The sequence below is a fragment of the Ambystoma mexicanum genome, chromosome 1p, assembly GCF_040938575.1.
Source record: "Ambystoma mexicanum isolate Mex_15411 chromosome 1p, UKY_AmexF1_1, whole genome shotgun sequence".
NCBI classification, from domain to species: Eukaryota; Metazoa; Chordata; class Amphibia; order Caudata; family Ambystomatidae; genus Ambystoma; species Ambystoma mexicanum.
The window spans coordinates 1236123064-1236267242 of record NC_090921.1 but is presented as its reverse complement, the minus strand read 5'-3'; the positions used below and the strand labels follow the sequence as shown (position 1 = coordinate 1236267242).

Genomic DNA, 144179 nt, shown 5'->3' with positions numbered 1-144179 from the left:
ATTACAAATTCTATGAACGAAGCCAAATTAGTGGTTTGTTTGAATATTTGTATATTTTACAGCTTAGTTACACATCAAGGTAATACAATACATAAAAGTTATACAAAACGGAAGCTATGTGCAAGCAGAGCGATCAAGTGGAAACATGGGCATGACAGAGGTAGGGACAAATACAGTAGACAGTCAAGAATATGACTGATTAAGGTAGAAAACTAGGCATGTATACACCAAGTTATTTACACGGGAGCAGCGAGGGTCAGTTCTAGGAGTCGGGAACATGCCTTACTTATCAAAGTCTTTGAACCATCTTATAAGGTTCTGGCGGAAGTTTTGGTAAGGTTGATCTGATCTTATTGGAGGGGGTAGAGAGTTCCAGAATTGGGCGGCCTTGACCGGGAAACTACCACCCCCGACTCTAGATAGCTTAAATCTTGGGACTAGGAGGCAGTTGGAGTAAGATGATCTGGTAGTTCTTGTGGTAGATTTCCTGGAGAATCCTTCAGTCAAATAGCAAGGTGCTGCATTGTTCAGGCATTTATATGTGAGTGAAGTGACTTTTAATTTGATTTTGTCAAGTGTTGAGAGCCAGTTATTTGATCTTCTAGTCTCAGAGATATGTTCTCTCCTGGCAATTCCGAGTGCTGCTCTAAGGGCATTGTTCTGGAGGAATTGGATTTTCTTGATAGTTTATTAGCCCCTATGTACAGCGCGTTACAATAGTCTAACTTAGATAAATTGAGCACTCTGTCCAAGGTAATACAACTGTTAGACAAGAAGGGTTTACCTGCTCTGATCATTTTGCAAGTGTATGCCGTGGCCGGGGCCATGGCATTAACCTGCTTGTTGAAGGATAGGGTAGAGTCAACGTAAAAACCCAAGGTTTTCACCTCCTTAGCTACAGTGATAATGTTATTGTCAATATTGAAGGCAGAGTACTTGGGGCTCAATTTTTTAGAGTGTTGAGGTTGTGCCCAGGATTATTCAGGCATAGTCCATGGGTGGCCATCCATGCCTGGATGATGAGATATACCCTATTCACCAAGGCCAAATCCTTATCATAATCACCAGTAAGTGGTAGGAGGATCTGAGTATCATCTGCAGTTAGTGTAGGTGATGCCAAGTTGATCCAGATAATCGAAAAGCGGCTTCGTGAAAATGTTGTATAGAGTTGGTGAGACGCAAGACCCTTGAGGCACTCCGCAGGTGATGGGGATGGGGTAAGCCGCACCAATGGGAGAAGAGACTCTCATAGTTCGATTACTTAGAAAAGATTGTAACCAAGCTATGGCTTCTGCTGAAAAGTGAGCGGCAGAGTCCAGAAGACTGCATAAGACCCCGTGATCCACAAGGTCGAATGCAGCGGATAGGTCCAGGAGAAGAAGGGCTGACTTCCCTTTATCACAGAGTTAAACAATCTGGGCCTTCAGCTCTATTAGAGCTGTTTCGGTGCCATGCTGAGGCCGAAAACCAGATTGGCGTGATCCTAGTAAAAGGTTAGATTCCAGATGTTTTTGTATTTGTGAATAGGCCATCTTGTCTATGATTTTTAGAAGAAAGTGGGGTTTCCTAAAGCAGGCAAGGACCAATCACTCCCGGGGTCGTACAGACCAATAGCATCGATCAACACAGACACCAAAATATACACTAAAATATTGGCAACCCGGCTGAGGGATCTCCTGCAGAGTTTGATCGGACTCAGTCGGGTTTCATCTCATTTCGATATACTCACGATAACATCCTCGAGCATGCCACCTGTTGGAAAAGATAGCTATGACTAAAACGCCAGCGCTCTTAGTGTGGTTAGACGCCGAAAAGGCGTTTGACAGAGTCGAATGGCCCTGTTCCAAACCCTGGAGCATATGGGGTTTGGCGCAGTATTCTTTCAGATGGTCCAAGCACATTACTGCTCCCCGCAGATTAGAATAGCAATTAATGGGACTCTTTCTAACAACGTCAATATAAGATGAGGTACCAAACAGGGATGACCGCTGTCCCCCATTATTATATGCAATTTATTTGGAACCCCTTCTAGCTAGGTTAGAAGACAAATACAAGGGAAGTAAGATGACGGGGAGGAACATAAAGTAATGGCGTTTGCAGAGGACATGCTTATAGCAGTAACTGAACCAGAAACGTTTCCGAACTGATGGAGTTTGGAGAGGTCTCAGGGCTTAAAATTAATAGGACAAAACATTTTAGCTGTTAGTGAGCACAGATACTGTGGAACGCTTGCGGATACCAACTCAATTGTCGGTTGCTGAGAAGGGTATAATGTACCTAGGGGTAGTTCTCACAACCATGCAAGAACAAATATACACGGCCAACTATCCGCAACTACTAACCAGGGTAAAAAAAAAATAAGTTGTAACCAAAGCAAATGCAAGAACAGATACAGAGGCATACACAGCTTCGCTATCGCACAGATAATTGAACTACAGCATAGACCACCCCAGAAGAATATATGGCGCAAATGTGGGTGTGTGCAATCCCCCACGGACCTCTTATGGAGACAACAAAGTACAGGAAAAGAAGTGATGGCCGTCAAATTATTACACACGGCTTTTGAGCAATTCCATTACCCTTCCCATAAATCTAAGCAACATATTGCAGCAGACATTCAAGAAGATTGGTTTATCCCCAATTTAAAAGAACACCTCTCGACTATGGTCGTTCAATGGACCACCTGCCAAAAGTTCAGTACAGGAATGACCCTCAGAACATTGCGAGGAACTCTGTCCCGCCCTGTTGGCCCATTCCATGAGCTGCACGTTTACTATACAGACATGGGGGAACGATGCAATGAGGCACGATATTTGATTGTGGTGGTGTGTCCGTTCTCAAGATGGGTTGAGGCGGGCCTATGTGCCCACCCAGATGCTAAGTGCTCTGCAAAATTCCTCATCAGAGGTCTTCCCCTGCTGGGGAGTGTGTGATGTTTTGAGATTGGATAATGGCATCCATTTTTTCAATTAGCTCTTTAAAGAAATAACAGCCCTCTTAGGAATCAAACATTGCATGTGCTTGAATTACCACCCACAAGCAAATTGGGAAGTGGAACTAATAAACAGACTCCTTGAGAGCAGGCTCTCCGTAATACCCTAAAAAATAACTGGGTGTATTGCCTGCCCCGGTTTCATCTGTGCACACATCCCAATAAGGACCACCACCTGTCTCCACCACAAAATAGTGACAGGCAGACGTATGCAAACACCTCTATCACCTGTGAGAATGCACATAGCAGCAGCGATTCTGGGGGAAGAATTTAAGCAGTGTTTATCTCAACCGACGCTTGCAATCAGATGTATTGCGAAGCAAATGGCTCTGCCAAACAAAGAAGACTCACAGACGTCAAATGCCCCACAAACTGACCCCACACCCATGCAACCACTGTTGCCGGGGGAACTGGTCTATGTCAGAAGCTTTGTATGAAAATTGAACAACCCAGGCTCCATGGGCCCTACGAGGTAGTGTTCTCCACCTCCCTCGCAGTGAAGGTCTTCCGGTATTGGTTACACCTCTCAGACATTTGCAGGGCCCCGCCTGACTAGACACCAAGTGTCCAAAGTGAAGACAACAGTACCTCAGTTTGCGTAGCTTCATGCTGACCATATCAGTGCATGTGAAACAGTTCAAAGCACATGCATTGCTGCTAGAGCACAAGCTACGTGAATTAAAACTTCTCTCCCCTCCTTCCCTTATCCCCTCCCGAACTAATTTTTTCCCCTCCCTTCCCAGTTTTTTTAAAACCACAGGTATAACAATGGAAATTACCATGCCAAGATGTTCTTCAGCTGTAGATAGAAACAATATTAGCAGTACCAGAATGTATAGTTACGATTGTGGCCTCCATTTTGCAGCTATTTTATTCACAATTATGTTTTTATTAGGGATTTATTGGGAGAATGTCTTATCTGGGCTGGCCATCTAAAATAAGAGGGGCGGGGGGACCACTGGGACCGGGAACATTTATTTTAACGTCTTTTTATTGGCATTTATACACATACAGACTTACACTTTCCAATATTTGCATTGTTATCATTTCAGCATGTTTACATGTATGATAATCACAGTTCAGTAGAGACAACTTAACATAACAGTAAAAAACGTTCTTCACACAGTGAGCCAGATCGCACAGGTCACTCCTTTGTTCAGGGCAGATGTGTGGGGACACATTATAGGCAATGCTACTTCTCAGCGGGGTGCGGCACATAAATCAGCAACTACAATTGCCAGCTGATAGGTGACCCGTTGGGCCCTGCTTTTGTGCAGGAAATGTGTTATGTCTATCCTGGCCTTCACTGAGGCTTATCTGATGGGTGGAACATGCCCAAACCAGTACTTTCCAGGACTCATAGGTAGCACTAGTAACCGTCACCAGATCGTTTACTGCACCAACCCACACTCTGGTTTCCGCCTCAGCCCAAAACGCAAACTCCCTGTGCTAGCATGCATTTTGCGGGCCTCTAGCCGACTTGCAAGCCGTGGCGATGCACCTCTTTGCTAGTATGCATGCCATGTCCATGAATTTTATGACGTGTTTGTACTAGCGGTGTCTTGGATATGCACCCAACAAGCACTCTTTCATGTTCCAGGCATACCTAGTGACCCCAGCCCTCCTGCATGCCTGCTCAATGTGAGCCCAGAAAACCTGTATTTTCGCACATTCTAAAACATGTCTGAAGTTCGCCCATGTATTGCCGCACCAAGGACATGTTGGTTGAGTGCTGCTATTGAATCTAGCAACCTTACGAGGTGTCATGTATGTACGGTAGAACAAATTCAACTGAACTAATTTAAAGTGGGGGTTTCTAGATACCTCTCGAGGGAAACCCAATATGCGTTCCCATGCCTTATCTCCTATGCCTTCCCCGAGATTCACCTCCCAGCGTGCTTTCAATACAGAACTCCGAGGGTTGGGTCTGTCCACCAAATTACTGTTTAACCTGGATATTGGTTTCCAACCATCATCTAAAGTGTGCATCAGGGTCATTTATGTGGGGGGACAGGTGGTGGTCATTATCTCAGCAGGACTATCATTTGTTATAGCAATCCTGCCCATTAATGATAATGGAAGCTTTGACCAAAACATCATGGACCTTCTTAGACTTTTTACCACACCTGCAGTGTTACGGTCATGCATGCCCTCATATGTGTGCATAATATATAGTCCTAAGTATCTGAAGGATTCCAAACACCACAGGAGCCCCACTTCCAGCAAGTGCCCTATATCTACCCCCCGTAGGCCAGCCAACAGGAACAGACAAGACTTCTACTTGCTAAAATAAATTCCGGACACCTTTTGCGAAGCTATCTAGCACTTCCAAGAATAGGGGCAGGTTATGTTGCGGGTTCCTAAGATAGAGCAGAACATCGTCTGCATATAATGAAAACAGATGTCAGACTCCTCCCAACCATATGCCAGCCTCCAGAAACTCCTTACAAAAAGGTAAATTGCTATTGGAGCCAGTGCCAGCACATACAGCATGGGGGACAGCGGGCACCCTTTCCTTGTACCTCTATGTCCCAAGCAGTCAATACCTGCCCACCAGTTTTAACCCTTGCCACAGCGAGGCATACAGTAACCGCACCCATCTAATAAACTGCTCCCCAAACCCAAACTCTAACAGTACTCCAAACAACCACTCTCAGTATAGCGAATCCTAGGCTTTAATTGCATCCAGTGACACGATCGGCGGTCTGCGCAATGATGTGTTGCAGTCGGCGCAAATTTAGAGCAGTGCTACGACCCGGGATAAAGCCATTTTGATCCCCATGTATCAAGTCTCCCGGCTTATATTGTCAAGATCTTAATGTCGTAGTTTAGCATGGCCAGTGGCCGGTAGGAGTCGCATTTATCAGTGGGTTTCCCGGGTTTGGGGATCGGGGTCACTAAGATTTCCCTCATGCTCGCCGGGAATTCACCCTTTGTATAAGCCTCTACAAATACCTTGTGCAGCACTGGAGCCACCACCAACACATAGGTTGTGTAGAATTCTGGAGGGAGGGGGCGGGCTTGCGGGGGGAGTCCATCTCTGCCCGGCATTTTACTAGTGGCCAGTGACCCAATTACCTCATTCACTTCAACCGTTGGGTTGATCTAGCAGAGACTGCTGTGCGGTTTCCAGCTTAGGCAGCCCTATTTATTCGAGGGTACCCAGTATTTCTTCCTAAGGCACCAGACTTTCATGCCCATGTAGCTGGGAGTAAAATTCAGCAAACCTATAGTTTATTCCTAGCTGTGTCCTGCATACATTGCCTTCCTCATGTCTCAACTCTGTGGTTAGGTGCCTGGGGTGCTCCCTCTTACGTAGCCACGATAAAAGTCTACCAGGTCAGTCCCCTTCTGCGTGTGCTCTGGTGCTTGTAACCTTATGATCAAATGTTGACCACCTTCCCCAAGCCTCCAGACAGCGTTGCCTAGTGTCAGCTAGCTTCACCTCACCAGATTGTTGTCCCGCCTCTCATGCCTCCATTTACTGAATGTCCCACTTCCAGCTTCTCCAAGTCCGCCCTCAATGTTTTCTGGATACCTCCCGCGCTAGCAATTACCTCCCCTCCAACTACCACTTTCAGTATCTCCCACAGTGCCCCACTCCTTTACACTGCACACATTGTGCTCTAAGAACTCCTCCAATCTCACTTTCAGCCCAGCTCTAAAAATGTGATGGGTCAAAGCTCAAGCAGGCATGCGCCACAACAGGATGGGGGGCCGGGGCCCCCTTATGTTCCACTCCATCATTAGCGGGAAGTGATCTGAAATTGTTGTTCCCAGGTAGCGTGCTGCACCTATTTCAGCCATTTGGCTCCGACCCACAAAAAAATTATCTATCCTGGTATACAGGCCATGAGGCAAAGAGTAGTAGGAGTAACTCCTGCCCTCAGGATGCGTTTCTCTCCATACGTCCACCAAGTCTAAGTTATTGCTGTATTGAGAGCCAAGGGTGCCGGTTCCATGCTACTCGTAGGTGGAGATCTGTCCAGAAGCGGATCCCTAGCACAATTAACCACTCCCCTAACCCCCCTCCCCCCCCATATGTGGAAGCACTCCCGGTGACTTGTGATGGGATGCCATGATTGGGGGGAAAAAAAGGAGTGGATTATGCATACTTCCACATGGTCTATGGGTCCCCTTAAGATGAAGTACCTCCTGTCACAATCTGCTTCCACCTCCAGTAATGGATTAACACAAGTGTGCCGTTTCAATGTGAACACCCCTCTAGCATATTTAGAATATGCCACCTCATATCCCTCCCCTTCCCAGTGTTCTTTGACCATGACCAGTTCCTCTTCCGTAAGATGGTCTCCTGCAGTAGCGCAATGGACAACTTTTTTCTACATAGAAAGGATTTCACACAATTTCTACGCAAATTTGTGCCCAGCCCCCTCACATTCCAAGTCAGCACCTTAATGTTGGATGCCATATTTACAACTAGAACTTACTCAGCCCACCAGAGTCCGTCTCCATACCACTATGCATACCCAGCTTCCCCATCCATTTAGTCAATTTCCCATATGGGACCACCTGCGTGAAGAACATAAAACCATTAACACAACAAACAAAACCATTAACTTGCGCCCAGCGGCTGCACCTTGTGGGCAGTGCTCAGGCATACCCACACCTTGGGAGCCCATCCAGGCTGTTGTGTGCGAAGTAATGGGTGTTAGCAACAGGCCAACACCAGCCTATGCCTGGGAAAGACCTTTGAGCCCAAAGCAGGTGGTCAAACATTGCCCCCGTCAAAAGAAGGGAGCAGCTAGTGTGGTGATGCACATTCCTTGTTCACGCCCACAGGTCAGTTAGCATTACTGACAAATGTTGTGCCCCCCCCCCCCCTCCCCCAAACCCCTTCAGCCCTCGGCTCTAGCGTGGTGTTCCTCCTCTCCAGCCCCTTCACTCTAGGTTGCTCATAGTCGCACAGGTTTCTTTCTGGCTCGCTTCAGCCATTGTCACTCTGCCAGGTTGCGTACATCTTGGCCCAGCAGCTGCACATCTACCTTTACTGCATTTATTTTCGTTTTCAAAGATAATCGCAGCACTGCTATTGCCGTTAGCACCAAATCCTTGTTGCCAGCCTCCGATACTTCCAGTTCCCTCTGCGCAGTAGTGTTGCTTTGTGTTGAGTCGCAGAGCTTGATAGTGTTACTAAACGAGTCCATGATCGTAGATGTATTCTTGCTTTTAGTTGGGGACATACACTCATAAGTTGGATCAGTCAACAACCAGTTAACTGCAGCACTGGGCCCTCGTCACGGAGCCCCCTTTCGCAATTCACTAGTCACCAGCACCAGTAGGCCTCAATACCATTCACCAGGGTTTGTTGCAGAGCCTTATTCAAGTTCCTGTGTAGCATTGCCACTGTGGCTCTCGCATCCCCTAGACCGGCTATTCCCCACAGTTTTAACAATCGACCAGCGCTGCTTTATGTCAATCAGTAGTAGGGACTGGTAGTTATGTATCCAGACGTTTTTTTGTGGACCAAGCGCAGAGACCTGTTTCAGTACTGCCCGGTTGTTCAGTCTTGCTGGGCTGTGTTGCCCAGTGATCTCACTCTCAGTCGCTAATTGTGTGCGTTCAGCTTTCAAGCCTGTGACTTCACTATTTGGACGCACTGCTAGTATCAAAGTTCGTTCCCCTTTACAAACTGCACTCCCTAACAGCAGACCGTAGCCATCAGACAGGCAGGGCACTCTCATCCATTTCACCTTAGCCCCAATAGTGCCAGGCAACTAGGTCCGACAGCCTGGCAGCCAGACTCAATGCACTGGCGCTCAATGAGTGGGGTCGGTCGCCAGCGACTCCCTCTTTCCCCTCTATTCAGTGGGCAGCCAGTGCTACTAGTACCAATTGGCCGCCTCCCAGTCTGGGATCCGCAGGTGTTCTGTTCCTCTCCTGCTGTTCCAGAAACTCGCCAGGCCAGCACTGCTGTGTCACCCAACGATGACTCCTATGTGAGTGACTTGTGTTCTCCAGCCATGTGGCCACACAGTCCTCCCCTCCTATTGAGGCCGATCTACCTGGTCCACATGTCTTTTCGGCTTCCTTGTTACTTAGGAGGCCAGGCCCACAGGGTATTAATACATTCTATGCCTATTAGCACCCGCAAGCGTACACCAGGGCCCACTGGAGTCAGTACTATCCCAATCGGGTGGCAGCCCCCAACGACGAAGCACTTACAGCACAACCATTACTTGGTCCTTGTTACTGCGACATTCGCACCAACAGCAGACCCATTTCAGCTCCTTTGTCCAGCAGCAATTAGCAGTCATTGAGACATTGGAGTTACAGGGACGGTGTCCAGCAGAATAGTCCACCCGTTGCTGTGATGAGCCCGCAGCCATGGGGTTATCTGCCGACAACATGCTTTATTTGTACCACCTCAGAAATGCTGCATCTGCTAGCTGCACACCATATGCTTCCAGTATCGAAGCGTTGTCTCAATTCTCCGGTCTCAAGGCGGTTCTTACATGCCTGCTCATTCCCCCCTCACCCACATTCAGTCCCGGTATATATTGCCCAGCAGCAGCCATTCAACTCACTGTCCGCCCTGTTGGGCCGTCTCCGTTGTCATCCACCCACACACTCTCCTTGTTGGGGCTCCACACCCATAACGGCAGACACTGGTAACCTCTGGGAGTTAAGGCGTTATCTCCGTGCACGGGAGATTGCCTCCAGCTCACTTCACATCCCCTCACCAGCTGCTCCATTCATTGCAGTCCACACTGCATCAGCATCCATCAGCTGTGGACCTCCATGGCAGTCTCCCTCATCCAACGTTCACAGGGACGCCGATGCAGTAGTGCAGCCCAAGGTCCTGGTAGTATCTGGTTGCATTGTTTTTCACACCCCTCTTTGCTAGCTCCACAGCGCGGGTCCGTCCGCCATCTTTGTTCTGCAGGGGCGCCTCAATCCGACTGAATTTCCACTCGCAGGATGGTCCGTTTTCAGCCAAAATCACTCCGGGGCTGGGCAATTGCTTCTCTTCACGTGCGTTCAGTTTTCACCACACCGCTGTAATTCAGGATCTTTACATGATTCCGATGGGAGCTCCGTCCCTTTACTGCCTCACACCATGAGCTCAAGCCACACTTCCTCACTGGGACCTGGAACATGTGTACCTTCCACTGTCACTGAATTCACTGCTATAAATAGGAGTCTAGCTTCCAATGACACTGGATTGACTGCCATACCCTCCAATATAACTCAATTCACCTCTACCCCTATATCCTCAATTATACCCATACTGAGTCCCAGACCCAAATGGAAGTATGAATGATTACCATTTAATCCCACCAAATCAAACATAATGACCGTCCATAATGTGACCCCCGCAAATAGTTGCAGCTCCCATACAACTGTATGCACAAGCAAAATGTTTCAAATACTAATGCCAAATGTAAAAAACAGTGTGTAATGGAATCAGTAATGTGAATAGGACTAGAAGCAGAAGTGAAGTAGTCAAAAGGCACGCACTACTTAATAAAAGAAGGAAAAGACACAGTGCCAGCATAAATATGATGCATACCATGATTTAGGCCTAGATGCAGTAGATGATATCATCCAGAGCATTCAAATAGTTGGTACTCCGACATCAGTGCAATGGGAATGCGAACTACCAATAGGAGTTGCAACGTCTGTTCCTAATACCACACACACCTGGGGCACCCAAGGTTTTAGTACCACAATGAGTACCGATGACCATCGAGGAAGCGCAGTGTGTTGCCTTTTCTTGAGCCCTTTTTTCATTAGTAAAGCGGCCCCCCCCAAAGCTCCCCTTGTTGTCTCTCCCCCACCCCACACCCTCTTCCTGCTTCTCATCCCTCCCCCCCCCTCCCCTTGCTCCGATTGGGCCTTCGGCCCGTGTTGTCCAAGCCATAACTGACCTTCCCTGCGCAGCCCTCGGCAAAGGGTGGCTCCAAAGGAGGCAGTTCCGGAAAGTGTCAGCAGGTGTCCGCAGGGGAAGCCAGCCACCAGCCATCAACCAGGACCAGTAAGGTAGGTCTAGGCAAGTACTCTACCCTAGACGTCTATAACTATCAAACCTAACTAAATCACCTTAATAATTAACACCTCTGCTGCCTTCCTCAACACCACACTATCAAACAAAACAGTGTATAGTACAACACCCATTTGACCTGTTAGGCGTAGGCCTCTCTCCCACTAAGCAGGACTCTCAAGTCTTGCTAATACTGTATTTTGTATTTGTATCGCACATCGAACCCTGAGGTAACTGGGCGCTTGAAATCTTGGCCGTTATACATAGGAGAAAAAAAAAAGCAACAGTAATGAAGACCAGTGGTTACAGGTAGGTCAGAAGACAAAACATGTACAAGTAAGCACAGGCGAGTTAGGTAAACATAGGCTGGCCGAATAGAGAGGGAGGATGGAGATTCATCGGAAAGGCTTATAGCAAAGCCATTTTTTTATACTGGTTTTGAAAGTCTGGAAGGACGGTTCTTGTCTGTAGGAGAGAGGGTTGGAGTTCCAACACTTGGCTGCTTGGACTGGGAAGCTAGCTCCACCCGCAGTTTTTAAGTTGAACCTGGGTACTGAGAGGCAATGGGAAAAGGCAGATCTGGTGGGTCGGGTTGGTTGGTACTTGCTGAATTTGACAAATATTTGGGAGCTGCGTTTGAGAGGCATTTGTGAGTGATTGCCAGAGCGCAAAGTGTAATTCTTTTGCGAACTGAGAGCCAGTTGGCACCCCATCTGATCGTAGAAATGTGGCTGGATCTGGGAAGGTTTAGTGCTGCTCTCAATGAGTTATTTTGTAGGACCTGAAGCCTATTTAGGTTCAGTCCCGAGGATCATAGGAAGAGTGTGTTATAGTAGTCGACCTTAGACGATGCTAAATCTCTGGCAAGCGTTAAGCAACTGCTAGCAGACAGGTAGGATTCACAACTGTAGATTAGCTTGTTGGTGTAAGCTGTGGAAGACACCACAGAGCTGACTGGTTTCTTTAGGGACAGCGTTGAGTCGAGGTAGACCCCCAGGCTTTTTATTTCCTCGGCAACATTGATCACGTTTCCATCAATATTGAAAGATGTGTACTTCTGGTCTAGTTTATTCAGACATGGCTGAGTGCCGACAATCAGGAGCCCAGTCTTGTCATCAATAACAAACTGTTAATGGCCATCCAGGCCTGGATTTCTTGGTAGATTTTATTAATTAGCATAGAGTCCTCATCATAGCATCCAGTAAGCGGGAGGAGGACCTGGGTGTTGTCTGCATAGTGTAGACAACCACCATATTGTCCAAACAATCAGAGGAGCTTTGTGAATATAATATATATCATTGGGGACATGCACAAGCCTTGTGGGAATCCAGTGTATGGAGGTCAGGTCTGCTGAGGCCAAGGGTGAAAAAACTCTGGTGGTTCGATTGGATAAAAAATGATTTCATCCAATTAGACACATCATTGGAGAAGGCTGCTGTGGTAAGATGTCCCGTTAGGATTTGGTGGTCGATTAAAGCCGCAGACAAGCCTAACAGCAAAAGAATCACCGGATTGCCTTTGTCCTTTGCCTCGTCCATCTGGATTTTCAAGTCCAGGAAAGCAGTCTCCGTTCCATGTCTTGGCCTAAAGCCGGATTGTCTGAGGCCTAGTAAGTGGTTATCCTCCAGATGCTGCTGAATTTGCAGGTAGGCAACTATCCAGGATTTTCAAAAGGAAGGACAGTAGTAATAGGTCTGTAGTTTGTTGGAATGTGCAGGTCTAGGCTGTTTTTTTGTTTTTTTATTTTTAAAGAGGGGCATGACCCAGGCCTCCTTGAGATTTTGGCTACTTGACTAGTCTCAAGAGAGTTTCAGTGAGGTAATGAAAGGGGAGAGTTCTATAGCTCCCTTCTTGATGATGTAGGCAGGGCAAAAGGTCTCCTTGACAGTGTGAAGGTTTCAGACTTAATGTCTTCCACTTCTTTGGGTGTCACTTGAGAGACCACAAAAGGTGGGCATTGAAGGGGTTGTTCAGACGCTAATTTAGCACAGAGGCTACTCTTTTTGGATTTTATCTTGTTTTGTAGTAAAGTTAATTTGTCCACTAAGGCTTGTTGGATTTCTGTGCACCAGGCTGCATCAATAATGCAGTCCTCTGTGGGGTGGGGAAATTCTAGTTCCTTTAAGATGCAAAATAGCTCCTTGATTTGACATTATGGATTCTGGAGTTGTATGCTTTTTTTTTTAGTGGCCAAGATAGCCACTTTGTAGGATGCCGCGGTGATACAGATGGTTTTATGACTAGTGTGAGATTTGCACCATGTGGTTTCTGCCAACCTTATGGTATTATTCCTTAGTATTTTTAACTCTGGCGTGAACCATTTGTTGAGGTGGGCGTTTCGCTGAGGGGCAGAGATGTTTAAGGCTGATTCCAATGTAGCATTGTACAGGTCAACTAACTTGTTTGAGTGTAGGTTCTTGTAGTGGGATGCATCCAAGACGCTATTTATAAGCGGCCAGAGACTGACAATTGTGACGTAACAGTTTTTGTAGGGGGGGGGGGGGGGGAGATAGTAGATCTGACAGGGGAGGGGGGCAGGGGGGAATTATCCTGTGGATGGAAAATGAGAAGAAATGGTGGTCAGACCAAGCAACTGTTTTTTTTAATGGAACAATTGGTGTCCGACAGCCAGTCCAAGATTCAGCCCTTGGGCTGGGTGTGTGTGTGTGTGTGTGTAGGTTCTGTGACTGTTTGAAGCTAAGTGGGGAGATTGAGTTTTCGAAGGCTAGGGCATGTGTGTTATTAGGGTCCTGTAATCCTAAATTAACATCTTGCAAGATGGTTTGGGAGCCCAGTTTCGTGGTGGAGGTTAGTGAGGTCTTCATCAAAGGAAGAAATCGGGCCTGGAGGGCAGTAGATGAGATTCATAAGAATAGTTTTGGTGGGTGAAAGTGTGATTTTAACTGATAAGTGTTCAGCAGACAGAAGGCTGGTATGGAGGTGGCTCTGAGGCCCAGGAGCGTTTTTGTAATGAAGGCCACTCCTCCTTTGTCGGAGTTTCTTCAGCCCTGATAATAGTATATCCCTGTGGAAGGGCTAGTGCGATTGCTGGGCCTGCTGAAGCCAGGTTTCGGCGATGGCCAGGCAGTCCAAGCAGTTGGCTGGGCTAAAATCAGCGATATTTAGGGCGTGGGCAACTAGTGAGCGAGCATTAATAAATGCTCCTTTGATGGTGGGCAGCAGAGGATTGGTGGGAGGTCCCCCTATGCTCGGCTGTACAGATTAAGGTGCTGTGGTCAGTAGAGGGGCTATAGTGGTGGAGGTGGGTGAGATGGGAGGCTCAGACACTACTGCTACGCCAATGGTAGGTGTTTTTTTTGTTAGTATTGGGCAGTGAATGTTGAGTGACCAACCTTGAGAGTGACCTTGTGGTTGTAACACTCACCTTGAATCCACAGGGACGCCACCCGACTGGTCTGGAGCGCTTCTGGGACTGGTTCAACTCCCCCAGGGACTCGCACTGCCGTGGACTTATCCTTGTATTTCGTTAAGGTGCACTCTCCGTCCTGTGCAGGGGTGCGTCATGGGTAGGCACCTTTCGGCCGAGTTACTTCACTGGCATGGGAGTCCAGGCCAGCTGCGACTCCCCTCGAGGTAAGTCGACAGTTTTTTTTTTTAAAGAAAAAATGTCCACAATTGTTGTTGCCCTGTTGACTTCTCTCGTTGATGCAGAAGGGATGATGTAGACATCGAGCTGGTGGAGAGGGCAGTGCTCGGGGAGGTAAGAGAATGCGCAAAGCGCGGCGCCATAAGCGTCTTTGAATAAGGCTAACCTGTGCTGTCCTTCCTTGCAGGTTGCCGAGGAGTTCCTGGAAGATATGCGGCCAGATGGAAGCAGAGCATAGAATGGAAGATGTGCAGGCGGCAGTTGGATTTCCAGGAGAGCTTCGGTAAGTGAGCGGAGTCTGGAGGTGATGGAATCGGAAGACGAATGCTTACTAATTGTCCTCTTTTGTTCTCTCCACTCTAGGATGTTGGTAGTGGATGAAGACAAGGTCTAGGGAAGATTCCGGAGTGAGCGAGGAGCTGGATGCAGAACAGGTAAGGAGGAATAACGGTCTGCTTCTCGAAGATGCAGGCCAAGGATGCTGCAAGCAGGTCTCTGAACATCATGCTGCAAGTGCAGAACAACGCGAAGCGCATGCCTCAGCTTGGGTGTAGCTTAAATAGCCAGCAGGTATCCCAGATGCCTCCAGGGTGGCCCACGCCCTGGATGCTAGACTGCATGATGCAGTTCAACGTCGATCCTTGTGGGGGCAGCTATGTTGGTCCATGCCCCAATGGAAACTGCCATATGAGCCTGGCGCCAGGACAGCAGAGGGGGCATGATAAGGCCCGCAGGGCCTTGCAAGAAAACTGCAGCGAGAGCCAGAGGTCCTGATTTCCCAGGCCAGAGGTTAAGGTCATGACAGTGGTTAGGGAAGCATGAACCTAATCTCTTGTTTCTGATGTTGATAGGACATCAGAAAAGTGGGGTGGGAGGTAAGGCACATTGCTGTATCCAGGGGATGGCTACAACCCTAGTGAGGGTGTCATTTTTGCTGGGATGGAGAGGTGGGAGGAAGCTGGATGGGTCAACGGTGTGGAATAATGGAAGGAAGCCATGGTGAGGGTAACTATGGAAGGTGCCATGGTGTTGTGGGTGCAGGTTGGAGAATGACTAGGATGGGTTGCTATGTAGTGACTGGGGTACAGGAGTACTGAGGTTAGATCAGTGGATACAGGCAAGACCCTGAAAAAAGGAATGGGCTGTAACCCATCATACACTTCGCAGAGCAGCGGGTGAACTAAATCTTGAGACCAGAGCACAAATGATCTTTGAACTAGTAGGCTAGTACATATTAGTGAAGTGCATCAGGTCATATTGTAATCTCTTGGTCACCCATGTCTCAAACATAAATTTGATTGGTACAACACCCATTTGACCTGTTGGGCCTCTGTCCCACTATACAGGACGCTCATATGTGACTGACCAACTCACACCAGAAAACATTACTGTAGAGTGAGACAGAAATCACTGGCTGATACTGTGGAGTGATTAAGTGATACTGGAGTGATTAGGAGCTCATGCCTCATAAGATGAGCGATTCTTCGTTACGCCAATTAGGACAATCCTGTATTTAGTAGCTGCCCTTAATCCCATATAGCTAGCTCACTGTAGTGAACCTCATCCAAGGACATTAAGGACAGCCACCGATAGAACCCCACTACCTCACACAAGACAGCATCTGAACTAGCCGGCAACACTAGCTGACAACACCAACTACAGACCCCAAAATTGTTGCAGACAATTCTCTACACTCAGGAATATACCACAAGACAGCCAGACCAAAGCAATCATCAACTCGACCTCAACAAACTAAGACCAAAACAACTCTCAAGCTCAAAATGCTGCACAAACAACCTATACCAAGGGAAAGGAACAGAACAAACACCAGAACAGCAAATAAAAATACTTTAAAAAATGCATCCCAACAGTATTCAAAGGACACCTAAAAATAAACAGACAAAAATCATCATCAACTGTGAAACCATGGTCATACACCCATCAGCAAACCCAAAAACCAACATCACATTCATCCTGGTCTACAGACCGACATACAATGCAAACTTCGTAGAAGCCATCACCAACATAGCCATCAAGCACGAAAATCTAATCATCCTGGATGACTGCAACATCTGGTTTGAAGAAAGTCACGCCAACTCCCAAAACTCACTGATCGACAACTTACAAACATAAAACTACAACAGCTGGTAAAATGGGCACCACTCAGCAGGACACACCCTCGCTGCAATCTTCGCCAAGTAAAATCCTTTCACCACGGCACCACCAATACAAATACTGTTGAGTGATCATCCCATTTGTGATTAGACTCTGCATCTAACCAACCCCCCCCCCCCAACTGCCCCCACCCCACCCCACCCCACCCCCCCCCCCCCCCCCTCCAAACTCACAACCACCACAAAAAGAAACTGGAAAAGCGTCAAAGCAAGTAACCTATTCAAACAACTGGAGATGACCAAACACTCAACTATGGAACTAGAGCTGGCTGACCTAGACAGGAACACGGAGCTACTACACAAATGGATTGCCGATACAATTGATAAGATTGCTCCGGAAAAAACATTCACCCCATCAAAAAGAGAGAATTGGCAAAATGGTTCACCCCACTACTAAACATGAAAAAGGACAAGATGGAACTGGAATGGAGGAAATAATACAACCCAGACCAAAAATAAATACTGTTCCAGAAACAAATCCACACATACAAGAAGTAAATACAAGAGGCGAAGAGAAGGCATTGATGACAGACTCACCAATGCCACCAACACACAATGAAATGTTTATCATTAAAGAAATGAGAAACCCACCAGGCTGTGACAAAACCCCAACCCCCTCAGAGAAACTTTGCAACGACCTGGCAGACCACTTCAACAAAACACATCCGACAAATCATACAAAACAGACCAACCATACCCAACAGAGACACAGCAAAAACTCCAAAACTTTCCTGCAATATCAGCAGAGGCATTCATCTTGTTGGTAAAACACAGCAAGAAAGCAGGATCACCCATGGATCCTTGCCCCCCCCCCCGCCCCCCCCCCGACATCTACAAATCAATCCTCGCAAAAGGAACGCCATCAGAATATTACAGAAACCTCCTGAATCACTCACTAGCAACAGGAACTGTATTAAGAGCCTTCAAATCAGCATATATCAAACCACTTTTAAAAAAACACAAGCGGCGATGTAGATGACCTCGCCAACTACAGGCAGATTTGAAACATTCCCACCCAGCAAAACTCCTTGAAACCTACGTATACAAATTACCCTAAGAACAGGTAGAAAACCACCACCTGCTAGACCAAGCACAGGTCTGTTTCAGACCCACAAGAGGAACAGAAACCGCACTACTATCCATCAGGGACAACCTAAAAACTAACGCGAACTCCAACACAACTTCAGCTCCGATTCTGCTCAACCTCTCCGCAGCCTTCGACACAGGCATGACTCCCTAACCAAACGACTAGAAGACATAGGCATAACGGACATGGCACTACTCTGGATTAAATCATTCCTAGCAGGTAGAACAAAAACCGTACGATAAAAGCCTTCAAATCTACCCCACAAGTTAACAACTGGGATACCACACAGGTCCTCACTATCACCACTGTACTTCAACATCTACCAGACTCCAGTAATCAGAATCTTGAGAAAATACAACATCACATGCTACAACTATACAGATGGCACTCAAATCTACAAAATCGAAGACACTCAACCCTAATCGAGTGTCTAAATGATGTCTTTAACTGGATGAATGCTAACAACCTGAAAATCAACCCAGGAAAGACAGAAATGATTATATCAAAAACCAAGAGACAACCAACTACATTCATGGCCAACGGAAATGGAAACCGCAACACCACCATCTAAAGTAGTAAAAAATCTGGAGTCCTGATGGACAAAACCCTAAACTTAGAACCACAAATAAATGCATCAAGAAATGCTTCTTCCTCTTCAAGACGGCAAGAATCATACCTTTCCTCTCCTTCACCCACAAAACACCCACAAGTATCACCCTCATCATGTCAAGAATAGACTATGCAAACAGCCTCTCTTGGGATACCAGAATACCTCCTGAAGAAACTACAATGATCCAAAATACAGCAGCCAGACTGCTCCTTAAACTATTCAGAAGAGACCACATCACTCCAGCACTAAAAACACTGCACTGGCTCCCAGTGAAACATCGCATCACCTTCAAAACAATGTGCATTACACACAGGGCAATCAGCGGACAAGGAGCTGAATTCCTACAAAATAAAACAAATCTATAAGCCAACAAGACTCCTCAGATCAAGCAACGAATTCCACCTGAAACAAAAACCATACCTTAAGAAAAAAACTTGAGGGTTTCTCCTTCTCCCACTTAGCTGCAAAAACCTGGAACATCCCGAAAGAAATTAACACCAAAGACCAACTACAATGCAGAAAATTACTAAAAACCTGGCTCTTCAACACCAGATTCAAACTGAAAACGGGAACCACAAAGAAGGGGATGATTAAATTCAAGATGAAACTGACAACACCTTAACCGACCAGAGAAACTTACTACAACAAGAGACGATGCTAAGTTGAATAGGACAAGCAACACCTACGAGGACAGGAAGCATCCATAACCAACTCCAGCCAACAACCTCAGCTGCCCCAATTGCTACCAGGTATACTTGTATAGAGTTGTGTGAATGTTAGCACTTGCCACACTTGAACTAAGTGGCATTGACCTTATTGAGTCTTGACTGAAGGCAGGTGCAGCCCCAGGATGTAATTGCAAGCGCTGGCATATGCCATGTTTCGAAGGGGCTGGGAGCAATAGCCTGCATAAACAACTGAATAAGATGAAGGCCAACCACCCGCCAATATGGATCAAGTAGCCTTGGCTAATCAATGCCGGGCACAGAGTGGATTGGGGAATGCTTTCTGGGCCAGATTTGAAGGACGCACAAACGCCTACCTGCCACCCATACAGACAGATGCCACGTAGGTGGCCGAGGCTGAACTTGGGTAGGGTTATGAATGTGAGTGGATGCCATGTTTGAAAGGGACCGAGTATTGGGCGCCCATCTCAGGATAGACGCAGAGATGCTCCCGCACCCCACCTGGAGAGAATAGAGGAATTCAGCACGTCACTTTCAGACAGCAATGCCAATAAACCAATCCATTAATCATGTCACCCTCCTGCATACACACCTCAAAACTCTAAGCAAAAACAACCACAAGCCTAAAACATAACAATCCGCACAAACTTCACTACACTGCAACAAAACAAACCACAGACTCGTTCAACAGCACACGACAACTACTAACCGTAAAACACCCCAAGACCAGCCAATGGACCCACCAGGCTGAGGCTGCCAAGAGCACAACACTGCTCTCTTGCACTTGTCCAGCTCATTCCCACCAACTCACACCCCCCTCCCATTTTTCCAGAGCTGCCAGAGGACCACTTCGTTGGCGATAGTGCACGGTAAAAATATCCTTTAACATTAACACAATGCCCAATTCATCTTGTGCTACGTAGGATCAGACATACATTCCAGGCACGCAACATCCACCTAGAATTAATTAATCCAGACACCTGAAAATGCAAAACTAGTTCCACCAATCCCAACTGTTTGAAAGAACCTTACCTGGTGATGGAAGGGGCGAAGTACATTAACAAATGGCAAGAAACAACTCACTTGTAAAGCCAGCAGATATGTAGGATTCCCAGAAAAAACAAATAGCCCTCGTAGAACAAGCATGCGCACAAGAATAGACTGCCCCTTTTGGGGTGGGGCCAAGCCTTATTTGCATATGGTCTTTCCCCTTCTGTAATGGCTTGGCAGGTGAAGAACGGTGGCCTGGAGGGTTGCCCAGAGCAATGCCAGTGGTTAAGATTAATTCTAAACCTTCCAGCCATTACCCCTTTGTTTTTGCAAGAATGGACAGAACATGTAACTAAATTGACATGGATATCAGCAATTGAAAAGTCCGTAAAAGTGCATCAAGAAGAAAGTCATGAACTATGTTTTTCCCAGTGAAAGAAACGTTGTCGGGTCAAACAAGCAGCTTAACAGAACTAGCCTATTTCCAGACCTCAGGAAAGGCACCACAGCACTGATGGACTATTACTGGGTCTGCGGCCAGCAAGCTTACTTGCACCTCCTGCCTTCTTTGAGGGGCTATTCGCTAGCTATGCTACACTCTGCCCTGTTAGTACTACCAGAACATCCCCCACAATCGAAGCGCAGCACACAATGCCACCACCAGACTGCCACATCCTCCCTGAGACAGCCCTATAAACAGCTGCAAAGAAAAAGATCCTCGATCAACAGACTCATCCGAACTGCTTGCACAAATAGCCGATGAATACAAGCTCTATAATTATGGCAAGACATTTTTTGTGCATCTCCAATACCCAGCATCCAGATGCGAGCCAATGCAAAATGGCTCCAGATTGTAAGGTGGGAGAGTGGGCTAGCGATACTGAACAAGGGTTCAGTGTCATAAGAGTGGAGCTGAGGGCCCTTAGACTAATGACAATGCAAATAGTTACATCTTGGATCTCCTGACAGCCATGGAAGAGGTGTTTGCAAAAAGAATCGGGAGTTCATGGTGCACATTCGTACCTTCCGAAGACACTAAAACGGGACATTGGACACATCATTGCAGCAGTACATGAAATAGGGGTGGAGATGAAAAATGCTGGCGTTCAAGAAGATTGCTTCACCATGGCCTTCAGCTGGGCCCCATCATGTCTTGGAACATTGGTGAAAATACTGGTGCCCATTAGTGTTTATCTTGGTGATTTCTGCACGTGCCAATTGGGTCTCCGGTGTGCCAAAGCAGTGATTAATAGTGCAAAGATGATGGTTTCTATTGGTAATACTAAAGTACCTCGTAATACAAAACAAATAGAAATACCAACTGACCACCCTGTTCACCACATGGTCCAAATCCCCGTTGGATAGTTAACCACACAACCATTGTTCCTGACCCTGAAAATTACAAGGAAGTGTAAAGCAGCTTTGTAAAATGTTCCATTAGTCCATTTGGCTTGAAAGGCTCTCAATCAGGCGTATGTGCTGGGTTTAACTATAACAGCCCCCACAATGGCATTCATAAGCATGAAGTACCACACCCAAAAAGGAAGAAGAAATTATGTTTAAGGACCGGAGGGTTCATTTGACAACTACGACACTTCAGGCTCTTCCCACCACCACTACATTCAATATGAAATGGTGAGGCATGAGGTTTAAAGTCTATTCAATTATATGGCCAGCATGCATGAATGCCAATATTATCTGGGACAAAGTCTTCAGTTACCTATGCAAGGCAGATGAACCAAGTGCATGTTAATTTACCACATGCATAACCAGCTAATACATATCCACTTTTTTAATGCAAAAGTAATTACATTAGAAATAACAGTGGTACATGGTGAATCAAGATTCAAACGAGATGCTTACGCTTTGGTATCAAATTCATTGTATCCATTTTCAATAAATAAGAAAACTAAAGACTACATTATTCAATAGTTTTCAACTCTGCATGCCAACTTGTCTGACTGCAGCCAGAGGGTGGGTATTTAGACCTTTAACCATACATTTCAACTGTACGATTAGTGCCCTCTTCCTACTATATTTGGCATTATCAATTTTCATCCAAGGAACAGAGTGCCATGACATTCTAAGGAGACGTGTTTTAAGAGATCTTTCAGCACCTTAACGTTTTGCTTTTCTTTTTGAATCTGCCCTGTACTTTACAGTGCATTGAAGCCTTAAGCTTCACTGCACTGGTGTTTGCTCATATGTCATGGGGAAACTGACATGTCCTTCAGGCTGTCAGTAATGGGAAAACTTGTTAGCTAGTCGTGTTACGGTTACTTTTGTATGACTTGTACCATTTTATCCTTCTGCACAGAAGCTTAATGGGGTGTATTTTTGTTTTACCCTAGACTAACGCAAAGATTCTTGGTTACTCCAAGTGTGCTACAAGGATAAACTGGTGGCAGCTCGCACTTTTTGGGAATTAAGCCTTGTCGCATTTGGCTATAACTGGCTACTGGTCAAACATGGCCATGCCTTGAGACTTTACTTGTCCTTTTGCCTTCTTACTGGCCTTAGAGGCCAGGAAAATCCTCAAGGATTTCCAGTGCACGGGAAAGCTGCAGCTTTTGGCAGGCTATTGGAGGGCTGCGTGCGTTTTCTGGCAGGATGTGGGCTGGGACCGTCAAAGCCCAATCCCCAAACTGGTCTCAGTGCATCCGAGTGATATGAATGCACTGCTGGGTCTTTGGGCTAGTCCTGCTATTGGGAGTTTCAGCTCTTACCTGGCTTAAGAGGGCCCCTGCACCCATTCTTCAGAGATCCTGGAGAAACCTGAAGGAGCCAAGTATCCTGTCCAGCTGAGAGACACGAAGAAACCCGAGACCCAACTGAAGGAGGCCTGGCAACCAACTTCTGCTGCTGTCCTGGAGGAGCCCAGTCTTGCATGTGATCTTTAGTAGTCCTGCGAAGGAGCTACAACCATTGGAATGGCGGGGCAATCCATTTCAGACATCTGCTCGGTGCCCTGCCAAAGGAAGCCTTCGGAAGTGCCCTGGAACCGTCCTGTGGCTGACCAGCTTCTTTTGGGCTACTCTGCTGCCGGCGTCACTGTACAGAGTTTCGGCCAGAAACTTGGGAAATCAGCTGGCCATACGAGGCTATCCTCTGAAATGCTAGCATCAATGGGACCAGAGATAGGAGGGAAAGTGAGCGGCTGTTGAGTCCGGTTGCGTCGCCGTGCATGGTGACCACAGTCCAAAATTGCTTACCGTACCCAGAGCCCAGTCCTGAGAGGGGTCCCGCACAGAGTGTTGCTGCATTTAGAGTGTCCTTGCAACAGTGAAAGACCAATTGGAGATCAGCTTCGACATGGGACTAGAGGAATGCTACGTCAGTGGGAAAAGCGATGGACCATCTTTGTTATGCCAAGTCTGGGGGAAGAATCGGAGTACAGGGGGGTAAATTACAGAGCTTCTAACCTACCCCTACACTCCCATTATAAGTCAGTCAATGGGCTTATAATAAACCTTAATTATAACACTTTTGGCATTGCCATTGCTTGCACAAGACAACTGGTGGAGCTACTTTTGGGCATTAGTGTAACTTGAACCTTACCCTAAGAACCCTCCCCACTGGACCCCAGAGACCCTACCTGCTTCATAACTTCTGTGGAACTTTTACCTGAACAATTGGGGGAAAAAGCCCCCAGACTACTTAGGGCTGGTCTAACCTTTCCTTTGCAGGAGTTTGAGGTGCATTATGCCCCATAACAAAGTGAATGTATATGTATTTAGTTTGATAGTGTGCTTTGGCCATAAATATCCAAGTCTAGTCTGGGATTCTCTGTGTGACCTCATTGGGGGCCCATTACAAGCTCACCACCTCTGAAGAACTTAGCCTAGACCGCCTGTCCCTGCTACCTAAACTGGTTTGGCTACAGCGTCCCAGAGTTGTTCCTGTCACAATATAGGTTGTCCTACCCAGCCACCCAAAATTAGTCCTAACAGTGAAGGGCACACCCCTTTCAGAATGTCACATCAATCCTAGTCGATTCACAATTTGCACATGAAATATGCTCCAAATACTAATTTTCTTAGGCTGTCTAAATATACTCCATCCCCAATCTGGGTTAAGGAATCTCTGGGAGGGTAAAAATGGATACCAGGCATTTGGTTCTGGTGCTCAAACTCGATGCACAGGTAACTGCTCACATGGATGAGCCTGTCACATTACTTTCTTTATCACTTATTTGACATTGGCAGGGCAGGGGAAAGGGAGCAGTCAAATAGTGTCATCTGTATGTAAATAAAGACATGGAAAAAATCTCAAATGGTTTCAGCAGAATAGTTGAAAAGAATGCTCCAGTATCTAATAAATAAGTAAAACAAACGCACCGTACTGTGTTTATTCACTGTAAAAAGTCCAAATGGAGAGCTGTAGGTCAGATTTAACACCAACAGATTAAATAAAGCAACCTTAATTTACATCTTAACCAATCACAAAGCAATGCGAAAATCAAAGACCGAGTTGTGTTAAGTGGCTTCTGGAAGACCATCATTCTTCTGTACAGGTTTTTGGATTGTGCTTCAAAAGTCTGGTCCTTCCTTTTTCAGCTTCTTGTAGTCAATGGTTTCAGAATAAAACTACAGAAAAGAAAACATTGTTTTAGTATAAGCTATACCTACAGAAAAAGTGGGGCCTTTTCTGCAGAGGAGTTAGTCCTAAAATAACCACCACATGCAGAGGATTACTGAAGTATAATTTACACTGAACATTACACTAGATGCGTTTGCACTATGTAGCTCAATGTTTATTTCCACCATAAACCCGGTACACAAAATCACAGCACATCACAGACTACCATAATACTAGTCAGCTAAAATTTAACAGTGAAACATGGTGTAAGACATGTACCAACATGAGGGTCAGCAAAAACATGGAAGTACAAGACAATGAATAGGGCAGACCTAAAATTGATGACGCCCTTTTTAATATTGGCCTTAATGATTTGTTGAGAAATTGAGATTACTCACCGTAGTGACCAACGTACTCCTAGTCCTAGTAGAGTTATAGGGAGGAAACGAGACCATGGACTAGGAGTAAGTTAGTAAAAAAAACTCCTATGTCCAAGAGCTGGGGAGGTAAGGGAGAGGGGCAATACATAGGATAACAGTAAAATAAGACAAGTGCGGCCAGCTGGTGACAAGTGCTAGTAGGGGCTGTAGGGCTACAGTAACCGTCCGAGTGCAGGGATTGCCAGAAGAGCAGTGCAGGTATGCAACTGGTGGAGGACGTGGGCCCGAGGGCTGCCAGATAACCAGTGCAGTATCAGATTCAGCAGGGGAGAGAAAGCAGCATAGAGTAAGGTCTTGAGGTGCTTCTGGAACCGGAGATGGTTCTCCTCAAGTTTCAGAGAGGCAGGGAGGCTGTTCCAGAGAGAGGCCCCAGCAGAAGAAAGATCTACCACCAACTTGCTGCTTGGAGAAGCGACTGAACAAGAGGGAGTTGGAGGCGGATGAGTGAAGAGCTCGAGAAGGCAGATTGAGGGAGAGTTGAAGGTTTTGAGGTCCCAGAAGGCCTTGTGGACACTGCAGAGGGCTTTGAACTTCATCCTCGCTGCCACTGGGAGCCAGTGCAGATCCGTCCTGTAGAGATGCAATCCCTGGGCTTGAGGCCAAGGGCAAGTCTTGCAGTCTTGTTTTGGATGAGTTGAAGAGAGCGGCGAGTAGAGGCAGGCATACTTGGAAAGAGGCTGTTGCAATAGTCTAGCCTAGAGAGAACCAGAGCTCTGGATACAGTGAGCTTCTGGGGGAAGGAGAGGAAAGGAAGAATACCTCTGAAGAGGTGCAGCTACTAGTGTGACCTTAGAGAAGTCAAAGGAGTGTCAAGTGGAAGATTACCCCGAGGTTTTTAGCCTCACAGGAAGAGGGCCAAGAGAGGCCGTCCAGAGTGACAGGAAAAGAGGGAGCGGGGGTGCAGATGAGGAGAATCTTGTTCTTACTGGCATTAAGGCAGAGATCATTGGTGGCACACCACTCCTGGATGGCAGACAGATGAGATGTGGCAGAAGGGAGCCTGAAAATGAGTAGTGTCATCCATATATCACTGAAAGTTGGGGCAGAGAGCAGCAATGCAGTGGGCAATAAGTGCCAGGTATTTGTTGAACAGCCAGTGAGAGCGGTAAGACCCCTGGGAGGGAGGACCCCCCCCCCCCCACATGTAGCGAATTAGAGGAGAAGGACCCAAGTTGGACCTGGAGGGTCGATGGCAAGGAAAGTTCAGCCAAGCCAGGGCCTGATTAGTGATACCCAGGTTATCATGGAGACGGTTGAGCAGAATGGCATGGATCACCGTGTCAAAGGCAGAAGAGAGATGAGTTAAGGTGAGGAGAGGACACAAGGTGTGTTGGAATCGAGGTTGGAGAACAGGTCTTCACGGATGTTCAGGAGAGCAGTTTGTGCTTCTGGCATCTCTGAAGCTAGACTGATGGTCATGGAGACAACCAACAGATTCAGTGTCAAGGTTAGGCTGGGAGATGCAAACAAGGGGGTCCTGGGAGACTCTCTGCCAGACATGAGTCCTGGTTTACAAGAGCCTTACCCAGAGTCTTGGCCAGCTTTTCCAAGAGTTTGCCCAGGAAGGGCGTGATGGAGATTGGGCAATAGTTAGCCAGGCTGGAAGGGTCGGCAGACCGTGCACAAGGGAGTGCTTCAGGAGAGAGGGGGGATGGGGGGGTGAGAGTCCAGTGCAAAGGAGTGGTTGCAGAAGTCAGCCAGAGCAGGAACCAGTGTGTCAATGTAGTACTTGATGGTTTGAGGAACAGGGGTGACCCTGTTTTGGAGACATTCATAGATCGGACTAGTCTAGAAACCTCGTCAGGGGTGAACAGGGGAAAGGCAGAGAAGGCGGGAGAAGGGGTGGCGGGAGAAGGGCCAGAGGAAGAGCAGGCAGTAGATGGAGGGGGAAGAGGGAGAGGACCGGATGTTCTGAGTTTGAGATGAAATGAGAAGCCAGGGCCGTGCAGAGGGCCTGGGAGGGGACCGGAGAGGTAGAGACTGCAGCAGGATTGGCCAGCTCCTTGCAGATTTTAATGAGTTTGGCCGAGTTGTTAGATGCCGCAGAGACGCGGGCTTGGATGTGGGCTCTCTTGGTGCGGACAGAGCCAGTATTTCCTTTGGAGCAGGCCAGTTAGGATGTACCGGAAGCATGCCATTTCCTCTCAGACACCCTCCACTTGCGTTTAATGGGGACAAGGTCTGAGTCATACTTCAAGCGGATCTTCATGACAGGGGCAAGCACATCAAGAGTATCCGATATAGCAGAGTGGAGCATGGAAAGGGCTGTGTCAGGGTGTGAGTCAGCCAAGGGGGCACGGAGTGGGTGAGAAAGTGGTGGCGCAAGCCTCAACTGACACGCTTCATGGGTCAGATAACGAGCAGGCAGGTGGCAGTGCTGGAGTTGGCTTGGCCTGAGGGGTAGAGAGGGTAAGCTGGGGAGAAAGTAAGTGGTGAGAGGAATCGGAAGGTCTTAAGAGACCAGAACTTCCAGAGTGTGCCCTGCAGTGTGATTTGGACCAGAGGGAATAGAGTGGCAGAAGTCACAAAAGAGTCCAGAGGAAGGTCAGGAAGCATCCAGGTGGAGAAGTCTCCAAGGAGGAGGAGTTGGGTGGTTGAGACCAGGAGGGAAGAGGAGAGGTCCACCCACTCAGCAAGGAAGGAGGTGGTGGTCTGACCAGGTGGCCGATCGATGGTAGCCACAGTAAGGGACTGGCCAAGACAGAGCCTGCAGTTGAGGCGCTCGAAAGAGTAGGCCTGATCGAGGCAGGAATCTACTCAGGGCTACACCCCTCCAAACAGTTGGATTTGGGGGCAGAGGATCTTTTTTTGCCATGAGGGTGGAGAGGGTCAAAGCTTGTGACAGAGCTGGCTGTGACTGTCTCGGTGAGACCAAGAACATGGAGGTGAAGTTCCTCCAGGAGGCGGCAGATGTCAGGAGTGTGACAGCTGAGCAAGAGTCGAGTGGCAATATGGCGAAGGTTGTTGTCCGAAAGACTTCCGGGGAGGGGTACAAATCAGGAAGCCTTGCGGAGGTATAGAAGCAGCCTCAGGGGGGCAGAAAAGGAAGGTGATGAGGCACAGGAAGCGTCTATCCAAGAGGAGGTGGTTGGCTTGAGGTCCTTGGACCAAGACGGTACTATTCAAGTAAACATTAATGATGACCTTCGAGGAGTGGAGGGAGGAGAGAAAGAATGTAGAGTCCATAGGCCTGGCGAGGAAACGCCAAAGAGGATGTCTGAAGGTTTGCCTGGATATCCTTTTTAAACTTCTTCCGAGCAAAGAAGCAAAAATGGGAGAGAGCGAGCAAAGATGGGAGAGAGCGAGCACCACAGAACGGCACTTTTTTTACACCACCATTAATTTTATTTATTTTTTAAACAGGAGAACACCTACGTTTGAGAGTCCTGAATAGTGTGGAAGGCAGCCTAGGTTTAATAATGCAATTTTAAATACAGGAGAAACACACCCAAGTTTGAGTCTGCTATGTGGGCAGGTCATCAGGATAGAGAGGTTCAAAACATACAGGGGCTCCCAAATCTCGTGACCCGACCCAGTATTTTGTGACCCAAAGTGGCTGGGACTAAATTCGGCAAGTGCTTTGCAGAGCAAGCTAGAATTCCCCAAAGGGTCTATCCAAACCATGATACAGCACTCCTGCTCCGTAACCCAGGTTAGAGCTTGACAGGCCACTTGATGGCCCAGGGACACTTCCGAACAGGCTCACCAGGAGTCGAGAGCGATTAGTCCCACCACTCAAAATGCTCAGAGCATCAGAGTCATGTGTAGTCTCTTTGGTAGTCTTGAACATCTGTTCGCTCAATCAGTCTTTCTGCAGTTACAATTGTTTTGAAGTAGCGCATTCAGCATCCCTAACGTGGCGTTGTGCGCAGAGTCTTTGAGAGTCTTCGTGAATCGACAGAAAAAGAGGGTGCCTTGGAGGCTCCTTAGACCACACTGGTGACCGGGACAACGGAAGTCAGAAATATCACTTGGGCCACAGTGGTGAGTAACTATGAACTATACCCTGGATAGGAGTGTAAACCTGTGTGAATTGTGACTGCCCTTACGGTGGAGTGGATACACAGGGCTACTGTAGGCGACATAAGGGTAATTGGTTTGGTTTAAGAAGCCTCTACAAACACAGTAAACAGTCACTTCGAGCAGATGCTTGAGATGGCCACAGAGACCCCTCTCCCAAACTCACCGCCAGCTAATGCCCAGATTGATGAAATGGAGTCCTTGGATCCCTGCCCCTCAACCCCCCTTTGGAGTCGGAAACGGGCTCAGAACTTAATATATGCAATAGTTACATGGGCAGAACTCTCCTCTTGGAATTGGAGTTGAGGATTGGCCCTAGCTCCGAAAGCGAGCCAAACACGAAATGACAAAAAAAAAAAAAAAAAAAAAAAAAACAAAAAACCGCCATCTAACGGACACTTTTCTCCCTCGTTTTATTCAGAATCAACTGAGGATTAGCAAAAGGGTGACTCAAGTTTGTATGCTTCCACCTCATTTCCAGCTTCTATACTAAGCTCATATTGACCATCCATCAACCAAGCACCAGCGAATGATGATCAAGCACTCAATTGCTTAAGCCTCCATTAATCAGGTGTTTACACTGGCAGGGCTTTATGACTAAATCAAAGCCAACTAATTTCCTAAAACCTTTTGACTAAACTAGTTGGCATAATGGTAAACAGCTCAGACATACAGTTGCCTCTTCCACATATGAATTCAGCACTGGTGTTCTATGACCCATAACAAGCGCCCAAGCTAAAAACAAGCCAAAAAAGGAACACACAAGGTTCTCCAGGAATCTGTAGATGAAAGCGCCAAGGAGGGGGAGCTGAGAACGCGGGGCAGGTTGGCATAATATTGCAAGAGCAGCCATCAGTCGAGAAAAAAAAAAACTTGGAGGAAAAGTAAAAGGAAAAGCAAGCTGTATGAATAGACAAAGTCAAGAATCCCTCCAGGAACCGTATACCTGAAATACTTGCACTCCATAAGAACAAGAAAATTGTGCCCGATTTGGTGGCCCAAACAAATCAGCAAGTGACCACTTTAGGTAGCCTGGCTACTATTAGCAAATTGGACTCAAATGGATGCCCGATAGCAGAAAGGTTACTGCTTCCGGCTCATTCTTCACAATAGGTTCCTATCATGAAAACAACATCTACTCATTTTAACGGTTTACTCACTGAAAGTTCTTCTACCAACAGTAAAAGCTAGGAACATTTTCCAACGGATCCATTGATGCAAGAAAAGGTTACTCCTGCAACAGTGACCACTAGTGCTATGGGCCAACACTCTGAGGGTCCTCTTAATAGGGCCCAATTACCTCTGAAGGACGAATCAAGTAGGGTGAAAATTTGAGGTTGTGACAGGAAGGATACCCGACTGGGGGTGAGCAGGAACTTCACGCCACTTCATGCAATGCTCATTGGCGTTCCTAGACAGGCCATGAACGAGCGTCCGGAAGAGACTGTGGTCCTTAACATACCCTTGTCAGAACGATTCTTGCAAGATGGCTGGAATAATGCCGAAAACACTGGAAGGACCTCGGCCTGATCCAATTGACATAAATGGGGCGGAAAGACAAGGACCGCTGAGACAAATCTCCATGGTAAATGGTCTTGTCCTTTGCTCTCAGTATTGAAGGGTGCCAAAGGTAGTGACGGCCACCTCATGGTGATCATGAATTTGGAATTGTAAAGACCTCCCAACCATTCCAGACACAGAAGACAAACAGAGCCTGTTACCATTTAGCTCTGGAAGGCAACCTGTTTGGAAAGGTCTGGTCCTAAATCGCTGTGCAGTATTGTTGGTTTTCGGAACGTCCGAGCACGATTGACTAGAGACATTAACAATGTGGAGCTCCCAGAAGGTGGTAGAACTGAGTGGTGTTGCGACTGGACTCGAGAGCAGTGTATAATTGCTGAGGGAGGCTCAAGTATTGAGCCAGATTGGTTTTAACATTACCACATTTGATATGAGTATGACCATCAAAAATGGGAAGATAAGCAAAATAAAAAGGCATATATCCAAGGTTAAAAAAATATTTATCCCAAATGACGCTCATTTGCTACGGATCAAGGGGTAGCTCTACTTCGTCAGGGAGAGGTGGCAAGAGGAGGGGGTGGGGGGGGGGGGGGAACAAGAAAATTGGTCACGGGTTGCTGCAGCCCTACACCTTACTAGAGATGCCGACCAATATGAGGCTCGGCTCCAGCTCCTCCCTCACTCTGGCTTCATGGAAAACGAGGTCATTTTAAACTCCTCACAAGTGTTTAAATAGGCCAAATGTTGAGGTCAGAAATAATATGCACACAAGAGACTGGACTTTTAGAATGCCACGCAAAATGGATGCGTGTACTGTTAGTCACAACTGGCAACAAAGAGGGAGTAGAGTGGGGGCTACTAACTAATCAAAACCAGATTGTCACAAAGCTTGTGAGGAGCGTAGAAATCGGAGAAGGCACAAAAGGGGAGCCCCCATCACGCCTGGTTTGCCACATCTACTGGCATGAGGGAGAGAGTCAAAGACTCGTTTCAGGCAATTCCGCAATTGGAGGGAAACCAATAGAGAAGGTCAAATAATTGTGCTTGCAGACTTTAATTGGGACGGTTTGGTGCTGAAGAAATAGATTCTTTAGGGGCGCCATCAGTGGGGGACACGTTTACACATGCTTCTGTTGGTACACCAGAGAATGGAACTAAATGGAAAAATTGCTGCAATAGTGTGGGACTTTATTTTCTCAATGCTCTAATGAACCTGAATGGCTTTATGTAACCTTGAACAGTGGTATAGGCAACGATCAGCCTTGGACTATGTATATCTAGACCAGTATTTGTTGTCCATTGCTAGTGATCGTGAAATAACCCATACACACTGGAGTGACTTGTTAAGGGAGAGATCATATTAATGAAAATATTGAGTTGAATTGTGCAGACAGCAAAATAGTGTGGAATCAAAACAGAATAAACAAGGTGAAAGTGCTATTGGTATTGTCGAAAAGTCAACGCTTCAAACTAACGATTGTGTGCAATACCATCTGTACTGTTGTGGGTAATGAAAATAGTAAAGGGAAAATGAACTCCATGGCCGTAACGGTTAGGTAAGATGGTCATAAAATTATAAATCTTAACCTGTGTCAACCCCAGAACATTTAGCTTTACTAGTGGGATATTTTTCCTTAATACCTCGAGTGGGAACCCTTTTCCACACTTGCAGAATCTTTTACGGGTGACTTTTTTTTAGACTCCCCATAGTGTTTTTAAAGTTATCCTCTGACAACTTTTTGGCAATAAATGCCTGTTGCTGGGTTGCCCTAGGGGCTCCACCTTTAAACTTTCTCTACCCACCCTTGCGAGAACTACAATTCCCAAGGGTAGAAAGGATCTTTGGATCCCTTTTACATCTTATTTATACAGTACAATGGGTCTCATAAGTTTGCCGGTCCGGGAACTACAGTACTGTTAAGCTTGCTGGTACTGTAGTGCCTGGACCGGCAAACTTAAGATTTGTGCTCTAGGGTGCCTTTCTGCCTGCCAGGTCTGACTTGCTGTGCTCGTGGGTGCCGCTCTGCATGCCATGTCGGATGCACCGGCACCATTTATAACGGAGCATCCGGATTCCAGATTCCCATTGAGCCCCACAGGGCTCAATGGGAACGGGGAAGAATATTTTCTTGTGCCCAGGAATGGGCATTACTGGGTCCGGCAAGGCCGCAATGACCCGTAATTGCCCATTCCTGTGTGCCAAATAAATAAAAAAGTGGCAAGAATGAAGGGGACTTGGGTTAAACGAAATCAACGCCGTATCTGGGGGAAACTGGGTGGCCCATTTTAGTCAACTGTATGGAGCTTTGAGAGCTGAAGTGAATCCACTAAAATCCAAAGTAGTGGAACATAGTGGTGTTTATGGATTTTGACACTGAAGACTTTTAGTAGTTAATAAAGCTAGTAACTCAAGGGCACAAGGGCCCAATAAAACATCTAACAGGTTGTTTAAAGGCTCACCCAAGAAATGGGCTGGAATTTTGAAGATCTTGTTTGACGGCACATGGGATATACTTTACTCCAACCCAATTTTTAAAAAGGGCAAAAGTAGTATACCAACAAATTACCTCCTAATAACAACCTTGGATTCGACAGTAACATTTTTCTAGCTTAATATTAAAAACATCTGACAACCTGGGAGAGCAACTGTTCTTTGATTTCTCACCTCAAACGGGTTTTTGTAAAGCTCATAGTACCAATCCTAATGGTTCTCCCACAGGATCTTTTCGAATCGGGGAATGTATCCTGTCATTCATGTTGTGGTGTTCCGACCTCTCAAATGCTTTTGACAGTTTTAAGAACGAACCGGGGGTTAAACCCAATTCAAATTTTTTTTAAAAAAAAACAGCACAAGGGCTTGAACGAGTAAGATTGAATCAGGAAGGTTCTGGTTAGGGAGAATTCTCAGAAATGTGCCAATTCCCTCTACCTTAGAAACCCCCAGCAACTTTGCTGGATTTTGAGGACTCGTCCCCCACCCCCCTCACTCATATTTTAATGTGATTTTGAACTCTCGTTTCTTTTGGTTGTGGCGTCTGACAAACTCCATAGGCATCTTTTACATTGAGGCACACAGCACCTTTAGTGCAGTGACAGGGAAGTCTTAGATTACCAAGGTTTAAATACCTTCTCTGGAATGAACTACTGTTTCCCAGAGCAGTAAAGTCAAATTGACTTTACTTAAATTTGTAACTTTCTAGACCGAGCACACGCTATGTTACAAGAGTGCCTGTCGGGGGAGGGGTGGGGGGGCGGGGGAGGGGGGGGTGAGGCACCTAGTATCCCCATTTTGTCTAACTTCTCTTGAAACAATTTTATGTTACCCATTCCTCACTGAATGGCTGGTGGCAGTGGTTTCGATTTTACTACCGTGGTGTGCATTTACCGTAAAGCCAAGGGTGCCATATTTTGTATCAAACCGGTCCCTGTGTTTGTTTTGCCTTTGGTGGGATTCACGAGTGAAGCCCACCTCTGGCTCCAGGGTGTCTGGGGTAGGCATGAAGTGAGGGAGATGGCTGAAACTCCCTGTGCTTAGTTTCCTAGGAGACCCAAATGCACTGATTGGCCGACTGTCAGGCAAGGACAGTCACCCTGCTGGGTGAATGACAGCTATGCTGGAAAAGGCAAGTCTTTTGGCTTGGAAGGCAGAGTCGACCACTGGACAAAGGAACAGAAGAAGAACTTGAAGAGGACGGCTGCTGCAAGTCCTGGACCGTTGGTTTGCCCAGTGAAGCCCTGCTGCAGTGCTGAAACACCAAGTTAGCAGCGACAGAGAAGCCCCTTCAAGGACAACTTCTCCCCTTGAGTCGGTGAGACCAATCGACTCCAAAGTAAGCCACCTGGACATCCATCTTGGAGCTGGTTGCATTTCCACAGAGTTTCTCCTGGAAACCGTAGAGCCAGGGAGAGGAACACCAGTTTGTGTGCGTTGCTTTTACGTTGGCCAACAGCTCCCGGAAGATACTCCGGATTCCCAGGAAGCAGGCCTGACTAAGCCTGAGCCCCAACAGAGTGTGGGACCCCAGAAGCAAGCAAAGTCAACCTCGACAACCAGGAACCGCAGTGTTTCTATTTGCGATAGGCGCTAGGAGCTGAAACACTGAACAGCCAGCCACTGAAAGGGAAGTTTGCTGGTTGCAAGTTTTGACCGCCCCTGTAGAGCGCAGGAGTATCTCGCCCCCCCCCCTACCATGCCCCAGTAGTCTTCCCTCTTGTCCCCAAGAACGAGGCCCCAGGAACAGTGAGATCTGCAGAGCTGCACAGGAACAGGAGTTATCTGCTGCATCCCTTCTTCATTTTAAAGGTACTGTACAAAGTCTAAGAACTTACCTCTTGCTGTAGAGTTGCTTGCATCTTCTACTAATCACAAGTCTAAGCTTATGGCCCTACATTGATTCATCTTTTTCAAGAAAGACTTCTGAAACATTGTGCAAAGACTCTCCTACTTATATTCAAAGAAGTGCTTCAGCCCATCTAGACTCTTGCTTATTGGCTTTGGCTTAGTCTGTTTTAACTGAATGACTCATCGGGGGATCTGAAAGTATTTACCTAGTTAAGAATGTGTTTTAACTTGTTTGCTCTCATCTTTTCCTTGCTCTTAATTAATTCTGAATGCCAACAGTAATACATTGTCAACTGCACCCTAGCAACTGAAGTCACCTGTGGGTGTAGGTCTCTGCAGTATGCCATCCCAAATGGGTATTTACTGTTTCTGAACTAAGATTGTGTAATTTTGAAGTATTTGTGTTTTACAGTGCTCCCTTCTGAAGAAGGCTTACATTAACTGACTGGTAAATTAATTGTTTTATCAAGAAACCCTGTGTGTAAGTGTTTGCTTGGATACTTTTCACTGAACCTCTAACTGCCCTACAGCTCACACTGACCCCTCTTGAGATAAACCTGGCTACTCGTCAACACAACCAACCCGTGTAGTACAGACTTACACCAAAGGTTGTGGTACTACTGCCAGGAGGTCGGGTTGTGTTAGTGCACCCTATGGTTACTGCATACAATCAAAGATCAATACGATGAATGGCCTCCAACAGATGCATTTTGGCACCCTGGCATTTCAATGTATATACACATCAGAAGTTGGGAAAAAGCTTGAAGCAGTCTCAACAGCAAAACCGAAAATTGGGAACTTGGCAGTTTCCTGGATGGATTACAATGATTTTATCCCAATTGATTGTACCCAAACAGGTTTTGCGGAGGCTGATACATGAGGAATTTGCGACAATGTCATTATTAATCCAAACTTTTTTAAATTAAAAACTCTGATTATCTCTATGGTAAGAAAGATGCAGTTACATTGGACCGGGTTCTCGGTTATTTATCTCAGCTTCCCCGTCTCCAGATAGATGAGATCTTAAGAATCATTAAGAATCATCTGAGCAAAAAGTAGACCTTTATATTCCCCAGATGAAACATTAAAGATCAAATATTCAAATGCATCATTAGCTGTAATCCGCTTTTAGGAGGGTAACATCAGTCCAAAATTATACAGGATCAAGCTCCTGGACGATTGGGCACTTCAGTACCTTGTTACCCTAGAAGGTGTAATCTGGCAGCAGGTCCTAGGTACCTCCAACTCAGTCCCTGTAGCGGTCATCCGACAAGAATTCGGCCTCACCTCTTTAAAAGCTAGAGGTCAATGGCGAATCTTGTCCCTTTACGGGAAGTTCCTTGACCCCCTACCCCACACCCCGACCCCTCTCCACCCACCCTCCTAGCCAACACTATGTATCCTGCAATTGCAGAGGAAATGAAGACAGGGGTTGTGCCTTCACTAAACACTGCAAAACCATACTGAGAAATAAACCAAAGATACTAGACAAAGTGGCCTTCATCCAGCTACAGGAGTATCTAGAGTATAACCACTTACAAAGAGTCCACAAATCTGGTTTTAATCAAATCCTTAGGACTATGAGAGCCTTTTTTTACAACAGACACCACTGACCCCATCCCCATTACATGCGTTGTGCCACAAGGTTTGTGTGTCTCACCCACAATAATATTTTCACAAAGCCATCGTTTCACGACTTGGACCATCTGGGTGTCACCTACACCAATTATGTAGATGACACCCAGATCCTTCTACCATTGACGGGCGACTACGATAAGGCCATGGCATTAGTGAACAAATTGTACCTAATCATTCAGGCATGATGGCGGCCCACGGCCTATGCCTGAATGAGGATACAAATAGCTCCTAGTATTTTGATCCACAGCCAATTTGAGGAAACTAAACAAAATACCCTTTGTTCAATAGACTGGAATACCATTAAAGTGGTAGAGGTATAGGTTTTTACCTAGACTCAAACCACTCCATCCTTGTGCAAACTGATCAGGGTGTGCAAACCCTCTTTCTATAGAAAGCTGTACAATTCTTGCCAGAGCACTTATATTATCCAAGCTGTTTTATTGTAATGCACTGTACCTGGGGCTAGCAAATACATAGTTAAGAAAATCCAAATTCTCCAAAATAACCCGCTTTTATCTAAAGTGGTCAGAACAAATGGCTCTCCACTTTTGACAAAATTACACTCAAAACTGTCTCACTTACCCACAAATGCCTCAACGAAGCCACCCCACGTTATCTTTCAGAAGAAAAAAAAAAATCAAGAAATCCTCATCACACCCAACCAGGACAGCTACTCAAACCGTCTGGTCGCCCCCAGATTTAAACTAAAAAAGGCAGGTGGAAGCAGTGTCCCAGTTATGGCAGCGCAGCTCTGGAACTCCCTACCGCTCTCACAGAGAAGATCAACCATTCCTTCAATTCAGCCCAACACCATAAACTGGCTTGTATCCCAGGACATTGGAGTCCCACGATCTATCAATGTCTAGCAAATACTGATCAGCCTACATTGGGGACTCTGACCTAAACGACCCCACTGTTATTACACTGCACTTTTTTGTACAACTATGAAATTGTATCTGTCCTTTATATGTGTAATTCACTTTGCAACCATTGTTAACTACCTCAACGGAAATGACTAATTTAAGCCGAATGTATTCTTGTAATCCTGTGCAAATGCACCCAGATACCCTTGGTTTGGCACACAATACAAATTAAACAAAACTCTCAAGGGAGGATTTGGACAGGGACCCAGTCAGGATAAAAAAAAATTTAAAAAATGGTGCAATAACACTGAAGGAAATGTATGTATCCCTAAGGCAGCTTAGGGAAGATGATAAAAGTAGAGGTAAGCCAGCTCCCTATATATTGAAGTTCCCTAGTAATAAAAATGAGAGAAGATGGAATTTTGACAGAAGTCATGGTCCGAAGGGAAAATGTTAAATGTAGATTCTGTTTCAGGGAAAGTTTAGTGGCAACATTAGAGCACTTGGGTTGTGGTATTTGCACGGTTTTTCAATGCCCACAGCAATATAGAGGGTGATTATGTTTGGAGAAAATGAATCTCTGGCCAACAAACTAATGGTTGCAGTAATTAACTAATTAACTTTTTGTATAGCCTGAATTGAAGTGAAGGATGAACAACTATAGAATGGGAGGTCATGATTGCCCTTTACTGTGCGCGGCCTCCACCCACAACTTTGTATGGAGTTTATTTGCATTATCCCCTTCACTTTTCTTCAATTCATCTGTTTGACTGGGTTTAAAATTGTTAGGATTGATCAAATGTATGTGGTGGATGGAACAATTGCTTTTTACTTTAATGTTAAGGTTGAATACATTTTTAACCAATTAAACCAAAAAAATGCTCAATGCATCATAACGGGTCTGAGATTGAGCTCAAAGCAGGGCTCTGCTGTGACAACAGGATCCTAGTGCCAACCTCCTTCCGTGGGTCTCAAGATAGTACTTTGTTCTGCTCGGCTCTTCCGGATACTTTCCTCCCTCTCCAGGTTGTGACCTGTTGCCATCTACTGGACAGCATTCAGGACCCCCTCATAGCCAAAGTTCAGCGAGTGCTCGCACCCGGCCAACCAATGAGAACTGCCCATGCATGCACACCAGCAGTGGTGGTGGTCCCATGCTTGTGCACAACAGATGGCACAAGCAGTGCGGCTTGGGACCAGACAGTCCCAACCCACTTCCAGGGTACCCAAACACGTGACCTGCAATGACATGCCTAAATAAGGAAGCCCCTGGTCAGGGAAACGGGGGGCCCCCAAGGCCAAAGGAAATGACCTTTTGGCAAGGCCATGACGGACACTAGCCACAGTCATGAGCCAAATGTGGTAAAAGGTATTTATTTTACAAGAAAATGCTACTGATGCCACCAGTCTGTCCTAGGCACACTGTACAATCACCAAATAATCCTTCGAGGGTGTCTAGGGGCAGAAAACAAGGTCCCCATTGAGTGGTACAGTAATGTACTTTGTGCAAAGAAACTTACCAAAAAGTGGCAACATAAGTTGAAAAAGAAACCAACGTTTCTCAGTACTGAGGACATGCCAGTTTCTGCATAACAATAAGCGAAAGCCCAGTGGAGTGCAGCTGAAGGTGGTGCTCCACTGTAAGAGTCAGATCAGGACATAAAAGCAAAAGGTTTGGGGTTCCATAAATGGAGGGAAAGTTGCATCCAGATAACTCTTTCCCCAACACCCATTCGTAACTGTCGTTGAAGGCTGAGCCAGTCGGCCTCCGTGTTGCTCTCCCCAGGAAGGGGACCGTGCCGATGGCCGCCCTGCTGCAGAGCCCATTCCCAGATCTGAACAGTCAGGTTGCACAGGGTTGGAGAACTCGTACCTCCTTCTGGATGAGATAAAGAAACGAAACAGAGGTGGTATGCCTCTCCAGATTAGCACCACTGTGTCCTATGAGAGACGAGCGGTAGGAAATGCTACCAGGCCAATTGGATAGCTGTCGATTCCAACACATTGATGTGTTCCTCCTGTTGCTGGCGTGACCACAAGCCATGGACTAAAAAGGGGGTCTAGCTTGCCCGCCCCACCACTCGAGTTGTTGGGATGACTGCCATCGGTTGAGGCTGCTGAAAGTGAGCCCCCTTCATCTCCTGTTGCCTCCAACAAACAAGATCTGTCTGAGATGGTATAGGGACTTGGCGGCAAACCCTTCTCCAGGTCCCAGCTTGAGGCCAGATGCAACGGCAGCCTTGTCATTTTCAACCTGGCATGAGGAACGGCCAGGATAAGCCCAGCAGGTTTTGATGCCACCAAGCCAAGGTAGTCTCCCTGTCCAGGAAATGTCTGGTTGACTAGAGGATAGCTTTGACCCGTTCATGGATAGGGAAAATACTTTGCCTTATGCCGTACCATGCCAGGCCCAGGGACTGCGTAGGGGTGAACGCAGACTTGGTCTGGTGTACTGAAAACTCCAGCTGATAAAGATCCGTGAGGCGACCCACTGGCTCTTAAGAGCACTGCTACAGTGTTCATAATTATCGTGAAAACGAGGTGTTGCGTTAAGGCTGAAATGCAGCACTGAAGTGATCTACCGTGAACTGCAAAAACTGTCCGTGAGGCACTATATATGTAACTATTGTTCTCCAGCATCTGGATTCACATGCTCATGAATATTCCTTCAGGACAAGAATCCTATGTAAAAGAAAGTGTTTCACTTACAAACTGCATTTCTCCTCTAACCCAATCACTGTACTCTGGATCATACTGCCTCCAGCCAATGACTGTCCTTTCACTAAGCCCAGCCATCTTCAGAGTTGGTAAGCACGTATAGTGGCAGTATGACCAACAAGAGCCACAGAGGGGTAAGGAGGGAGGTTTTGCATGTGAATCCATGCAAGACCCATGCTGGAGAACAATAGTTACATTTAAGTAACTTGTTCATTTTCCAACATGGGGTCTGACATGGATTCACATGCTCATGAATAAAGAGCACATAGCAGTACAAACAACCACAGGCGGTGGCAAGGCTCAACAGAAGCAAAACATTTACCTCTGGAACAGACTCGTCTCAACAAACAGGTTGCGTAGCACTGCTTCGCTGACCCTGGACTCATCTCTGGAATCCCAGTTGACACAGTAGAAGCTTGTGAAAGTACGTGTAGACCTCCACGTAGCTGCCCTGCAGAGGCACACCAGACAGGAACGCCGTTGACCGCGATCGCTCTGGTGGAATGGGCTCTCGGATGGCCAGGCAGTGGTTGGCCAACCGATGACTGATACAGCCGGAGAACCACATGGAGATGGAAGCCTTGGATAAGGCCTTCCCATGGTTCACAGGACCAAAGTTAACAGTTGAGACATCTTCCGAAAACTTCAGAGCATGAGCCACGTCCAGTGAGTGCAAGGCCCTTTCAGCCGGTGACGAAGGCTTCGGAAGAAAAACACAGGCAACACCAAAGGCTTGTTCAGGTGGAATTGCGACAGAACCTTTGGCATGAAGGAGGGGTGCGTCCGTAGCACCACCCTCGACTCATCGATGGTTTGCAGTATAGGGCCTGGATTAAGAATTCCAACAAGACGGTGGGACCAAAGAAGATCTTCCAGGAGACCTGTTGTATTGCGGGAGATAGCTGACAGATGCACCTTGATGAGGCGTGCACCAGCCCCGCCTTGGCCAAGGACAACAAGTATGGAAGAATCTGCAGGGCTGTGACCCTCCATGGGGTGATCTTTTGCACCCGGCAACACGTAGCGAAATGCTTCCACTTGTGACCGTTAAGCGCTGACAATGCTCCGGCCTTGGCAAGAACCTCCCTGCAGTCTGCCGGCAACTCGTATCCTCCAAACTCTAGGGCTGCAGGAGCCAAGCCCTCCGGTTCAGCGTTCCTGGGAAGTGATGCAGGATTGCACCTCCTCTGATGAGCACAACCACTGGCAGCTTGACCAGGGGTGACACGAACAAGCTGACAAGGCCTGGGTACCAACTCTGCCATGCTGGGCGAGGAGTCCTGCATCGGCACTGGAGTAGACCCGCAGCAGGAGAGGAAACACAGGAAACTTGTACTGAAACAGTCCTTCAAACAGAAAGCACGGTGGACGTATTCTTTTCCTGCTGGCAAACTTCTGGCATTTGGATTTTGCACCATCACAAACATGATCTGGGGGCTGCCCCACCTGATGAAGATGCGGTCCACCTGGTCCTGTCGAAGTTCACTCGTGGCAGGAGCGCAACTCCCTGCTGAGTGAGTCTGATGGTGTTCTCGACTCACCCCAGGTAAGGGGGGGGGGGGGGGGGGGGGGGGGGGGGGAGGGGCGGCGAATGAGGAACATCCCTTGTTCGATGACCCAGTGCCACAAGTTCTGCACCTCTTTGGAGTGGTGCAAGAACGGGTGGAGAATCCCAGATCAGTCAGCAGCTGGACTGTCGCCTCTTTGTGTTCGACGGCTACCTCTCTTGAATTGGCCAAGATGATCCAGTCATCGAGGTACAGTTACATGTGTATTCCTCGTAGATGTAAATGGGCCGCCACTGGTGCCAGGCACTTCATGAAAACCCTGGAAGCAGACTTTAGGCTGAAAGGGAGGGCCTTGAACTAGTAGTGCCTTCCTTGCACCATGAAGCCTATGAACTTTCAATGCTTTGTCCTCCAGACCAAGTGACATCAAGAACTCCACTTCCTCCAGTTAGCCAAACACGTGCTGCAATCTGACCATCGTGAACATTTGGGATTTGAGGTACTTGAGACGCCGCAGGTCTAAGATGGGCCTCAAGCCCCCAGTCATCTTCTTGACCAAGACAAATCTAGAGCAGACTCCAAAGCACCAAAGTAGTCTAGGAACTAGCTGCATTGGCCCCTTTTTGTAGCATGGAGTTTAGGAATGTGCTGCTCCTGCCGGATCGCCAGGGAGGGGGGGGGGAATATATAGACACTTGCTGAATCTCCCGGTAATGTCCATGGGAGAGAGTCCAGCACAATCTGAGATCTTTTCCGACTCGCTGACGAATCCGGTCAGCCGGCCTCCCAACGTGGTGCAGACCACCTCCACCGAAAGCCTTAGAATAGCCTCCCGGGAGGGCCGACGGTACGACGAGTAGCCTCCACCAAAACCTTTAGTTGATCTGCCCAACTTTCAGCCAGAGGCATGAAAGTAAGAGCAGTGTTGAGTACCCAAGGCACGAGCCGTATCAGTCTTGATGGCCTGCAAGATCTCAACGGCCTTCCTGAAGAGGTTTTCCCTGTCGCAGGGCATGTCCAGTATCCCCGTCTGGACCTCCTGGCAGAAATGTGTGGCCTTCAGCCAGCCTTGACAAGGGAGGCAGACCATGTTCTCCATCTGCCTGAAACCTGAGTCGGCGATGTCTAAAGCCACCATGATCCGACGCCATTTCCCCTTCCGGGAGTGCAATTGCCTCCACCTGCTTGTCAGGTAGGCCCACCAGAATCAGGGACAGCTTGTACCACAGTGCCCGGTCTTACCTGGCCAGGATTGCCAATGCGTTGGCTGCCTTGATGGTCGACGCTGGAGTAGTTTACCTTCCTCTCCGTGTCCAACTTCTCCCCCTCGCTGTCTGAAGTGACTGATGGAGGAGTTAGACGACCTCTTCCTCGCAGCTGCCGAGACCAGAGTGCGGTGACGGCTGCAACCGTATGCACTTGGGTGCACTTTCTCCAGCCTATGCCACTTGCCCCTGGCAGAGCAAGGATTCTTCAGGAGGGCTAGGCCTTCCTCCCACACGTCGTCCAAGAGGGGCACTGCCACGATTGGCTTCCTCTTGGCCTTGTGCCTTGGTATAGGAAGCCCTCCTTCTGGGTCTCTTCAGTCAGAGCTTGGAATCTCTGGCGACCATGGCATGAAACGACCCGAGTTCTTCCGGTGAGTAAGCCCTCGGCTGCGGCGATCCACCCGCTACGATGACTACATCAGCGCCATCTGTCGGGGTGGAGGGCACCTGGCACAGGTGTGGTGGTTGGTGCTTCCTCTTTTTAGCCAGAGGCTGATCAGAACTTGTGGCATCCTCAACTGTATTTCCAACACCAGAGTGTGTGGAGCCAAAAGGATGTCTAGAGATTCATCTCTCTGCTGATCAGGCATGGTGGGCACACTAGGCCTGTTGCCCCCACGTCCTATTGGAAGTGTGCAGTGACTCCTGGTCCTCGGGACTTAAATAGACCACCCCCGCCCCCCACCACACATTTGTTTGCACCCTGAGGGGTCTCAGCTGGGCTTAGCGACTGCATCCCCTTATCGGGTGTACCAGCAGACTTCTCCACTGCGCTGGATCAGGCCTGCCTAGGGGGGCAGGGACACTTGGGCACAGTAGGGGCTACCTTCACAGGGTCGGCCCCTTTGGCTTTTGAGAGAATGGCCGCTACCGGCAAGGTCGGCAGTCTTTCACTCCACCATGGGCTTCAGGCTTCTCCTGGAGCTTAGCCAGGTTGGGAGACTACCTTTTTGAGGAGGAGCTTGATCGATGGCTGGCGTTTGAGGCAGAAGGTGATGTTGATCACACCCTGCCCATCGAGGGACCTTGCATGGCGACCGACGGAAGACTCAGTGCTTGGCCTTATTTTGGGACCCCCCACGGATGGAGCGCCCTCAAAAGTACTTAAAAGCCCACTCTTCGGACCGGCTGGTCATGCCCCTGCTTGGGGCACGGGCCTTAGCACTTAGCCACATCACCAGTCTACTGGGCCGATCCTTAATCATTGTCTTGGAGAGCCAAGGCAGATCTTGCAATCTCCTGTGTGATCTGGGTGAAGGCAGTAGCGGCATTGAAGGCGTTTGTCCTCCACAAACACGTTACGCAGTACGCATCTGGTGCAGATCTTGAAAAGGGAGCTCCGTTCCTTCTATTCCGTCCTGGTCGGAGGTGCGAAGTTGGCCTTTCTGGAAACTGAGGACGTTGAAATTCACTGAATAACAGATTGCCGTTTGTCAGCAGATGAAGAGCACATGCGCCCTTTGACAAAAATCTAACTTTCCGTAGAAGAGTGAAAATCGTAGAAATAGCTCATGGAGTAAAACTTGGACTACCAACACTTGAACGTGCTGCAACAATCTGAAGATGGCTGCCAGGGGAAGTGCATAGGGCGAGGGTGGACATTGGCTGGGGGCAGAACAACCCCAGAGTACAGTGATTAAGGAGAAAAGACAGTTTTGTAAGTGAAAGCAACTTTCTTCTTTTACTGGGGATTCCCGGCCTGAAATATTCATGAGCATGTGAATCAATGCCAGACCCCCATGCTGGAAAACCTCCGGACAATAGGAAAGAGCCCAGGGGTTCTTTACTAATGATAGCCACTGATGCTTGAGGAGAGCTAGCCTTCCCCCTACTGTAGAGGGGTGATCCTGACGCCATGCTAATTTTCTGGGGCTGGAGGCGGAGGTAGATGAGGGACTGGTAAAAACCTTGTCATGTCCACTGCTGCTTATACTGTTGTGGATTTGGCGATCCGTCAGGTTACCTGGCGATCTTGGAATTTCCAGAAACCACCAGATGACCTGTTCACTGGTCTGACCTCCCTTGAGGGTTAAACAGCCTTGAAGTTGGCTTTGTGAGCATCGCCAAGGACTTGGCAGTTGTGACCTAGCGCTTTCATTAGGCTGTAATTCCAGGGGCCCTCGCACACTGGCAACCACATACTACTATCACAACTCACATCAGCCATCTGCAGACATGTCAATGAGCAATTTAGGATCTGTAAGAAATGTCCCAATCAGGAACTTGGTCACGCGACCCTATGCGGACGCCAGATGTAAACACTGCAGCCTCTCAACTTAAGCTCACACATTCTAAGCCTGAAGACATTCTGCCAATATCTTGACCGCCGGTATAAGGATAGCCTATCTACTTCTATCATTACACATAGAAGACAGTTTAAGTTACTTGCCTGCATCTATTGTTCTCCAGCATAGGTCTGGCATGGATTCACCTACTCATGAATATCACCAGTCAGACTAGGAAACTACAGAAGAAAAAAAAAAAATCTCACTTTAAAATGGTATGTCTAGTCCCCAATCCCTGGTCTCTGGGTCATACATGGATTCACATGCTTATGAATAACAATCACACAGGCGTACACAACAATGGCAGGTGGCAAGGCTCAACAGAAACAAACACTCACCATTGGAACAGTGTTCACATCAAACATTGCTTGGCCGACTTGGGACTCCTCCCTGGAATCCCTGCCGATGCAGTAGAACCCTGTTAAGGTGTGGACCTCCACGTAGCAGCCCTGCAGAGGTTGAGCAGGGGCACAGGGGAGAAATGCTGTTATAGCTGTGACAGATCTGGTGGAGTGTGCTCTTTGATGGCTTGGCAGTGGCCTGCTAACCAGTCGATGACCGTGCATGATGCAGCCAGAGCGCCACCTGGAGATGGAAGCTTTTGACAAAGGCCTTCCACGATTTACAGGTCCAAAGTTTGACAACTGAGCAGTCTTTCGAAAATCCTTTGTACGTGCCATAGAATTTCAAAGCATGAGCAACGTCCAGCAAATGCAAGGCCCCTCGCGGATGCCAACAGAAAGACTGGCAACACCAAAGGCTTGTTGATCAATTCTGGTGGTACCATAGGCATATAAAGGTGGGGCATGTACAAAGAACCTACACAGTACCACCCTTGAAGCGAAGGACAAGGCTGCTTACAAGTCAGGGCCTGAATCTCCCTGACCGCCCCGAGGAAAGCAGTCTTCCACGAGACACAGCTTGATGCATAGGTCCGAAGGGCGCAAACATGAAAGTTAACAACATTCAGCTCCCACGCCGGGCAGGGGCCTTCACTGGCAGGAAAGACCCAAAGAGCCCCTTAAGCAACTTGATGGGCCTTTGAGTCCACAGTGAAGGTCTGCTCGGAGACCTGGTGTACCTGGAGATGGTGGCAAGATGCACTTTGATAGGTGTGAGCAAGTCCCGCTTTGGCCAAGGAAAGAAAGTACGGCAGAAATGGCGGAGCCATGACCTGCAGAGGGGTAACCTTCTGATTACAGCACCACACTGAGAAGAGTTTCAATATATGCCTGTAGCACTTGGCTCCAACCAGGACATGCTTGCATTCTGCAGTTAAAGCATAAGCTCCAAACTCTAGGGCTGCAGGAGCCATGCCCTCCGGTTCAGAGAACTCCCCCTCCCCTGCCCCCCACGAGAAGGTCCTGGGACAGCAGTAGCCTGATGGATGGGGCTACTGACATGCGCATTAAGTCCAGATACCAGATCTGCCTCAGCCATGCCAGGGTGATGAGCATCATCCTGCAGTGGCACAGAGTGTGTTGATCAAAGGTAGGCGGAGTGGAAACAGGGTCAAGAGTATAGGCACTTTCCCCTCTCATGGGAACGCGCCCAAGCTCCTTGGAGGGAACTGGCTGGCGAATCTCTGGCACGTGGTCGTTTGCTGCCGTTGTTGCGAAGAGACCAATCTGGGGTTGATCCAACTGGTCCTGGTGAAGCTCCCAAGAACAGTTGCCTGGTGAAACAGAACGAGGAACATGCCTTGACAAATGGCAAGTCCTGGGCCTCCTTTGAGAGTGCTGAAGTCTTCTCGCCCCCCCCCCCCCTCGGGATGAAGAACATGGTTGTGGTGTTGTCTGAAGATCCTCACCACCTAGTACTTCAATGACTCTAGAAAAGACTTGAGGGCCCAGAATACAGCCTGAAGTTCCAGTACGTAATGTGTAGGTCCTTTTCCTCCAGTTGCCAGAGGCCTCTGGCATGCAACTGTCTGGTGTGGAAACCCCATCCGTCGAGGAGTCTGTGGTGACCGTCTTCTGGTAAGGAAGACCCTGAACTTGAGCTCCCTGGACGAGATGCTGCCTAACACCCCACCACCGTATTGCCCGAAGGAACTTCGTTAAGAGATCTAAGTTCTGATACTTGCATCCAGGAGCATCTAGCACCCATCTGTCCGTGGTTCTCTTTTCCCACGTGCTGACTAACTTTGCCAGCCGGCTGCACACTGGTGTTTAAGGGGGAGGGTGTGGGAGGGGGGGCATGGAGCCATGGCCGGTTCAGGCCTGCTTGGGCAGGTGTTCTGCCTTCAAGACTGTTGCTGCTGGCCTCTGTTGCCTTGTGACCAAAGACTAGTCGACTGCCTTGGGATTTCCCTGTTAAAAAAAGGCATATCCAGCACTTTGGTCTGAACGTCCTGACTGAAGTTTGTAGCCTTCAGCCAACCTTGACAGCACAAAGACTTAGTTCCCATCTGGTGAAAACCTGTGTCTGTGAGGTCTACCACCACCGTGATGGCGTGATCCGAGGCCACCTCCTTCCTGAAAAAGTTTGTGTCTTGGCCTTCTTACCCTCTGGTAGGAAGTTCAGGATAAGGCCCAGCTTGCACCAGCGATCCACGGGACAAAATGGCTAGTGTTGCTGCCTTGATGGTAGAGGCAATCCTCTTGCCCATCGCATCCAGCTTCCCCCCTCCCCCCCTTTCCTGGTCCAGAGTTACCATGGCTGCCGATGACCGGTTGGCTGAGTATTCCCTAGCTGTGGCCAAAACCACAATCCGACGAGGGCCGAGATCTTAGGCACCTGGGGGCTTAGTCGGGTACCCTGTACTTCTCCAATCCGTCCTGTTTAGTCAGGGCTGTACTTGGATATCAGATCTAGACCCTCTTCCCAGATGTTGTCCAGGGAGGGACAGACATGGTCTTTCTCCTCGACTCATGTTGGTACAGGAAGTCTTCATCTCAAGGGCATTGGAGCCGTTTCAGTGACCAGATGAAGATCCAACTTTGTCCGGAGGGGAGGCCATATGGGGCTCGGCCGTGTGTGGAGTCTCCACACCCGATGCAATTAAACAGTCCTGGTCGGTACCACTAGCTGTGTCAAGGCCAGTGTCCATGTTTGGATCTGGAGCTCCGGTATGAGTCTTGTCCCGAGTAGGCAGTGACGGGGGTCGGATGATGCAGAGGATCCACAACCCCTCCTCCCCCCTTTGATGCTCTTCTGCAGGGGAGATGACCTTCAGAGGCACTTGAGGTGCCGGCCCCGACGGCAGCATCCTCTGTTCGGTTTCGGTGACCAGTGTGTGCAGGGTGGATAACATGTCCAGAGACATGTCCATAGTTCTAGTGGGGGTAAAGCCAACGGAATAGGTTTCGGGATAATGCTTCTCTTCCGCACCAAGGACGAGGTCCTTTCTCAGGTTATCATCTCTGTGGTCCAAGCAGCACAACGTGAGGATCGTCTGCACTAGAGTAGATCTGCTCCAGTCCATCTTCAGTAGCCTGCTGGTCCGCCCTTCCCTCAGGAGGTTGTTGGGTCGGAGCGGCCGCCTGGTCTCTCCCTGGCACTGGTTTCTTCCCTGTGTCTGCAGCCACCTTGAGGGCAAGGAAACCTGCTGGGCGGCAGCCACCTCTTTCTTGAAACTGCTTTTTCAGAGCCAGTGGACATCGTTGATTTAGACGATTAAGTGCTTGCGGCTGCCTTTGTTAACAGTGCTGTGGTCGACTCTTGCCTTGACTGAAGACTTGCTACTCCTTATAGTGCCTCCGTAATCGTGCCCGACGCACTTGGAAAATTTGCCGCGATTTGACAATTTTAGCCACGTGTAAAAATATTTCTTTTCTTGCATCCCTGAAATCCTTTTCCAACCTAATAATCCCTCATTAATCATTGTAGCGCGGACCTGAACTCATTCCAAGTATCTATCACCTACCCTGACCCTCCTATAGGGAATTAAAAGCATTTTTAGCATATTTTTCACTTAATTGCAACCACATAAAAATATATTGCCTGTGTTTAAAACTCCTACCCGTTTTCCCCTAAACTTGCTAGGGGGGGAACTGAATTATATTTGATTGCATTCCTGAGAACTGTGTGCTTTCCTTCCATCTCTTTACCTTGCATAAAGGGGGGGGGTAGGGGGAGGGTGAATTGTCAAAGAAAAGTGATTACATTGTCTTTTGTTGAAGTCATATCAAGTTTATTTTCTGTACTGCATTTTCATTCATCATTGCATTGTCCTTGAAGCCATAAAAGCATTCTCAACTACTCTATCCTCTCTAGATCACTTCTAAGCCATCAAAAAAGTGTACCACTAACATTATCCATTGTTGACCACTATCATCTTCACAAGTGTGCTATCAAATATTAATTATAAAAGTGTGATATATATTGTTTAATTTTCAAATAAACCTTTCAAATTTGCAAAACAAACCTACTTCTTGGCTCAGCGGGATTCTGAGAGAGGAGTGTTATATAAGGGTTGTCATCCAGAGGTTTCTTAAATCACACTTTGAGCAGTTTGAAGAGACTGCCTTCTTTCTTAGCCATGCCAAAAGGGCACGAAGTAGGGCCCAAATCCTGGGCCTTCACGCACAAAACTTCGCTTTAGCGTAGCTGTGCTGCCGTTCTCCAGCCTTAGCCTTAAACAGTGAAACAAAAACAAAAAAAAAAAATCCAAATATTTTGCAAACATTTATGAAACACGAAATTAGTTTGGAGAGTAAGATGTGGACTCCCAACACTGAGTGTCGTACAAATCTGAAGATGGCCACCAGGGGTGAAGCTTCGGGAGAAGACCGTCATTGGATGGGGCAGTATGACCCAGAGGACAGTGATTGAGGAGAAACCGTTTTAAAGTGAAACTTTTAGTGAGGATTTCCAGCCCGACTTGGAAAATTCATGACCATGTGAATCCATGCCAGACCCCTTGCTGGAGAACCATGATTTGAGCCTGGCTACTGATAAGCAGGTAGCCTCGATATTGCACCTAGAAGACAGTTGGGCAACCGGTCGCAATCCAACTAGTGTGCCAGAGGACTCACACGGACAACCTGATCAAACTGTGGCATCAAAGCAGCTCCATCCAAGCATCAAGGTACGTATAAACACCCATTCGGTGAACGTCTGCCACTGGCATGGCAACCGAGCCACACAGTAGAATGCAGCGACAACCTAAAAAAAAAGGGCGGTCCAGCTGGACACTGTCTGCCACTTGTGCACTCTCCTGACCTCCCTCAGCACCCTGCCATGTGTCATCTCCTGGGTTGCTTACTGGAGCCCAGTAAGCCCATACAATTCCTTATCTTGGCCAAATGCACGCCAAGCCATTTCTGCGAATGTTCCCATACTCTGGACTTCAGACATCAAGGGAGTTCCTACCACAAGCAAGTTCAGACCATATTGATGGAAACGACACTACATAAATGAGTACTAATAGTTTACAAGCACATTAGAATGCAATTCTAGTATGACATTTTTTACACAATCCTGTTTTATCATCAATTCATGGTACATATATTGAAGTTTTTACTTTTTGGGTTTTAATTGTATTAAATGCGCCAACAGATTTTGTAAGCTAAAAAGCACCATTACCCCAAAAAAACAAATAGTGGGTTTCAGCTCTCCAAACATGTGAGCAGTGTGCACCCCTCTTCACAATCAGATGGATATTTTGCAGAACCAGCGCACCCATGAATTATTGCCCACCCACCCAACCTCTGCATAGAATCCCCATCCTCAATTGCAATCTCAGTCCTGCATCTTGTAGTATGGCCAATTTGCTCTGATTTCGCTCTATCCACCAAATCACCAATGGAATCAGTCTTTCAAAGCCATTGACCTCATTCTGGCCCTTACATTCTCTTGCCCTTAATATACTGGATTGCGTCAAATGGTTCTCAGGAGGTTGAGAGAGAATGGTTGGTGGGAGTAGCAGACTTGGGAAAACCAGAATTCCACCATGTCCAATTCTGGCAAGGGGCAATGATGGTTGTCTGCAGTTGCCAGCAGTGGAGCTCCTGGTGGCCATCCTGATTCTCAATTAGCAAAAGGCCATGTTGCTGTGGAGTCTGGAGTCAGGGTGTGATCTCTTCATGTGAACAGTCAGTAAAGAAATAAAAAAAAAAAACACTATTTAAACAAACCTACACAAGTCCTGAATGGTGCAGCTTGTGTGACCAACAGCCATTCTATCTTCCTACATTCATAGTCAAGCATTGGAGGTAGGAAAACAAATGCAAGCAAGTAGGATTTACTCTTCCATTCAACCCTTCCATTACCAGACAGCCTATTACTCAGTGCCACTTATCTGCCATCACAGGTTAGCGATAACACTACACAGTAAGACATTACGATCCATTAGAAATTCTAGATAAACACATTGCCGTACGACTACTAGGCAAGTCACAGAACCACTGTTGCAGCACATAAGGTTAACCACACAAATGCAGAGAAGCGAGCGATTTAAAACTACTGACAGGATAAGAGCCTGTATGTACACAGTTTCATGTTTACCCGATTGACAGTAAGGGAATCACAGGTTGAAGCGTCACAATCGTTTTTTCTATATTGTTAATTTTTCGCATGACTAACGAGGCCTTGCATCATTTTCTTTGCGTTTTAAAAAGAAACTTCGAACCATGCATGTTCTTTGAAGGTTCGTATAATGGGCTAAGAAATAGGCCCTAAATAAATATTGATGCTACAGACACATTGATAACTCTGGATGGCTAATGCTAAAAAGAAAAACATCCATTCCAAATCTTACTCCTTGAGTAATCTATCCATAGTACATGCGCATAGGGACATTTCCCCCACGAGGGAGTTGCACACTGAGGTGTACGAGTTTTCGGTGGTGGTTTGGACATTAACCGACTATGCTGAAGTTTGAGTGCAATTAGTGGCAAAGCTGCTTCGGCTTTGTGTATGGCCATCTTTTACTGGTTACTGCAGTGTTTGAGGGGTGTACTAGTGGTGAGGCATTGGCCCTTTTGCCATGCTATTTCAAGGTGAATGGCTTCTTGGACAGCAGGTAGTGAACGGTTGAACCATGGTGTGTTTTATGAGGGATACAATTTTGTAGAGGGTCTGGTGAATTGCGGTTTTAATTGTTTAGTATGGGCGATGGCGTTTTCATTGACGATGATGTGCATTTACTAAGGTGCATAGCTTAAACAGCTGGACGGATTTACAAATTTAAACAAGTTGTGCACAAGTGTTCCAAATGTACCTTTTGGTGGAAATCCATCCAGTAGTTTTGATATGTAGTAGAAAACAAGAGTGCCCCAGCACTAAAACCTTGCATCTCCCATGGCACATTAGAGCAACTGAAGCCGCCATTTTTTCCAAGCAGTTGTCACAGTAAATGGTGCGCACAACGGGGGCGGTGAGCGAGACCACAAATAACTATGCACCCATTCTCCTTCAGGTTCACCATCAAAATGGCCAGTAGGCCACAGACCTGTATTATAACTACAAATCCGTGGTGCGTAGAAAAAAAAAACTTCAGATGGCCAAATTAGCCATGGCCGAAAAGACCTGCTGCTAGGGTGGAGTAGTGGCTAGTGGCTACTTCGGATTGCTTACCTGGGTAATGTGGCAAAAGGTAATGACTGGCAGTGTGCTCGAGTTTCCAGCGACATAAGTGTGCTCATGAACTGTGAAATAAGGGCTCAGAGTCAAGGAGGCGTACCTTTCAGCACAACACCACTCAATCTGGAACAGCAACCCAGTCGTTCCCTTATTTCTATGAGACACAAGCTCCCTGTAGACTCCACCCCCCCCCCCCCCCCCCCACACACACACACACACACACACACACAAATCCAGGGCCTTTGAGCTTCAGAGTAAAAGTCTTTGCATAGGAGTTGGTTTTGATTTTCCAAAAATCTGTGTTTGGTGGGGATTCCAGCTGCACTGTCCCCATCCTACATGCAATAAATCCTCACGACTAAGTCATACAATTGTTTTCCTGACACTGTTGCATGACAGCCCAGTGTTTCAGCTTCCCCGTGGACATGCCAGGCATACAGACTTGCGAAACTGCGTAATCCCCATTCTTTGCATTAAGCTCTCCTGTAACCAGTGACTCGCAAGTAAAGGGTATGGCAACAACCTGACCAGCACATCCAGAGTGCATGGACTGGGGGCTTGGGTTGTGCGTGCCTGGAAACAAAGGCCGGGCACCAAGTTTGTTGAAAATGGCCCCATTTGTGGATGCTCCAGAAAAATGCAAGTGTGTTCTTTGAACAATGCCCTGCTTTGTTAGTCAACTGTGCTCCGGGTGTGTTTGTGCAAGAATGCATCGAAGCCCAGTCGTTATGTGAGAAGTGAGCACGTTTGAATGTTCAAAGTATTTCATGAAGGAAAAAACGCACACTTGTGTGGAGGATTCGCTTGGAACGTGTATAAGGCCATTTTGATTGCCAGCAGCTCCAAGACGTTTATGTGCTGTGACACTTGCCGAGCTGTCCAGTCCATGTACCTTGTGCTTTGAGAGCCTGGCAATGTGCCCCTCTCTCCCAGACACCCCCAAAACAGCCTGCAATGCATCAGTATTGTTACTTGCATTGGTGGGCTGAACCAGTTGATCGGGAAAACGTACATCTCCACCATTGCAGCATTACCACTAGATCATCCCAATTGCCTGACGCCCGTCCATTGCCTCGCAAGTAACTGCTGTATTGGCCATGTAGGTGTGAAAAGGGGGATAATTAAGATGCACAACACCATCATCCGCAATAATCCGATTGAGACCAGTTTCATAACAGAGCTATGCTAAGAGCATGTGAACTGTTTTAGTACTGCTCAAAGGAATTGGTTGGTGTGGGACGAGACTGGGTGTGATCTTACTGACCAACCAGCTAGTGCAGGAGAATAGTGGAAGGTTAAATCTGCACAACATACTGCCCATTTATCAGCCAATCATCTTGGTACGGGTAAACTGGTATGTTCATGTAGACTAGCTCCCATTACTTACGTGACCACACAAGGTGCCGATGAATTAAAAAAGGCAGTACCTTAAACTAAAAGTGCTGTGTCCATCAGAAGCAGAGTACTTTGCGACTGGTTGCTGCAATTGAAATTACAAATCTGTCCAAGGTAGCTATGAAATCTAATCACTTTCGGAGGGGGCAGGGGATTAACTCTTGCACATTGGTCACTGAGGTTCTACAAAATGTGTTTCCAGGTCACAAATCTGTTGACTTTTCTGGGCACAAGGAAAGAAAAAAAATCCTACGTTCACTTTCCTTTTGGAGACTGGCTAGTAGTGCAGTGCCTGAACTACGTAGCTTTTTACTGATGCCTTTAAGATTGTGTGGCTTTCCCAGGTGGCCAAAGGAGTAACTTTTGCACTCCTCACCCATCTATGGCAATTCCCTTCTCATGCTTGGGTGAAGGGTATTGGCCCTCCCACAAAAGATGTGTGGGAGGGGGGCATTTAACTAACAAACATCACTGCTTTGAGGTGAAGGCTGCACCTCCGGAAGATTGCTCCTGCGACATTCAGTGTTGGCGCCATGGCAGACAGTAGTGGTGGGCGCAAAAACTTGTGCTGTGTTCCATCCAGTAAATGCTCGGTTTGGGCATAAGGTTTCCCTCGAAAGTTTGATCATGTGTGAACCACTAGGCTGCCATGTTCAACCATAACCCCCCCCCATTTGAGAGTTGCGTGCTTCTTTGGTCTTTCAAGGCCTCACCAACCAAGAGTCCAAAGAAAAAAAACCCAAGCACAGATGTAATACTGTGGCTCTGCCAACTTTGCAGCCTGCACATTCCATTGAGGCTTTTTAATGATCGCATTTGACGTAAATTTACCTTCCTGCATGATTTTTTTGAACAGCTGCCTGTAAGGAACCCAGCTTTTTTTTACTATCGAATAATCCCATTGAGACCTATTGTAGCAAGGCAAGTCGGGCATTACCAAAGCAACAAACAGTAGCAGTTACAACTAACAATTCTGTGACCAAGAGTAAATCTTATTTACTTTTTCTGGTAGGTGCTCCTATTTTGACCATGGAGCATTACAGTTTTCCGTCCAGTAGTAAACGGAATCCTGGTGTTGAATGCTCCACTTGATACATGGGGTCTGAAGGAGAAAGTTTGCATTTTTTTCTCAATTCACGGATTAAATGTCTTCACTGCTGTTGGTGGTTTCAGCAGGAATGGGCCCAGGTGCTTCAACTGATCATGAGGGGTACAATGTTGTTTTCTCCTCGTGAATATGCTCTATGAAATTCAGATAGTATGACAATTCCATAACTAGCCTGCTATTCTCAAGTGATGTGTACTCTTAATGATACACTGTAGGGGAGGTTGTAACAACTATCCTCCAGAGTGTCCACCCACTTCCTGTAGACATGCACCCGATCGAGATCCTCATCATAGTCATTTGGATCTTCAAGGGCATCATCTAATGGGAATCCTTGTGAAACTAGATGGCAATGCCTTCAGTATTCAAACCCTTCCAGCTGTATCCCATACGTGGGACTCAGTGTGTGCACTGTGCTTTGCTTGGATTTTCTCTCCGTCCGCTCCACCCCGCACCCATCCCCACCCCTTTTGGAGAACTGCAAGAGGCCCTTATGCTGCCTTGTGTAAAGTAAGCAGAGCCTGGGTGGGAGGTTTTGTAAGGAAGACTTTCGAGACACACCCACCCCTTGCTAACTGTACTTTCTCCAGTGCATAGCGTCTTAGCCAGGTCGGGCCCCGAACGTCGGGACTGAACCCCATCTTTCCGCACTCTTCTTGGAGCGGGTACTTCAATGCTTTAGCTCGCATTTTTGGATTATTGTGTGAGGGAGTCTTCATGTCACTTGGGGCCGTTACCATAGTCTGACTCGACAGTCATTTGGAGATGGGGCAGAGTTTACACTTTGTAACCTCTTTCTGTGGCTGCTTGAAAGAGACATCACTATATAACTGAAAAAACTTCAATATCAACTAGTAGATCGTGGACTATGACTAGCAGCTTAATCTAAGCAGTGTCACAAGTCTCAGACATCTATATAGAAGGTACGATTTCAGTTTGGGTTGGACTCTCCTCCTCCCCCCCCCCCCCCCCTTTTGGGGGTGCGATCAAGACCAATTTGCACATGATGGTTCTCCTTTCTGTATTAGCTTGGCAGACAAAGAACGGTCTTGAGGGGTGCACAGAGCAATGCCAGAGGTAAAGATTAATTTGAAACCTTCCAGCCGCTGCTTTTTTACTGTGGGGCCCTGCAGAAGTGACAGGAAAGCCTTTTGAAACCCTCCATAATTTGCTGGTTTTAATATACATATATGGGCCTCAAAAATAATCACTTACCATTGGTGAGGAATAATTCAATCTTTGCTAGTACGATATGGTGTGCTGTGTGCATGTGGAATGATGGGGCGAGTGGCTGGTTAGTAGCTTGAAACTTCCACATACGTCCCACACAGCATTACATCAGTCTTCAAAATTTGGACTCGAGGGCTCTTGGCAAGTAGGAAATGGTGCGCTGTGTATATCTAGGCAGGGCTCGCAAAATAGATTAGCCCACTAGCATTGACTATTAGTTTTTATGAAGGTAGAGTACCATGGGGATGTTAGAAAAAAAAATTCTCATTTACTTGCAGTAAATGGCAGATTCGTAGTGCATGCTTGACGGAATGCAAATATGAAGTGCGCTCATGGCAACATGCAGCATTTTACAAAAAGAACTGGTAAATATTTTGTCAGTCAACTTGGGGCAAGTGCATTTCTCTTAGGTGCTCCACATGCGCATTCTCAATGTCATGGGGCCTAGTAAGATAGTTCTCCCTTGTACCCCCCCCTCCCATGCCTGATCAAGCCCTGAAACAATTCTGTAAACTAAGGAACACACCCTGAAGGTCTAGTCGTATTTAAGAATTTAAAAGGCCTCTTAGAACGGAGGCGAGTGACTTGGTATATGGGCTGAAGAAATGAGGGCAGTGAAGAGATTAGTGAAAAGAATACAACCTACTGCAAACAAACATCAGGCTCTTTCTTTGAAAGTATATCCTGCAAGCAAAGTTCCAGAATGCACAGAAATCGACCCACATCTCCAGAGCAGCGTGTTGCTTGACCAGCTAAAGAATCACTCGTTTTGCGCCATGCATGACCCAATGATCGGGGCTCTAGAGAAGATAATTTTAAGCGGACTGTTTACACTATTTAATACTCCCATTTGTTTTTCAAAATAGGAAGTCAAATTCCAATGGGGCCATTAGGACAATCACAAATATTTTAATTCGAACATCTTGTTACAATTAAAATTAATTGCAATTAAACATTTGAGAGCTCCTTCCTGTGCACTGATCGGATGGTACCAATAACATCAGTTCCATGTGGGGGTGGAAACTAGGCAGGCAATGTGATTTATTTCAGTTTGTCATTTGCCAGGTTGTATGGAACACAAGTGACCCAGGGGCCTGTAAGATTGCCTATGCCAAAGGACCAGAAATATGCAAGGACTATTGTAGGTCACCTGGCCAGTAACACCAACATAACCAACAGGTTATTCTGATCAGTAATCTCAACACATTCAACTTTCAATGTGCACAGCACAACTATTATACAATACAAATTAGCATAAGTGGGTTAAAAGCACGCTTAACACCAATACGAAAAACCATTTTGCACAGGAGGGATGAAGTGCAAACCCAGGGCCACAAATCACAGAAGTAAAATAACCTACCTTGTACTGGTAGTTGGGGCTGTTTTTGCTCCAAGGTTCTGGGTTATTCTTCTTGTCCCAACTGCAAATGCAAGTGGCCAAATGACCAGTTAGTGACATGTCTCAATACAAAATAGTTAAGTGTTCTACATGCTGGATAATAAAGCTGCTCCATGAGAGGCAAGTAGTCTACCTTTTTGTGAAAAAATAAATGCGTATGCTCTAGTAATCAATTTAGGTATAGCATGAAGATAATGGAAACATGTGGATGCTGGGGAGTTACTAGCATGTGGATCAGGCAAGGATAGGGGTACCATTTTAGGCAGCCTATGTACCTCATTCACAGGAGCAATTTTGCTTCAAGATATTGTGGGGGAATGGGACGGGTCAGCAAAGATCAGATCTTGCTATTGGTGTGGATTGGAAAGACATTTACATTAGAATCAAGATCCCACTTACAGGCCCACTGGGCACTGCGTGAAAGAAGGATCTGCAAAGTAAAGTCTAACAGTACACCATGCCCTGCCAATGCAGTTATGATTTGGACGTGATTCAGTAAACAAGCAGGGAGAATTGGTTACGATGCTGCTCACATTCAAAATGTCCCCAACACAAGCTTGACAGAGTCCCACACATTCCTAATTTTCTAGACCTAGTCTTGTGTGGACTCTAGTGGTGCTGCAAGTCAGGTTTTTAACAGTACGTCCAAAACAAGGGGAGGAAAATACGGAGTTGAACCACTACCAAAATTAACAAAAAATATTTGCAGTCTCAATCATTCTAAACCTGTACACCATCATTTAACTACATACAAAAACATAGTACATTACAATGTTATGATAAATAATTCAAAGCACAACATACATCCAATGTCCCTATTATAACAAACGTGTTTCAACACATAGGGGGTAGCTTCTCCCAACCTAACGGTCTACAGTTTGTCATGTAGAAGAAGGTCTTCCTGCTTTCCAATCCTTTTTAGTGGTTTCATGGTTAGATGTCGAAGTCCTCCTGCGTATTTTTAGGGTACCATTCAGAGGACAGGAACCATTTACTTGGCAGGGTGAAGTGGAGTGAAAGTGGTCCTTCGTGGTCCTACTCTGATATTTCCCAAGTGAGAGAGTCTTTTCACCATTAACAAGGAGGAGCTGCAGCGACCGACACGGCAACAACCTCAAAATCCCCAGTCAGGCAGAGTGAAAGTGGTTATTCGTGGTCACTCGGGGGCAGACGGGCTGGCGAGGGAAACTGGCGATTGTCATTCCAGCTGGTGAAGCGAGCGACTATCCAGGGGTATTTCCAGAGCCTTTAGTGGAGCCGCGCTGGATGTGAAATCAGGTACCTACGTATCAAACTGAAACGATATGCTCTCACTAACACAAAAGAGAAATTAATTGTGTCTATTATTCCCATCTGGCCCACGGCATATATTGCCCTTTGGAGAGTCTTGTTGGGGAACGCTTTGACTACCGTTTTAGATTTTCGAATTGTGTTCCACCACATCCCAGTTTCAAGCTAAAGGCACGGGCTGCAGAGTAAAATAAGGTAGCAAGTTGCGTGGGGGGGGGGGGGGGGGGGAGTGTGTTGTCTTAATTTGTCGTGGCCCACCTACACTTACCCTTATATTGCCGCCCCCTTTTCCTTTTTCGTAATGCCGGGAAAAGCTGAAAGCTGCTGTAAAGCAGTGGGTACCCGGGGAAAGAAACCGTACGGTTTACGTTCATCTAAACAATCTAACGACATTGGTGCAGAACCACAGAGGGCCGGCAAGGAGGGGAGGGTGGGGCACAAGGATTAAGAGTTGGGGCAAAAAAAACCCATTGATGCCTTTTTTCCTGTTAAAATACCAGCCCAGGCAACATCATTGCCCCCCCATTGCTCCTATAGCGGAGGTTGATAGAAGTTACTTACCGTTGGATCTTGATAATGATTCACTTCTCCAGCTGTGCTATGCCCTTCAGGAACGTACAACCCCTACTGTAGGTGGGAGGAAATGAGAGGCTGCAGGAAAAGCACAAACAGTTGCAACTACCTCTATCAGACCCCCTACCAGGAGAAGAGGTCCAAGTTCTGTCACCATCAAGGAGCAAGGTAATCCAGGGATCTGCGCCCCCTACAGGGGTGGTGAGGGGTATCCCACTGGCTACTGAAATAAAGGTTACCCCGTCAGCCCAGCACAGGGGTGGCAGCTAGGTTATCTGCTAGCCCTAACATGTTCTATGGAACCGCACTGCACAGAGGAGTATATAGAGTATAGTTCTCAAGAGACCTCTAAACCATAATAATGGTATTTTAAATTTTGCGGTTAAAATTCTATTCAAATTGTGCGGCACTATACACGAAGACCTGAAACTGCAGGAGGTTGCAATAGCAAGTATACAAGATCACCTAGCAATTTTAAATCAACCTAAAGAAAGGGCAACCATTGACCTGCGGGGGTGATGCCCCTCAAAAATCAACTACTGCAATAGGGATGTCCCAAGACTGCCACTGTGGAGCAACCGGTAGTGAATCTGGATTTGGCAACATCACCATCCCTTGCTGAGTTGATAAAGGGTTCATCAGACTTGGGGTTTGCAACTAATCAGGGGAGACAGGCAAAGCAGAACACATTGATGCCACAAATAAAGACAATCACTAGCTGGCGACTTTGAGTGACAAACATGAAAGGAACTGTCCTCCACTAAACTCAACTTTGCACCCCTGAAGCTCCAACAGGACCAAAAAAAATAAAAAATAAAAAAAATAAAACAGCAAGACGCAAAAGACTGTCGGCTCAGACCGTGGGCACACTAACTAGCTGGCTGATGGAGGAGGGACCGGCTTGTACAATGTCCACTCGGGAGGAGGATAAAGCTAGTAAACAGTCACATGCTGCTTGTAATCATGTAGTTGGATTAAGCAGCCCACCACAGGGGAATCAGTGCCTACCGGCTGTTGCATTATGGCCCCTAGTAATGCTGATGCTCCCTCTACCGATACCTCCCCTGTACATTCTTCTCCCCCTTGGTATTACCTCAGAAAACTGACTATTGCACCCAAGGTAGTAGTGCTTTGTCACTGTTCAATAAGGTACCCTCTCTCAGGTTACTTAATACTGGAGACTAAGACTACCAAAATCCATTGTAGTCTGCCTGAGACCATAGCCCTTATTAGATTACATGCTGCATCTCTGGGATATCTAGGGTACGACCTGGATATACCAGTAAGGATGGAAATCTCAGAAGGATGTGTTAAATGCAACTGTTCTAAATCTAAACCAGCTGTATCTAAAGGTGAATTGAAGGCAGTAGTTACATAGAACGATAACCAAGGGTGGGAATGGCTAAAGAACACGATTGCCACAAAAACATGCCCAGATTGAAATTGGTCAAGTGAGCTGGAATACTAGGGGTGTCAGCCACTGGTTAAATGGGGGTGGTGCCCAGGAAGTCTTGTTTGCCCACAAAGTTTGTGTTGCAAGAGACTTGGATCACATTTAAGGTGGAATTTGATGGCTATGTGACCTATCAAGCAGTGGCCACCAAGGGGGAGCTTGGACGCCCCAAGGGAGGCCTATTAATGGTAATAAAGTCGACCTATAACCCGAGACGGGTAAATTATCCTAAACCTGGTGACAATGTGTTAGCCGTGTCTGTGACCATACCTCAGAGGAGGAAAGCAACAAGAACTGTTCATCATTGACGTATATGACCCACCAGGTACCGTGATGTCTGAGCCCATTTGTGAGCAATTGGACACCATATTAATGAATTTAGTTAAAGATAATGAAAGTAACTTGATCAGATTATGTGGTGATCTAAATGCGAGATGTGTGGATTTAGAAGGTTGTGGTAATTATAGCAATGTAACCGACTATTGCCGTATGCCGCAAATTACCTCTAACACAAAAGGCAAGGTATGGCTAGACTATTTAAATGAATGGAGGTGCACAATCCTGAATGGCCATACAACTGGTGATAACCCTGGTCAAACAACATGGGTGGCGGGAGCCAAGAGAGCAGTTCTGGACTATGTGGTGGTTTCTGAATGCCTACTTGGCAAAGATATTGGCTTACATAACATTTTTAGTGACCATGCCCCAGTTACCCTGACTGAGTGGGGGAGGGGGAAGGGATCTGGGAATATATGTAGTAATGTGATCACAAGTCATTCAGGAAACCGGATAAGGTCAACATTGAAAGAATGAGCATTTTGACTTTCCCTGAGGGTTGTTGTATGAAGAGTGTATTAAGGGGGAAATCTCCTGAGGAGATTGAGGTGTGGCTACAATCTCAATCTCTCACCGTTTCTTTTTAAGAGACCCTAGGTTCCCAAAATCAAATGGAAAGCAGTTGAACGTGGCAAGTTTGATATTAAGATCCGGGATCGCAAACTGTTAATGCAGCGAGAGATTCGAGCTTGCAGATTGGCTTACACTCAAACTGAGCCAGCAGGAGAAGTTGACCCAGATTAAGTGTATCAAGCGGCAGTATCACTCATGGTTATAACACTATCGCAAGTCACAACAATGTGAAAAATTGGAAAACTTCATACAGACTCTTATGAGCAGAAACGCACGAAGAATCTGGCAAACACTTGCAGAGGCAGGAGGGGGAGAAGAGACTAAGAATAGTGAATCCCATTGGCGAGGAGCAGTGGGTAGAACACATTAAGAAGTTCAATATCTGCTCCCTCCATTGTGCAAACACATGACCTCTTCAAGTCATAAAATGATAAAGCAGGCTATTTTAGCACTTAAACCCTCTAACGCCCCAGGCCCAAATGGGCTAGCAAACAGTATTTAAAAAAACTATCCAGACAATTGGGCACAGGTACTTTTGACACTCTTTTCGTGTCTGCAGGTCTGCTGTGATCCCGTCTACATGGAGAAGGTCGGTACTTGCAGTCTACAAAAAGGGAGATCGATGTAACGCTGGTAACTACCGACTTCTCTCCATGCTTGACGTAACCAGCAAAATATTCACGACATTTGTCCTTAGGGAACTTGAAAACTGGGTTGTAACAAATAAAATCTTGTATTATGCTCAGACAGGGTTTAGACCTGGTTCTGGGACAGCACATATCAGGGTCCTGGATCAATTAATTAACACAGAGCAATAAAAATGCCACCCTGTATAGTCTTCGTTGACTTCTGCAGTGCTTTCGTCCAAGTCAAACGGGAGACTTTGTGGGCTAAGCTAAGTGGCTTAAAGTGCCCCGGCTGGATACTACATGTACTGCTGAGCTTACATAGTAACAGTGCCAGACAACGAGGGAGAGGCCACCGATCCCATTTCTATCAACAAGGGAGTTAAACAGGGCTGTGTGGGGGCACCTATGTTTTACAATCTATATATTGCTGACTTGCTACCTCGGATGGCTACCAAAGCAAATTGCCCTCCTAAGCTAGGGGATACTCCCATTGTAGGCATGCTCTATGCTGATGACTTCATATTATTTGACTGAAAGTTATCAGGAGTTAAGAGCATGCTAGAGGAGTTGGCCCTCTACTTGAGCCAACTGGGTCTTACCATTAACCCGGGGAAAACTAAAATTCTGGCAATTGCTAAGTGGCCCCAGTAGTTCAGGGGTCGAGACAAGTTTGGGTAGAAGTATCGATCACTCTTATCCATATTTGGGGTTAGAATTCGACACCCGCCCTAATTACAATCTGATCATCCTCCAAAAAAAGAACGGGCAAAACTCCTCATATTGCAGGCCTGTAAATTCGCTAAAGGAACAGCAGGGTATAGCATTGTTGGGATTATCAAACTTTACCAACAGTGCTTCGTCCCGGCCATTTTCTATGGCCTGGAGGCATTAGCGATACAAGATTTGAACTGGCTCAATATATTAGAGGGCCAGTACTGGCGTGCAGTATTGGGTATGGGTCCAGCCTGCTCTGTTCAGTATTTAAGTTGGAATTCAGGCATGAGGTGTGTTCTATCTGAAATCCATTTCCACTTTCTCATGCAAATTGCCTAGCTTGGCTGGTAACAACTTTGATAACGAAAAGTCAGCCCAGGGTAATAGTTAGTTAAACAAGTCTTTTTTTGCTGATCTAGATTGGTCTTATGACGAGAACAATGCCATTCATACATTTAAAAAAAAAAAAAAAATTATACAAAAACATATGGGACTGGACCCAGAACTATACCCACTTGTCCGCTTTGAAGGGGTACAAGGCCGTAACATGTAATCCAGAGATACAGAAAGACCCAATAATACTTGATACTATGCCCTGACCCGGAGATACGTCAATTTATGCGAAAGCTGCGGACTAACCAGCTTCAGGTACTAGCGGTTGTCAGACCACAGCTGGGCATTTTACCAAAGGATAGGTGCTGTTGTATCTGAGATGGGAGAACATCTAGAAACTAGGCACGTTTTAACTCTGTGCCCTCGTTTCGGCCCACTGTATATGTGCTTGCTGGGAAAGTTGGCAAATAATTATACCATCAAGGGAGAGTCATTCTGGGATTACTGTTTGAACAGACTATTGGGACACAGTTGGCATTATATAGGGTATGGGTTAGAGTTAAAAGTTTATCATCAAATCCGCCAACTGTAGCTGAACAGAGTGGAATTGGAGCCGGTGGCAGGATACAAGTGTAACTGCTTGAGCTTATCCCAAAAATTATCATGCATTGAGTGTGCTGTCTGTCACATTCCCGAGGTCCCAAGCTATTGGGCCTCCTAGGAACTGGCCCCTACGCTTGGTGTTACGCGTCAGGTGTTGTGTTATATATGATGTTCTGTATATTCTATTTATGTATTGCAGTTAGATTTTATATGTTATATTTTTATAATATTCATGTGGAGATTGTATGTATTAAGTTATTGGATATATTGGTATTCTGTATTGTTTGTGTAAAGTTCAAATTTGAACTAATTCACAATAAAATTATTTACTTGGGCTCTATTGTGTGCTGAAAACTAACGCAGCTTAAATGGAAATAGTCACAGAATAGTGATGTTTCAAATATAAACATTCAAATGTACTAAAATGTTTGTTGATATTAAATACAGTACAATCGAGCATACAAGGCATTAGTTCATGGAATGCAACGGATGAGCCAAATAACGACTTGTTTGTGTCCAACACCTAATCATGCAGAGTAGGTCGGGATGGGATCCTAGGGCTCGATCTGATCTGGGACAGGCATTACATGAAGAAATAAATAAACAGTTCTACTAAATGAGCCAGTATAGAAAGTCTCTTCACTGCACCCAATGGACCCTAAACTTTCTGCTTTTATTTTTGATCCCACCAAAACAAAAAGAGTTGAAGAGTTGATGGCTGGAAGGTTTAGATTAAATCTTGACCTCTGGCATTGCTCTGGGCAACCCTCCAGACCATCGTTCTTCGCCTGCCAAGCCATTACAAAAGGGGAAGACCATATGCAAATCAGGCTTGGCCCCAACAAGGCCGAAACATGTCTGGGTTGCTTGGTTTTCTGTGCAGAGGGGACCTGGCCTAGCAGTTCGGGCTGGGCTGCTACCCGATTTGCACATGGCTGGTCCCCTTTTGCAATGGCGCAGACGGGCTAAAAAACAGTGGTGTGGAAGGTTGCCCAGAGCAATTGCCAGTGGTTTAGATTCATTCGAAACCTTCCACCCATCACTTTTGTGGTCAGTTTATTTTTGATCCCGACTTGTACCTTTTACACTGATCTACACTTGCCTTTTGCTAATCTGTTATGGGGAAACAGACACGTACCTCAGGCTGCCAGTACTTGTTCCCCTTAGTTTTGTTACTTGGTTACTACTTTTAGTTAATACTGTTACACTTTTTTGGTTTCTGGTCGAGGTTCAGAAGGCACAGTTTCCATACCAGGCGTTGCAATGGGTTGTTCCTACAGAGAACTGACTAGGGCCATATTAAGTTCAGGCAGAGGAGTAGTGCTTCACTGGAGTTGGTGCCGGTCAGCTGAAGAAAGGGTGGGTTCTCAGAACAATGGGCGGCTCTTCTTCATAGGGGACTTCATTCAAACTCTCAGTGCAGGATTCCTTTTATCCAATATCTGGCCTGGAAGCTTGCCCAGGTACACCACTGTTAAGGATCTGCAACCAGGCAGTGACTAAATCATGATAGCCACTTGCAACATTTGCCCATCAGACAATTGGGCACCAGACCAAACATCTGGGCTCCACAAGCCACCTCTTTTCTGGGGAAGCTGCTGCTTGCTCAAGCAAAGTGCATCCTTTACATGGCAATTGCAAACCCGACAAAAGCAGCAAGAAGGCCAAACAATACGGGCAAAAGCAAAATCTTGTGGCACAGCCATATTTGCAGGCTAGCCATCTGAGAGGCATAATCCTCTGCAGTACCCTTAGGGAACACTACATACAATTATGTCTACAAGTGGTAGTACAATTTCACCTTTGGTACAAGCCTGTGCTACACAGTTAGAGTGGTAGCAGTAGCGGAGCAGCCAGACTTCTCTCAAGAGCAAATGAGTAGTAATAGGGATTGAACCAAGGACTACAATTACTGTGACTCAAACACGGACACAAGGTTTCAGGTTAAAAATATATAAGTACATTTATTTTTAAACCATCTGTTCACAACAAAACCACACTAAATATACCACACACAACCAATTCCTTTGGATCAGGCCAATTCAAGGTAAGTACATTGGGATTTGACAGATCGGTGTTGTGAAACAAAAGACGTTACCTTGGGTTTAAGCAGCGCTCACTTTGACAGTAATGACGGTCTTACGAAAGAAAAGCGTACCTGCGGGAAGAATTGTAACCGTAGTCAAAACACATTTAGAACATTGAATAAAAACCAAGGAATAGGGGACTCGCGGTTCCTGAAGCTTCAGTCACGGGGACAAGGAGGACGACGCCTGGAGCGATCTGCACTACCCAGGGATGAGGCCAGCAGCAGCAAAGCAAAGGTGAATAAAAAGGTGCGCTTCTTTAAAACAGGAGAGGGCTCTTCTGATGGCTATCCGGACCACTACAGCTTCGGGCAGCGATGTTCGACCCAGAAGAGGATTCTCTGGCTGTAGAAGGTGAGCTGGTTGATCCCCACCAGGTTCAAGGGAAGACGACTCCGGACTGGATCTTCTGTCGTTGAAGGGTAGATAGCTCAGGACTGCAGCAGGGCTTCACCGGGACTCAGGAGTTGCAGTAGCCGTCGTCTTCTGCGCTTCTCTTCGGTTCTTGTAGTTCAAGTGGCTACTCCGACTTCCGGCCCAAGAGTCTACCTTTTATGCCAAAACCCTCCATTCACACAGCCTGGCTGTCAATCACACAGCAGGGGGCGGTTGTCCAGACCGGACAACCACCTCAGCCAATGGACATAAAGTGCGACTTGGGTCTCCAAGGAGACCCTGTGCAGGGGGTTACTAAACCCCTCCCTCACATTCAGCCCACCTAGACACCCAGACCCCAAAGGAGGGCTTCTTTGCAGAAGCCCACCAAAGGACAGTGAACAAAGAAGGCAAACCTGGTTTGCTGCGCAAAGTAAAACGCAAGAAGGATGTGAACACAAAGAAATGGCGACTAAACCTGACCGGAGCCAAAACAAAACATTTGGTCAAGCGGGTTTATGTTCGAGGCTAACACAATAGCCTAAAACAGTACCACGTTTATATACTATAATCGCGGTAGAAAAGTTAGGGTAGATACCACTGCTACCAGCCAAGTCTGAGTGTTAAGGGAGCGAAACAAGGCTCCAGGAGGTAGACAAAAAGGGGTTAGAGTGAACCCTTTCCAATACTCCATGCAAGATGGGGTGTATTGGGTATGTAGGTTAAATGACTAAAGTAAATGGCAATTTTAGCTGTTTCTGGGGGACAGTAGTCAGCCCCAGAAAAATGAAGTCAGCAGGAAGTCTTAGAGACAACCCTGAGTCACTGCACTGAGGGTGCTGTGGAACACAAACAGTTGGGCCCATGAAGTGGTGTGGCTCCAGAGCCCAAGATCACACAAAAAGTAGAAATACACATGGCAAAACCCATGCAAGAGTGGGCAAAAGGTACACTTACCAGGTGGAAAAAATAAACCCCATGAATCCAGCAAAGCTGCTGAGGGACTTACTAGGTAAGGGAAATTAGCCATAAATCCCAACACCATCCTTAGTAGTTTTTTTTTTCTGGAAAATGCAAGTGCAAGAGTAAAAAACAGATCTGCTGCTGCCAAATCTTAGTCAAGCCCCAAAAAAAAAAAAAAACAATCCTTTAGGGCTTGTGAAAAACTGAAGGAGAAATCACCCTGGAACTAATTTACAAGGAGACCATGAACCAGGGAACGGAGGCATTCTCCGTGCAGTTGTGAATTACTTTTTAGGAACTTCTTTTGGCACTTTGAACTTTAAAGATGGCCTGCGGACAAGCAGCTAAGAGACATTGCACACTTGTTATGTTTTCAGCATTAAGGGTCAGGATAGGATTTTGACCATGGGACAGAACCTTACTTGGACATTGGCATAACATTAGTTAGGGCGAGATCTGATTTTCTCAATCCCCTTTTCTTTGGAAATAAACGTTTATAGCAACCACCATGACAACCCTGTAACTGTATCTTGCTCCCGAATCCTCACAGTATATACACACCATCCCTAAACATAGCCAACCAACTTCGATTCTGGTAGCACAACCAGGCCTTCCCAGGTGTGGCAATGCAATCTCTAGCTCTCAGAAGGCAGTTACACCTTTCTGAGCAGGAAGGGGTATTCTACATCCTTTTACCACTGCCAACCACATGCTTGTTAAGTAAAAAGCTAACCTACACCAATTTCAGATAACAGACCATAAGGACAAGTGGGGGGAGGGGGGCAAGAGAGCCGGGAATGCACATGGTCTAAAAGCAAGAAGCGTTGATTTTGCTACCGGGATCTTTAAAGGTTAACACTCCATTTGTGACTAAAATTTCTGAAACCAATACTCCAAATTGTTACTGCCCAACTTAAAAAAAGAAGCCAACAATTTCACTACATTTACCCTAAAGAGCCACTTCCTACATAGAATTGTCTGGTAGCCAGCCTACAACCAGAATCAAAAAGAAGGTTAATGGTAAGTTACAGGGGAATTTAGGTGCTCCCAGTGAGATCTTGGCTACAGGATCACAATATAGTACAGACAGGAGGTCCCTCGAAGTGACAGGGCAGACTAGTACAATATAATTGTCAACTAATTTAAATATATACGCTTATTTAATTAAAATAATATTTTACTAGTTTTGAACAAGTGCTAAAATCATAATATATCTCATCTGAGTGAATTGATGATGAGTCTGTGCGCTAACACCACAATTCAATATGTTCGTGCAACTAAACAGATAACCACTACACGTAGGTTCAAACAAAAAAACAAGATCATGACATGAAACAATTTGATTATAGTCATCGTCACAAAGCAGTTCGATTCACAAACATTGATGGGCCCAGATATCTAAATAGGAACAAAATCTTTATCTGGGAAGAGATGGTCTATGTAGCGACTCTAATTGGTTATGACACGTTTCGGGCCAATGTGAGCCCTTCATCAGGTAAGGATATCTGGATTATAGTGTGTTTTCCTTAGTTTTAGTGTCACAACAGGTTAAGGTTTGCTTCTAGAGCATGGGGAAAATTCGACTCGTTTTGAAACGTGCTGATGCGTGTGCGTGGCACACAATGTTTTAGATTTACGGTTTTCGACTACTGCATCTTCACTGTCGTGTAAGAGGTCCAAGGGACTGTATCTGTCAACTGACGATACGAGTGGTGTTCAATGGAAGATGGAATCTGATTTACATGGAGGGCATGGCATGTCATGCACTTGTTGAAGTTAGTTCGTGGGTATACGTTCCGTCCGGCATTCAGGGCTGCTGTTTTGCCACATCCTGCTTTTGCGGATCAGCAGGACGTGACGTAACAGCAGCCCTGAATGCTGGCCAGAACACATGCCCACAAACTAACTTCAGCAAGTGCGTGACATGCCGTGCCCTCCCCCCCCATGTTAATCAGATTCGTCAGTTGACACGAGGATACAGTCACTGGCACTCTTACTACGCCAGTGAAGACGCAGTGGTAGAAAACAGTTATTTATTTCACGCAGTTGCAGTTTGTACTGCAACGTAGCATGGGTTAAGTCAATTGGAAAAACGGGAACGCTAGTATCTATAGAGGCTGCAATGTGGATTTGCCAAGCATCTTTTGAGGTGACCCTCCAGAGCTGTTGGATGAGCTACAGTGGGAGTGGTCAGTTTCGAGAAACACTGCATGTTAAATCCAATTGTGAATAAATCTTGCCACTGTGCCGTTTTCAGTTCATTCTGATGTCCTAAACCAATTAGGGTATTTTCTTATTCCAAAAGCTGGACTGAGATTATGTGCATTGGCATCTGCTCATTTTTATTTTCTCCTTGTAGTTTTGCAGTCAAAAATGATGCCCGTTTATTTACATTGACCTGGGCGTTGTGTGTGGGGGTTGAGGGATGGAGCGGGGGTCTTCCACAAAGAGGTCTCCAATGACGAGATGCATTGCCATTCAAACTCCTCTTTGGTACAATAGGCATGATCAGGTTGTTCAAGAGTACCGACTAGATACACTGCCCTACACTTCTTGCCCGGACTGGCTGACGGATCGCATATCCCTGCCAATCCATAGCCAGTAGGCGTAGCCAGACGCTCGCCCAAAGGACCTCGCACCAAGGACAACACCTGTCCGTTGGCAGAACCCTGGCTGCAACTGGTGAGCGGCAGTGGAACAGGAGCTCCTTATCACTGCAGATCCGACCAGAGCCCCAGGGATCCAGAGGCAAGCCATCGGGCAACACCTCACATAGCCCCCACCTTCAGAGCAGATGCTGCCATAATTCGTTTCAATAAGTGCTAGCAGAGGTAAGCCACAATTGCGCACCTTCAGCGAATTATATGTTAGCAGCACGAAGAAATGAATATTCGCCATTATCCAACACAAGTTACCCCTTGTAAAGATGAGATGGCCGCCACAGACGCATAACCACAGCAAGAGTACCGACGAGATACACTGCCCTACACTTCTTGCCCGGATTGGCGGACCGATCGCATATCCCTGCCAATCCATAGCCGGACGCTCGCCCAAAAGACCTTGAAACAAGGACAACACCTGTCCCGTGCCTGTCCGTGCCGCCAGTGCGCCTTCGCGAGTCACTCTGCCCAAATAACTTAGTTCCCGGCAGAGGAGTCAGTGCTTGCAAACATCCCCATAGTTATAAAGTCCGACACAACAGTAACCGCACGTCCTTACGCATGTTAAGCGGCAGTGCCAGTCACCCCCTCAGTAATAACTACAATATGAAGTAAACATGGCATATTTGCAATATTCTACTGTTTAACTGTTAACTTCAAAACATGTTTACCCGTGTCGATATAGGCGATTGCACCGATCTGTAACCACCTCCCTTTATTGCAATACGCACTGCTATTAGGCATGAATAATTATTCTCTGCACCAATATTGTACTGCTGAATTAACGAGGCTGATTTTATACGTTGCCTGCATATTCTACTGCTCATGCATAGTCAAGGTGACATCCCGTTTCCATTAATGCACGATTACTATAGTAGCAATGACTCAGCAATTATCTGGTTGACGCATCCGCACATCAACTCACAGTATCTCTTTAGGCCTATGTACTGCTGGCGCATAGTAATACACTCTGCTTAGCCCCTTGCTACATACACTAGCATATATACTTTGTCTCACTCACATTTTTTGGTTACATTGCGTAATTAACCCAATCATTGCGCAACCTACATCACCCGAACCTTGACCCTAGCTAGCCTTATTTAGTGCTATCCAAAGACATAATTCGGACAGCTATAAACACTTATACCCAACTCGCCCAAGTATGATACTCTCTAGTCAAGGTATACTACATTGCATAGCTTCAATACTTACCTTCGCTATAGTATACACATTACTGGGAGCAGACCAAACACCAACACAACTCACATTCAACATTATACCCATTACTGTTACAAATTGGAATCAATGCCCCACTTCAAACCCCTCAGCACTCTGCACCCAAGGACATTCATTCAGTTAGGAAGAGGTCTAGCACACTTTGTCCTAGACATCACCCCCTACCTTGCCCCAGGCCATGTCTACCTAGGACACCAGCATTCACCACTATAGCACCTACCCCCACCCACAGTATACCTACATCCAAGCTCATACTGGGCAAAACCCAGTGCCGCCGGTTCACAACAAGGACCCATACTCTTATCCCACGCACCAAACCTATTTTAGGTAAACAAAGAACAAATAGATTATCCTCTCTCACCCCGACTACTATATCTGCCAAAGACAGTACTAAATACCACCAGACCAACAGCAAAGCCTCCATCTTACCTACTGCTCCGACTCAGGGCAAGCCAGCACCCAAATTCAACTACACTAATACCCCTAACCAACCCCACCGCCACCTCTCATCACAGACAACAGCCAAGAAAGGTTCACCACAACCACTCCCTATCAATGGCTTGCCAACCAAAGTAATCCACTAAAAGGTGCCCTTCAACGTCAGATCTTAAGCGCTCAAGCCATAGATACCCATGATTTGATCCTCGAGTATGACCTAGATTTCATCGCCATAACAGACTTGGCTTCACGCAGCCTCAGGCCCACTGCTCTCCCTAGCTTTACCTTCTGGCTACTCAATACTTAGATCGACAAGAAAACACAGGAGGTGGAGTCACCATAATCTTTAAAACAATTCAAGCTTAGAGAATGCAAAATAGAAACATTACCAGGATACGAACTGCTGGCGCTCAAAATTGCTACAGACCCCAACACTACCCTCAACTTCCTGTACACCCAGTAAGGGAATAGTTTCTTACCTGCAACTCCATTTCTCCAGCATTGGTCTCTTTCATGGATTCCCATGCTTAGAATATTCCCTGTCAGGCTGGGAATCCTCGGTAAGTTATATGACATTTTCCATAGGAAAAATTTCAACACTTGTGTCCTATCTACGTCGTATTGGGCCGCGCACGCCGGCGCCACTAGGACGTAGGGGTATATATAGCTCTGCCCCCGCATCTCTCAGATTTCAGCCCCCCAAAGTAGTATGGGGGGCGAGGGGATCTCTGGTTTGCATGTTCAGGGGAGGCCGGAGGGCGCATGTGAATCCATGAAAGATACCAATGCTGGAGAAATGGAGTTACAGGTAAGAAACTATTCCCTTCTCCAGCATTGGATCTTTCATGGATTCACATGCTTAGAATAGATTGTATAGCAGTATCCCCCAACATTGGAGGCGTGTATGCAAACCAACATCACAACAAGCACAGTGCCCACTTACTTGGCAACACATTATATTACAGCATGTTCACTGTACAAGCCCAGTGCCCACTTACTATGGCAACACATTACATTATAGTATGTTCACTGAAAAAGACACGACACTTTAAAGCATAGTTGCCGAAGGATGCAACCCCACTTGGGGCTTACCTTATTGGAACAGGTGACGTAGTACTGCCTGCCCCATCTGTGTATCTTCAGCATGTTGCTGTGCGAGACAGTAATGTCGGGTAAACGTATGTGGTACCGACCAGGAAGCCGCTTGGCAGATATCGCCCAGCGGAATTCCGGACCACAAAGCCGTTGACGATGTAGATCTTGTCGAATGGGCCCTTGGACGCTTTTCTAGCGGCTTTCCGGCCTTGGAATGACAAGAAATGGCCGAAGACACCCATCTGGATAGTCCTTGTTTTGAAATCGCTTTACCCCTAGCCGCAGGACCATAAGCTACGAAGAGTTGTCTCGTGTCTCTGAAGCTTTGAGTGCGATGGAGATAAAATTTCAAAGCTCTTTTAACGTCCTAAGTATGGAGAGTCTTCTCTGCCACTGAAGACTGTGTTGGAAAGAATGTAGGCAACACTATAGCAGCGTGTTTATGGAACATGGAAGGTACCTTGGGTATGAAATGCGGGTTAGTGGCTAGCACGACTATTACTGAAAAACCTCAAATACGGAGGGTCGATAACTAGAGCTTGCATTTCCGACAGGCGATGAGCAGAAGTAATGGCCATCAGGAAAGCCAATTTCCAAGACAAAAATGTTAATGATGTCGATGACATTGGTTCAAAAAGGGGGGGGGGGGTTTCATCAGGGCTGCCAGGACCAGGTTCAGACTCCAGATCGGAGGAAACAACTTCTTGGGAGGAAAGGTTCGAAACAACCCTTTAAGGAAGTGTTTAACTAGGCGGTCACTGAACAGTGGAGTGGAATGTCTCTTCCGAGTAAATCTCGAGATGGCAGCTAGATGCACCTTTATGGATGAGACAGATAACCCGTTATTTGCCAGGAGCAACAAGTATGGTAGGAGTTGTTCCGGTGTGATCGCCTGCGGGACCAGAACTGGTTGACCTGCGCACCATATGCAGATCCTTTTCCATTTGTATGTGTATGAAGTGTTCGTGGAAGGTGCCCTTGCGGCTTGCAAAATACGACGGCAATCCGCTGGAATCGCTAACGCGCCAAACTCGGCGAAATCAGGAGCCAGGCCGCCAGACTGAGGTTGTCCGGGTCGTGATGCCAAACGGTCCCTTTCTCCTGAGACAGAAGGTTGGGGATCTTCTGGAACCTCATTGGTTCTGCTGCTGAGAGGTGAAGTAGATCGGAGAACCACACTTGTCTGGCCCAATACGGGGCCACCAGGATCACCCGACAAGGATATCTGTGGATCCATTGCAGAGGCCGACGGATGAGAGGGAATGGGGGGGGCATACAGAAACTTGCCCGTCCACGGGAAGGAGAACGCGTCCCCTAGCGAGTCTTGTTATGGCCACCTGCTCGCGTATTGGGAGCATTTCTTGTTGTCTCTCGTCGCAAAGAGATCGAGGGCCGGATGCCCCCATTCTGCGAAGACACGGTGCAGTTGCTGATCGTTCAGTTCCCATTCGTGTAGACAATTCATCTCTCTGCTGAGAGCGTCTGCTTGCACATTTTTCACTCCTGGTAAGTGGAACCCCAACAGATGTATGTTGTGTTGTAGGGCCCAATGCCAGATCTCCTGGGCCTCCATCGACAGGCTCCTGGAGCGAGTTCCTCCCTGCTTCCGTAGATAAAACATGGTTGTCGTGTTGTCTGTCATGATTCTCACCACCGAGCCCTTTATCTGTGGCAGAAAGGATTTTAGGGCCCAACGCACCTCCCTCAACTCTAGCAGGTTGATGTGGAGGGACGACTCTTCCGATGACCAACGACCCTGAACCTGTATGAGTCCAGATGCGCTCCCCACCCAGTTAGAGAAGCATCCGTGACCACTGTCTTCTGGAACGCAGGCTCCAGTAAGGGCATTCCCTTCATTAGGTGTATGGAGATTCTCCACCATTGAAGCGCCTGCACGAGCTGGCCGATGGTCAACTTGTCCGACCAGCGTCCTCGACTCTGCCCATCGATCCGCCAAGAATTCCTGAAGAGGCGACAGTTGTCTATCAAGGGTATGCAGGACGACATGGTCCCCAGCAGGGACATGTACCTTCATACTGACACTTTTGTTGCAGTCTGAATCCTTTCGAGGGATGGCTTCACCAGTCACGACTGTGTGTGGAACTCCGCACCCAAAAAGACCAAGGTCCTTGAAGGCTTTAACGAGGACTTGTCGAAGTTCACTGCAAAGCCCAAACGTTGCAGGAGGGACAGGGTGGCATCCAGGCTTTCTTGTGCCCTTTCTGGAGACAGTCCCCTAACTAGCCAATCGTCCAAATAAGGGTACACATGGTGACCTTCCTTTAACCAGGCTGCTATTGGAGCCAGACATTTGGTGAACGTCCTGGGGGACGATTTTAGGCCGAACGGGAGGACCTTGAACTGATAGTTTTGTGCCGTCGACGCATCGGGATATGGAAGTATGCGTCCTGAAGGTCTAGCTACGACAAATAATCTCCGGGTTTTATCGATCGGATCACCTCCTGAAGCGTCAGCATTTTGAATTTTAAATTCTTGAGCAGTTTGTTGAGCGCTCGTAGATCCAGAATGGGACGCCATTTTCCATTTGGTTTCTTGACGACAAAGTACCGGGAGTACACTCCCTGTCCTTTTTCTGCCACCGGGACCAGTTCTATAGCCCCTTTCTGCAGCATAAGCGCCACCTCCTGTAGTATTTGAAGGTGGGGCTGGGCCGAGAACACTGGTGGAATGTGTGGTGGCTTGCTTGCGACGAGACTCGGCTCCCCAGGACGCCCTGAAGCATGTCATTGTTGGCTCTGTTTGTTTATCTTTCGTCGACGAAGGGTAGGCCCCACGCCATCTGGAGGTTTGGTAATCTCTGCCTCTACGAGAAGATTGGGCCGCACGCCTGTAGCCTTGGGACGAGTAGGAGGGTCTGGTGAAACCTCGCCCCTCTGAAAGGACGAAAGGAACGAAAAATTCCTACCACTCTGGAGGGCTCCAAGTGACCGTGCAGTGTCAATATCCTCTTTCATGCCCTTCAAGGCCTCATCAACTTTTTCACCGAACAGTTGCTCCCCTTCACACGGCATATCCAAGACTTTATATTGCACCTCCGGTCTGAACGTAGTGCACTTGAGCCAGGCTGGTCTACGTAGAACTACGCCATTATTGATTTGCTTAAAACCGGACTTGGCTAGGTCGACAGCAATGTTTATGGCATGGTTGGAGGCCTCCTCCTTCCCGCACTCGCAACATTGCGGACTTTCTATGTTCCTCGGGCAAATGCTCCAAGATAGGAGCCAGTCGGTGCCACATTTCCCCATCATACCTAGACATAATCACAAAGGAGTTGGCTGCTTTAACTGTAGTCGCGCTGACGGATAGCACCTTCTTGCCGAAAACGTCCCGTCTCCTGGCCTCGTTGTCTGGAGGAGTCATGCATTTATGTTGAGACCTGGCCTTTCTCGCCTCCGGCAAAGGTTGAGACGTCGGGCACTTGGGAGTTGATTCCGGAGCCTTGAACTTCTTCTCCAAACGACCTTTCACTGCCGGTTCAGAGAACGGGTGCCGCATGGTCTTCAGGCCCTCTTGCCAGACATGATCCAAAATCGGGATGGCGAATATGGATTTCCTTCTCTTGCCCATATGATCAAAAAGAAAACAATCCTTTTTCTCCTCTTCAGGGACTAGGCCAAACTCCGAACACGCCTTACTCATGGCATGGAATGCACCCACATCGTCAGGTGGTGATGGCTGTGCCGGGCTTCTCGGAGCTTCCATCTCCGCTTCAGAGTCCCAAGTTGGGTCCCTTGAGGGGGATAGTGAGATGTCTGAACCGGATTCCTCACGGTCAGAGTCCTGTAGAAGTTCTTCTTGCAGGGTAGGGCAATCTTCCGGCGCGTGTGAAGCAGCCGTAATCCTGGTCGACGAGCGAGGAGCCGAGCCGGGCTCGGCGACGAATGGCGTAGACTGTCTCCGTGTCGGGGCCCCAGGCTGGGGTATTTGTGTGTCCAAATGCTGTAAAAGTTTTTGTAGCGTATTTAGCACCTCCAAGGACAGAACCGCCTGGGGGTTCAGTAATGACGAGGTAGTAGGGATGGAACCCCACACCCAAGAGCGACATCGCCCTGGTCGGCTGCAGACCCAGATCGATTGGGCGCACAACCGTGTCGCGTTCCTCGTCAGCCGACAAGATGGAGAAAGTCGCCTCTTGTTGAAGCAGGGCCTCCGGCGGGACGGGATCGAAAACCTCCGGTTGCCATCCCATCGACGGGACCACCGTCGACGATATGTTTCCTACCACCGCAGTTTAACATGTGGGAGGAGCCGTCGACGAGCAGGTCGTCGGCAAAGCCAGTGGCGCAGGGCCTTGAGGTGTTCCCGCCGCTTTTGGGGCCGACTTGTTGGCCGCGGCCTCGCGACTCAAGGTAGACTTAGGACGGTCTCCTGAGGAGGATTTAGATGGTGCTTTTCTCTTTTTAGATGGTCTTCGAATGGGTCTCTGAATGTTTTTCCGAGGGTCGTTTTTCAGCCGACTCCGAGCTTCGTTTTACGGCAGCACGTGCCTTCTTCGTCGGGGGTTCCGACTTACTTTTTGAGGCCGTGGAGCCCACCTCCGATGCCGAGTACGCACCCGCTCCGTCATTGAGCCAATCAACCAGGCGTCTTTTTCGATCTTTGAGGGTTTTTTGGGAGAAACCCTGACAGATTTCACAAGTGTCCGCCGTGTGGTGAGGATGAAGGCAGTAAATGCAGTCCATATGACCATCCCCTTCGTACACCTTAAGGCCGCACATAGCACACGGACGAAACAACGCCTTTCCAGACATTCTCTTAACAGTCGCAGAAGTAGAAAGAACAACTTAAAATAGCAGATACGCGAGGTAATCCCACCACTGGAAGACGGTTGAAATCCGCGGGGCGGAGCTATATATACCCCTACGTCCTAGTGGCGCGGCCCAAAACGACGTAGATAGGACACAAAAGTGTCAGAATTTTTCCTATGGAAAATGTCTATATAACTTACCGAGGATTCCCAGCCTGACGACGGGGAATATTCTAAGCATGTGAATCCATGAAAGATCCAATGCTGGAGAACACTAACAACCCAGACTTAGAAACACCATTACTTATCACCCCTCATCAAGCCAAATACCAAATGTATCCTCTTGGGTGACATCAAACTAGGATACGAGGACCCCAGCGACCATAGAGCCACTGCATTCCACAACGCACTCCTAGAAATGCAATTCAAACAAAATGTCAAGGCTCCAACATATAGAAAAGGTTGCACACTCGACTAGATCCTAATGCTTAACACTACAATACATTTAGAAGACACCCTAGAGATATCCTGGACGGATCATTCCCTCATTAGATTTGACATTAGAACAAGAGACCCCCACCCCACACACACTCCCCATCCCTTACCCATGATGAGTAATTCCAAGAAACTCACTGCAGAAAACCTCTCTCCATTACACAAACTACTCACCACTCATCTTTCCCCCTCTGCACAACCCAGCTGAAATCTCACACTACCACTCCCGTCTTAAACTAGCCATTGATTTAATAGCTCCACTCTGGCCCAAACGACCAAAACAAAAGCCCAGCAACCCCTGGTTCAACGATGACCTCATTGAACAAAAAAAAAAAAAAAAATAAAACACACAGCACTAGAACACCCATGTAGAAAAAAAACCCATCAATGGAAAACAAGAAAGAATTACATCTAATCACCAATTCCTATAAGACACAAGTATACACACAGAAAGCCAACTCACTTAATACCCGCATAGCAAATGCCTCATCTAACAGCAAGGAATTATTCTCCATCATAAAGGAACACCCTTCATCCCTCCCAGTACAGTAGTAAATAAAACCTGGCGCACTACCATCCAAGATGCTCTAGCCGCAAAAATTAATTAGAATTGAAATCGCAAAGAAAATTAGATACTGCCAACAAGACAATACCATCAGTAGTCACCTCTCCTGCCTACCAATATACCAGCATTCCACTTTACTACAGTTGCCATTGAGCAAGTAACTAAAACAATAGCATCACTGAAACCATTTAACTGCAAAGGTGATAACTTTCCTGCTGAACTAGTCAAAGAGTGCACCACCACGCTAGCTCCCACCATAACTAACTTTGTTAATGCCTCCTTTCAAACTAACTATCTCTCCTAACATCAAAGCAGCATGGGTCACTCCTTTACTTAAAAAACCCACATTAGACCCTACCATTCCAACCAACTATATAGACCTTTCACCACAGTGCCCTTCCTCCTCATAATTATAGACAAAATAGCCTATACACAAGTTCAAGCCCACCTTGGAAACAACTACCCACTAGGAGAGACACAATCAGGCTTTCACGCGGGTCACAGCACCAAAAAGAACTATTGGAGCTAAAAAAATCAAATGGATGCAGTCAGGGACGGAGGCAATCTCTGCATCCTATTATTGCTGGACCTGTCCGCTGCATTTGATTTAGTCGACCACAGAAAACTGTGCCAAACCCTAACAGACAACTTCCACTTCTCCAAGGAAGCATCAACATGGATCAACTCTTTCCTCTCTGACCGAACCTCTAGAGTAGCCATAGGTGACAACAGCGGACCCGATACCAGTACCAATAGGAGTCCCACAAGGTTCTTGCCTCTCACCAACGCTTTACAATGCATACACTAAATTACTTTTCGCAGCTTTAGATGCTATGGGAGTAACCTACACCAATTTTGCAGACGATACACAAATCCTTATCCCCATCTCAGGCAACATATAACAAGACACCATCTTAGTAAATAAAATATACACCATCATCCAAATTTGGATGGCAGCCAACAGCCTTTGCCTAAACTGAGAAAAAACCAAAATCTAGGCTTCCCATCCGTTTAGCCAATCTCCACCCACTCTACAAAAGTATCATCGATAATACCCATCTCAAATCAAGTAAAAACTTTTACCTTGACTCGAGCCTCACCATGAGTAAACATATCAGCGCCCTGGCATTTTCTACAGCATACACCAAACTGATTTCTTTAAGCAGACCCTTCCTCACAGCAAAACTGCATAACATTAGTTTAGTATCACTCTTGCTAGACTACTGCAATATACTTTTACTAGGAACCTCCAAAAAATGTCAACAAAATGCAACTACTGCAGAACAAAGCCCCAAGATCAGCATTAGGCATTAAAAAATAAAATAAAAAAATGAGCTCATAACTTTAGGAGAGGAGCACACTGGCTTCCCATCCAAGCAAGGATACACTACAAAGCGCTCACACATAAATGTATAACAGGCCACGCCCCCAGCTACCTTAATGATTGCATTAACCTTTATTAGTGCCAAGGACGAGATACCTCATCCTTTTCAGCACTGTTTTGTGAGATCCCTGCAAAGCAGGGAATCGCACAAAACTAATCCAATCCCCGGGCTATGTGAGGGGGAGGTCCCCCTTCACTGCCAAGGGGTTGGATTACCTTCAAGTTCACACCGGCGTGCGTAACGCACACCGACATGAAATTGAAAGTAAATTCACTACGGCAGCCATTTTCGGCTGCCGCAGTGAAAACAGAAGGTAAGAGCCCTTCTGCATCTGCCTCGATCTCTGGCTGTTTTGCAAGCCGGAGATCGAGGCAGGTATCGTTGGAAAGGGGAGATTCTCCCCTTTCCAGCGATACCTTGTGTGACAGCATTGCTGGTCACGGATCGGGCGCAGAGCTCGATCCGCGGCCAGCAATGGCCACTAGACCACCAGGGCTCTGTTTTGGGAGCAGGGGGCTGCTTACTAGGTAAGCGGCCCCCTCTCCCCCAAAGCATGGCTGGCGCCACAGCGCAGGAGACCCCTGGGGTATTGAGCATCTGCCGACAGGGGTGAGGAGGAAAATAAAAATGTAAAAAAACGAAGAGGAGGGTGGGGGAGGTGGGATGGGGGTTGGGGATCATGGATTTTTGAAAAAAATTGTGTCTTTGGAAAGGGGAGATTCTCCCCTTCCCAAAGACAAAATTGACGCATTGCTGGTCATGGATCAGCACAGAGCGCTCGATCCGTGCCCAGCAACCCACTGGATCACCAGGCATACGTTTGTGACGTGGGGGGGTGCTGCTTACAGTAAGCAGCCCTCTCCCCTGTCCCCAAAGCATGGGGGCACATATGTGCACAACTCTGGGGCAGATGGCAGATCTGCCCCCCGGGAAGGGGCAAAAAAACCCCCCAAAAAAATAGAACGAACAAGTATGGGGGGCTGGGTTTTTTTTGCCCCCCTGAAAGTGTGGTGGCCCTCCCCCTACCACACCAAGTGGAAAGGGGGCACTCCTTGTAGCCCTCCCTGGGGGCAGATTTATGCCACCAGGCAGGAGTACATGAGGTGGGCCCCCCCCATCCAATTGGGGGGTGGGCCAGCAGGAATAAGTGTGCAGGTCCCCCCGAAAGGATGGGGCCTGCAGGTTAAGGCCCCCCGTGGAGGCAGATGGCAGATCTGCCCCCAGGGAAGGGGCAAAATGAAAAAAAAAATTACAAGAGGAATTTTGGGTGGGAGTGGGGGCCAATAGCCACCAGGGATTTATTTTACAGAAAAGGGGGGTGGCCCTCTCGCCAAGAGGAAATGGAGCCACCCCTTGTAGCCCTCCCTGAGGGCAGATATCTGCTCCTAGGAAGGGGCATCTGACCCCAGGGAGGGCCGCATGAGATGCTCCCCTCTTAGCTGCCCCCAGGGAGGGCTGAATGAGATGCCCCGCCTGCATTTGGTGTGGTGGGGGTCACCCCCATTACATTAGAAAATTACCTGGTGGTTTAGGGTGCCCCTCGGCCAGCCCTACAGTGTAGTGTACCATTTTCAATTTCTTTTCTTTGTTTACGAAACCTGCCTTGGCGCAGAAGGGCACACTGGTGTGGCATCTGGCCCCAGGGGCCCAAACCTTACTGCCCCACCCACCAGGGGGCCTGTCCCACACATTTGTGGTGGCCCTCTCCCCCACATCCCAAATGAAGGGGGGGGGGGGGGGTGTACCTCACGCAGCCGTTTGTAGGAGGCCCAGGGAGACCTGCATGAGGTGCCACCGCCACCCATTTGGGGTGAGGGCCATCAAACATAGTGGGACAGGCCCCCCCAGTGGGTGGGGCAGTAAGGGTTGGGCACCCTGGGGCCAGATTGGCACACCAATGTGCCCCTCTGCGCCAAGGCAAGTTTTGTAAACAAAGAAGAAAAAAAAATGGAAAATGGTGGAACACATTTTAGGGGGGCTGTGGGGCACCCCAAAGAGCTGGGGAATTTTCTAATGGGATGGGGTGTTGACACCCCGGTCCCCCAGCTGCAAAGGAAAGGGTGCCATGTTATGCAGCCATCCCTGGGACCAGATATCTGCTCCTAGGAACGGATGTCTGAGCCCAGGGAGGAGTGCAGGACAGCCCCCCCCCTCATCTGCCCCTGGGGAGGGAGATGAGCTGCCCCTCCAATTGGGGTGGTGTGGAGAGGTGCACCCCCCCCCACATTAAAAAATTCCACAGCGGTGTAGGGAGCCCCTCCGCCCCTGCTAAAAGGCAGCCTGCCATTTTGAATTATTTTCGTTTACTATACCTGCCTTGGCGCAGAGGGGCACATTAGTGTGCCAATCTGGCGCCAGGGTGCCCCAACCTTACTGCCCCACACACTGGGCCTGTCCTACAATTAATGGGGTCCTCCCCCCAAATGGAGGGGGGGTGTAGCTCATGCAGCCATTTGTAGGAGGCCCAGGGAGGCCTGCATGAGGTGCCCCCGCCACCCATTTGGGGTGAGGGGGAGAGGGCCCCCAAAAATGGTGAGATAGGCCCCCAGTGGGTGGGGCAGTAAGGTTTGGGCACCCCAGGGCCAGATTGGCACATTGGTGTGCCATCTGCACCAAGGGGAGTTGGGTTACCAAAGGAAAAAGTAAATGGTGGAATGCTTCTTAGGGGGGCTGTGGGGCACCCCAAAGGGTCAGGGAATTTTCTAATGTGATGGTGCATGGATTGCCCCCCACCCGCAATGGAGTGGGTGCCATGTCACGCAGCCCTCCCTGGGACCAGTTATCTGCTCCTAGGAAGGGACACCTGAGGCCAGGGAGGAGTGCAGGACAGCCCCCCCCCCCCTTATTTATCTGCCTACATTTTGCTGGTGTGACCGTAGGTAACATGTTTGTTTTGTTTACAGCTTTCCCTACGCGAGCAGCTGCAACATTATGTGAGTATTGTTCATTATTCTTCTATGGTTAGGGCCCACTGTCAGTGGGGTGGGTGAGACTGGGGCTGGATTGTTGGCGGTGTGGGTCGTAATGGTCCATCTGGGCAGATATGTTGGTGGGCTGGAACACAATTGCAGGGGCAGGCCACAAACTGCCCCCAGATCATTGGTGTTTCCCTGGGAGCGCATCCCTCCCAGGTGGGTTGTCAGTCTGCAAGCGCAGGCTCCACCTCTGGCTGTGCTACGTTACAGATGTCACCTCCAGGGAGGAATGGGGATCCTGCTGGGGCTCCATGGAGCTGCTGCTGTCCTAGGGGACGGTACACCCACAGGGCAAATGGATGTACAAGGCCAGGGACATCACCTCCAAGTGTCCTGGAGTTGCGGCTGGGCTGCATTACAGCTTTTCCCTTCGGGGAGGTATTGGCACACTGCCGAGACTCCTTGGTGGGGAGAAGCTGTAACAGGGAAGCCAGGGCTCCAGCAAAGTTGGCGGTAATATCCCTGGCCTTGGGCACTCTTCTCCCATGTGGGTCTTTGCCGGGGGTTCTGGGTAATAAATTCTGGGCCGATTTGCGCAAGTCAGACCTCTGGATTCCCACAGGTGTCCTCTTTTCGGAAATGCATGGGAGTTCCCCGTTTTCCTTGGTGGTTTGGACACCCGAGGCCCATATCTGTATGATGTGCCCGTCTGCAGAGTGTGTGAAATTCAGGTGTGAAAACAGACTTGGGGTTGCGTTTTAGGCTTTCCCATGCGAGGTACCGTTTTCATTGGGACACCTGTGGGAAAGTAGGCCATGTGTTGGCGCCGTGTTTCGATGGGTGAGCCGAGTGAAATGTGCAGAAAATGAGTTTTCCCACATTTTGGACTTTGTGGGGTGCCTGGGTAATAAATCCTGGGACGATTTGTGCAAATCCTACCTCTGGATTCCCACGGGCGTCCTCTTTTTGGAAATGCATGGGGTTCCCCGTTTGCCTTGGACGCCTGAGGCCCATATCTTTATGGTGTGCCCGTCTGCAGAGTGAGAAATTCAAGTGACCGGGGGTTACTTGTGTTTTAGGCTTTCCCCTTGGCACCCAGGTAGGTGCACGCACACGTGAGGTACCGTACACCTGTGGGAACGCAGGAAGGTATAACATTTGTTGCGTTTGTGTGGTTTTCAGTCCGTTTTGACCCATTTGCTGGTGCCCTTTGTCACACAACCCTTTAATTTCCCAAATATGACCTACATTTAGTCGCTGCTTTAGGCACCATACACATTTGTAACCTGCACAAGTAACCTACCCTTGAAAAGGTCTGCCTGTGCTCTTTCAAAAAAATGTATGCTTGCTGTTCCTCACCACATTGGTTTTCCCCGATTTACACATGCTCAGTGTGTCTGTTCAGGCCTTGAGCATAAAACTCCTGTGTACCATGGCTCAGTGTTTGGCTTGTGGTATTGCTTGTTTTGTAAAACACTACAAAAAATGTGTGCTTTCCTAACTGCAGTAGTCGGGGGAACGTAGCGGAGCATTTCTTTTCTCAAAATTCATAGAAGCCATTGCTGTACCAAGCCAACCATGTCCACCACATACCTTTTTTGTGTCATCCCCCCCAACAATTTATGGCATTTTCCCCTACCTAGTTGTTGCCTGAACTATGCAAATTACCCCTTTCTAAACTTGGAATGTTGTCTACTTTTTAGAAATATGCCTTTCTGTCCCCCAATTCGGCTTTCCTACCCTTTTCTTCCATTCCGTCCATGCATGTCCAATTGGCAGAAAATGGCCAAAATTGCCTACCTCCCACAAAACGGTTGAAAACCACATCAAAATAATGTTTTTTCGTTTCCACTCAACCTGTTCTTGAAAGCCAGGAAATTGGGGAATTCAGCACAGCAAACCATTTGTTCCTAGCTATTAAAAAAACCACAGGCTTCTTGTACATTATTTTATCCACATTTTTTGGAGAAAAAACTAAATATTTGCCCTTTTTGGGTTTTTCCTATCCCCCTACAGCAACCTAGGATTCCTGGGGGGGGGAGGGGGGGGGGGGAGAACACAGGGAAGAGCCAAATTTGGCCAAAAAATCTCATGTAACAAAAAAGTTACAAGGCATTGAATGGTGACATATGGAAATCACCAAAAAAGGCCTTGGCACTGGGGGAAAAACCCATGGCAGTTGAGGGTTAATCGCAAAGAATGAGAACCCTGAGATCCACTGCCAACTTACACTTTAATATACCGCGCTTCAAAAACACTAGAACTGGCAACGCCAGTTTCCCTGTTGCAGCCCCAAGAATATGGAACACTGCCAGCCAACATAATCAATGAGCCTTCAACTTCAAGAAACTCCTTAAAACGTGGCTATTTAATAAATTCTAATTCCTGCCACCACTGCCCCTGTAACACAGAACAAATGGAACTATTGTTAATGTTACCACCAAGCTTATTCCTGTGTACAAAGCGACCAATAACTATTAAGTTTGTACAGTTTGTAATTTTGTACTGAAATTACCTAATTGTAATTTTGTGCTAACTGTCCTGTAACCTTAAGCCTGAGTAATCTTCTAAATACGCCGTGATTGGGTCTGGGTGTACAACAAATGTTAAATAAAATAGGGATCGGAGAGGGAGGGTATTCATTGATTGCTCTATAGAAGGAGCGTTATATTCTGTCCTGCTGTGCGTCAGCGTGGGGTTGTGGAGGGTTCATGCAAGTATTCAGCCATACTGTGGCAGTTAGTTCAGTTGTATTAGACCATGCTGGTTGTGGGATGCTCAGTCGTCCGCTTGCCCATTGTTCCACTATCCCTACAAATGACAAACTGTATAGAATAAAGTAGCTCACATCTAGCCCATGTATCTTACCTACATCCAGACGCATTTCAAGTAACGAGTTGACAACACCGAAAAGCTGGGAGAGGGAGCACCCAACCGAGAAATTATCACTCCAACCAGAGAATCCCTACCAGCATTCATGGACAAGCATTGAACACTGCCAGGACTTCCACCTGAACCACAGCACCCCACAAGCTGCACTGCAGGACACTGGCCTCAACTAGCACACCCTCCAATTATTTGCCATTAACAGCAAAGTCCACCCCAGGTCATTTGAGGTCCACCAAGTCAACCTGGGACAGAAGGGTCTTGCTGATTGCCATCCAGCTAAGCAATGAGGGGAGCATCAAGCCTCATCAGCCACAGATCTCCCACCTGGGCTACTCACTCCAACCCATAGCCATGAAAGTGCCCAACAACCCCTACCAGTCGGTCTCAGGTGCAGCTAGGACTTACTAGGTGGCCCCCATTCCGGCCATACAAGCTGTGGTGCATCCACCTTCCAGGTGCCACCATGACCAGGTACACAGGACTGCTCCACCTGTCTTCTCCAGGTATCAAGACAGCATCAAACCCCACCCCTCACCACGCCCCCCTTCAAGGTCTTTGCAGTGTTTCTAGTGACCACCGCAGGCGGCTAGCTCAGGCTTTCACATGCACCATTGACAGTGGGCCCTTGCACGCTTACTTGTACTGGTCTATTCATTCAATTAAGACCAACGCACCAGGCAAGGACACCGACACACGGGTACAATTTGTAAGGAAGTTGGTTCTTCCAGTGACAGTGGAGACTGTTACTGACAGCAGAGAGGAATGCGTTACCCTCAGCAGGCTTACATTCAGACACCTATCGGCATGTCTTCCCCCACTCTGCTGTTTCCTGGGCCATCTGCCCCACCAAACGCTGCCCAGTTATTCAGGAGACCACCTCAAATTCCTGTTTAGCTCAGCCAGCACGAGTCTTCACTGCCCACTCCCTTGCTCGAAATAAGACTGTTCTAGCTCTGCAACAACCAACATTGAATTGAACTCAGACATTTAATGCTGTCATCGGGTCTTAATTTCTCACCATCAGCTGTACGAACATGGATGCTCTGCCCACCCGCGGTTTTAGCTTCATTACATTTTACAAGGGATTTTCTCCTTTACATGTCACTCAAATTGTATATTCAAGTTATTCAGGCATTCTCGGCTTCATTCTCCGTTTGTCCCCAGGGACAATCGAGTATACAGTTGCATATAACCCCCAATCTAACTCTGCCAACTCAAACTGGTGTTAACTTCCGATGGCATAGTGCCCCATTTCCAAAGGATTGCCCTCCTGCAGTTAAATGCATGTAGATCACCTTTAGAAGTCTCCAATTATTAGCAACTTATATGTGCCAATTCGCAGGTATTATGCCAGAAAGTGCCAGGGACAAACAGGAAACCTTACATTATGAATGTGTGACATACAGACAAGGGATTGCAAGAAGGGAAGGAGGTTACGATTCTAAGTAGTGTGCTTAAAGTCTGTATCCGAGATCCGATTGTTGGGTTAACAAGTATGGTTGATGCCTTTACGAAGGCAATATTGGTGGCATAATTCTGGGGCTTGCAGGTTATTCACATTACAACAAACAGAACAAGTGGACATAGTAACTTGTCAGATAAAGGTCAAGCTAGACAAATTCCAGGTTACAGTTAAATGTGGCAGAAGTGCTAGTCATAATATACAAGTGTGGTCCAGTAAAGCATTGGAGACATTGAGGAGGGGGTTGGGTTTAGAAGGTTAATATACAGGGCATATCAGAGTTAGATCTGTTCATGGAGACAGATCCTCAAGGGTATAGTCTGTTTTCAGGGCTGTAGGAGGTTGGTCCAGAATTTAATATTCTGCTTTTCAATCTTTTGAACCTGTGTGCAGTTAGGTCGCTAATCTGCGATATAAGTTGAAGAGCAATGTTATGAAGGATCCAGAAAGTAATGCAGAGCATTGTGTGCGTTAGTCTTTAGTATTCAGCCGTTTTATAGTGGATAAAATGCAGTTTAGTTCTAGATAGTTTGGGCAAAAAGAGGACAGGGGCTTTTGTTACCTCCATTGTGTGTCACTTCCAAACGGGGGACAAGATTAAGGATGTGGAGCTGGCATTGTTATTTTTGGGCAGGCAAGTCCATTTGTGGTTGTAGCAGAGTCTAGTGTTGACAGTATACCTAGATTATATACCTAGTCTGATGAGGCGGGTGCAGTACCCATGGGGAGTGGCAAGCAGAAATATTGTTGCTAGGGTTGGTATAGGAAAATATCTGTCATTAAGGCAGAGATTCCTGGATTTTCTGGCAGTATGGTACCCAAGAATCATGTAGAATTGGAAGGTCCGCTCATACGCTGCAGTATTAGGATAGCATGACAGGGGCACAATTGCAGAGAAAGATTGTTTAACTGTGCTTCTGTTCTGGATTATGAGCAGTTTGCTATAATGCAAGTGATTTTATTCATGCTGTCCTCCGACATGGTGGTCATGACCTTCCCTCCTTTGTTGCAGGTTCTGATGCAAAGTCATTGCAATGAGCTAGGAGAATGTCGTGCCAGTTGGCAGGTCCCCAAGGAGAAGTCAGATGAGCAATTGGCTCAAGTTCTGTTGTAAGCAGCTTTTCCTCCTGCTGTGAAACCCAAAACCATCTTCCTTTCCAACCCAACAACGTTAATACCACTGACTGGAATAAAGCAACAGCAGATCAACTACATCCCGATCTATTTCAGTAGGGCCTGTACATAACGTGCTGATACAATTAAAAAAGATTTAAAAAGCTTTGAAGAGTTAGATTATCTTTCAGAAACACTTCTAGGCCTGCAAGATTGCAAAACAGATTATGAAAGAGGGAGACCAATGACCAAGACACAGGTGTGAGGGTATTCAGCCATCCGCACGGTGGCTGTGCACTCGTCTGGGCTTTTTGAAACTAAAGGTGGTAGATCAACCTCCGGAAAACTTGTGGGGTAAACTCACACACATTTTCCTATGCTCACTGCATGACATACACAGACCCTGTGTACTCTGTGGACACAGGCGCAGTGCCCCATGGTCATATTTAGTTGGCATCTGACAGTGGGGTGTGGACTGAGGCAGTACATGACATCTCCAGAAGTGGGGTTGGGGGAGGCCCCATGGCCAGCCTAATTAACGAAGGCTCCATGGATCTGCCATGTCCTTGTGTTGAGCCATGTAGCTGATGGCAGCATTCACAAACTAATCAGTTTAATTCAAACAGGCCCACATGGGGTATGGCTGCAGTAAGGAGGGAAACCCCAACACCCTTTATGCACCACCAACCTGAAGCCAGCTCCCGCCCTCAGTATCAACTGACAGTGAAATGTCTGAGACTGAGGATTTACAGTAGTCATCCCTACAGGGGGACCCCATTCAGAGGGTAGGAGTGTGGTTTGGCAGCGCCAGAGAGCCAAGTCTCGCCACAGCTAGGAAACAATTGGCTCCATTAATCGGATAGACCCTTTCACTCACAACAGCCATGACTATGGTGGAACTTTGCAACAGAAAACATCTGTGAAAACATGTAATGCCAAGCACTCTGGTTATGACCTCAGGCATAAAGGAGATTATTGGGACCCAGGATTGGTCCATTAAGGTAGGCTTAAGCCTACACCAAACCATTCTGCTTTAAAAAGGGGCAGAGCCCCTCTTGGCAGATTTGAAGGCTTCACCAGAATCAGAATGAAGAACTCTGCATTGAATCTTTGTTGAAGGTATAGTCCGCCTTACATCTGCCCTCCCTTAAACATCTCCCAGGGACCAGAGGGAGATACCGAATCAAGAGGACCCTCCAGCAGCTCCAGAAGTGGTACCGAGCCAGCACACAGCATACCCCGCTAGGCTCTACAGCAAGCTTCATAGGTGGGAAGTGCCAGAGAGTAACTGCACCAAACCAAGCACAAGGCAGCTGCCTCAACTCCTCAGTTTTGGGCTGCTCCCCTTAAAGACAGACACGAAAGACTGACACGAAAGACAGAAGGGATGCAACGGTATACCGTTAAAGATACCGTGAACCACTTTTGAACAATAATAACCGTCACATTGTTTATACCGGTATACCGTTAAGTGTGCTTTTCAATCTGATTTGGAAAGGCTGCAGTAAGCAAGTGCTGCGCAGTCTTGGTCTTGCACTGTTGGATGTGCCATCTGCCAAGCAGTATCAGTTGGAGCAGTTTTTAATGCTTTTCCATAAACCACATGTGCCTGACACAAAATCAGTATGTTAGCAATAGGAAGAATAAATACAGTGCCAAGAAGGAAAAGGGTTTACTTTGGGGTTTATATATAATGGATAATGTTTGAAAAACATGACAATGGGGGATTTCCGTGGTTCTATCATTGAATTTACATTAAGTCACACCGCGAAATTCACTCATCTGTGGGTATTCCCTGCTGCCATACCAAAGGGTAAGATGTCCGTGATTACTGAACCCCTTTTGGCCCTCAAGTAAACTAAAGGCTGTACCGTAAAGAGAGCGTGTGTGTATGCGCACAAGCGTATACTACCACCAGCCTCCATTGATCAGTGGCATGCAGGTTATAAAGATGGAAACATGTTCATCTTCACCATTAGCCAGTGGGGGGAGCTAAAAGCCTAAATGACTTAAGAAAAGCTATTCAGTTTGCTTTGCCAGTCGCAGCAGGGCTCCCCCCCCTTGCCCACATGGTGGAAGCAAGGGGTGGCATTTCAGTGGAAAGTATGTTGAAAAGTCCAATTCTGGCCCTGGGTGCCTGGTTTTGTCTGTCATGATAAATCTGACAATTCGTGACCTTTTATTTGTTAAGATTGGTTAACTCCACCTGCTATACCGCGATAACCATGATATTCTGTCATTTGGCAAGAAGGTTATCGTACTGTCATAAAACTAATACCGTGACACCCCTGGGGGGCGTAGTACACAGATCAGCATCTACCATCTTAAGATGACAGTCTAGCTGCAACCAAATGAGGTTAGGCCACAGCTGCTAAAGCCACCCGAGACACCGCGACCAGAGCTTCAGAAACGCCAATGGCACAGACAATTTTTGACCCGAGCAGCTGTGTAGGCCAGCCTGCAACCGTCTGTCCAGCTTTGCTCCCCCAGCTTTGCTCCCCCTACTGCCTGCAGATACCCACACCCGCAAATCACCCTGAAACCACCCTACCCAGTCAAGCACCAAGAACTTACAGCACAAGGTACATAGTGGTTCCGTCCACCCTCGTACTTCGGTGAAGGCATCATGTGACATTTTAGACCCATTGCTTCCCTTTGTGTAGAAAGCAAGTATCCCTGAACTATTGCATTATTTACTATACCGACTACCCTCCTGGCAGTATCCAGAGTGCATCCCTTCTTTGAAATGGTCTGTCCTCTGCATTCCTTTACAGGGCGTGTCATATTTCATATTGTGCTATAACACATTACCTCCACGTCCACTCTTCCTCGTCCCAGTACTTACTTCATGAGGCACCCGCCTCCGACACAGGACCTTCTTCTATTTCTTTAAATCCCTATAACTCCTCCCCCACATCCATGTCACTCAGTTTAAATTTTTCCTGCCTCCGGCAGGTTGGACTTTTTCTTCCCGGTGCGGGGCACTGGGGAGCACCGATTGCTGGCCCCCTGGGGGGGGCTGTGTGGCGGGGCCCTCGGCTCCCTCAGGTGCGGCACTGCTCCTGGGCCCCCTGCGGGGCTTGGGGTCACAGTTGAGCTGGATTGCCTCGCTCGGTTCTTTGCTGGGCTCCGGACCGCAGCGTGAGCATTGTGTCCCGGGTCCTGCACGGCCCGGGGGAAGGTAAGGAGAGGGGAGGACTGGGCTTGATGTTTTTCCCCTCTCCTCCTGTTTTGGCCATCTTGATTCGACTTGGCAGTATGGGCTAGCCTTCCCTTTTGTTGTGAGGCCTCTCTGCTTCTTGTCGTGGGGTGACAGTGGCAGAGAGTCTTTGGGAGTGCGGGGGCTCTGTTCTGTCGCAGGCATGTCACATACCACCCGCTCCTCAGACACACACAGCACAGGATGCACCGGATGTTAGCTGCATTATCTGGGGGAAGGTAAGGAGAGGGGAGGACTGTGCTTGATATTTTTCCCCTCTCCTGCTGGTGTGGCCATCTTGACTCCTTCAACATGCCGTTTTCCTCGTGCTTTGTGTGCACATCTTTATTGGAAATGATGGCAAGCACTTGGCAGTATGGGCTAAGCCTTCCCTTTTGTTGTGAGGCCTCTCTGCTTCTTGTCGTGGGGTGACTGTGACAGAGTATTTGAAAGTGCGGGGGCTCTGTTCTGTCGCAGGCATGCCACATACCACCCGCTCCTCAGAGACACACGGCCCAGGATGCACCGGATGTCAGCTGCATTCTCTGGGGGAAGGTAAGGAGAGGGGAGGACTGTGCTGGATGTTTTCCCCTCTCTTGCTGGTATGGCCATCTTGACTCCTTTGAAAGGCCGTTACCTCGTGCTCTGTGTACACATCTTTATTGGAAATGATGGCAAGCACTTGGCAGTATGGGCTAGCCTTCCTTTTTTGCTGTGAGGACTCTCTGCTTCTTGTCGTGGGGTGACTGTGACAGAGTATTTGAAAGTGCGGGGCTCTGTTCTGTCACAGACATGTCACATACCACCAGCTCCTCAGACACACAGCCCAGTATGCACCGGATGTTGGCTGCATTCCTTGCGTGCTGCCTGTGAATACGGCGCAGATTTTGGAAACATCTGCAAGCGGCCGGAAGGGTACCGGCCTGGCATAGTCTACACTTCGGGTTCGAGTCTCAGCGGTGCTGACTCGGTCCTTCATCCTTCCTAGACCGATGCATTGGAACGATTTAGAGCATGGGGCTACCAGCTACTGGATACAGGGCTCAAGCCACCTCTCAGTCAAGTGGTGTGTTTGGGTCTGTGCTAGCTATGGACGCAGACTCCTTGTCCTGTCCTCTTCCTCTAAACTGCGCAAGGGAAAGTCAAAGGAGTTGATTTGCTTTTCCCTTGTCCGGCATGGGATTATGGAAAATGATCATGGAAGTAACGGCCATGCAGGGGGTTCCCAGTGTCTCTTCTTTTAGGCCCTAGGTCCTCCGGTGCTGACGTGTTGCTTTCACGCCTCCTCTCAGACTTGTGGGAAGTGATAGGGCACATGGTGGCACATGTCTGTGCTTAGAGGGGTTCTCAGAGCCCCTGGTGCCGGTGGAGGGGATGTCACTTCAGTGGGTTTTCCAGTATAGGCATACCTCAGGTAGGGGGTTGCCTCTGATGTCGGCTATCCGGGATGGATTGCTTTGCCCCGCTTTGTGACAGTACTCTGCCCTTTTGACGCCAGCCTGGTGGCTCCTCTGTCGGCTGAGGGGGCCATAGTCTGCTGGACTTCTGGGCTGTCCAGTATCTTCCTTTTGATAGGTCAAATCTTTTTGTGGGCTGACAAGCATGCTGTTATATTGTGGCGCAGGCCTGTTTCAACGTCCTGTGATTTCCCTCTGGTGCAAGTGCAGTGACTGGCGGTTTTCCCTGGCTCCTCGTCTCTATCTTCTCGGAGGTGTATGGGACCGGTGGGGTTCGGCTTCCTGGGTAATGGGATCCGTCTGGAGGGGGTATCAGTTGCCGTTCCTGTCTCCTCCTGTCCAGGTTTGCATGGTTAGGACGGTCCAAGTAGTTGGCCATGGGATCCGTTCTCTCCGAACGGTTGTTGTGGGTTACCGTCTTGCCCGTTCCTCTCCCTGTTCAGGGTCAAGTTTTCTACTTGCGGGTGTTCCTGGTCCCAATGCCTTCTAGGATGTGTCACCTGCTTATGGGTCTCAAGACCCTGCACTGCTTGTCCGGACGTCTGGGGAGAGCGTACTCTGGATGTTGTGCAGGGGGGGCGCTTGCTGGCTGTTCTGGGCTGGGTTCTCAGAAGGCAGTATGTCTCGACTCACCTGTTGCTGAAGTTACGGGGCACGTGGCGTCTTGCATGTTTTCCAGTTCCTTGAGCCTGTCTTCGGTTACGTCTCCTGGTGTCTTATACTCTCTCCCACTGGCTCCCGACATCTCGGCTTTCGTAGTTTTGTTTTCAGTGTCCCCAGCGCTGCGAGTGTCCCTGCTATGGTGGCGGGGGGTTTCAGGTCTACAGGCTGAGGTGTGCATGGTCCTTCCTCCTGTGACCTCTCCTACTACCAACACCAGCAGAAAGGGTATACATTGGGGGTCCTCTCAGCTCAAGGGTTGTGAGATCTGGGGAGAGCCGGTGATCATCCAATTGGCAAGAGTTGTGCCATTGTGCAAGCTCTGGTGTACTTCGAGGAGTTGCTGGACGGTTGGCGGTTTTTGGTCCGATCGGACAATACGACGGCCTTGGCATATGTGAACTGCAAAAGGGGTTCCGGCTGTTCCTTGAATGCTCTGGCAGCGCTGATAGGCACCTGGGAGGAATCTCATCTGGTGTATCTGCTGGCCTCACGGATCAGAAGGGTGGACAATGTTCAAGCGGATCTTCTCAGATCGGTTTTCAGATCTTCTCAGATCGGTTTTCACTCCTCTGCAGAACTGGTCCTGTTGGCCCAGGTCTTTGCGGTGACCTGTGTCAGATTAGGGTCCTTGGTTCTAGACCTGTTTGCATCCCCGGCCTCAGCAGAAGTTCCCCTCTTCTGCTCTCGGTTTCAGGTTGAGGGGATTGGGGGATGGACGCCCTCTCTGTACAGTGGCCTTGGGGTTTTCCTTTATGCCTTTCCGCCTATTCCCCTTCTGCCCCGGGTGGTTTGGCACATCTGAGTGTCCAGGGTGACTGTGTTGTTGTTAGCTCTGTTCTGGTGCCGCCGGAGTTGGCTCCCCTCTCTGTTGGAGCTTCGTTCCTAGGAACCTTGGCTGGTTCCGAGGTGGCCGTGTCCCCTTCAAGGGGATCTGCGGTTAGAATTCCACCGGATGCAATGGGCGGTGTGGCTATTGCTCAGTCTAGGTTGATATCTCAGGGGTTCTCAGATCCTGTAGTTGAGTCCAAATGGATGCTCTTAGACCCTCCACTCTGAAGGTGTTAGGCAGACATTGGGGCCATTTCCGAGACTGGTATGGGCAGTCTGGGATCCCTCCCCTGCGTTCTGGCCTCTGCTATCCTTCGGTTCCTCCAGGAGGGGTTTTGACAGGGGCCTGGCAGTTTTTCCAGGCTTTGCTCTCAGCGGGCCTCCATGAAATTCCTTTTGGGGGACTCTGACGGTCACTTGGATGGGGAGGTGTTGGGGGGGAAGTTGATCCAGGGTTTTTCTTCTTCCCTTCCTTGTGCTGATAAAGGGCTTTCCTTTTGGGATCTCCCTCTTGTATTACGGTTCCTTCATGGGCCTCCTTTTGAGCCCATTTCCGAGATTGATATCAAACATCTTACACTGAAATCTGCTTTTCTTATTGCCCTCACTTCTGCCCGTAGGCTTGGGGAGATTGGGGCTCTCTTATGTCACGCTCCTTTCCTGAGGGTGCTGCCAGACTCGGTGGTGCCGGGGTGTGGTCCGAAGTTTCTCCCTTCAGTTGTCTCTCGGGTTTCACACCTCTCAGGGTCTGGTCCTCCCTGACTTCTTTCATGATCCAAGAACGCCTGAGGAGGTGGCTCGGCTTAACATTGATGTCCGGCGGGACGCGTTGGAGTATTTGGCTTGGTTTGCCTTTTCCACCAATCTGATAGTCTTCTGATTGCTTGTGGTCTGGCTGGGGCTGGGCATAACGCATCTGTGGTTTCCATTTTCCGGTGGTTCCGGGTTGTGATCTCTAGGGCCTATGTGGCTTCTGGCCTGCCTGCGCACAATCAGGGGCGGTCTACCAGGGGTTTCGCGGCTTCCTGGCCCGATGTAAGGAGGGTTTTTCTCTGCAAGAGATTTGTATGGCTGCAGCCTTGGCTGGTCTAGGCATTTTCATCAACCGCTATGGGTTGAGTTTCTCCCACTCGGGGGTTGGTTCCTTCGTGGTTGGAGTTTTTGTCTGTGGGGATGTGATTTAAGAGTTATTGTGGGTGTGTTTTGCTGCACTGTTTTTGGCTCTGTCTCATTGGGACCTTTTCCCCGTTGATGCTTTGGTATACCTCATGAAGTAAGTACTGGGACGAGGAAGAGTGGACGTGGAGGTAATGCTCTGATTACTTACCGGTAATCTTCATTACTCCTAGTCCTACTCTTCCTCGTCACAGTACTGACGACCCTCCTCACCCTCCCTGCGGGGAAGGTCCCATGCTCCGGCTTGGTAATATGAAACTGAGTGACATGGATGTGGGGGAGGAGTTATAGGGATTTAAAGAAATAGAAGAAGGTCCTGTGTCGGAGGCGGGTGCCTCATGAAGTAAGTACTGTGACGAGGAAGAGTAGGACTAGGAGTAATGAAGATTACCGGTAAGTAATCAGAGCATCTGTTGTGAAACAGATATTTGTGTACAACCATGCCTGTATAGTCCCTTTTATCATTGGGTAATAAATATTTTTTCTGTGTTGCAACTAACCAAAGATCCATGACCTATCTGAGACAAGCCTGCCATTCCACGTTAACCAAAATTGGACATGGTGGTCTAAAGTTTGCTTGCGTTTCCAATCTGTTCGGATGCCTTGTGTATTAGAGGTGTGGGGCTGACTGATTATCTTCATCCCTGGACCACTGGTGCTCCAGCAATGTCATTCATCATAAGCTCATACCCATTTCCCAATCTCCCAACTGGGAAAGCTGGCTTGTTTGGAAATCTGCAGCCACAGCTCCAGCGCAGTATTACATGCAGGATTCAGTCTCAGAACGTAACCTCTACACGCAGGCTTCAAAGTAGCTGCAAAGGAGTGGGTTGATGGGAGTAAAATATGCAGTGCTACCAACCTTGGAATAATGATTCATGAAGGGCACAAAGGCCACGTGTTGTCCATGTCCCCAATCAAGAAGATTTATGTGCCTAGCGCCACCAACAAAGTGTCCTCGGTATGCAGTGTTGAAGTAGAATGAACACCGGTTTTAAATGGGACATACGATGCTGCCAGGTAACGGACAAGAAATAGACATTGCTTATTGCCTTTACATTCATTAAATCAAATTCAGTCAAATACATTTCCTCTGGCTTTTTGCGTGTAAAAACAAGACTGATGGCTCAACTATCAAACAAATGTAATAAGTTCTTACATTCATAAAGATCTGGGTGGCATGAAGTACACAGTTTTTCGCTGTTAAAAAGTGATGTGCTCAGAAAACGTACTGCGTTAGTTTTGAAGCAATGTTGTGACTCAAAGAATAGCAATGTGGTGCCAGCAATTTGGGGGTGCAGTGGCTTACCAAGTACAATGAATTTCAACTAAAGGTTTAGATTTACGGACTGTTCTGCTTTTTAAAAAGGACATACAAACTTCACACTTACCAGACATCAGGGCTCTTCATAGTCACCCGCAGTGCATACATAACTGAACCAACAGCTCCTAACCCAACAAAGGCAAACAGAGGGATCAACTAGAAAAGAATAGAATGAATGCAGATGAATACCTTTCATTTCAACAGCAGAAGTTTCATAAAACAAGCCCAATTGGCACTGGCTAACGTGTGCCATTTTCCTCAAAGCACATTTGTTCACACAAAATGTGCTGTAGTCATTTTTTGACTTATAACATTCCACACTCCCAGCACGTCTCATTGTCTAAAAGATCAAGCACACGCGCACCGGCGTCCAATATAAGCCACCCAGAATGTTCTGATCTGTGAGCCTTAATTTAAAATCCAACTTACTCCTTATGAGAAGGACGCCGATTCATATGCTATGGAACTGTAGGAGATCAATTGGCTTTTGGGGAGATTTACTTGACAGGCTAGACACAGTCCCGCCTATAAGCTTCCCTAGGACAGCCTTTTCAGCAATTCTGTCCGATAGGGGAAGGTGCATGGTTGCCAAGAGATATAGGTGCTAGATTGACAAAGCTCTGATGTGGCAGTGAAACAGAACTTGAAACTATGGAAAACAAGGAAAAAACCACAAGTGCAGAACTGGGTGAGTGATATGCAATTGTCATTGGATTTTGAGAAATGTATGCATCACACGAGGAAATCAGGAGTATTTGGTTCTTTGGACGCCATTTAATGATCTGTATGGTAGAAGATCTAAACAAAAGCATGCAAACGGAAGTTAATATGGGTGGATGTGCGTATATTTGTGTGCATCTTTGTATTCAGTTTCTTTTTGACTTCAAAGAATCTATAACTATGTTAATTGTGTTTTGAAGATGTAACAGTACAGTTTTGATATTACTATCGTTTTGCTCTGTTGGCAACCTGATCACTTGGAATTGTTAAGTGATTCAAATGCTTAATTCTACTGTAAACATTAGTACCAGTGTTACGTTGTTTTAGATTAAATGTTACCTATAATTTTGTCGAAGATCTGAAAAAAGAAAAAAAAGTGATTGCTGGTAGGCATACCAATGACTTTTGCATAGCAGCCAACCTGTCCAGATGTTCACTACTAATGGTGTCACACTAGAGTTTAGGTATAAGAAGACAAACTAGATGTGTTGCTGTGAAGTCTACATTCACCTACCATTTATTTTAAATATTTCAGCCAGCATTCAGAAAAGACTCCAAATCTGGCTAAAGTCAGCACGGAAGGGCCTGTGGACCTGCGAGTGCAAGGTGGACAGAGCCAGGGAAAGCAGGGAGTGCACAGAAAGGAAGGTCCACAAGCTAAGTGCAATGTAAGGGGATGAAGGGCTATAAGGGTGCAAGGCGCAGCCAGGCTAGTGCAGGGAGGGGGTATTCAGGGGAGACCAAGTGCAAGGGAAGACTGCACTAGGGGGCGGGCGGCTGGTGCCCTGTAAGACTCGGAAGGAACCAGGTAGCCAGTCAAGAGGCAGACAGGGACATTAGCAGGGAGGGGGAGCGATGGAAGAAGATATATTAAGGTCTTGAGAAGCTTCTGGAACTAGGACTCAGTCTGAGAAGGGCAGGGAGGTCATTCTAGAGTATGGCACCCATGAAGGAGCAAGATCTAGCCCCCACTCTCCAGCTGGACTTGGAAAAGCGGCTGATCTGCAAGAGTTACGCGACCGAAGGGCTCTGGCAGGGAGGCATTTAGGGAGAGAGTTGGATGTAGCAGGGTCCCATACACCAGAAAGCCTTTGGGGGGGGGGGGGGGGGAAGGTGGTCCGGGGGAATTGCAGAAGTTCTTGAACTTTATACTCACAGCAAATGGGAGCCAGTGGATAGATTTTATGGCTGGAGAGATGCAGTCCCTGGGCTTGAGGCCAAGGATAAGTCTTGCAGTCCTGTTCTGAATTAGTTGAAGGGGGCGAAGGGAGGAGTTAGGCAGATTGATTAAGAGGCTGTTGCAGTAGTCCAGCCTAGATCGGACCAGAGCTCGAGACATTGACTTTCTCAGGAAGGGCGAGGAAAGGGAGAATGCCTGAGGAGGTGCAACTGAAAGTGGACCTTCTTGGCAAGGTCTGTGATGTGAGGAGAGAAGGAGAGAGAGAGGAGGAAGATGAGATTTCTTTGCCTCAGGAGGGTGAGCGGAGTGGGCCCATGGAGGGCAGCCATAGTGTGGGAGGTAAAGAGGGAGCAGGGGCGCCAATGAAAATGATCTTGTCTTACTGGCATTAAGGTAGAGATCCTTAGTACACCATGCTGGTATAGCAGACGGGCAGTCGGGAATGGGAGAGAACGAGGGAAGTTTGAAGGAGAGCTGTACCATCCGCATAACACGAAGTCATGAGAGAAGGGTGAGATCTAGGGGGGGCCAGGTAGATGTTAAGGCGAGAGGTTAGAGCCCTTAGGGACACCGCATGTGGAGAGTGAGATTGTGGGGAGAAAAGGGCAGAGTTGTATCTGGGAAGGCCAGTCCAAGAGTAAGGAGCATCTATTGTTGGCACATGCCAAACTGATCCTGCATTCATCGGAAGCAGCTGCTAGGCGGTGCAGCTTGACTGACGGTTCCAAGTCTCTTCCTCCAACCTTTCCCAGCCATTTGCGCGTGACCGCCATTTGGAGTTGTGAACTGGAAAGCCACCGCAGTGTTTTTGAGGAAGGTGGCCCCATGTCAGTGGTGCAGAGGGATCGCTGGGGAGGGACTGCTTAGCATCGGGTTTCTGTTGAGCCACTTCCCTCAGTTTATAGCTGGTGAGGATATTAGGAGAATAGTACCCGAATACGAGTCCTACTACCGACACTGAGCAGTGTGCTTTTGGGGTGAGGGTAGTGGAGCTGGGCCCCTCAGTGCGTGCTAGCAGTGGAAAGCTAGCTGTGTGCTCACGCGCTGGATTGAGCTCAAGCCATTTTCGGCATTGACATGTGCTAGGCCAAAGCCATTTCTTTTATACAACTATATAGTCTATTTTTGGAGGGTGAAGGGGTGGGGTAGAGGCTTTTACCTGCTTTCGCCCTCTTCATCTCCTTATACTAATTACGTTCCACAAGAATGCGGTCACCAGAGCAGACCGCTAAACCCATTTTTGAGCTCTTCAGGTTTTCTCCCTTTGCTAAGCATAAATGGCATAGTGAAGCTCCCACTCATCTTGGAATGTCAAGAGGGCTGACCAGCTCAGCCTTTGGGGGGTGTCCCTCAAAAGCACGTGATCGTTGCATAAAAATGTTTGGGCTAGAAGTGACCAACACATGCAAAATGAAAGACAAGAATCAGTTCTGAAGCTCCTCAGAACAGATTAACCAGGATCTGAAAAATTCCATGATTACTACTCAGCAGAGTGACAACAAGGGACCCATAGAGACTCTCCAACGAGACTCAAAGCCAGTGTGAAGATAAACCTCTACCCGGAAAATCAGTCTAAACCTGGCATTGAAAAATGCAATGGAATCTCCCATCAATAGCATAAATAATGTTATCACTGAAGCCCTTACGAACTGCAGCGTGGAAAATTAGGATAGAAGGGTGGCAGATTGTAATGTCATGGATTTTCAAGCTGGATCGATCAGTAAAGTAGGCTGCCAAACCGACTTAGCTTTGGTCTGTGATCTAGGCTTCTAAGGATCTGCCTCCTGTAGGTGATAGGCCATATGGCCTGGATGTTGGTGTAGCCATGCCGCCTAACTAATGCTAGTGTAAATTGTTCAAACCTTCCAGTAATTAGATTCTCTATGATCTAATCAACACGTCTTTCCTGAAGAGACATGCACATACGTGCTAGTAAGGCTTCAATGCCGAGACTGCAGATCCATATTAATATTTAGTTGCAGAGAAAAGGAGCATGGCGATTGTTAATGTGAATATCGGAAAGGCCTACGGAGTAAAGTTTCGTCCTGGTTACCGTCCAAAGTTAGATGTAGCTGTATTAGAACACAGGATTTCAGACTTTTGCAGAGACTTATTAGGAGTGGTCCTTGACAGGGGGCTCCGACTATTTACTGGTTGCGGTAATCTTCCATCTTTTTTAATTTGTAGTAATTCCTTGGGAGGGCTCTCAATCGCCACAGGACTAAATATCGTTGACTGATTTTCTTTCCGTTTTATTTTATTATGCCGATTATCTTTTTGTGTTGCATGTATTGTAGTGCTCTGAGGCCCATTGGCAAGTTGGCGCTTCATAAATGATTAAACAAACCAATCCAGAGCCTGATCTGCGATGCCAGATCGGATTTATCAGGGTGGCATGGTGGACTGCTCAAAGGCAGAGGAAAGGTCAAGAAGGAGAGTTGGAATCGAGATTAGAGAGCAAGCGAATGCCGTTTTAGTGCCTCTGGCAGCTCTGAAGCTAGACTGGTGGCCATCTAGACAACCAACAGATTCAGTGTTATGGATAAGCAGGAGATGGCCAGCATCTCAAAAAGTTTGCCCAGGAAGGGGGTAATGGAAATAGGGCAGTAGTTGTCAGCAGAAGGCTTTTGAGAAGTTGCACATGGGAGTGCGGGGAAGAATCCAGTGCCAAATGAGGTTCAAGTAATGTGTGCAGTGGGAGCCAGAGAAGGTCGATGAGGGCCTGGGTGAGGAGGGCAGGGGTAATTATTTTATCTGCGCAGACCCTTGATCAAGCATGTAGCCATGTGTACAATGCTTCTCAGGGGCACAAGGGAGGGCGATTGGAGGCCTTATTGCCCCCAGCCAGGTGGCAAAGGACCAGTGCATCTAAAGCTGGCCGGAGAGAGGCGGCCTTGACTTTTCGCAGGAGGGAGAGCCGATACCAAGCAGTCCAAGTTTTCTTAGCTGTGTGTGTCTTGAAAGAGGAGTTTGTCGATGTCGAACCCAAGTGACTTGGTGCAGGAGGTGAGCCCTCCAGGTCCCTGGTTGATAGCCAGGTCTGTCTTGTGTTGTGTGTAGTTGGCGAGGAGTAGGAATTCAGTCTTGGAGGGGTAAGAGATGATGCTTTAGTTTCAAGTCAGCCCCTGGGTTCCTGTGGAACAGTGAAAAAAATAAATCAAACCAACAACCCTCACCTGGGTAATAGCATCAGGGCAGGGAATTAAATGTACATGGAGCAGGAAGTAGCTCCTGGTTATTGGGAATTCCTCGGACCAGGAGCTATTTAAGTTTCATGAGTGTTCTAAGGATGGTGTACATAAAACGGCTTACTTTGCAATTTAAAACTTGAGATGCACAGGTCACAATAGCCACTAAAAACTGCCTACAAGGCAGTGAAACTGCCTTTTCCCCACGCTGGAACGTACATGCCATAAGTCTTTCTATTGCTATGTTGCTCTGTCGTGATGCCTCGGTATTGCTGCTAGCACTCACTCATTACTCACCAAGAAATTGAAATAAGATTGGATAAGCAAGAGATCAAAGCAGCCCTTGGGCATCCAGCATTAACTGGAAGCAAAAAAATAACGGAAGCTAGCCATAAAGGCTACAGGTGCCAAGATAGTGATTGATGGGAAAACCTGGAGCCAAAGGCTTAACGTGGATACCTGCAGCATCACTAGATATAAATGTAAAAGGATTCTTAAGGGGAGCATCAACTCCAAAAAGAAATAAAGAGAATTGCATACAGGCTATGGAAGTCAGCCAAGTAGGTGGGGGTGGGGCGAGGGGGCATTAGGAGCCTCTACACGAAGGGTAAACACATTTATCATCCAACTACCTTGTGGCTTACCATTAAAAAAAATCCTGAGGGAGTTTTAACGCAAAGGAATTTCTCAGGCAACTGAACATCAAAATCCTGAATTGCTAAACTACTGGAATGTTTTGTATACAATTGTATTGCTCATTAAAAGCCACCGTTATGGCTGAATTATAATTTAATCAATTGTATTCTCTTTAAATACCAACTTGATAGTCAAGTTCCCTAGTGTGGTTGCCAACTCCCACCAAGATAACCATTCCCTTGGACACAAATTAGGGCTTGGTGAAATCTGTCCGATTTAGTGCCGCTTTGCTTTATGCTAGCGTTCCGCCATTCCCACGCATCGAAAAGTCATTGCTTGTGCTGCTGCAGGAACCAGAAAGCTGTGCAAACTCTCTTGTGCAGGGTTCACACGGAGGCATGAAGGAGCAGCTCGAAGTTTCTCGTGCCGCTGCATGTACCTAGTACAAATTGAAACCCTGCACAAGGTTTGTAATCTAGCTACATGAAACCAACATGGAAACTAAAACACCATGCTCTGCGCAAAAATGGCGGTGGAACCGCAATGCTTATTCTGCGTAAGAGGTGGAAGTGGAATTCAGTGGCAATTCTGCAATTTGCTTCTCACGACTTGAGCACCCCTACAAGGTCAATCTCCACGCTCTAGAAGGACATCCACATAACAGGGCATGGCACCAAGGATGCCTGGATTTTGGAACAAATCCAGGAACATTGCCGAAATGTGGTACAGCTCCAGCAGTGGCTTTCTATCTGGGCACCCATCTTGGACCAGTAAGAATTAGAAGCAACAGTAACATTTAAGTACTTCATTAAAATTCAGATTACTCCATTATTGTAAATACACACCCAAAAATCAATACCATTCTATAGAAAATAGAAGTCCCCCTAAACATTATATAGAATTCAGAGTGCATCATTGTGAAATGTAATACTTTTAAAAGAATTACACGATGATCTACATATTGTGCCAGGTCTCCACCCTGCCCTGGTTGCAATTCCTAGACATTACGTTTGTATCCCACCTCATCCGGCCAATGGTAGCCGGTTCAGCCTGGTCATGGCACCAGATCAGATAAAATATCACCACCCCACTGCGTGGGATCACAAAAGGAAATGAGCAGGGCAAGTGAAGATAGAGAGCATGCCATCCTCAAGTTCCTCTCCAGATCCCACCACACTGCTTTCTGCTTCACCACAGTCACAAAGTTAAGCAAGGATTGAAAAAGGGAGGGCAATCCATATATATGGATACTCCATTTTGTCATCAATAAATATCACTCATTCTACCAATGATATTTTAACCTGGTTAGGGGTTTGGGGGGGGGGGGGGAGAGCAACAGCAATCTCCTGATTTCCCCCAGCCACCTTCTTTAGGCTTGGAGTAGTTGGCTGGTCCATGCAAACCTTTTAATAAATAAATGTAATTTGTGCCTGAACATCATTGGCGAGATCCCTAGTTCTACACAGACAGGCCATTGATCAGGGCGCCTCAAGATTCTATACTGAATCTTCTAGAGCTGTGCAATCGGTATAGCCCTAAATCTCACTCACAAGGACCTTGGCTTTGAATACCCCCAAACATGTATCTAGCAGGCAGCCACTGTACATTTGGCCACCCAACCTTGGTGTGGCCTTCGGCAGTAGCTGTGACATGCCCCGACTATTTCCCGTTCTTAGTGACGAGTAAGAGGTAGCAGTAGGATTTTACTACCTCGATCCTTTCACCTTCAATGGGCCAAGTAGATCAACTTGGTCTTCAATTTGTTCTGTTTCAGGACAATGGAGGAAAAGTATTCTTTGGCATAGAGCTGGCTCTGCTCCGGAGGTGAAATGGGCAGTGTCATTGGTCTACAAAAGAGTCAAAAGTAGTTCCATTCAAAGAGGGTAGGTTAACCCGGGTTCCTGTGTATTCTTGGTTGAAATCAGTAATATACAATTAAAAAAGGGGCTAGGGTGCATCCCCGCTTCACAACCTTGTTAGTTCGAAATGGTTGCTACAGCTTGCCTTCAGAGGAGACTAGCACCGAGGCAATCATGTCCATACAGCAGTTGCAGAAGATCAAGTAATTGGACTAGCATTTTTAAAGCAGCTAGCTTTCCCCCTGGCCTTTGCCTTGGGAGAGTGAAACTTTTCCAGATTAATAAAAGCCACATACAGCTTCCCACCTCTGAACAAGCAGTGGTTATCAGAGCCGAGAGCACCAGGCAATGGTTGATTGTTGAATAACCTCATTTGAAACCAGTCTTGTTTCAGAAGACTCCAAATCGGCCCAGTGCTCGGTGGATAGTAGACATTTGGCAAATACATTATCCGGAATATCAACCAGTGAAAAGGGTCTGTAGCGATTGGGTTCACTGCGGTCCCCCTTCTTAAAAATGGGGGCAAGGAACAAGTACCACAGAGGAGCCTACTGCATTGAAAAGTTTAAATAGATCGGTCTCCATTCCGAGAAGCCCCAAATATCAGTGAATTCCACCTGGGCCTGCAGCTCTACCCAGGGGTAGGGATTCCACAGTTTGGACAATCTCCCAGCACTAAACTTTACGTCATAGGTGCTCAAAACAGAGCTTACTATCAGGGATGCCATGTTGCCATTCTGGAAAAATCCCCTGAAAATGGGCTCTCCCATCTCTCAGCCGATAAGCTCCATCCCACTTTTCCAGGGGGCCGCGAAGCCTCCGACAACCAAGTTGCAGAACGGTTTGCTATTATTCGTCTGGACCGCCAGCTCCAGTTGGTTGCGCCGTCTATTTTCTTTTGTTAATAATTTCTTGTAATCTCTCGAGTTCCCGCAAAAAATGTGTATGCTTTGTCGTGACCTGGTTTAGGGTATAGATTTTACTCTTCATTGACGTACTTTTTACATCAAACCGGGGTGCGCCCCTTATTCCATTATTGTTCATAAAAGCTTGAAGGTTAATCAGGCTGTGCATGCAGTGTACAGTGTCAATAGGTTAATCATACATATGCACTACTCCAGCACCTGGGGGTGTTTCAGCCAAGATAGATCTCTAATGCTGCAGGCCAAGGTGTAATGGATAATATTGCCGCCAAATTCTACCATATGATGCTGCCACGAAAGCTTCATAGTATTTCCCACTGCCGAGGCTATGGGAGCAGAATTAGAAGCATGTGCATACGGTATCAGTGGTTATTGGCTGATGGTTCTACCCTTTTTAGTAGAAAAGCTAGCAATCTTTGCCAACAGTCCACTATACAGTAATCAATAGTTGATACACAGCCTCCACTAGCAAACATGGGTCCCGAAGGGTGGTGATTGGAAACCTTCCATTTAATTCAATAAGAATGTATTCCCTGCAAATGGATCGCAGGGCACAACCTTGAGTACCAGGTTTAGGAATAAAAGGTAGCCAACTCTAAACCTCACATACTTCCTCCAAGACACTGCTCTCCTCATCGGACTCAAACGTGCCCTAATTTGGCATTAAAGTCATCTACGACAATGTGGCCCCTGGAGTTTAATAATTGCTCAGAGCCAAGTAAGTCTATCCACTGCTGAGCTTTTTGGCAGGAGGTAAATATTTACTACCCTTGGATTAGGTCATAGCCGGAGTGAAAAAGCCATGAAAAACAGGGCATGAGCTTTTTTTCAGTGGATTAAAACCATGGACCTTTAAAACTCTTATCAGTTTTCCCTTGATTTCAATGTAATTTGTGATGTTTTTCTCTTTTGATATATTCTTTTTTCACAGATAACCACGAGTCAGGAGCACAGCAAGTGAGGCACTCCCTACTTGTTTTTGCAGTCTTTACCTCAGGAAGGGGTTTCAAGGAATTACCCTTCCATGGCCCACTACTGCAGCAACCTGTTGAGATCTAGTCTTAAGACAAACTACAGTATTTACTTTGAGTTTGTGCGCAACTACCCGTTTTGGGTTAATTTCCCGAGTTTTCCCCTTTTGCATACCCATTATCCCTTGGCAGGTTAGGAAACACCCCTCAAAGTACCCAGCAGGAGGAATCCAAGGAACCATGCTTCAAAGCAGGACACCCAGAATAAATAGGCCATATTCAAACCAGTGTGTTGCCTACTAAAGGGCGTCTGAAGCTGAAGGCTTGGGAAGGGGCAGAATGTCAACAGTCAGGCACAGCAGAAAGGTTTCTCCAGCTTGGTTTTCTGTGGGCATCCATCCCTCATGTACACTGCCTGCAGAGCCAAGCACTTCGGTGTGATGCAAGAAGGCTAACCCACTTGACGGATTGGACCCCTTAAAGCAGACTTGCTTTTATCATTATATGGCTCATTCCAGCATTATCTTAGACTATTAAGGACAGAAATAGGTGTATCCTGTTGGGAGATTAGCCCTTGCCAAAGCCCTCTGCTAGAGGTGAAGGCAGACGCAGGCTCTGCTCCATGCCCATCCACAGAGCATTGGGGGTGACCTGTTGGACCAAGATCTGCACAGGAACCCATGATCTTCAATGGAGGTGAATGGTTCTGCAGGGCCTTGCGCAAAAAGGAAAGATTGCTCCCCCGGCCTACTGGATTGGGACTGGCAGCATCAGAACAAGCCAAGCAGCTGTATTCTGCAGCATTGAACCATCCAGCACATGCGCCTACAGTGTTTGAACACCTTTGAACCACAAAGGCATGTGGTGCTGCTTTTGGCACTTTCTTCAAACTTCTTTGGATTGGTGTTTCGTATTCATTGGAATAGCTGGACGTCGAACTGTACCAGTAGAACATGGCACCGGCTCGACTTACACCAACTTGCTGCTACAGACAACTTGCTGCTGCAGACTTCAATTAGACACCAAACCACAAAGGTCACTTTAGCAGACCTCAACTTGAACAGATGCATTTCGCTACTTGTTTTGACCCATGAGTAACCATTGTCTCGAACCAGCCCTGGTGGGCTCACAACTGCATCACTCGAACTCTGCCTTTGAACATCACAAAGCTACATTTAACACCTGGACCAGCATAACTAGCTGCCTCTGAACCTATTGCTAATCGCAAAGACAGCATCTCAAAGCCTCGTTTGATACCAAACTGCCCAAAAACAGATAATGTACTTTTGGCGGGGGTTCACCCCCCCACCCCCAATGTTCTACTTGTGGGACCATAAAATCTTCAAGAACTACCCATTTGGACGTTTGCTACCAAGAACTAACCTTGAGACATTGCAATGCCTTGCACCCATGCTACAGTTGCTTGCTATAGTTACATTCTGCATCCAATATTAGATCAATCATATTGCATAACCATGTGTTTAAAGTATACATGTTTGCGTAGAACCTTGATTGGACACTCCTTTTTTTGGACTATTGCTCTTTGGGCTGCTACTGGGATCACCTGTATGGCCTGACAAGGTACCTCTGAAACTTGCCAGTTTCATCCTTATAATAATTGGCATCATTGTTGATTCGTAGAAGAGTGAGCGGGTCGATAGGTTTGCTACTCCTCGTTGCACAGCAGTGATAGTTGTGTCAACACAACAACCAAAAATGCACTTACTATTGTATTCACCTCATTGCACTCCTGTCAGATACTTTTACTAACTAACGTTGATCTGCCTTTAGCTTGAAAACAGCAGCATTGCAAAATCAGATCCCTGAAAGTATCCCCTTTATAATACAAACCCACCAACCACACTTAATTGACGACAACATTCTGCTGCTGAATATGCTTTAGAAACACCTCCCTCCTGCAGGTCTAGAGGCACATGATATACAGGTATTGGCAATGCCAAAAGTTTTGGAATTTGCATAGGCACGTGATGCCTGGCCAATGCATTTCTAATGACTATAGACAAGCAAAAACTGTTCGATTTACCAATGTCTGTTTCACGTGGACATCAGCGAAGGACACCCATACCAACTCAAGTCGCTAAAGGTACACTTTAAGAGGTTTTAATTATACCAGCAAGCATGTAGAACTTCAGTTAAGCAAATAACTCTCAGAAGACAATGCTGAAATAACACGGACAGACAATTAAGCGGGCATTCTGAAGTTACGGTTTGATAAAGAGACCGCATGAGGAGATGTGTTTGGGGCGAGGGGAAGCAGTTGAAATGGCCATAAGGATTACATTGACAGTCATCAATGGGTGGGTAAATAAACCAGTAGAGGCTTTTATTCCCTCATAGATGTACTCCAACCTATTAGTTTCAACTTATAGGTGTCCCCCATTACCAAAACTAAAACGGCAATATCGAAACGAGTGCCTTGGTCAATCCAAATCATAAAATGGCCAATCCACTGAAATGAGTTTCACGTGGTGACGTCCATATGAAGGTCCTTCACTGTAATCTCCCTATAATGCAAGGGTAAAGAATAGGAAGGTTAGTCAGAGGACATAAAAACCTTGCTGTGGCGCTCGTTGACATTAATGACATCCGATTTGGTACTCCGTCGTCTATTGGTCTTTGAAAGTAAAGTTGAGCAACAGCGTAAACCTTGCTCTACAACGCAGCCAGGCTGTGCAGGTATTAGCCGTAGAAGAATTCTCAAAGGGGTACCAAGTTTACGTGAAGATAAAAACACCGTGCACTCACTGAAGTGTAACCACTTCCTACTACAATATATTTCGTCCAAGTGAAAGAAGATTACACACAACAACTGCCACTGCAGAGTGAAGGGGAGCAAGAGAAGGACTGCTACAGCGTTTTACGTGCTGCTATTTGGTCGTCATATGTGCGCACACCTATAATTTAACAAGTGCCAACCTTGAAGTCCCCCGTTAATTTCAGATTTCACCATTTACCACCCCTGCATAGTGGAGCTCGAATGCATTCCCAGGCCCCTGCAGTCGGCAGCGCCAGTGTTCCTCTGCTCCCTCCTCTAATACTCACGCTCGGGTGCTTTTTAGCGTGGGTCAGCATGGTGCGGAACATGATGGCGACGCCTGCCCGGTACGACCGTGCCCTTGCTTGCTCGCAGAAAAGATAGCCCTAGCGCACTTCTACCAATGTCACTTGCCGGAAACGCACGTACGGGTTGTACCACATGACCGGAATTACGTCACATTAATAGGAAATGAAAATAGAGAGCATGCGCAATGAGAGAGCATTGGTGTCAATTTAGTGAAATGTCGATTCAAACAACGGAAATAGACAATATTTTATTTTTAAAAGAAAATAACAAATACGAATATAATTATTCGTAAATGTAAATGTTCAACTTTCAAAATTGAAAACACTTCCTTATTTGATCAGATTAGATTATTATCTTCAAGAGCAGCCTATTGAAGTGAGGCTTCTGGCCAAACTATAGTTTTGATGCCAAGTTTATGTATTTGAAAAGACTCACCAGGATCAGAGCTCTTGCCTTCTTCAGTTTTCATAGGTTATCACCTCCCGGAAAAGAACCAGAAAGAACCCGTTACGTCCACGTCCCTCTTCCTCGTCTCAGTAACTACGGCTTGATGTCAAGAACACTTCCTTCATTTCCCTTTTTGTCGTATCCTGGGTAACTGGAGACACAGGGTAGCAAGCAGGATCAACGCTGGACACAGTTCTGTACAAGAGGAAAGCACTTTATTCGTTACAGGTTGTTGCATACCTGCCTACATTTGAAAATCAAAAACCCTGAGATGTATGCCCCGCCCACAGTCAAAAAAGACTCCACCCATTTGCACACGGCCCGTCCATCTGTCAAAAAAGTAAACTTGGCGTTTGTAGCCGTCCTTACAAAAACGTTTGCAGTTTGCACTTGGTGGAATGCAATAAATGTGAATGGCCAAGGACATGCATAACCACCCAAATTGCATATGAAGAATGGCATTCGCCTTCCATAAAAGCAATACACACCGAAAACCCGCGTGTATCCTCAATTTGAGCCCTGGCAAACTGGCCAAAAAAATGTAAAATGAAGGAATACTACTTTCAATCCGGTGTCATTAATCCGGCGTCATTAATGACACCGGATTGAAAGCAATATTCTGCGTTTTTTTTGTTGCTTCAGCTTTCATTCTTTTTGGCCAGTTTGGCTTATGCTTTAGTCGCCCTTCAATTTAGGGCAACTAAAACATAAGGCAAACTGGCTAAAAAGAATGAAAGTTTAAGCAAAATAAACTCAGCAATACTGCATTCGCGGCGTTTCCGGGTCCCGTCCAATTGGCTGCAAAAGACAGCTGCTGGTAGCCAATGGAGGATTGGGCGGGACCCGATAACCCGGAGACTCCAGGGTCTTCCCCGGAGACCCAGAGAAATGGGTAAAAACCCAGAGCTTCTCGGGAAAACACGGAGGTTAGGTAGGTATGGGTTGCATACATGCCAACATTCTGAGGCACCTAGGAGGGAGATTTCACGAGAGAATTCGGGATAAATTAATTTCCCCAAAGGCATGCATTGGGGCTAGAATTATTTTAGGCGGGAGAATGTGAAAAATAGCAATATTTTGCAATATTTTTCAGTTAAAAATCGGGAGTCTCCCGCCTAAATCGGGAGGGCTGGCATGTCTGGTGTTGTGTCTTCAGCACTGCACCCCACGTCTCATGCAGAGTCACGTGTTTAGGTCAATAAAAAGGGGCGAGCCGGCTTCCCGGACGAACATTGAAAGTGAAAAGGATTCCTGCCTGATGCGTGTTGTGTGTGCGTTGTCTCAGACATGCCAACATTCTGGAGCCCCTGAGAGGGAGATTTCACAATAGAAATCGGGAGAATGTAATTTTCCCATAGGATTGCATTGGGGTATAATGATATTAGGCGGAAAACACTAAAAAACAGCACTATTTTTAATAGAAACATTGGGAGTCTCCCACCTAAATCAGGAGGGTTGGCATGCGTGCTGTCTAAGTGCCGTCATGCAGCGAGAGGGCCTGCCTGCTAGAACCTTCAGGACCATGGGGCGGGACTGGCCGGCCCCGTAACAACTGGCGACGAGGATGGGAGACAACCCCATCATGCCACTGGGGGCACGGTGAAGCTGGATCTAGTGATGAGGCAGTTCAAGGACAGAATTGAGGTATCAACGCCTCCCCGCTGTGACGGTCTGCCTGGCCAGCTATGGTCTGCTCCGAGTTGAAGGAGCCAAACACGGGTACAAATAGATGCTCTCCCCAGACCTAGTCTGTTCCCACATGGCTGAGCTCTGTGAGAAGTGGCGCGGCTTCTGGTGCAGCAGCACTGATTGGAAGGAAATGGGGCAGCCCGGACAGGGCACGAAGAGGATCGCTGCCCGCAGGTCTGCACAGCCCTGGCCATTGCTGTCCACACTCCCGACTGGGGGAGCCTGGAACTGCGCAACGTGGACTGCCGCTGGAGAAACAGTAAACTCCCCCCTGGGGGAGCTTGCAATTGTCAGGGAGGTAAATTGTGGTTCAGCTGTCACCAATACCACAAGAATGGAGATCAGATCCCGGCTGGGGGGGAGAGAGCAAGTGGCGCTGCTCGGACCACTGCCTTCTTCTGCCCACGTTCCAAGGAGAGAGGAAGCGGTACAACGCCACATCAAGTAAATATTACGACTGCCTTGGGGTGGGCATGGTTTCCGCGAGCAGGGCCCGGAACACTGAGTTTGCATGGCCATGGCTGTTGCCTTGATGTGCCCCGCCTGTCCCATCTAACAGGAAAGTGCACTGCCGTCCCTGGCTTTCCTGGAGGGAAGTGCTTGTGCGGCCAGGGGCTCCTCTCAAGTACTGTGAGGAGCCCCCCATGACACGCTCTGCACAGGCAAACTGCCTGTGACTGCTGCTGCGAGCCAAGCAGGCAACACTCCCGCCTGGGGGAGAACATCATTGGTGCAGCATGTACCTCAACCAAAATACAGAAAAATAATAACTCCTGCTTGGGTGAAAGCCGCTGCATTGCTCTGATCCGATCCCCCCTGGAGGGGAGTGCTGGTGTGGTGTGGCCTGAGCCGTTGCCTGCAGCCCTTTCCCCAGTAAGTGCGGCCTAGCCACAGCTGGTCAACGGCAGAGTGAGAAGGTGTTGCAGGGACAGACGTCTGCGTGAGAGCGCAATGGTGAGTGATGGGTACTTGAAACAGCTGTCCTGCATCTTGTCTGATGCTTAAAGTGGACCCTGTTCGAATCCCTGAACTGCTGCCTGCCCACTGCCACCAAGTACTGCAGCAGATGTGGCCCCAAGTGTACCCAGGGGTGGCTTTGCCTGCCAGCGCAGGGCAATGCCCCAACCCTAATGAATTGACTAATAAAGGTTCCCCAGGTGCATTTGTCCCACTGCCCAGTTCTTACTGTGGACTGATGATTAAATTGGCTGCTCATTATTCCAATGCTCCCCATGTGCATTAACTACTGATAAAGGTGACTGTTGTTTTGCCCACCGCACCAAATGGAGCGCTTGCACAGTCCGGAGGTTAGTGTTGCACTTTCTGTTAATGTATATTGTCATTGTTTTATTTTATTGTTTGTTTTACTTTATTGTTTGTATAAAGTCCACATTTTGGATTATAGCACAATACAATTATTATTATTTATTTTATACCCTTGGCATGGGATGTTGCGACTTCAGCCCTGCTCCACAGGACTCATGCTAAGTCCCGTGTTTAGGTCACATGTGTGACCATGTGGCTCGCTCAATAAAAGGGGCAAGAGGCTTCCCGCTCGCCACTCTACACCACCAGACACTGCCTGGCGTGTGTTGTGTGTGCGCAATTAAGCTCCATCATGCGGCTAGAAGGCCTGCTTGCTAGAGCCCTCAGGACCGTGGGGTCCGGACTGGCCGGCCCATAAAACAAGTAAGGGGTTAAGCGAGTAGGTTGGCCAACTTTACAATATGGTTTTGCATGACATTTTAGACATGGTAGCGCATCAGAAGAGGCCTGCAATGCACGCAGTTCCATATGGTGTCACTTGTGCCTCCCCCCACATCCAGCTTTTTGGTAACATCAGTGGCAGATGAAATTTTAACACATACACAGCACACAAACAACTGTAGGACCATTATACTTGCAGGTCACTCCTCTGGTAGAGCTCTGTCCACGCCCTGTGGGGCAAAATATATGCAAACTTCCTAATTTGCATATGCATTAACACCAACATAAGTGACTTCACAGAAAGAGTCCTTCCCCTCTGAACCGCGCTGCTGTACTGAGCTTATTCAAAACCATTGTTCCATTAAGGGTAATCACATCTAGTGATATTCGTTTGGTTGACCAGCTTGAGCTTCCTAACCAATACATTACTAATGAGTGTTTTGAAGCTGAAGCCACGCTGAACTACATAATGGGTTATGAAGTCGAGCTATTACGTCTTGGCTATGCTATTCATAAAGTATTGATACCCGCCGTAAAACTGCGTAATAGCACTGCAGATCAGAGGTCTAATATTACTATCCCACATGTTCCTATTTCAAATTCACAAGCAAGTGCGGTATATGAGAAACGTCCGCCTACTCAAGGAACCAATACTGTGAAAAATAACACTGATGTCATCCCTAAAGGTTATTGGCAATGGTTGCTTCTGAGATTTAAGCCCCATTTTGCAGAATCTCGCCAATGACCAGATTCCATTCAGTTGCTCTACTCCTGGAATACCCGAGGGCACACGTATCTGTTCCAGGATGAGGGCTTGATTGAATGTCTGGCCCATTTTAACATCATTGCACTCCAGGAAACATGGTTAACTCTGGAAATACAGATAGATGATAGAAGCACCGTTCATCAAATAGCCTCGAAGGGCCCCCTTGGTCGTCCGAAAGGTGGTTTGTTGATATCTGTGCAATCACCATGGACGATTACGAAACTTACATTATCAACTGAGTATGTATTAGTAGCTAAATTAACTTGGCTGTCGGTAGTTCTAATTGTCATCAACATATAAGATCCCCCTAATATGGCCAATACGGTAAAGAATATCATGACTGTTGATACTGTGTTGAAACTGTACAACCATTGTTACCCTATATGGCTCTTGGGTGATTTGAATGCGAAAATTGGAGATTACTGTCAATCGGACGAGCTGTTGGGCACATCGTCCAAATCAAAAATCCACCCGGTGTCTAACAGACAAGGTAAAAAATGGTTAAATGTCATGCAGACTCATAATCTTGTGAAACTTAACGGCCTAACTCCCAGTGATGTGCCTATGAACTACACTAGGGTTGAGGGTAGATCTGTAGCCACACTTGATTATATTTTTACTAATCATATTGGATTTCACTCCGTTATTGATATGGGTGTTGTTGAGAGAGGTGAGAGCGACCACCTACCCCTGTGTCTATTATTTGCTATGCCAGGAAAAGGAGTAGAGAGTTATGATTATGATGAAAACGGGATGCTTAGCATTAATGAAGGCAACAACAGAATAGTCTGGAATAGCCGTAATATCGAGCATGTATCCCAATTGGTATCCACTTTATTACCAGAGTTTATTAAGGAGGGGGTGTCTGGCATGAACACTGGTAACCAAATTTTGCAAAACTTTACAGAGTTTATGCAAAATATCCAGAAACAAGTGGGTGAACGTAGAAAATACAAATCGACTGAGGAACGCTCTAATATGGCTATTCCACGTAGGCCTGGGAATGACAAAATGATTAATGAAGCAAAAAAAGAATCTACGTAACAAAATTCGTAATGTAGTAAGAAAAAATTATTCTTTGCTGACAGAACACGCGGTTGCATGCCATATTAAAAAACTTAAAAAGAACTATAAAGATTGGCTTAAAATGCATCAACGCGAATGTGAAACCAAATTGTGGAAAAAAAATGCACTGATGGCCCTGACTAACAACAAACAAGGAATCTGGCACCTGCTTAGCAAACACAAAAAATGCGATTTGACAATCATTTGCATCACTGAAGAAGTATGGGCCAATTATATCAATGGAACATTGGGTAAAGTCGAATGAGCTGCAAATATTACTCTACCTCCTGAAGTTACATGGGATTGTAAATCCTCAGAACTCTACATAGTTAAGATTATTGAAAATCTTAAGAATTCACGGGCAGCTGGACCGGATGGGGTCTATAATCTAGTTATAAAAAAGCAGCCTGAATTGTGGGGCGCTGCACTTATGTTGTTATTCAAACAAATAGGGAATCTTGGTGCAATATCCCCATCATGGAAGACAAGTCACATTCTAACGGTACATAAAAAAGGGTCATGGGACAACCAGGCAAACTTTAGAATGTTGGCAATGTTAGACGTTTCTTCTAAGATCTTTACTAAAGTATTGCTCCAGGAACTTAATTCATGGATAAGTGAACACAATATCCTAACCTCGAATCAAATAGGCTTCCGTGACAAATCAAGCACCACACACAATTTGCTGTTATTAACATCTTCGATCGAGAACGGCTGGAGTAAACGTAACCTTAATGTCTATTGCACATATATCGATTTTTCTGCGGCATTTGATATCATTCTTAGAAATAGACTATGGAAAAAATTAAGTTCATGGGGGATCCCACAAGGTCTCCTAAAGATGCTAATGTTGTTACACTCGGAGACTTCTGTACGCATAAGACTCAACGCAGCTGGTAAACTTTCGAAATTCTTGGCCACTAGTTGTGGTGTGGAGCAAGGCTGCATGATCGCTGCCACCCTTTTCAACCTTTATTTGTCAGATATGATGAAAGCATTTTTTATCCCAGAGGCAAATCCTGTGAGAGTAAATGGAGTGACTATTGGTTGGCTTGCCTATGCTGACGACCTGCTGTTATTGGATTATACTCCGGTGGGTCTCCAGCATATGCTTGACTCCGTGGTCACTTACTCCTCCGAGAATGGATTGACCATTAACATTGACAAGAGTAAGATAATGGTCTTTTCAAATAAATGTAGAACTAAGAAATACTTGTGGAACCTAGCCCTCAAAAAAGTTGAACAGGTGAAATCATACAAATACTTGTCAGTTATCATTGATGAAAGGTTGAATTGGGATGAACAGTGGTCTGGAATCAAAAGCCGATGCACCGTGGCCGCAAATGCTCTGAGTGTATTCATTGGTAGAAACTGCTGTTTTTCTGCCATCGCCGTTCTTAATATCTACTTGGCAAAAATCAGATCAATGTTGCTCTATGCTGTTGAAATGTGGCGTCACACGTTTGTCAAACGTGGCGTGGTTTTTGAATCCAAACTTTTAAGAAAACTATTACGTCTACCCCAAATGTGAGTGTGGAATACCTATACTTGGAATTTAACATCAGAAGTTATTTGTATGCATATATTTGCCAATGCGTTTTGTCTTATGAGAAAGCTGTGACACTTTCCACTGATACAATCTTTGTGCCATATGTAAAAGCATATCTCAGTCTTGAAGGTAATGTGTTGATTGGTACTATCGGTACCATCCAAAGGCTCCATCGCACATGGTCAAATGGGTCTGTCCCTGGAACGTTGTTTCTACTAGCCTTCAAAATGAGACTTAAGAAAAAAGTACATGACTATTGCCATGAACAAAACACGGTAAATTTAGCATCTAAAAGGTTCAGTGGCTGGTTCTTAGATGAGTATTTGAGTAGAGTTTTGTCTCCTCAATACATTATAGCCTATCCCAATACAGGTACCTTTCGCACCTATCTAATGATGAAATTCAACACTACTGTTGCACTAGAGACTAATTGTGTCAAAATGGGGACTCCACATATGTCAAAGTACTGTCGCCTGTGTGGAGTTAATGTTGTTGAGTCACTCCATCATCTTATTATGTGCTGTGAAAGTTTAAATGATTTGCGAACCATGTGTTTTAAATCCTATAATAATGGCACTGTGATGACTGACATATCCGATCAATGGAGGATTTTTATGAGAGGAAATTATATTAACCTGATATATTTTATTGTTGTTTTTTATCTGAAGATTGTGGCAAAAATGTATTGTATAAGATATATTGGAAATGCGATATGTTTTTAGATTTTGTGTATTTATGTTGTTTGTCTATGTGTTATACAAAGCCTACTGGCTAGATGTATATCTAACAATAAATAAATAAATTAAAGTGGCCCTGTTTGAATCCCTGAACTGCTGCCTGCCCACTGCCACCAAGTACTGCAGCAGATGTAGCCCCCAGTGTACCCAGGGGTGGCTTTGCAAGCCAGTGCAGGGCACTGCCCCAACCCTAATGAATGGACTAATAAAGGTTCCCCAGGTGCATTTGTCCCACTGTCCCAGTTCTTACTGTGGACTGATGATTAAATTGGCTGCTCATTATTCCAATGCTCCCCATGTGCATTAACTACTGATAAAGGTGACTGTTGTTTTGCCTACCGCTCCTAATGGAGCGCTTGCACAGTCCGGAGGTTAGTGTTGCACTTTCTCTTAATGTATATTGTCATTGTTTTATTTTATTGTTTGTTTTACTTTATTGTTTGTGTAAAGTCCAGATTTTGGATTATAGCACAATAAAATTAGTATTATTTATTTTATACCCTTGGCATGGGATGTTGCGACTTCAGCCCTGCGCCACAGGACTCATGCTGAGTCACATGTTTAGGTCACTTGTGTGACCATGTGGCTCGCTCAATAAAAGGGGCAAGAGGCTTCCCGCTCGCCACTCTACACCACCAGACACTGCCTGGCGTGTGTTGTGTGTGCACAATTAAGCCCCATCATGCAGCTAGAAGGCCTGCTTGCTAGAGCCCTCAGGACCGTGGGGCCGGACTGGCCGGCCCAAAAGACAAGTAAGGGGTTAAGCGAGATGGATGGCCAACTTTACAATATGGTTTTGCATGACATTTTAGACATGGTAGCGCATCAGAAGCGGCCTGCAATGCACACAGTTCCATATGGTGTCATGTGTGCCTCCCCCCACATCCAGTTTTTTGGTAACATCAGTGGCAGATGAAATTTTAACACATACACAGCACACAAACAACTGTAGGACCATTATACTTGCAAAACACTCCTCTGGAGCTCTGTCCAGGCCCTGTGGGGCAAAATGTATGCAAACTTCCTAATTTGCAAATGCATTAACGCCAACATAAGTGACTTCACAAAAAGAGCACTGCAAAAAGCATCACCAGCCTTTCATACTTAGATGCACCAAGGGAAGTGACATTACAACAAGTTGCAGGCCTGGCAAATTCTTCCAAATACCACTAGACCTGCATGGTGAGCGCCTACATTTACATACTTGACCTAAGAGAAATGCACTTGCCCCATGGTGAGGGGAAATAAAATATATACTGGCATGTTCTGTAAAATGGTGCATGTCACCATAAGGACACTGCCTATTTGGTGCCATGCTAACACCCAAATGCCAGCCATACACAGCAAAACATTTATTTGCAATTTACTGCAAACAAAGTTTGTGTGCAGTAAATGTCTAATAAAAGTTTCAGACATCCCCATACTGAACAGCAAGGTCGAGTACCATGCAAATGGTGCTTGCCCTTCGTAAAATCTCCTCCCCAATGTGAGTGGTCTAGTAGATTTTGCGAGCCCTGAGTTGTCATGAGTACGTTTAGTGTCAAATAACTTTGTGGTGTGGCATGCCTGAATGACACCATTATTATATGTAGCAATGAACTGAATCACTTACAGGGACTCCAGATAAGACCCAGTGAAATTAAATGAATTGCCCAGCATTCCACACTTTGGTTATGATATGATAGGTTATTTATAACACGCTTCATACCCAGAGGTTTCTAAGCGCGGACCCAGGGATCGAATCTATGGTGCTGTCTGTCGTCTTGCTTCCAAGGCGAGCACGTTGCCCCTGGGCTATCCTCCCAAGACAAAAGGGAGTTAGGGGGTGAAAATGAGATGTGGACAATTTATGCAACAGACTACATATCTTCCCAGGTTTGCTTGTGTTAGGAAAGATTTCTCTTTACAGCACCTTTCCTTCCATCCATTTTCTATGGACCCCCCCAAACATTTTGCTTTTATTTTTGTATCTGCCCTGCAGTGCAGTGAAGCCTTACTCTTCACTATACTGGCTTTTGCTAAATTGTCATGGGGAAAATGACATGTCCTTCAGGCTATCAGTACTGTGAAACATTGTTTCCCTTAGTCTTGTTACTTTGCTACTACTTTTAGTAACTTGTTATCACTTGTGGTAACTTTTTATTATTGTACAATGCATTTTACAATGCAGTACAATGCTGTTTTTCCATAGACTAACACTAACACTCAGAGGACTTTTGGTTGCTCTAGGTATGCTAAATGGACAAGCTTTTGGCATCAGTTACTTTTTGCAATTTTTTGGTGTATTTTGTTTTAGCCTTTCTGCGTTTGCAGCGTTTGGTTACTAACTAACCATGACACGAGGTTTTTCACTTGTCCTTTGGCCATTTTGAGTTTTACCCTTCTTCCTGGGCTGTGAGGCCAGAACAATCCTTATATGGACTTCTTTTACCAGGGAAAGCAGAGGTTTTTGTCAGGCTACTGGAGGGCTTGAACTTTCTGGTCTCAATCCACAAACTGGTTTCAGTGTGTCTAAGTGGTATGCATGAGTTATGCCGCCAGTGGTCCTGGTTGGAAACTATTCTTCCCATTCTGGTGGGCAGATCCTCACTGGCCTCCGAGGAAGCCATCAGGGATGCAACAGACAAGAACGTTGATGGAGCCTTGAAAAAAGTTTAGTGAGGAGCACATCTGTTGCTAAGGGCTGCAATGTATTCCTGTTATTCAGCCAAAAATGCCTTGGGGGGACCTAAAGGAAACATCTCTTAGGAGTCTTAATTGACCAATTGACAAGACATCAAGTTTTGACCATGTGTCGATCTATTATATATTTCTTTCCCTGCATCTAACCTTACATATTTGAGACATGTCTGCAAGCCACACATGTCCCAAACTGCCATCTTGTGATTATTTAATCAGCAGATCGATAGCCCTAAGTTCAGGTGCACTGACAGCAATAAATCATACCTATGCCCCTTTATGTGACATCAGCAGGCGCAAACGCTAAGCTCTGCCTCTTGTCATGGTGCTAGTGCACAGTGTAATCAAACGTTCCCTGCTAGCATCGTGGAAATGAAGTGTCTGCCTGCAAAACACAGAAGACACACACTCGTTCAATGCATATACACATTTATTTTTGTTTAGTCTCTTCGCACAAAAACAGTTTATTGTTTTTCCTTGAATCAATGCAAGGAGTCGAGACTAGTATATCGGTATGTTATGCATTAAAATGTGCAATTTTAAATGCATTGATTGCAGACATTCAGACTGCTTATGGCCATTACCATTGAAAGAGCAGTTCATTCATGCATACAATTTTGGGCTGTTAAAATTAATCCAAGCAATAAAAAAGCACGTTATATGAAACGATAATGGTCCATATTATTCACAAAATCATTTTTATACTCTGATTGTCATTTCAAATACTTTTCAAAACATTGTTTTATATAACATATTAAATATTTTTCGTAGATCGAGCCAGAGTTCTTTCTTTTGAAATGCCAATGTTCCATTGACTGACAGCCAAATCCATTTTGCGAAAAATGTCGCATTCAAATTCGACTTGAGGGGTGGTTCTCAAGAAGCACATGGCGTACCAGTTAGTTGAAAAAAGTGTGGGTAACATCCAATAAAATCCTCTATTGGTGACTTTGATTTAAAATGATACAATCAGCAAGTTTGGTTCTAATGACAGGGACAAACGGTCCAGCATGGCCATTCTCTCTCACTCACTCCAACGCACGCAGACGCGTATTGTAGTTTCATTCCATGGACGATAAATGTAACATCATTTTGCATTTTTAAAATATGCACAATTTCTTTAAATTCTGCTGATGGACAACCTGGCTATTCCGAAAAAGTTTCCCAGGGCTGAATAGGTGGCAATGTGTCCTGTACACTTAAAAAGGTATTTAATTGAATACTATCGATAGAAAATAACAGAGGTTACACTGTCTATAGCGTTCCTGCTACTTCACACGTTTTCAACAGATGGTGTATATTTTCATAAAAGTTACTAATCTACCTTTGAACACAAATACTTGCCCAGCATTCAATCATTATTCATTGTTTCTGTTTTAAATCATATTCACAATTATATTATTGTAAAACAAAATGTAAAATGTCACAAACAGCACGCTCGTCGCTTCCGTTCCTAATGTGATGCTGTTTGCTCCCGAGCAAGTGTGGGGTGTTTTTTCTGTGCGAGTCTACTTAGTCTTTTTTGAACAACGTACCCATTCTTTGTGTATCCATTCGTTATGTTCCCTTTCAGAAAAATATGCCATGGTACTCCCTTAAATCAGAGGGCCAGAATCAAGAGAGAACACAGTTTACTACATCCATGCAGCACGGCCAGCAGTGGTTTGAAATCTTTGTTCACACTTGTATTCACTGACTAGCATTTTACAAGCAGGCTTTTCCAAATAAACACTACAAATATGAACATTATAGACTTTTGTAAGAATCCGATGACACAATATACATTTAATTTTATATTTTATTTCTTCCGTTCATGTTTTTGTATCTTTTGTGATAAAATATGTCTCTGCCGTCTGATGCGGGAAACGCAGACTAATACTGAGATGCCTGTGGTGTTGACATTGCTTGAGTGAGTCATAGAGGTAGGAGAGGAAGGAGGCTTTGATACAATGCATAGTTTTTTAAAAACTTGTTCCCATATGATTTCCCAATTGAAAACCCCTTATGCTCATGGATTTTTAAAGACAATAAACTGATACAGACAGATACAAATATATAGAAATAGGAGGTAAGTTAGAGCTGGGGGAGAGATAGATATTGAGGTAGAAAGGTAAGGGTAGAAAGAGACTAAAACGGAGGAGGATAGTGGTAAGAATAGGGGAAGACAACTAAATGAAGGTAACAGGGACGGCTCTAGAAAGAGTGAGTCAGAAGTAATAGAATGAAATTATTAGAAATAGAGGGACATAGAGTAAGAGAGATATCGCTTGAGAGAAAGAGAGAGACATAGAGATAGAGGGAGCTCGAAAGAGCAGCAATAGAAAGTTAAAGAGGAATAGAGAAGAGAGAGATAGAGGGAAGGCTAGAGAAAGGTAAAGATATGGATAACAATAGTGGAAGACAAGGGGCCTCATTACGAGGTTGGAGGTAGCCATGGCGCTATTAGTGCCATGGCTGCCTCCAAAATCGTTCCGAATCCAGTCTGGTGGATGGAGCAATTACCGGTCCATTCCGAGGTCGGCGGGACCGGTAATTCCCCATTCACCAGAGCCATTAACCATTCCCATTTGAGCCCCCATAGGGCTCAATGGGAAGGCGGCAATAACGGTACCGCAAATTGCGGTACCGTTATTGACCCCGGTATCCCTTTGCGGGTCCCATCTTTAACGGCTGGTAAAACCAGGCGTTAAGGAAGGACCCGCAAAGGGAACTCGTAGTAGGGCAGTAAGGGATTAACGGCACCGGTGCCCTCACCGGTGCCCGTAATCCCTTACTGCCCACCTCGTAATGAGGCCCAAGGAAATGAAGTAACAGAAAGATTGCTCTAGAAAGAGAGAGTCAGGAGTGATAGAAGGAAATTATTAGCAATAGAAAAACACAGCATCAGAGACCTATCGCTTGAGAGAGAGAGAGAGAGAGAAGGAGAGAGAGAGCGAGAGACATAGAGAGATAGAGGGACCTAGGAAGAACGGCTGTAGAAAGTTCAAGCAAACTATAGAAAAGTGAGAGAGAGAGAGAGAGAAAGGTAAAGATAAGGGTAACAATAGAGGAAGAACAAGGAAGTAGAGGTAACTGACAGATAACTCTAGTAAGAGTGAGTCAGGATTGAAGAAGGAAATTATTAGAACCAGAGAGACAGAGCCATAGATATATCACTTGAGAGAAATATAGAGACACAGGGCTTCATTATAAATTTGCCGGAATGCAGATTAACGAAATTACCGGCGCCTGACTTCCTGGCCGCATGACTTGGAATAGCCCAGTGGCACCGGGAAGTCAGGCACCTGTAATGTTTTACGGGTCTGGCGGCAACCCGCCGGTAGCACTGGCAGGGTTACCGCCGGACCCGTAATAAGGCCCATACATAAAGATAGAGGGAGTTAGAAAGAGCAGCGATTAACAGTTAAAGCGAAACAGAGAAAAGAGAGAGAGAGAGAGAGAGAGAGAGAGATAGATAGAGAGGGACAGAGCGAGGGAGAAAGGTAAGGATAGGGGTAACAAAAGTGGAAGACAAGGAAATCAATATAACAGAGAGCTAGCTACAGAAAGAGTGCGCCAAGAGTTATAGAGGTAAATTATTAGAAACAGATAGTGTGACGAATCTGAGGATGCTATACCTTGTCACATTGGGGGAGACCTTTCCCAATGGGCCGGGCCGGTGCATCCACAGAACAATAGTCCCTCTGGGGGTGGTGCACTGAGGGAGGATCACGTGGGGGAAGGAACCCCCATATGGGATTGGGGACGGCCATGCTCAGAGAGCATGGTATTCCCCCCACCGCGGTAGTACATCTAAATCCCACCCCAATGTTAAATCCTCCTTCCCCTTCTTTTGACAGGGCCAATGTCTGTTTTTGTCGAGTTAGCCAACCTAACATACTTGGCTGGATTCGGGCATCAGAGAATGCAGGGTATAAGTGCATATGGCTCTACATCGAGTGCTAGAAGACCTAATGTGCTTGGCAAGATTCAACCATCAGAGAATGCAAAGTAGAGGGCATATGGCACTACTTCAGGTATTGTTAAACCTAATCTAAATCACAAAACTAAAACCTCAGAGAATGCAAAGTATGCTAAATTTGAATTTACTTTATGTACTGAGAAGAAGAAGATAACCAGGAGTCCAAGGATCACTCGGGAGAAGCACTCTAGCTTCTCAACTAATGTGATTGGCCTAAAGCAACTCCATTTTCCAATATGGGAGTTTAAATACACCACAGCTGAGATGCGAAATGCGAACAGTCCTCCAAGGAGGAAGCCGGTGAGCCATGCAGCAGGCAAGCAGACGAGAGCCAGCAAGAGGGAAGCCACAAAGAGAGGAGGAGAACCGAAGCGTGGTCCGCAAAGCAAGGACTGCTCGGGCTGCTGCCGAGAAGGACCTCTGGGCATCAGAGCAAAGGGTGCACTGCCAGGGAGAAGCAGAGATCTACAGAGCTGCTGCAGACCGCCACAGAGCCGGGAACTCTACCGTAGCCTCAAGAGACAAAGGAGCTGCTCAGGAGATGTCGGTACCTGCCAGGAAGAAGCAAACAGCTATGTGAGTTACCTGAAAGGTGCAGCAGGTCTGGGGAGTGATAGGGTGAAGGCAGACGACGGAACACGAGGATCTGGGACCCTGGGAACAAAGTGCAAGTCTGGGACCTGCACCCATATGAGAAACAAAGCCCATCAAAATATTACGAGTCTGGGACTCGCACCCAAAAAGAGACAGTCCATGAGAGGACAAAGGTTTGTCAGGAGAGTATACCAAGCTAGTTTGAATACTGCAAGTCTGGGATCTGCACCCAAATGAGAATGATCATAAAAGGATAACTGCTTGCCAGGATATTGAAACAAGCATATACATATTGCAAGTCTTGGACTCTCACCCAAAAGAGGGACAGTCAATGAGAGGACAATTGCTTGGCAGGGGAGTAAACCAAGCTATTCCGGATATTGTGAGTCTGCGACCCGCACCCAAAAAAAGAAAAGAAAATATATATATTGAAGCAAAACTACGCTTGGTAAAAGGAGTGGCCAAGTTGGTGGGATAAGCAGTGGAAATACAAGGAGCATAGTCTTGTGAACTGCCTACTGACCATTGTATAAGAAAGTTCAGGCCTGAGAGGCCTCAGAAGGAGAGAGACACTATACAAAAGTTTCCAGGGGAAAGGATTACAACCCTGACCTTGAAGTCCTACTGTTTTGAAAATGTCTTAATTTTTACCAATTGTGATTACCCGAGAGGTTGGGAACATTTTCTGTTGGTTAGATCTACAAAGAGCACTACACAAAAGAAATCTAGGGTAAAGGATTGCGGCCGTATCCTTGGAGTCCTACAGTTTAGAAAATATTTTGTTTTTACCGCTTGTGATCACCCGAAAGCTGGGAACTTTTGTGTTGGTTGGATCTACCATGAATACTTAACTTAGTGAAAGAGATCATCCTTGCACAGTAGGTTTTACATTGTTAGTGTTAGGGACGGAGGTAGGCTTTTTTAAACACGATAGTGACAGAATTTATAGTTTGGGATTTTCTGACAATTTCCCTACTTTTCTTAGAGGCAGGGAAACCCCTCTTTGTTGTAGGAAAAGAGAGGCATGTCCAACCCTTTTCCAAATAATAAAACTTTCTGCCCAAAAACATACCACAATTGTTTCTGAGCCTTACTTCTGCACCCTCACAATAGACATAGCCAGATATATATCGCTAGAAAGAGAGCTTGAGACACAGAGATAGAGGGTGCCAGGTGATAAAAAGTTATAGTGAGATAGAGAACAGAGAGATAAGAGAGACAGAGAGAGGGAGAGAAAGAGAGGGAGGCAGAGAGAAAGGTAAAGAGAGGGGGGTAACAATAGTGGAAGAAATCAAGATAACAAAGTGATAGCTCCAAAAAGAGAAAATTTGGGGTGATAGAAGTACATTATTAGAAGTAGGAGACAGAATCAGAGACATATTGCTTGAGAGAGAGAGAGAGAGAGAGAGAGACAGACAGAAGAGATAGATTTAAAGATAGAGGGAGCTACAAAGAGCAGTGATACAAAGTCAAAACAAAATAGAGAAGAGACAGAGAGGGAGAGAGAGGGAGGGGGAGAGAAAGGTAAAGGTGGGTGTAACAGTAGTGGAAGGCATGTATATAGATAGGGTCATAAAAAGATACTGAAATAGAAAAAAGAGAGAAATCACAAAGGAAGACAGATTGAGACACATGAGATAGATTGAGAGATGGTATTTGAGAAATAAACAGAGGGTGCAAGAGCTAGAGATAGATTGAGAGTACAAACTATATAGAGACAAATATAGAGAAATTGTGAGAAAGTTCTTTGGTCTGAAAGAGGATAGAAAACGATATGGGAATGAGAGAACAAGACAGACAGAAAGACAGAGTAAAATATAGAACAATTGTGAAGCTGAAAATGCATCGGAGGGACAGGGCCTCAGTATCCTTGTCCTTACTGCTTTTTACCGTGTTCTGTCGTGTTTTCCGCACAGGAGTTAAGGTGGGACTCCTGGCGGTGCAGCTCTCTCTCTTGGTTTGGTGAACAGACCCATGGGATACCCTTATGGCACCCATGGGTAGGGGAGCAACCCTGTGCCCCTAGTGTATGTTTTTGGGCACCTATGTGTGACCCACAGAGCAGGGTATGGGCTGGTGGCAGCTCCTTGCTGAAGTGACTGTTGCCCTGAGCGTCCTCCATTTTGGGATACCCAGGCCCTGTCATTGGAATTGGTAGATTCCTGATGGAGACAAGATGGCCCCCATGGCCTCTTGCCTTCCATCGCCTGTTACCTTGATCTTCCCGAAGTCCCGGGAAGCCGTGACTCTGCCCCTTCCCCCTGGCTGGATGTTGGGTGGAAGTTACATATATGATAGTGTGGGGAAGTGGCGACCAGACTGGCTGGAGCCTTCTCAATGACCGTATGTTGTGGGTACGCCTGTGGGTGGGACCTGGGTGAATGGAGTGTGTGACAAATACGCATTCTGTGTTGTGGGTGTCTAGTATCTAGTGGTTGACACAATGACTGAGACAGCCCTGCCCGAAACCGGAATGAATGCAGCTTGGAGTGTTGAATGGCTCGGTACTTGTTCCAATACACATAACTTGTTGTGAGTGTCTGGAGAGAAGTGAATGGCCTGAATGCACTGTGTGCCTGATTGGCTGCCTGCCTGCCTGAATGCCCTTAGTCGTGATTGTATGCTTGAGTATGACCCAGCGGAATGAATGGGAGATCAACAGTATATCTGGGGACCTCTCACTGCTAGGAATCGTGTTCAGAAGCTGAAGTCCACTACGGCGAGTAACTGGAGTGAAGCTTGACCTTGAAGCCCTGCTGGACGGGAATAATTGCTGTTGCTCTTCTTCACAATCTGAAAGCTGCTGTGTCTACAAGGACTGACCCAGAGAGGACCTGGTAAGGCGTCCTCTTCCCGAGCTACGAGGGACCATCGTGCACCCGCAGACCTTTGCCAAAGCTCCCTGGTAGAAAGACCTTCGACAGGCTGCCAACCCGATACGGGGACTGCTGAGGAACTCCAAAGAGAAGCACCTGGACTGTTGTCCGCCACTGTCGACGACCGCCGTCGCCGACCGGAGCTGCCCTGCTCCCGTTTGCCTAAGAACTTCATTGATCCAAGGACGCCCTCGTCCGCATCATCGCCACTGTATCCTGCTGGAGAAGGCCTGATCGTCGACGCACCGAGGAGTATCTGCCAGTGGGTTTCCCGCCACCCAAAGACCACAGAGACGCCGATGACTCAACGCCCTTGCTCGGCCACAGTTCTTCAAACCCTTTGCGGTCCAGAACTATCGACCCTGACGTGACCCACACGCCTCTTCCTTGCAGGACGTTTATGCTTCCCCGTCAACGAGCACCGCTAGGAACGACGCGGCCGCTTCAACGTCGTAGCTCGACCTGTTCTCCGTCGGACGTTCGACGACCCGTGACTCCTGCCTGAAAGGGAGCACACTCAAGAAGGGCCGTCGATTCCCCAACGAGGAATGCTACAACACCAAGGTACTTTGGGGTTGCAGAACTATTGGAAAGTCTAGGGTGAACAATATATGGACTGGGCTTGTGATACATCTTTGCTTTACAGGTTGCCCAGGTGGGGGGATCTCCACACAGAACAGTGCCTAGGTAGACGGAGCCAGTATTCTGCCAATTGCTCAACCCTCTTGCTTTCCTTGCTCTCTCTACTGCTCGTTTCCTCTTTATTCGATCTGTGTGTCATTCTGACCGTATGCACTTTAATGAGATCTAGTAACGTTAGTGGTACCACTTTAGAACTGTATATATTTACCATTGATGATTTTCGGAGTACAAAATGAGTCATCGTTATAGTGTATGTGACCTTGAATATTAATTATAAAAAGACTGTGTTTTAACCGATACCGTGCGTGGACATTCCTTTGTGGGTGCTTGGGGACTACACTGTACTTAAGAACCAGCCTGCATCACCTCCTGAGAAGCTAGGCCTTGATTGCTCGACCACGTACTAATAATAGAGAATCTTGGCTGGGGTCCTCTGTGCCTCTCCTCTACCATATACAGAGTAGAAGTACAGACACCCCCTCCGGTCCTTTACAACAATGTAGAGAGATTTAGACACCAAGAAAAATGTAAAGAGCAAAATATTGAAAAACAGATAGGATGAAATGGATACATAGGGAGAGAGCAAGAGAGAGAGAAAGACAGAGACAGTTAGAGAAAGAACGAGAGCAAGAAAAGAAGAGCGATTAGAAGAAATAAAGTGACAATGGAAGGGAGACAGAAAAAACATCTAATTTTACATTTTCAATCCAGACATTCTAACAACATATTTTAAAGTGGTAATACTTTGAAAATAAAATGACATGTAATTTTTCAATAAATATAATTATTCATATTAAAATGTATTGATAGAAACTCTTGGCAATTAAAAGATGGTTTCCTTTTTTCATTTTGTAAAAGCCATGCCGTAATGCAGTAGACCAAAAGCATCAGCAGTTCGCGCTTGTTGTCTACCAACATTCTGATTGTGAGCAAGTACTGCTAGCCGTGTACGTCCCTCAATAACTTGTATGCTGAAATGCAACCTTTTGGGCATGTACCACACATGCTATGGAAATCCTCCAAATCCCCAGCGTGGCAAAATTCTATGAGGTAATTCAAATCTTTGGTCAGCACTTTGTCGCACACTATCTTTTGATGAGCTATGTGTGGAGGGGACCCGAGTAGCAGACATTTTTCTCTATGCTCCAGCTCATTACTCAGAGGTCCATGTTGGCACGAGTGATAATGTTTGTTATATTCCTATGAGTGTTTGTTAGTAGAATTGTGGATTAGTGACTGCCATTTTCACAAAAGCATCTGCACTGAACGCTTGCAGATTTTCGAATACCACCATAGATCATTGTATGGACTGAGACCATTTTCGAACTTCTTCACATGCCTCTTTTCCCCTGCTGTATTGATTTTCTTATTTTCTTGGGTATTGATTAGGACATGTGCCATACATCAACTTGATACTTTATTGTCTGGGAACTACTCTCGCATGACCTTTGCAATTCCAACATGCCTTTTTATGGCTCTCAATTATTTGTCCAATCCCCTTAATTGCAGAAGGTCCATTGATTTTACAAAACCATATTTCTCCATGGCCACAGAGGATGTTCATTGTGACACTTGCACCGCGACAGAGCTCACTATTCTGTGAAAATGCATTTATTCAGGTTAGCCTTAAGCTTCCCTATTTTGTTTCATGCACTCACTCCATCTTGCAAAAATCTTTTATTTGAAGCTGCAGGGAATTGCCGCACACGAGTGTTGAGTTTGCTGTTGCAAATAAATGAGCTCATTATTATTACAGCCTTGGCTTGCACAAGCGGGATCACATGTTTTCATCGGCAGCTCTTTAATTGCGTGGGTCTCACAAATATACGTACTCTTAATGACATTAGTTTCATGGCACAGGAGATGTCCTGTTCTATTCTGTACTGTTTGTACCACGAAAGGGTTACCCTAAACAAACTGTAAAAACATGCCGCTACGTAAGTAACCTTGGGTCATAAAAACAAAAGATAATGGTAAGAATGTTTTCCTTTCAGTACGAACAGTCTTTTGTCTTGCAAGGTCGGAGAGTTAGCACGTACAGAGCAAGGAATCACTCATAGAAATGTATGTTTTCACATAAAACCCTATACATAGCATGGAGATTTAAGCTGTCTATGTCATCTATGACATCACACTCGCAGCAGAACTCATGTCAACTGGAGTGCAAAAAAAAGGATGTCATTTTCTTTCTGTAAATTGCTTACTTCTTCACAGCTATCGCTGGGTGGAACCTGAGTCCACTTGAAGCAAATAAACATTTGTTGTTTCTACTCATCTCTGTGTCTGTTGGTCTCTTATCTTGTTTGCAGTGCAGTTACTAGATTTTGGTTTTTACAATTGGTGCCCGGGACGTGGGCCCTCTCGAGGATGATCCATCGTATTTTCGAGGACAGAGTGATCATGTTGGTACCACTGAGTACCGGGGATCCCTGCCAAATCTGAGACGAAGTTTCTTGCAGCTGCTACTAGTGAACCACATCAGCCTCTCTTTGCTCAGCGATTATCTCGGCGAGGGTTCCGGACCGTAGCTGTACGACTACGTTTTTCCCTTTAGGAGACCACCAGCCACGGATTTTATTTGATGGGGACTGATTGTCTTGATTGAAATCAGGTGAGTTAGTTTCGAGTTGGTTGAAAATATTTTTCCCAGGTGAGAAATACCATTTTGTGTAAAATGCCTGGGTTCAGTAAAATGTGCACTTGTTGTGCAATATTGTGCTGTTGTAGAAAACAACCCACTGGGTTAGAATATGGACAGCGTGCCCCACCTGAAGGCTCTCCCTCACATGAGATGTACATAAAATATGGGTTAGGAGCAATTGTTTTTAATAGTCTATGGCATTGCCAGACCATACATGTACTACATTTGCAATGGCCTGAGTTGGGTTGTTTGAGCTAGAAAGGATATGCCATTTGGAGTCAGTTTTATTGCAGAAAAAGGCTAGGCCAGCTGCTTTTTATGTGGTTAGGGATTGGCACAAAGAGGCAACCCAGCGCATTAAATGTAGACAGAAGCAAGCTTGCAAACATATGACCCAAACAGAAAAGGCTTTAGTGCATGACCAAAAGCAACAGGAAGACTGTGATAGGGCGACAGATAGAGCAATACAATTAGACATATGCAAAATATACCCATCCAAAGAGCTGCACACAGCTGATAAATTAATGGATGCACTATTGAGATAAAGACGAGAACGTCCGACTGCACCACCTCCCTGTGTACCAGCGGTGCCTCGACTAGTACAGCATGTACCTGACACCGACTCTTGGCCTGCTGCACCTTGCACACCGGAGCTCCTTAAGGCTATGGAACCTAGCTCCCTTACCACTTCCAAATCCGATACCCCTCTGTTGCAATATTCACGCGTACTTAGTGATCAGAGAGCTGGGCTTTGTAGCACACTGCCAGACAATATAAAAGCAATGTTGGAAGTAACATCAGAAGACTACATACTGGAAGGGACTGAATAAGCTGTGTAAGGAACTCATGGTGGCAACAGTAAAGACAGACACAAGGGATCACAGTTCAAGGGTGTTTATTAAACTGTATATGCTGGTTGGAAAAACACATAATCCCAACCTAAATCTAAGATGGGAGCAAGCTACAACTATCAAATAATAATAAGTCAGTTCTAGTGCCGTCTTGTCAAAATAAAAGGGCTTATACTAAGAAAAGCTATTGCCAATCCTTACAACTGATACAAAAAAAGTGTGCCATAGAATTCACAGGAAAGAAAGAAGTGTTCACAAATGAGTGAAGGATGCGGTACCCGGGGGTCACCCTTCCCCATGTTTTGAGCACGGGACAAGGCGGAACTCCAGAGCACAGCACATGCTCGAGCTTTACCCAGCACGAGACTTCAGTTCCGCTCTCAGATATCAGGACCTTCGGTGGTTAACTCTCTTTTCTATAAAAAGTCTCGTGCCTCTGAGGACCTGATGTTTTGCAAAATAATAAACAAAAGTTTCTCTCTACTTGCACTTTGGGTGATGTCTTTTCACCCCTGAATCCCCCTTTTCCGGCCTCAGACCCTTCTAGAATGTTAGCCTCGCTCTGTCGGGTTCACTACGGTTTTCCAAATCAATTCCACTGTGGACATCCCTCTGCTGGGTTCAGCTTTGTTAACACACTGTTCTTTGGGACTTTAGGCTTCACCCCTTCCCATCAGCATCCCTCTGTCACGTTCACTATTGCCAACCTTACATTTCCTTCTACTTTCTTATGATGCAGGATTCCCTGCCCTTGGGTTTTCAGGTGTGTATGATTTTGGTCAATGCCTGACTTTGCCTGACCCTTGTGTTGGGACATGTCAGGTAAATGGCTCCGGTGTTTGTCCATCGTCTTTCATTGTGTGTGAAAGTGCTTGTGTCGGAAAAGGGGGGCTGTGGGGATGGAGTGTTTGAGTATCCTACGTGGTAGGATAAGGAAAATGTGTTATAAGAACGGAGATCCTGCGTCTCACCTTTCGGTGTGTCCCACTTCCACTCCCCAAGGACCCCCCATCCAGGTGATCCTCCCTCAGTGGTCCACCCTCAGGAACTGGATCCAATAGCGATGGCCGTGTCCTGGCCACATGGATGACAGATCCCCGGGGACTAGTCAGGGAGACACCTTCAGGTTTCTTACAGCTGTCTCACATATGTTGACTGACTTCCATACCCCTGAACGAAAATATTTGTTAGAACACATGGGAAAAACACTTGCTCGAAAATGGTGCAAACTCACTGATACCGCAGTACCCAGAGAATTGAAACAGTTAAATTATTCAGCATGCACCATCAATACACTAGAACAAGCACATCAGCACCTATCTGAGCTGTTCTCACATAAGGAGGAACCACATGAACTACAGATAGCTAAGCTAGATGCTTTAGGAGTATCTTGCCATTTAAGAAACAACACATTCATTCAGAAAAGCACTGTCCATAAACATGGTGAAGAGAAACACATCATCTTTAGAGACCCTCTCAGATGGATTTCAAATCCATCCCTTTCACCTATGGAGATCCATGACACATTTAAGCAGTACTCCCCATCCATTCAGAAACAGGTATTACAAATAATGGCTGACTACCTACAAGACTAATACATTAAAAGGCAATTGTGTTGTACAGCAGATGTTATGAAAAAATATAAGTCCATTTTCACAAATGAGACTGCACTCACTTCCCTGTCTCTCGACTTAGCTTTACTGCTCAATAATAGGATTGATAAGGCCACCGCTCAGATGCCCATGAGAGAGTTGCCTCGGACACTTGTCCCACAAATAGAGGAGCCAGCCAATGGTGACGTGCCTGCTAGAACAGTTGCTGCACACTATACTGAATAATTTGTATATGTCCCCTTTTCCAGAGAAGAAGTTAACATAATTAAGCTATCCATCCCAGACACAAGAAAGAACCACACCGGGTTCTATAAGGAAGTACAGTTGGTCTTGGCTTCTTCCGTTTTTACCTTAAAAGATATAGGGACTCATTATGAGAATCGCGGTAAAAATCATTCTTTACCAGCATGGAGGCAATACCGGGTCCGGGTAGCACTGATGCCGCTAACAGCGCCGATTACAAGTATACGTGCACGCGCAAAGCGGCATGCCGGTATCGACATTACCGGCATGCTGCAAAAGACCCAAAAACATCCCTTAGCGGCAGCATGGAAAGCGCTGACACCTCTTCAGCCTCCGTCCACCCCTAAATAACAGGCCCGTCATTACTGGGCCCGGCATTAGTGGGCCCGCTAATACCGGAACCAGAAGTAACGCCATCGCGCTGGAACGGGAAATGGCACGGTGGCCATCTTGAAAAACACAATCCATTGCCATCCTCGAGATACAGGACCTGGAGCCTCACACCACCAGTCACATCAGCATCTACACCACCAGCACTATGCCAAAGGCCATAAAGAAAGAGACATCCCGGCAGCAGAAGGAGCGGTTCTCTGAGGATGAACTCAACATGCTGGCCGACACTCTGGCAGAGAATGCAGATGTGGTCTTTGCCTCAGTCCCCAAGAGAGCTGCACAGCTCAAGAAGAAAGAGGTATGGGAGCTAGTGGCCCAGAAAGTCAGTGCGGTTGGCACCACCCTCCGCACTGTAAAGGACGTTAAACAACACTGGGACGACCTGCGCCTCCGAGTGCGCAATATCTTGTCTGCCAATCGGAACCAGGGTCTGGCTACTGGCGGTGGGTCCAACTCACCCATTAAACTCACCCGCTGGGAAGAAACCTGCGCCAGCACCATAGGAATGGAGTCCATAGAAGGAGTGGGAGATATGGAACGTGGAGCGTCGTCATCGGCAGATGGAGGTGAGTGTCCAAAGAAAACACTGTAATGCAAAGTATGATGATGGTCCACCAATGTGACCCTGCCATGAGGCAATGCATGGGCCATCACACACACACATGGACACATCCCTGCCTAGATGCTGTCCCCAGCACCGTCACATGCACATGCACACACCACAAACAGGGAAACAGCATGTGTCACATTGCATGCAGTCCACAACACATAGGCATGTCACACAGCATACACCACCTCACACATGTGTGAACCTAACGTATGCCTGGATAACCCCACCATATGGCAAGCAACCTGTATGCCACAACTGTAAGACAGCAAGTCATCAAATGTGTGGGGGAGTTGTAGGGGGAGGTGGAGTGGGGAGGGGGTGTGTGTGAGGTGGAGGGTTTGAGCACTTGTTACTTATTTCCTGTTAAATACACCCGTTGTGTACCAAATAATCACATGACTGGACATTCCTTATTGTGTATGTGTGCTTTATTGATTTACAGTGCATAGTGTCCATGTACCCCCACACCCTCTGCATCCATTTGTCTTAGAAATATTGGCCTATCACAGACTGGCGCATAGCACGTCCCTCCTGTGCATCACCACCTGGATGATGTGCAACCCCATCTCCTTTATCTTCTTCATCCTCACCTGGTGGCTGCTGTTCAATGTCAGGGGGCAGAGGCACGCTCCGTCGGATGCACGTTTTGTGCAGCATGACACAAGCCATGAGGATTTTGGCCACCTTCTCATGCCTGTACAGGAGTGCCCCACCCGACCTGCTAAGGCAGCGAAAACGTGCCTTCAACAGGCCAAAGGTCTGCTAGATCACCACACGGGTACGGGTATGGGCACGATTGTAGTCCTCTTCGTGCCTGTTCTGCGGGTTCCGGACAGGGGTGAGGAGCTGCGGCTTCAAGGGATAGCCACTATCACCTGCATGGGTGCAAAATAAGTTATGTGTAAATCAATTTCTGAAAGACACCTGTACTTATCACACATGCCTGCAGATATTTGTTGTTCACATGCACATGTCCCTGGGTGTATGCACACATTTTACCTTGCCACAATGTGTGCTGTCCCATGGTCTAATGGCGTGGGTTGCGTCGTCCAGATGATACAGGGTGTCCACTCCCTTGCTGGTGTTCATGCACTGTGGATGCATACCGCTGTGTTTGGTATCATAATGTTATGTGTAGTGATTAGTATGATTATATTACTAGCAGCATTGGCACAAGTCTCAGCATGATTTCTCATTCAGGGCTTATTATTCCCATGGTGACATGCAGCGCTACTGTGGGGGTGGCCCAGTGACAAGCAGTGTATTCCCTTGGTGGGATTGATTTGTGCGTACTCATGGATGCTTGTCCTGTGTTGTGTTTTCCTGCGGACATTTACATTGTGCATACTCACAGCATGTTGCAGGATTGTGTTACAGAGGGCGAGGTCTGATGATGTGCACTGGACATGTTGTGGAATGTGGGCTGGTTGAAAGTCAGGCATATTGTCATTGGTGTGCAGCTTCCGTCATTACTATGGGGTTTGGTTGTCATGTTCAGTTTGGGATGCTTTGGGGCACAGTGTTTTGCAGTATGGACATTGTGCAGTCACCACACCAATGACACCAGGGTGGTGTGTGCATCTCTACCCCCATTACACTGCCATGTGCCTGTCATGCAACTTACCAAGCAGCCAGGCACATCGTCCTGCATGTCGCTCCATGTAGCGTGGTAGCGTGGAGTTCCGCAGGACCATTGAGTCATGAGTTGATCCGGGAAATCGGGCACAACAATGTCTGATGATCTTGCTGGAGTCACATACCATCTGTGCATTGATGGCGTGATATAGCCTATGATTGCAGTACACCACCTCTGTGGCATGCGGGACCACCAATTCCACATGGATGCAGTCAAGGGAACCAATACAATTTGGCATGCCTGCCAGTGCATGGAAGCCAACTTTCATGTCAAAGATCTCCTGGGCAGTCCGTGGTAGGGATATGAAGTCGCTTGAGTGCTTCAGGAGGGCATCCAGCACTTGGTTCAGTATGCGTGAAATTAAGGGTTGTGATATGCCATGCATCTGCCCCACTGTGTGCTGGTAGGTGCTGTTGCCAGGAAGTGGAGCACAGACACTACCTTCAGTAGAGGGGGGATGGCAGTGCGGATTTCAATCAGGCTGACAACGTCGTTGTGTATCATATCCACAATGGTGGTGATGGTGTCCCGGTCCAGGCGGTACAGGGTGTGGATCTGCTCAGGGGTTAGGTTGAATGGACTGCCTCTGATGCAAGGGATTGGGGGCTTCCTGCGTGGTAGCACTGGCTGCACTTGTGGGGCTTGCTGGGCCTGTCTCCCCCTCCTTCTCCTCCTGCGTCTCCTCTGTGGTGCCTGTTGTTGTTGTTGCTGGTGTAGCAATGCAAGCATGTCCTCCAGCCCCAATATTGCAACTGCAAGTGGAATCATTTTGGTGTGAAAAGGGGTGTGGTGTGTGGGTGTGCTCTTTTTGTGCTAAACCAGACTCCATTGCCTCCACCTGTGCTGATTGTTTGCACCTGTGGCAGTTGGGAACACTGCACATTGCTGTTAGCAGGAGAGTCGCGATGCCGGTGATGCCGGCATCCTGTTATCCCTTATTACCGCCTTCATGATGCCGGTATTTGCATGTCCGCATGACTTGTGATGTCCTCCTGTTAGTGCCATCACGGTATTGCCGGCCCGAAAGGCTGCATGCCTGCGCGCATGCCGGTATGTGGGTGCACGGTCTCAGCAGTGGTGCTGATACCGGGTTGTTGACTCGTAATGGGCCGGAGCGGTATGCTGTGCCGTTAGTCCCTTACCGGCATAGTTTTTCCATTACTGCGAATCTCGTAATGACCCGCATAGATTTGTTATTCCCCGTCATCTTACCTTCCGATTTATGGAAGCAAATCAGGAACATAGATGATAACGGGGCATTGGGGGGAACATGGCCAGAACTCATGGCTGCCGACATACAGAGAAAAGCAGGTGAGAAACCTCCAGAGAAAACATTGGCATTACCTAATGCCATCCTTGCTAAACTTAAGACTTTAGTACCAGAGAATGGGATTATATGGGACCAATTAACAGCCTTCATGCAAGGGAAATCTGAGGGGGCAACAGAGTATTTCAAGAGATTTGAGCAGGTATTTGACAAGTTTGTACCTGCTCTCTTGCACGAGATTCAGTCTCAAATCATACCTTTAGAGAATGCCTGGCAAACAAAGATACCTTACGAAATACTGCTGATGGCTCATTATTATGAGAACAGAGTTCACACTGAAAAGGAAAGGATAGAAAAGAAAAAAGTAGATCTGAAGACTAGGGTGTTGTTACAGCAGGTAGCTAGGGGACCGCAAGGATATGCCCAAATAGGAGACACGTTATTGCACACACTCTGACAGTGAATGAGAACCAGTGCGCGTACTGTAAGCAGGAAGGCCACTGGAGGCCGCAATGCCCAATACTCCAGCAGAAGGGGAACAATATGTACTTGAGATGCGGAATAGGACGTAGTAATGGCATTCAGAGCCCCCGAATAGAAGCCAGTTCTCTCAGCCTGCACAGTTCAGCAATAATACAGCAAATACAGACACGCAACTCCCGACTAAGCCCACCAACATTTTCCATAACACTCCGTCACAGAATTATTTTTCCGAAGACTACACATGTGACAACATATTCTTTGATTAGGACAGCCCGAAACAGGGGCTGGAACCTACCCCTATCCCTGTCAATCAAAAGGGACCCTATGTTACAATGAAAGCTTGGGATAGACCACCCACATTTCTAGTTGATACTGGTGCACAGAAGTGCTCCATTGGTCACCTATCGGTAGCAGACATTACCCTGTCAGGGCAACAAAATGTTTCTGTAGGGTTCACTGGCACACCTGTAATAAGACTGGTCTCCAAACCGGTACCTATTTATCTGGGACCATTCACTGATGCATGTGATGCATTTAACTCCCCGTAACATGAGGAGTAGCTTTACCAGTCTGTTTATCTGCACCTACCATGTCCTATGTCACCTACCATGTCCTATGTATGCACCTCTGATGTAGCTCCCCATAACTTGAGGAGTAGCTTTACCAGTCTGTATATCTGCACCTACCATGTCCTATGTATGCACCTCTGATGTTGCTCCCCGAAACATCTTCCTTGTCCTATATCAAGCACTTTCTGTAACTAGCGGTTGGATGCCTCAGGGTTTTGTGCGCTGTAATAAATGTAAAATAAATAAATAAAACAATAAAATGTCGTTTTCTAGTGACATCTAACTGTGGTGAAAAATTGTTAGGTTTCAATTTACTGAAGAAATTATATGCTATTATTTACTGCTCTCCACTTCTACATCTCACTTCTACATCTCAGTTGTTAGCACTCCCCCTACCCAGTGAATTGCAAAGTGTACTGTGAGAAACCTGAGGGTATTCTCCCAAGTGGACCTCGAGAATCCCTTCTTCAGGTGGCCAGGGAAGGACTGGCGCTCTCAGATCCCAGCCCTGGGGGTGGATGAGCGAGGGAGGATCACCTGGGTAGGGGAACCCAGGGTTATACTTGGGAGAACACCCTAGGTGAGATGGTATGACATCAGAGAGCAAGAAAGAGAGGACGAGATCCCTAAAATCTTTATGGGTTATAATATATCTGCCTTGCTTCCTCCCATTAAAACTACCTCACCAAGATCCAACAACCCCTCCATACATAATCCTCCAAGGTCCCAAAACTGGTTGCACCCAAAATGTATATATCCCAGAATCCATGTTTCCCTGTTACATACCTGAATACTCCCGATGCTTCTTTTTCACATCCCTCTGGTTATTCTTTCCTGACCACCCAGTCTACATGGACTAAATACTACTGGTCCCATAATCCCTCCTGTTCCATTCAGAATAACAATCCCGCTCATTCCTGTCTGTCTCACAAATCCTATCAATCTCACCCTTCTAAGTTTATCAAACACCCTGGTGCAAAAGTTACAATTCCATAAGACACTTTTCCCCCATCCTACCACGCAGAGCACTTAGAAACTCTACCTCTCCCCTTTCCAAACCTGAACACTTCCTTATACTGTTACAAAAGACTAATGATAAAACTGTTTATCTGACATGTCCCGACGCAAGGGTCAGGCAGAGTCAGGCAATTGACCTAAATCACACACACATGATGGCCCTTTCCTTTCCTCACAGTGATAAAAGCTGGAGCACGACAAAGCACACGGAGAGCAAGACAGACCACACAACATAAGAGCTAACTCAACACGGCAGTTCAAGAGGAGGAGAAAGACGGTGCAGATCGAGAGGGAGACAAGGAGAGAGTCACCCTTGTCCTTTCCGACCAAGGACTATGGATCCTCCGCAGAGGGAATGATAAATTAGGGAACAATAGCCAGATTGTATTGCACCAGATGTCGATGGTACATGAGACCCTCCTCCCCTGATTGCCATGCGGGGAGAGATGCATGTCTCTGTGGTACCAACCTTGACTGTGAGGTGAAAGAAATCCACACAGTTCATCACAGCCGGTGAGTCGAGGGGAGTGACGATAAAACTGTGTTGAATGAAAAGTAGCCAAAGGCTAAATTGAACTTTGAAAAGCAAACGAATGCTATTAACAGAAGAGGGGGAAATCCAGATATAGAGGTGGCCGGCACCACGTGGGTGTTCACGCAGGAAACTCTGGGCCATTACCCAACGTTAAAGACTACCGTAACCAGAAGGCCTTGGGAAGAGGTGAAGAATGGTCAAAGTGGTCATACAGGAGTCTGGTAATATCCTCTGTACCATTGAAAGTTTTTGACCGACAGAGAACTGTGAAAGCTAAGGGAAGTGAATCCTGCATGATGAGCATTAATACATGAACTGTGTTCCATAAAGATTGGCAAGAGTGAACCCGGCAGAGGGATGCTGATGAGAGGGGCGAAGTCTAAAGTCCAGAGAAACAGTGTGTTGGCAAAAGTGAACCCGGAAGAGGGATGTCCATGACAATCGTTTGAAAAGACATTTTCCAAAGCCCCACCTTGTCCCGTGCAAAACACGTGGGGAAGGGAGACCTCAAGGCAATCACAGCCTGACTTATTATTTGAACACTGTTTCCTTTGTATTGAAACCCTATCCCACACTCTTTCTATAATTAGTTGTAAGGAATTGGCAGTAGGTTTTTCTTAGTATAGGGCCTTTTATTTTGACACAACGCCAAAAGGACTGCCTTATTTTTCATTTGGTGGTCTACCTTTGCTCCCATCTTAGATTTAGGTTTAGTTTAGGGGGTTTTCCTCCCTCCATTCATTGTTCAATAAACACCCTTGAATTGTGATCACTTGTGTCTGTCTTTACTGCTGCCACCATGAGTTCCTTACAAATGGTGTTATAAGTGGGATTTGACTCAACTGAAACAAATTGGGGACCCTATCCCAACGGAGATCCGAGTTCTAGGAAAGCCAACTCTGAGGCAGGGGATCAGCCTTACAGGGACTCCACCTTTGGAATGGGAGTGACCTTTGTCCCTTTAACACCCCAGACGATTTCCCCTGAGCCCTCAGTGGACAACAGTGGAGGGAAATAGATATCATCTACTGTGTCCCCACAACTGTTGGATAGCAGGCAAATATAAGCTTGTGCTCGCTCTAGACTTACAAATTAATTGTCCTACCTCCTCCAACACCTATGTGGTACCCTATAAGAAGAAGGGTATGGAAATGTTTCTCCTTTTCTTTGGTGGAAATGAGTTAAGATTTGCTCTTCTTAATTTCTCTCTAACTTCCAAAGAAATTCATTGAGGGGAAATCCTGGGGACTCTTATATATGACCACCTATGGAACCCTCCCTCTAAAGGGACCACTCAAAACCCAGGTGGGTTTGATAAGATAGAAAATCCCTTCCTCTCCCCTGAAGACCCAAATCCTGGCACACAGGAATTAAAAGCCGTAATAACGCACCATCTCCCTGGGAATAGGAAATATAAAATCCTGTTGCTCGAGAAGTTACTCGCAAACTCATTTCAGGGGAAAAGAAGAAGTGTAGAGGATCTACCGGGTCCCAACCTCTTAAGGGCAAAGGAAGAGGAAAGTAAGGTAGAAAATGAAACACCTAACAAACCCGAGTTACAGGAAAGCCTAAGACAAATATCCAAAGAGAACACAATATAAATGATCCTGGTGGGGGAGTACCATCTCGTGAAACATCAGGAGGAAGTCTTCAAAATCCTTCTATCGAGAATGTAATCCAGGAGTCCCATCTTTGCTATTTAGAGGGCAAACGAATAAGAGAAGAGTTAAGAAACTTGAATGAGAGAAGGCGAAAAGAGCAAAAACTAGAAACCCATAAGACCCTGGAATTTTATTTTAGCCCCATGAATAAGATAAGAAGAAGGTCAACATCTACTGTATCTCCAGATGCCAGAAACCTCTCAGTTCGAACAGTGCTTATTTTGTGGAGAGTGGGGACACGGTTGTTAGGGAGAATATTCAAACATGTGCTAATTCCCTCTACCCTAGAGACCCCCAGCAACTTTGCTGGATTTTGAGGACTTGATTTTGTTTAACCTGGAGAGAGCGAGACCCTTTTTCCCACTCTCTCATGTATTGTACTGTGATTTTATACACTGTGTTTCTTTTTGGATGTGGGGTCTAACCAACTCCATAGGCATCATCTTTTACAATTGTGTCACACAGCACCTTCAGTGCAGTGCCACAGGGAAGTCTTTCAGATTTCCCAAGGTTTAAATACCTTCTCTGGGATCAACTACTGTTTCCCAGATCAGTGGAGTGAAATTGACTTCACTTAGTCCTGTAAAATTCCAGACCCAGCACACCCTATATTACAATACAGAGCTGGAGGGGTTACTTAGTATCCCCTATGTCTAGAGACTCATGTAACAATCAAATGTTACCCTTACCCCTCAGAATGGCTGGTGCCAGTGGTTTTACAATGAACTACCATGATTTATCCCGACCACGAACTGTTCGCAGCTCTGGTAACGTTACATCGCGGGAGCCACGTTTTTCAAGATGGCGCCTGAGCCTCCTTTGTAAAAACGGTTCCCGGTCTTCTTTTTTCACCATGTCTGTGTGGAAAAGTCCTTCTCGAGTTTTTCTCTGCGCGCCAAACCAGGTTTGCTCTCTTTGTTCATTCGTCTTTGGTAGGCTTCAGGAGTGAAACCCGCCTCTGGCGCCCGAGTGTCTGGGCTAGGCAGGAAGTGAGGGAGGTGCCGGAAGCTCCCTGTGCTTTGTCTCCTAGGAGACCTAAATGCACTCTGTGGTGATTGGCTGGCTGACTGTCCGGCAAGGACAGCCACCCTGCTAGGTGAGTGACAGCTGGGCTGGAATGAATGGGAGTGAACTAAATAGAAGGTGAGTCTCTTGGCTTGGAAGGCAGAGTCAACCACTGGACAAAGGAAACGAAGAAGAGCTTGAAGAGGATGGCTGCTGCAACTCCTAGACCGTTGGTTTGCCTGGTGGAGCCCTGCTGCAGGTCCCGAATCTCCACGTTCGCTTCGACAGAGAAGCCCTGCAAAGGACGACATCTCCCTTTGAGTTGGTAGGACCAATCAACTCCCAAGTAAGCCACCTGGACACCCATCTTGGAGCTGGTTGAATTTCCTCAGAGTTGCTGCAGGAAACCGTAGAGCCAGGGAGGGGGACACCAGATTGTGTGCATTGCGTGTAAGCTGGCCTAAAAGCTTTTGGAAGATCCTCTGAACTCCTACAAAGCAGGATTGACCAAGCCTGACCCCCTCAGTTGAGTGCAGAACCTCAGATGTGAGGAAAGTCCACCTTGACAGACAGTATCCGCGCTTATTGCTATTTGCTGTACCGCAAGGAGCTGAAACGCGAAATGGCCACTGAAAGTAAAGTTTGCTGGTTGCCAGCTTTGATGGTGCCAATACAGTGCAGGAGTCCCCCGATGTCCTCCCTCTTGTCCCCACGACTGAGGCCCAGGAACAGTGAGATCTGCAGAGCTGTACAGGAACAGAAGTCTTCAGCTGCATCTTTTTCTTCTTTACTAAGGTAC

General features: G+C 46.8%; 1 protein-coding gene across 1 annotated transcript; it reads right to left on the bottom strand.

Annotated features, from left to right (window-relative positions):
• Nucleotides 1-24482: 24482 nt before the first annotated feature.
• On the bottom strand, nt 24483-110307 carry NDUFA4 (NDUFA4 mitochondrial complex associated). The gene is made up of 4 exons (XM_069604966.1): nt 110123-110307; nt 97650-97738; nt 57947-58007; nt 24483-24734 (listed from the first exon to the last, which is right to left on the bottom strand). Exons 1-4 carry the CDS (start codon nt 110162-110164, stop codon nt 24678-24680), a joined length of 249 nt encoding a protein of 82 aa, XP_069461067.1. The 5' UTR covers nt 110165-110307; the 3' UTR covers nt 24483-24677.
• Nucleotides 110308-144179: the final 33872 nt, after the last annotated feature.

What these genes read in the sequence shown, in the direction of transcription:
- NDUFA4 (XM_069604966.1), bottom strand. Translation starts at nt 110,164, where the DNA reads ATGTTCCGCACCATGCTGACCCACGCTAAAAAGCACCCGAGC. An exon ending in ATGAAGAGCCCTGATGTCTG is followed by an intron (nt 58,008 to 97,649) that starts GTAAGTGTGAAG and finishes TTGCATTTGCAG; the next exon opens with TTGGGACAAGAAGAATAACC. An exon ending in GCCCCAACTACCAGTACAAG is followed by an intron (nt 24,735 to 57,946) that starts GTAGGTTATTTT and finishes TCTTTTCTGTAG; the next exon opens with TTTTATTCTGAAACCATTGA.